This window comes from Falco peregrinus, chromosome Z, assembly GCF_023634155.1.
Source record: "Falco peregrinus isolate bFalPer1 chromosome Z, bFalPer1.pri, whole genome shotgun sequence".
NCBI lineage: Eukaryota > Metazoa > Chordata > Aves > Falconiformes > Falconidae > Falco > Falco peregrinus.
Window position 1 is genome coordinate 1,072,919 of NC_073739.1, and position 123,364 is coordinate 1,196,282.

Genomic DNA, 123,364 nt, shown 5'->3' on the forward strand with positions numbered 1-123,364 from the left:
ATGCCTTAGCAACCCTGATCGGCTGCTGCGACCTGTGCCTCACGGCTGGGACCTCTGGCACCATCCTGTCTCTGCAGTCTGCCACAGCACATTTTACAGTACAGCCGCAGTGGTTCAGTCCACACAAAATAGCTGCCTGCCGTCACACTAAGCTGAAGAGAAGCTCCGTCACACTGAGGCCGTGCTTATCGGCTTGCGAGACAGCTGCTGTCAGAGCTGGGAGCTAATACAAAAATGTTGTTACTAGTAATGCCCAAACATCCTTTTCAGTGGCTGCAGGCATAGGACACAGAAGATAAAAGGAGGGGGATAACGCAAGGCTGAGGGGATGTGGGATTCATTAATCCTGCTACTGTTGAATAACGTGTTTTTCCTGTGTGTTCAGAATAGATTTGAAAGATCTACCAAACCATTCTCCAAACTGACTTGGCAATTTCCCTTCTCCTAAATTTGACAGGCCTTCATTACACTTTTTACTACCCCTGGCAATACTTGGGACACAGAAACATAAACGTAGATCATGCAAGACTAAAGTATCAGCAGCTGCTGCCTCCATTACCCTCTTGGATGTCTCCCTCGAGGTTCACACAGTTAATGTTGAGCTGAGCAGCTCTCTCAGACCAACACTTTACCTGCCTAACCAGCGGCTCTTTGAAGATATCAGCTATGATGCCAGTGTCAGAGGCTGCCCGGCAGCACACAGATCTTAGAGGAGAAAGGAGATCTGAGTTACTCTGCAGTGCTCTGTCCCTTTGCCAGCCTGGAGGAGCCATGGAAGAAGAGAGAACCTCCAAGAGGTTTTTTTTGCACCCAGGCTGGCATTACCTATCAGGGAGGACTGGCACGGAATGTGTAATTTGTGTTTCTTAGTAAAAGAGCATGCTTCTCCCTTTAGCTGTATGGCAGAAACACAGAGCAGCTAGAACTGCTGGTAGCAGCAGTGTATGCTGCAGTTTGTGCTGCTGTAGGTTTTGGACACAATTATGCATAAAAATGTGCGATGGAACCAGATTTCTGTTGGACATGCTCTGCATTTGCAAGATTGACTGCATAAAGTAGCATCACTGGACTCTGGATCAAGCTGTGACTCATCCAATACTCCAGAAAGAGAGTATTTTCAGAGGGATGACCAAACCTCCACCCTTACTATGTTGTCTCTGGCATTTACATTGCGGTTTTATAGAACTGTAGAAATCTTAATGAGCTTTGACCCTGTGAAAGGTTACTAACATCAGCAAAAGTCATCATATTTTGCATACAAAACCATCCATTTTCTGATGTTCAGGAGCTGAAAGAAAAGGTTGCTCCTTTCCATTGCTGATGACACAAAAAGAGGGCAGGCTGGTGCCCTTGAGCCTACGTTTGTAACTGTTGGCTGAAGAACAGCTTTTGAAGCAGTGGGCTACGGCCCTGAATGGCCAGAATGGAGGTCCGGGAAGCTAGACAGGTCTTTACTACTGAATCTTTGATCTTTTACACCAACTAGTTTTATACATTTTAGAACTATAAATTTAAAAAAGAAAAAAAACACAGAGAAGACATGGGTGTGTGTGTTTGTGTAATGTGTCACACATTGAACATAACCATATTATAACAATACAGTCTCCAAAGACCCATTCTTTTCTATGACAGTTATCCATAAGGAGACTGCATGCAAATTTTGAATTCTTTGATCATAAGTACCTCACCTACTGACAAAAATTAGTATTGCTTACAGGGCTTCAGTTGCAAATATAAAACATTCAAAAGTCAAGCTATTTGACTATGTTAGAAAACACACGTTGCTTTTCTCAGGAGGCTGACTGTGGATTTTATGAGTTATTCATGAAAATATCCTGGGTCTGTATGCCCCAGGCACTGGGATTTTGTAAGCACTAAAAGAGGGAGAGTGCAGCATGTGTGGGAAAGTAATTCTCATGCAATTTGTTTGGAAGCTACTTGGGTCAAAAGAATTCTTTCGTGTCACGGGCAGAAGAACCATCACATCACTTAATCAGTAAAAGAGGGTCTTGTCTTTGGCTCGTTGTAGAGCCACAGATGCCTAAAGTTGAACAGGTGCCCCCAAAAAAGTAAAGAGTGTTTTGAGGACTATAGTGCTACCTGTCCGCAGAACTGACCATTAGTCAAGGGAAGGGTGTTGCTGCCCAGAGTCTGAGCCCAAGGTGTCCCTGAAGGTTTGCCATACCTGCTCCCTTCTCTGGTAGTACTGCCTGGTGACCTGCGCACAGCAGAAGGGATTCATGAGCACGGATGTTGTCTAAAACTCCTGAATTCTTGAACTCTGATTTAGGGCTTAACCATAAGTGCACAGAGTTTAGGTCAAGCTGACCCTCTAGAGTTGTCAAGAATGTCAAATGAAGGGGCCTGTAATCAATCCAGTCAGCTTTGGGAGAGACAAAGCAAAGAACATCCTATCTTTGTGATGTGAGCCACACACAGACTATTTTGTTTACGTTAAACTCTGATTACTTAGGTCTTATGGTCTTCAGCCTTACCCTAGAAGTGAACTCTCCTCATCATAATACTAAAAATCACACCCGCTAGGGGAAAGACCCAGGCCCACTAAAAGACCCTTCCTCAGAGAGGGTTCGGAGTAGTAAGATAAGTTAGGTAATGGATATGCAAATGTGTACCAAATCATCTATATGGACCTGCCCTCTGGGCAGGGAAACTGTGATAAGGTTTTGCATATAATGTTTGTGACTTTGTACTGGGGTATGCTAGCTTTGTTTGCTAGCATCCAGGCTTGCACAACTCTGTAATAAAACAATGTCTCATCTAGTGTGTAAGATTGGCTTGCCTGCATGCTGGGAACTCGCATTTTAGAGACAGCAGTTTCGGTGACCCAGATGGGACTTCACAAAGAGCCTTGCCAGCTTCAAGTTGCTGCAGACAGTGGGGATGTGGAACAGTTGGACTCCAGCTGATCAGGGGACTCCATCCATTCCTCTCCCTTGCTAAGCAGTAAGTGACTCAAAGGTGCAATACTAAAATCAAGATACTGTGTTAGGCAAGTATAAGAGCTGGTTTGTTTGAATTTACTTGTTTGGACTTGGATTTGCTTGTTTGGATTTGATCTCTACATAAGTTGCTACACCAGGAATATGGTAGAAGATTACCTGGTACACGTAGATGCAGTGAGTTAACAAACTCCAGCGGAGTGTATACAGGCTTGGATAAAGAGATTGTTGTTGGGAAACTACTACAAAATGGGAACCAGTTCCTCTACTGAAATATCGCCCTGTACCCCTTTAGGATGCATCCTTACCCACTGGACTAAGTCTGGGGGAGACCCCATGACAAGAAGAGATATCGAAACAATATTGTACTCAATAGTGGCTGACGTATAAGTTGCAGGACGAGGAGAATTGGCCTGAAAACGGAACTTTAAATTACAATACTATATTGCAATTAATGTTGTTTCGTAGATTTAGAAAATGGGATGAAGTACCATATATTAACTGTTTTTCTCTCCGTGTAATGATCATGAGATAGGAAAGAAATGCAACCTACTGAATATTGATCCAAATGGAATATATGTGAAAACAGGAAATGGGAAAGAGAAGTCAAAATGTTCTGTGGCACATGAAATAGGGAAAGACTGTATTAAGAAAAGTGAGGAGGAAAAGCATGTTCAATTGTTAGCTGATGAACCAAAAATAGAAGCTGCTGCTTAAAGCAGAAGTGGCAGTAGTGCTTTTTTGCAGGATGCAGTTACAGGGCATGGGTCTGGGACCTTTAGCCCAATAGCTGGAAGAATAGGAGCACAACAACCAATAATACAAGGCCCATCGAGACAAGCTGTTGGACCAGAAAGATTACGAGTATCTGTGCATGTTCCATTTACTGCTTCTGACTTGTTAAATTAGAAAGAAACAATAGCGCCTTATAGGGAAAATCCTGATAAAATGTATCCAATGGTGGAAACTATCATGATAAACCACAGTCCAGTCTGGGGAGATGTAGAAACTATAATGAATACCCTCTTCACTCCTGAAGATAGGAGACCGGTGTTAGACAAAGCTTGGGAGGAAAATGAAAAGCAGAATGCACAAGATGATCCAGCTCGATTATGCCTAAAAGAGAAACTAATTGGGATACTAATACAGGGGAAGGACAGGCAATGATTAACACCAAAAACTAATTCTGTACAGAGTGAAACATGGAGGCCCAGCCCACAGTGGTGTAGTGCAGCTGCGGCAGGATTGCCTGCAGGAGGACGTGCTGCCCACACAGCCCGGGGGCTCGGGGGGCCATGGCCGTGCCCCCCCACAAGGCAGGTGCCACCCACGGTGGGGCACAGGAAGCGGGGACGGCAACCAGGAGAGAGAGAAAGAAGCACACAGGGCCTGTGTCAGGGAAAGAGGAATTTATATCCTTGCCCTTGAACATGGAGGAGCTGGAGCCAGGCTGGCGCCGTCGGCGGGGCCGCCTCTTGCAGGGCTGGGGAGGGTCCTGGGGGCCAGCGGCCCTCCTCTTTGCGGGGCGCCGGGCTCCCCTGGGCAAGCGGTCACTGTCCCGGGCGGGAGCCGAGGGGCTGCGGCGGCTGCCCTAGGAGGAGGGACCAGCCGCCACCGCCGCCTGCCCCGGCTCCTCCCGCTCCGCCGGGATGCGCACAGATGGGTGGCGGCCAGCACGCCCGCGGAGGGGGGCCTCTGATGTGCCGGCTCCCTCCTCCCCGGGGGAGCTCTCAGGGCTGCTGGAGGAAGCCAGGCTGCAGGCAGGACTCCACTCCCAGCACGTGCTGTAGCTGGATGTGGAGGAGCTGGATCTGGAGGAGGAGCTGGTGGAGCCGGTGCTGGCCACAGCGCTGTCGTGCTCATCCACCACAGCAGGGGCCTGCAGCAGCCTCTGGGCCTCCTCGCTGCACCGCTCCACAATGACATTGACGATGCCGTCGACCAGTTGTGCCGCATATTCCTGAAGGGAGTCCTGCAGCCGCTGGACCATGAGCTCCCGATTCAGACCGCAGGCGCAGAGGCAGTGCAGGATGCTGCTCTCCGCACTCCTTGCCAGCCACCATTGGTCGCCATAGATTGCTGCCAGCTCCTGGCGCAGCCAGGGCAGCACGGGATCCAGCAGGTGCTCTTGCCTTTGGAAGAGCGGTGCCCAGACGCTGGGCAGGAGGCCACCCACGGCCTCTGTCCCTACAGCTCCCTCCTCAGCTGGGGACAGCATCTGCTGTGGAGACGACGGACGGGGTGCCACAGGGTGATGTGGCCTGCTTTCAGCCAGGAGGTCAGGAGCTCCACCTGCCTGCCTGCTGGCATCTGGCATCTCATCAAGTGTTCTGATGCTAATCTCTATATAGTTGTGTTCTGCCCCCACAGAAAACCTGAGATTCTCCATTGGTCCTCTGCAAAGGGGGCACGTTGGATTCCTGCTTGCCCAACGCATGATGCAGCCCAGGCAGAACTGGTGGTGACAAGGCAGCACAGAAGCGACCTCATTTTTAGCGTCGTGGCAGATGGGGCACTCCCACTCTGTCTCCGTGGCCATGTCTTCTTCCTGCGGCAGGTTGGGGTCAGCTGAGGATGACAAGCAGCTCCCCATCACTGGTGTCACACGCTGCAAAATGGAGAGAGACCACAGTCACCCGCTGCCCCAGGGAATGGAAGGGCGGAGGAAATGCCCAGGCCCCTCAAGGAGGACACCCTCTCGAATCGCCAGGCCCCATCGCCCGCCCTACGGCCACCCTGGGGGACGGTTCCCCGCACGGCTCACCTGCGCTGCTGCAAGCACACCCCGCGGTGCGCGGCTGCCTGATCCAGGCAGGGCCGGGGAAACACAGGCGATGGCTCGGGGATGGACACCGAGAGCTGCCGGCGGCAACCCCCGAAGCACCACCCAGCACCAGGAGAAGCCTCGCTCCACCCTCCAGACCTCGCAGGCACGCTCGGCAGGAGGCCAGGCACGAGCCAGACTGGCCCAGGCTCTGCCGGCGCCCGAAGATAAGCGGTGAGGGATGTGAGGTCACAGCCCGTCACTGGCTGATGTCACAATGCACTGCTCGGTAACGTCAGCCTCCAGAACACGGTGATGTCACAACGAACCTTCCGCCCCCGCAGGCACATGGCATCAAGAGAAAAAATACCGTTTCTTGTTTTCACCTTTTACGTTCCTGTGTTGCTCTAGCTTGGTCCCCTGCAACCCGCGCCCGTGGCGGTGTGTCTCATCCCCGCTCGTGACGCCTCACACAGGTCCCCTGCGAGGGGGAGCGTGGTGGAACCAGTCTGCGTGGACCACTGCCCGTGCCTGAATGCTGCCTGCCCCAGCTGGCTGCCTTTCCCTGTGCAGTGCCAGGATCTGCAGGGAGGAGCTGGGCGCTCGGTGGGCAGCCCTGGGCAAGAGTCTCCCACCCTGCTGGGTCGTGCCCGCCGCCCGCAGGGAGAAGCCTGAAGGGGCATTTTGCTGCAGCCCCATCCACTCCTGCTGGCACTCGCCCACAGTACCTGGTCCCTCCCCGCTTACCAAGCTTGCCACGCTTCTGGTAGGTGGTGCTCCTGGCCAACTGTTGCTTTGGTGGTCCCCAAAAGCACCAGCAATGGAGCCTGAACCGCTTTACGCCGCGAGGAGTTGTAGTTCCTGTCTCGCCAGAGCACGGTAGAAGGGGCGCAGACGCCCTGCTCACGCCTCCGGGGAGCCAGGATGGATCCCCACGTGGGCCATGCTGTCCCGTCACCCCTTCTTGCCTCTGCCTTTCAGAATCATTTCTAGTCATTGGCCATGGGGCAGATCTCACTCCTGAGAACGTACCTGAAGTGACGAGGACCTCGCCACAGTGACAGCATCGAGGCATCTGAATGAAGGAAATCTGCACATTTACAAATGTTGCCCACGGTTCCGGGTGTGCAGCTAGACTGGCCTTCTCCTTCTGCCTTCCATCATGTTGTTGAAAAGTTGTCCTCACCGTAGAAAGACTTCAGGATTTGAAGAGTTCTCTGCCAGCAAGTTTTGGTCGTTGACATCTTTGTTGCTGACAATTGAAAGCCCCTTCGTGATGATGGTGCAAGCTTCAGAAGCAGTGGAATGACTAAAACCGTGTAAGAACTATACGAATCCTCAAGGAATGTAGACTGTTGACAAGGAAAAAAAGAAATCCTATTTGAAGTTCCTCAGCTTTCCTTTTCCAGTATTAGCTGCCTCTTCAGATACACCACCTTTGTAAGGGTTTAGGCACCAGCTCAGTGACTTCATTGAAGCCTTCTGTTGCCCTCGCCCCGTTCCAAAATCTTCTTGAGAATGGACGGATGAGAGAAAAAGAGGCGCACAAGCAAACTTGCCAGCAAAGCCACTGAAAAGGTGGAGCAAAGGTATCGTGCCATCGAGCTGCAGGTCTCCCGGCCCTGTGCTGGTGTGGGCCACCGGCTGGGCCACCCAGGCAAGGGCAGGTCTCTCTCTTCCTCTTCTCGCTGCACTCTCAAAGCCGCTTTGCCTGCCGATTGCGGGGAGCTGGGAGGGTTCAGCGCAGCCAAGCTCGCGGCAGGCTGTCAGTCTGCCTCCTGGGGCTGTTGTAGTACAGTCAGTGGGACGGGATCGGGTGAACCGTCTCTTGAACGCGGGCTGGGAGAGAAGGGAGGGGTTTCAGCTGCAGCAGGAGGGTGTCCCTACCTCTCGCTTTGTTACCATCTTCTCAGGAGTACCTCCCAGGGAGGAATCCCGGGGCACACCACAGGAGCCTGAACAAGCCCGCTTTCTTCAGCCTTCGACACCTAATCTCAGTCAGCGCTGACCGAGCAGGTAGTTTAGTGCGTATCCAGTACAAACTGGAACTTCTGCAGCAAAGCCCCTGCTGCTTTGCTGAACGAGGCCGGTACCTCTGCTTCTAAGGGAGCCAACTAGGAAAGGTGCCCTCCTAGGCCTGTTGTTTGCAAGTGGAGAGGGACCCGCCAGCAGAGTGGTGGCTGGTGGCTGTCTTGGTCACCGTGCCCACCAAGTAGTTGAGTTTCACATAGTTGGCGCAGGAGAAAAACCTCGGGCAAAACTTTGTCCCCGGCTGTGGGGAGAGCAGAGCTGGGGCTACTGAAGGAGCCAGTTAGTAAGGTGCCCCGGCAATCTGCTCTTGACGGTATGGGGGCCCAGGAATGCTGGGCATTTTTTAAGAGCCACCTCTTAGGAGCGCAGGAGCAGGCCGTTGCAAAATGTGGCAAGTGAAGCAAGCAGGGCAGAAGGGTGGCCTGTGTGAGCAGGGGCCGTCATGCAGGAGTCAGGCAGAAAAAGAACGCCTTCTTTTGCCGCTGCCTTCAACACCGACAACAGGCCCTGGCAGCCCCGGAGCCCAGTGCTGCAAGAGCGTGACTGGGGCGATAGTAAACTCCCAGCCGACCCCAAACTTGTTTCGGACTTGCTGCTGCTGCTGCTGCTGCTGCTGCTGGATGCACAGAAATCTACCGGGCCCGATGGCATTCATCCCAGGGGACGGAAAGAGCAGGCCCATGCCGTCGTGGGACCTCTCTCTGGTATTTTTCAGCAGTCCGGGGAGTCTGGAGAGGTCGTGGTCGACGGGAAGCTGGCAAGTGTTGTCCCAGAAAGTGAGCCAACAGTGTGCCCTGGCAGCCAAAGGGGCCACCCGCGTCCTGGGGCGCAGCAAGCCCAGCACAGCTCGCCGGTCGAGGGAGGTGACTGCCCCACATTGGGCTGCACGGGCACAGCCCCACCTCAAGCACTGTGTGCTGTCCTGGGCGCCTCAGCATAAGGAGGCCATCAAACAATTTGCACGTGGCCAGAGGAAGGTGCCCCAGGTGGTGAAAGGCCTAGAGGGCAAGGCCGAGGAGGAGCGGCTGAGGTCACTCGCTCTGCTCAGCGTGGAGAAGAGAAGGCTGAGGGGTGAGCTCTCCGCAGCCTTACAGCTTCCTCCAGGGGGGCAGCGGAGGGAGAGGTGCTGATCTCCTCCTCCCGGTGACCAGCGACAGGACTCGGGGAAAGGGAATGAAGCTGCCTCGGGGGACGTTCTCATGGGACATCAGGAAGAGGTTCGTCACTGAGGGCATGCTGGGTCACTGGAACGGCCTCTCCAGGGAAGCGGTCACGGCACCAAGCCTGTCAGAGTTCAAGGAGCGTCTGGGCCATGCTCTTAGCCACATGGTTTAGCTTCAGCTAGTTCTGCAAGGAGCAGGGAGTGGGACTCCATGATCCTTATGGCTCCCTTCCGCCTTGAGATTTTCTGTCACCCTGTGATCAGGCACAGTCAACATGGGTTTGCAAAGGGAAAGTCTCGCCTAACTAATCAGGTGTCCTTGCAATATAAGGTCACCCGCCCAGGGATTGAAGGGAAGGCAGTGGGTGTAGTTCCCCTGGACTGCAGTGGGGATTTTGACACTGTCCCTCGCAGTGTCCTTCTGAACAAGCTGTCCAGCTGCGGGCTGAGCGGGTTCAGGGTGCGCTGGGTGAAGAAGTGGCTGGCTGGCAGGTCTCAGTGCCTTGTAGTGAATGGGGCTACATGTGGCTGGCGACCAGCCACCAGCGGTGGCTCAGGTCCAGGGCTGGTTCTGTTCAATATTTTCCTCAATGATCGGCATGCAGCAGTTGAACGCCTCATCAGCAAGTCTGCTGATGACCGCAGACTGGGAGGTCCTGTTGACTCTCTCAAGGGGCAAGAGGCCTTGCAGAGGAATCCAGATAGACTGGAGCACTGGGCGATCGTCAGTGGCGTGCCGTGCACCCAGAGGAGGGCAACGCGGCTGGTGAAAGGCCTGGAAGGCATGTCCTGTGAGGAGCACCCAAGGATCCTGGGTTTGTCTAGTTTGGAGAGAAGGGGGCTGAGGGGCATCCTCACTGCCCTCTGCAGCTTCCCGAGGAGGGGAAGCGGAGAGGGAGGTGCTGACCTCTTCGCCCTGGTATTCAGCGATAGGCTCCCAGAATCACAGGATCACAGCATGGCTAGTGTTGGAAGGGACCTCTGGAGATCACCCCGCCCAACCCCCTGCTAAAGCAGGTCCACCTAGAGCAGGTTGCACAGAATCGCATCCAGGCAGGTTCTGAATGTCTCCAGAGAAGGAGACCCAACCAACCCTCTGGGCAGCCTGTGCCAGGGCCATGTCACCCTCAAAGCAAAGACTTTTTCCTCACATCCGGGTGAAACTCCCCGGGTTGCACTTTGTGCCCGTTGCCCCTTGTGCTGGGGGGAATGTCTCAGAGCTGTGCCAGCAGAGGTTCACACTTGACGTTAGGAAGCATTTCTCTGATGAGAGGGTGGTCAAACGCTGGAACAGGCTTCCCAGAGAGGTGGTCGATGCCCCAAGCCTGTCAGTGGCCAAGAGGCATTTGGACAGTGCCCTGAATAACACGCTTTAACTTTTGGTCAGCCCTGAAGGGGTCAGGCAGTTGGATGAGATGATCGTTTTCCCTCCCATCCAAAGGGAATATTCTGTTCTGCTCTGTGCTATTCTATCCTCTGCCAGGCCAGGCTAGGCGTGAGTTTGCATGGCTTGATGGCATTGGAGTTTCTACTGCTGTGCAACCTGGACTCAGAAAACCAGCTCAACCCACACCCAAGCCAACCCAAGCCAACCCAGCTGTCGTTGTACTTTCTCTCAGAGCTAGGATTCAGCCTGGAAGGTGGCACTTCCCTACCAAAGGCCTCCTGGTACCGTGACTGCGGCATCTGAGGAGAACGTGAGGGCACGGCATATACACAAGGAGGTGACATTTGAGCACGCGCCTGCTGTCCACACATCTGCATCTTCCCAAGTTTGTGCTCCTTATCTCTTCTCCTCTGGTGATATTTCTACATTTCTTCTCTCGCTGCCCTGCCCTTTGTCCCTGCCTCCTCGACAGCTCTCCCAGTAGCGAGTTTGCTCTGGCCGACGCCAGACAGAAAGCAGAGCAGAGCAGAAGTGTCGGTAGCGGGCAGAGGGAGGGACAGGGTGCAGGCGGAGGGCATTGCATGTGCAACGAGAGCAGCTTGCCCTCCTGCCCGCTCTGCCCTCGGCATCTGCTGTGCTGCAGCTGCGGCAGGATTGCCTGCAGGAGGACGTGCTGCCCACACAGCCCGGGGGTTCGGGGGGCCATGGCCGTGCCCCCCCACAAGGCAGGTGCCACCCACGGTGGGGCACAGGAAGCGGGGACGGCAACCAGGAGAGAGAGAAAGAAGCACACAGGGCCTGTGTCAGGGAAAGAGGAATTTATATCCTTGCCCTTGAACATGGAGGAGCTGGAGCCAGGCTGGCGCCGTCGGCGGGGCCGCCTCTTGCAGGGCTGGGGAGGGTCCTGGGGGCCAGCGGCCCTCCTCTTTGCGGGGCGCCGGGCTCCCCTGGGCAAGCGGTCACTGTCCCGGGCGGGAGCCGAGGGGCTGCGGCGGCTGCCCTAGGAGGAGGGACCAGCCGCCACCGCCGCCTGCCCCGGCTCCTCCCGCTCCGCGGGGATGCGCACAGATGGGTGGCGGCCAGCACGCCCGCGGAGGGGGGCCTCTGATGTGCCGGCTCCCTCCTCCCCGGGGGAGCTCTCAGGGCTGCTGGAGGAAGCCAGGCTGCAGGCAGGACTCCACTCCCAGCACGTGCTGTAGCTGGATGTGGAGGAGCTGGATCTGGAGGAGGAGCTGGTGGAGCCGGTGCTGGCCACAGCGCTGTCGTGCTCATCCACCACAGCAGGGGCCTGCAGCAGCCTCTGGGCCTCCTCGCTGCACCGCTCCACAATGACATTGACGATGCCGTCGACCAGTTGTGCCGCATATTCCTGAAGGGAGTCCTGCAGCCGCTGGACCATGAGCTCCCGATTCAGACCGCAGGCGCAGAGGCAGTGCAGGATGCTGCTCTCCGCACTCCTTGCCAGCCACCATTGGTCGCCATAGATTGCTGCCAGCTCCTGGCGCAGCCAGGGCAGCACGGGATCCAGCAGGTGCTCTTGCCTTTGGAAGAGCGGTGCCCAGACGCTGGGCAGGAGGCCACCCACGGCCTCTGTCCCTACAGCTCCCTCCTCAGCTGGGGACAGCATCTCCTGTGGAGAGAACGGAGGGGCCACCAAGGGGATGTAGGGCCTGCTTTCAGCCAGGAGGTCACGAGCTCCGCCTGCCTGCCTGCTGGCATCTGGCAACTCATCAGTTTCTATGAAAGTATACAGTAGGAAGTCATTTTCTGCCCACACAGAAAACTTGATAGTCTCCATTGGTCCTCTGCAAAGGGGGCAGAAAAGGCTGTTCTCTCTCCAACGAATGATGCAGCCCAGGCAGAACTGGTGGTTACAGGGTATAACATAAGCAATCCCGTCTTCAGCATTGTGGCAGAGGGGGCATGTCTGTTCTGTCTCCGTGGCCATGTCTTCTTCCTGCGGCAGGTTGGGGTCAGCTGAGGATGACAAGCAGCTCCCCATCACTGGTGTCACACGCTGCAAAATGGAGAGAGACCACAGTCACCCGCTGCCCCAGGGAATGGAAGGGCGGAGGAAATGCCCAGGCCCCTCAAGGAGGACACCCTCTCGAATCGCCAGGCCCCATCGCCCGCCCTACGGCCACCCTGGGGGACGGTTCCCCGCACGGCTCACCTGCGCTGCTGCAAGCACACCCCGCGGTGCGCGGCTGCCTGATCCAGGCAGGGCCGGGGAAACACAGGCGATGGCTCGGGGATGGACACCGAGAGCTGCCGGCGGCAACCCCCGAAGCACCACCCAGCACCAGGAGAAGCCTCGCTCCACCCTCCAGACCTCGCAGGCACGCTCGGCAGGAGGCCAGGCACGAGCCAGACTGGCCCAGGCTCTGCCGGCGCCCGAAGATAAGCGGTGAGGGATGTGAGGTCACAGCCCGTCACTGGCTGATGTCACAATCTCCGGCTAGATGATGTCACTGATGGCCATTTGCTCCTACAGTGCTTGTAAGGTAGCACTCTGGATGGCACTGACACTTTTTCAGATGAAAAATGAAATCATTCCCATATTCTCTGAACTTTGAAACTTGCCTCTTTTCTATGTCTTGAATGTGCACGATGGCAAGCACAAGTTGTCTACAGAGGATATGGCAGAAACATGACAGCTGAGAAGCCATGTGTAATCTTTACTGCTGTTAAAGGAAAAATTCACACAGACGTGGGTATCACTAGTCTTGCTGTAATCATAGCTCAGAGCTGGGCCAACAGCTCAGTGACCGGCAGAGTCCAAAGGGATGTAGTACAGCTCCTATCCACTTAGTAAATTGTTAGTCAATGTCCGAAGTTTTTAGAAATTTCCTTTGGTCTTTTCAGTTCTACAAATCCATCATCTGATCCTGCCCCACTTGATTTCTTCTGTTCTGGTTCCAGTTTCTGCCTTGGTTTCAAGGCCTTCTTTGGATCGTTATCTTCTTTCCACTTGCTTTAACTTGCACAATTCTTCTAGCACACTTATTCTTTGAACAAGCAATTTCCCTTCATATATACTATTTTTTTCTAAAAAACCCCCTGCATTTCTGAGGGCAGCTGTGTATACAAATTGCTCATTTGTTCTTTTTCTGTTCTCCTACTGATTAGCTTGACTGGATTTTAAACCAGCCTTGGATTAGGCTATACAGGGGACATAACCCAGTTCTGCCAGTTGGCAGCTTCAGCAATTTAAATTTCTTCATTTAAAAAACATCTTCTTTAACAACTGCCTGAGAAGCCATGTTAGGAAGCTCAAAAGCAAAGGCACAGTTTGCATGGAATATGCCCTGGATACAGTAGAAGCGCAAATGTCACTCTCAGAGGTTTAGGAAGAGATGTTCACTACAGGAAGCTGACACCCGTTTTCTCTGAGTGTCTTTTCCTGGTCAGCATGCATAGCTTCAGTTCAATGGCAGTATGACGGAACATGCTTTTTGCCTTGAATTCATCAATTTGGTAATAAACTGAGACACATTGTTAGTAACACTTGAGATGACAGTTAAAGCAGTATCATTTCCTGATGAACCTGCAAAAAAAAGACTCTCTGACCGATAGACCAGGGCTTCAGGGCAAGCTCTGACAGACAGCGTGGAAGTTTCATAGCTGTATGTAAATGACTTCAGCACAAACTGTAGAATAATATTTTTTATTAAAAAGATTGATTTGAAAAGGATTATTGGAACTGCAAAGTTATGCCAAGCTTTGTAAAACAGTTAATGCCCAGCTTTAACATCCCATTTTCTGCATTTGCATATGCTACATGTGTCACACCAGCCACCTCCAGTTAGCACAGGGAGAGATACCGCTGCTCCTTTTTGGGATATCATAACCAGTGCTGACACCTGCGATACCAGAAACCTTGCCGGGTACCACATTACAGAAATCTGAAAATCTTCACCACACAGCTACGTTTTGGCTTACCATTTTCCCCAAACCTGGAATTAATCTCTTCCAAAATTTGCTTTGCTTTCCTGCATTTTCTGCACTCATCACAATTTGCTCCTTTCCCAGACCAGACAAAATACCATTTGGATAACAAATTTCCCCAAACGGTGCCAGAGCTCCGGCACACCATGTGCCCCCCACCCCCTTCCTCCCCCCTCACTGCCCTCTGATCCACTCACACTGTTCTTGCGCCTCTGATACACGGTACTTGCTTATCACGACAGCCTCCTACGGTCAATTCACTTTCCCACACAGATCAAAATCAATCGCATAGAACAATTAGGTTAAGGACAGTGTGAGTGTATGAATGTAGAGTCCTGTACCACAAAACCTGTGAATTGATATGCCAGCATATGTCACAACCTCCCTTTACACTTTTCATGGCATCATAGAACAGTTTGGGTTGGAAGGGGCTGTAAAGACCACCAAGTTCCATCCCCCTGCCAGGGGCAGGGACCTGTCCCCCCAGCCCAGGCTGCCCCCAGCCCCGTCCAGCCTGGCCTTGAGCCCCCCCAGGGATGGGGCACCCACAGCTGCTCTGGGCAGCCTGGGCCGGTGCCTCGCCACCCCTGCACTGAAAAACTACACCCTTTTTTTCTTCTGTATTTGGTCATTCACAGTATTTTCCTCCAACCATTCTTTCCTTTAGCTTCCCATTTCTTTGCTCTTAGAAACACACTTTTTGCAGCATAACCAGAGCTAGTATGGTTATGCTGCAAAGGCCTACAAAGCTGATGAGGGGCCAGAGCATCTCCCAGATGAGGACAGGCTGAGAAAGCTGGGTCTGTTTCGCCTGGAGAAGACTGAGAGGGGATCTCACCAATGTCGATGAATATCTTAAGGGTGAGTGTCAAGAGGACAGGGCCAGGCTCTTTGCAGTGGTGCCCAATGACAGGACAAGGGGCAATGGGAAAAAACTGAAACCCAGGAAGATCCACCTGAATATGAGGAAGAATGTCTTTACTTTGAGGGTGACAGAACACTGGAACAGGCTGCCCAGAGAGGCTGTGTTGTCTCCTTCTCTGGAAGCACCTTCCTCTCCACCTGTGTAACAGCAGAAGGGAAAGAGCTATTGAACCCTCCGTGAACATTCAGCCTCAGGAAGCAAACAGGTGTCCCTGTTTGTGTGTGAAATTCTCACCTCCCTAAATCCCACAGAGTTGGAAAGTACTGTCACTCAAAAGTGAGTGGCAGACAGTTAGTGTCCTGCTGCCTCTCTTTCCATCTTTTCTTCTGGTGACTTCCCTCCCCAGGTGGCCATCTGTGTGCCCACCTTAGCAAGCATAAAGAGTCTTTATGTCTAAGTGAAGTTTCTTTTCCACGTGCAGTCTGCTGTGCAGACCTTTGTGAGAACCTGATCAGCTTCCAATAACCAAGATATGAATAAAATCAAAGCCATATTACATGGAACGACTTAGTAAAATAACTTGATGCTGTCTGAAATGCTCCTAACTTTCTGTTAGAAACATACATCTTAGTAGTTTACAATAGGCTAAATACAGGCTGGGGGCAAGTCTCAGTTTCAGAGATCTGAGGAGACTTGTTTTCTACAGGAAGCTGACACCCAAAATGGTTTTGTCTGAGTTTCTTTTCCTAGTCATCATCCTGTATTTTTTCATTCCATTTTATTTCCAAATTACCATTTTGGGATGAAACATGGGGGAAAGGGAGACCTCGACTGATGGGATACATATAGCAAGCTGAGAGATTGAGGAGGCCAGTCTTTCTTGATGAGACAGTATATTCAAGCACACAGAAAAGTTTGTGGATGATGGGAACAGATGGCAGGTTCGCTCTTCAAAACACCAATAATTTAAAAATTTCAAGTAAGCCGCAGGCATGCATCACTTTGTCTCTAATCCAGTATGATCCCCCCTCAAACAGTTCTTTAAAACACCATTCAGTGAAGACTTATTTTGAAAGGAGTGGAAAACCTGCCCTTCCTTTCTTTGGGAGCAGGACTATCCATGATCACCTGTGATGCTTAAGATTTCTGAACAGCACTACAATATTTTTAAACAGAATTTCTATTAACAAGGACAATATTTTGCTGCCAGCAATTTGGATTTATTCTTATAAAAGAAAACTCTGCACATCTGCTTCAAATTCTTCTCTTCAACCACAGACACACATCAGTGTAGTTTCGTTCTGATGTTAGCACTTACATTTAACTCTTCCAGAAAAGCAATTTGCTGTCATCTAGGATGTATTTCTTTTGGTAGGCCTTACACAAAACATCAGGAATACATTCAAATAAAATTCAAACAGGAAATTAAATTCCTGCTAGTACTACTGAGGCAGACGAACAGCTCACATAATAACACAGAATATCTGAATTCGAAAAAGTTTCACTTTCTGCCAAGGTTCTGCACAACACTCAGTAGCAAGGATCCCACCTGTAAGACCAGATAAGGTAACAGTTCACAAAACAGAAGACAGCTTGATACTGAAGGTTGTCTAGTAGCTGGGCCAAGCATTGAAAAAGGTCTCAAAGGGGACAAGAACTGAAGCCATTGTCGTTTTCTTCTATGTAGATAACTCCCACTGAGTGTTGATAGAGAAAGTGAAATGCTGAGCTCCAAGACAGCTACAGGCAGATTTCATAAGGATTTGGAATTGCCCTACAAATGGTCTGACGAATGGTGAATAAAATTGAAGGCTGACAAATGGACAGTAATATGCAGCAGGTTTAAAAATACCCCAAATGTGCAGGGATACACATGAATGAACCAGGATTCATTTTTGAGGCCATCCTGGAGAATGAGGAAATAAAAGTTGACTTCTTGTTACCCAGCAAACCATATATTACAAACCTACATAACCAAGCTGGTGTGAGGTGTTTAATAGCTCAAATGAAGATGTCTAGAACACTAGCGCACATGGTTTCATTGCAACACCTTATAATAAGCAAAGCTTTCACAGGCCTAGAATATTTCATTTAAGCCTACTTATGCCAGCCCAGGTGCTGTTTTCCCATCACTGAAGAGTTTTACTTAGAAATCGGAAATCAAAGCAAAAGTTTCTGGTTTCATTGAAAAAGCACACTGTGCTTTTTTATAAGCTGACTTCCCTGTGTAACATTTCTGCACTAAAGCTCTGATTTAATGAGACCTCCAGATTTACACAACACTGTTAGAGGAAGCATTTTATCTTCTATTAGTTAAATCAGACCTTTGCTACTTTCATCTTCTTCTAAAAGCAGATTTAAAAGAACTTTCTTCTAGTTTATTAAATAAGAATAGTGTTTAAGAAAGAAATTTTGTCTCTTCACAACCAAAATCTTCTGTGTTTGTGTTCCTTTGAGAAGTTAAGCAACCTTCCCTACACATCCAGACAGGGTCACACCTTCCTACATGTCAACAAGTCAACTTTGCGACGAAAGATGTACAAGACCCAGTTAGGTCTTCTGGGGGAGTACCTGGAATCAAACTGGGGAAGTGTTCACATCTAGAGATAGTGAGATGATGTCAGCATTTTCTGCACCTTTTCCCTACCCATTGGTCATCTGTGACCACTAAGAAGGCTGCAAACAATCAACAGAATTTTTTGAAGGGCATGTTTAAGTAGATGGCCCCATCAGGGGAGCTATGTGAACAGCTCTTTTCTGTAGCTCCTTATGAGAATTTTAAACTTTTTTGTTCTCTTGCTGGCAGCTTTATAGCAGTTCCCTTTTTTTCTCCAAGCATCACAACCTGAAACAGATATGAAGCTTTAACAGCTATAGACTCCCATGAGCAAGGTCTACAGAGAGACTACATTAGCAGGACACCATGGATACTGCAAAAAGAAACAAAGTGCTCATAGTGGGTGACTCCTTGTTAAGGGGCACTGAGATGCCCATCAGCCAGCCTGACAGGGAGGTGCACGACAGGAGCTAAGGTCTGAGCTGTTGCTGAGAGGGTGCCACAATTTGTCAAGAGCACAGATCACTATCTGCTGCTACTATTTCACATGGACACGAACGATACCTCAAGACAGAATCTGAGCAGAGTCAAGGTGATATGGAGAAATAATGTGAAATGGGGGTAATGGACATGGATTGTGATTGTATGTGTCTGCTTAAGGAATGTGGGTATGGTGACTAGTCATGGGTGCGGTGACAACTACAGTTTTGAGGAGACACCTGCCCCTCTTCCTCTAACAAAGGGGAGACGCCTGCCCTTCTTCCTCTAACAAAGGGGCTATTTAAAAGAGAATAAGAAAAGATGAGAGACATTCAAATGCTATCTAGAGGGAGGGAGTGCTAAGTCTCCTTGCTGGAAAAGATTGGGTGGTCACAATCACCTGAAGAAGATCGGGTGGTCACAAGGACATGAATCACCTGAAGAAGATCTGGATGGTCACAAGAACATGAATCACCTACAAACCTGCAAGACCACCACATTCCAGGAAACGGACTGATAAGCTAATTAACATACGAAGCGGGGTTTAGGTAACGAATATGTATAGGCGTTAATTGAATATTCATTTGTTCATTGTATAAATGTGAGATGGTTCGTCACTTCGGGCATGCACGCTTGTGGAGGAGCGATCCCCCGTGCATCTGCGCGCAATAAACATACCTACTTTATAACTTTCGAGTTATAGAGTCTAATTCCGCACGTCAAAGGAAGACTTTAAAGCCCTGGGAGTGTAAGTGAAAAAATGATAAAATGATTAATTCATAGAATCACAGAACAGTTTGGGTTGGAAGGGACCTCAAAGATCATCTAGTTCCAACCCCCCTGCCACGGGCAGGGACCCCTCCCCCCAGCCTAGGCTGCCCCCAGCCCCGTCCAGCCTGGCCTTGGGGCACGCACAGCTGCTCCGGGCAGCCTGGGCCGGTGCCTCGCCACCCTCGCTGTAAAGAAGCACTCATCATCAGTCAATTTTTGTTCGTTTGCTATCCATGTCAGAATAAATAGCATTAGACCCACAGTGAAAGTTGGAACTTTACTCCTAAAACATCACAGCTCAGCATTTAGCTGCAACTGCTTACACATGTCAGTTTACGCACACCTTAGCCCAGCATTGGTTTCATCCGCCAGCACCAGCTCTTCTGAGCAAAGGTGTCTCCTGAGCACTCACGTGGCATGGTGGCTACAGGACAATGCTGCAGCATTTCTTATTTCATCAGCTAGGGAAACTTCTCTCCCTTACAGGGAATTACAGATGCTGTGTAATACAATTGCATGGGTCTGCCTAGTAAAATATCATGACCCCCTATGGTTTTCTTTCCTGATGTTTCTTCTACAGATCAATGTGAGAGGTAATGTATCCAGCCATTTCAGGCCAGTCTCTGGGCAAATCTTTGCCAAGTTTGTTTTTAAATTGGACTTTGTCCTTCCTACAGCCCCACTGGCATTTGGGTTGTGTTTGTAGGCTGCAAAAATTTTGCTCATTACTCATCCCATAGAATGGGTCCTCTTATTGTTATTTAGTGTTAGGGAGCAACAAACGGAAGAATTAGTTCTCTCAGCATGTTTACAAGGATGGCCCTTTACCAATCCTGATAACGTATCTAAGATGGCAGGGACATATTGAAAATTGCAGCACTGAGGCAACTTGAACAAAGTCAATTTGAAAATTTACAAAGTCTCCACCATTGAGGGTTTGCAGCTACACCCACCTTCTCCTGCTGTCCTGTATTACATGCTGAACAAACTGGGCAGCTGCCACAATACTGCTGAGATGTAGCTGAGAAATGTAGAGCAAACCAATCTTGTGGGGCAACTGAATGGGCCAGAGGAGCCAGGGCAGGTAACAGGACTCGAGGCACTACTAGGCAGCTGCTGTGGGAGCAGCAAGGGGAGTTGGAGTGTAGCTGGCGTTCCTCTTCCAGCGTGAAACGTTGCAGAGCTGCCAGCTCTTCAAGGGAGAAAAAATGGGAAAGGGGTGTACAGACAGATGAAAGATACACAAGCCACAACCTTTGCCACTGCATTGGCTAAGGCATTTCCTTGCAAGGCATTATCTTGAAGAGAGAGGTGGTCCTGGCATTTGACAATAGCAGAAGAGCCATGAATTCGTCCTGTCATGGTGCAGGCACATCCAGGGTGTAACACACAGTATAGCCTAATTTACATCAGGGGTCTCTTCCTAGAATGTTTCAGGGACAGTAGGACTTAAAAGGAAAGCATGGTAGTCAGGAATGGGGTTGATGGTGACAGCCATAGGGGGTGTCACCAGATAAAAATACATGATGTCCTGAAATGCCAGCGGCATTTACTGCCTCTGGAGACAAGGGAACTGAAGGAAAACCAGAAGCATATGATGTTTATTGAAAAGTATCAACTGGTCAAGAAAGGATCTTGCCATTAATAGATAAACGAGAACAGTTTGGTCTAAAAAAGTGAAGGAGCAATGATGTCTATGTCATTTGGGTTTTGTCTTACATTTCTGAGTGTGGCATGAAGGAAGTCAGGTAGAAAGTTAGGCTTACTGGATCCTGCCAGACAGGAGAGCTATGGTCAGGTCAGACACTCTGACTTCCAGTGTCCTTGTCTGCAATAATGGTATGAACTGTCAGGAGCATTTCAGTTATTTCCTGGAGCAAAGCATTGGGTTTGAGTTCAGTGCAATGAGTTCAGTTTTGCCCTCCTGTCTTTCTCCTCTCCTGACGTACACTGCCACGATGAACGATGGTAATTAATTCAGCAGGTGGCTTAGTCTGCCGTGTGATGGCTGCAGACCATAATTGCTCTTGAGTTTGTGTTCACAAGCCCTGAGCAAATGCAGCTGCCGCAGCCTCTGTGCTACTTCCATACGACTGAAGGGCCAGCTGGGACCTGGATCCTCACTCAGCTTTTAGCCTGACTTCACCCATTTAAGGCCACAGTTCTGCTGGTATCAGTAGCACTTTTCCGATGATTTATGAAAATTTTGAACATTTCACAAATGTTGGGATTTTCTCATAGGAGTGCCAAGTTTCAAAACTGCACGTCAACAGAAGTCAGAGTGAGAAGTATGAAAAAAAATTTATCCCGACTCAGAACTTGGGCTACCTTGACAGGATCTTGCTCTTGTGCAGATTCGCAGGACTGGGTTGACTGCACAGGTATGTGACACAGCCCTGGTGCTACAGCTGCCTTTCCTCTTGGGAGTGTTTGTGTACCTATAGCTCATGGGGTTCAAAGACAGGGGGTGCACAAGACTACCCATCAGCGTGTGGGAAGAAACCTCTAGAACTTCAGGAGTGCATGTATATAATTTGTAAATAAACAAATATACATGGGGTGTGGGGGTGGGGGGGGGTGTTGGGGTGGGTGTGTGTGCGTGCACTTAGAAACGTTTTACTGACTAGGGTGCATGATCAAAGTAGTCTGGAGGCCACTGCTACGGTCATCCACCTAGGAGTATCTTTGCCTATAGTTGTCCATGGAAGCATCCCTTGAGTAGTGAAACTCAGGAAAACCAGGCTAACTCACTGATTCCTAATGGTGATTCCAGTTGAGCGAGTATGTGGGTGTTTCAAAGACTGCTCCTATTTACCACTTTTGCTTTTCATGTCATTTATGCTGTGAAAGGATATAATGGATATAAAATGTGCCCACACTATTTCTGCATCCAGAAGAATCTCTTCTCCAGCTTGCCTGCATCTGACGATGTGCTTACTAGGATTTTCTCTTTCCCTGGTCAATATTGTTTCATGTACCGTTCAACACTGGCATCTGAACTAAGCCCTGCATCTAATTATAAGCAGTATTAGTCAACAGTTATCAAAAATAAGTGAACCTATCTGAGATTTTGCCCTGAATTTAAAGGCAAACTCCAGCTTGCACATAACATCACTGCAGCCAGTTATCCCTTGGCCAATGTAAAGCCAATTGCATGGCAAGTGTGACTGAGTATAAAAGCAGCAGAGAGGAAAGGCAAAGGCACGAGAAATTAATCTGCCAGAGATATTTGCATTGCTGTTTTCAGTGATACACGTTTTCATTTCAGAGTTTTAGGAATGTGAAACATCACCTTTTATGCACAATGAATAAATACCAAAAATCTATTGCAGATTTTTTTTTCCTTTGCTGAATCAAAAAGAGGTGTAACACATTAGAAAACCATAGCAGTTTTGTCCTTCTGCAAGTCTTGATCGGGATAAGAAGATAATACTGCATTTGGCTCCTGTTTCTCTTTTAGCTCTCAGTTTTCACAGGTCTATAATTTTGTGGACAAAACGAACCCTTGCCCGCCCCAGGAGGAGCCAGCTGTCCGAGCGGGAGCTGAGTTACACAGCTGGGAGCCAACTCCCAGCCCAGCGCCAGCGCTGGCAGAAGCCACCCTCTGAAGATTAACCTGAAATGCAGGCAAACAGCCATCCCCAAAACACAGGCAATTCCAAAGTGCCCAAAGCTGCCGCGGGCACCGGTTGTCCCCAGCCAGAGGCCAAGCACGGACTGTGCTCTGTGGTGCAGCCGTGTCCCCAGGTCCCCGCGGCGCTCCACAGCTTCCGGGGTATGGAGGAGACCTCGGGGGATGGAGACACACATCCAGAAGTGCTGGACTCCCCATCACATCCAGGACTTTGGCAGCTGTGGGGAAGGTGGTAGCAATGTATGTGTATTGGATTTGTCATCGTGTCCCACGTATCAGTCTGGCATCCATGGCCTTTGTACCTGTGCGTTTGTTTGGAAACTGCTATTCATTTCGTTTAGTTTCTTTTCACACAGACAGTGATTTGGTTAGATACCCCGTTGAATTAATCATAGTTTAAACATCATTGCCAGAATGCAAATGTATACACACTTTTATACTCTGTAAAAAGAAAAGAACACTATATTTCACTGTTTTGGCCTTTCTAACACATTAACAAACAGTTTGGGGAAGAAACAAAATTTTTACCGGAAAATGGGAGAGAGACTGCATATATTCTGCTGCTTTCCCTTCTATTGTTGGTGAAAAGGGGACAGTGGTCTTCCTCTGCCATTAAATGTAAGATTAATTTCTTTTGAGCCATAAGACTACAAGACTTTTGTGTTCAGGATTACCCGATCCTTCTGGTGCAGAATCCGTATCAATGACAGCGTCAAATAACATTAAAGCGATCTGTTGAACAATTTTTTTCAGAAGAGCTCATCACTGGTCCAATTTTTGTTGGTTTGGTTTTGATGTCAGAGTGAGGAGATTTAGGCCCACTAAATATAGGTGGAGTTGGAACTTTTCCCCTAAAACATCCCAGCTCAGCAGTTAGCTGCAAATGTTTAAGCACATGAGCTTATGCACATTTGCCACTGTTCTGTTGTTACTTTCCTGCAGGAAAGAAAGTCTCATCAGGAGCAGAAGAAATACCTGATCTTTCAAATATAATGGAGCTGCACCTCCTCAGGAGTGTCTATATGGAAAATGCTCCTGCTTTGGGAACAAGTATCAGTGAGTCAGGACAATGAGAACAAATTTATGCCTAATCTTGCTGCGTAAAGCATGCAAAACTGTTGAAGCAGCTTTTTAATGAATCCAGCACTCCTAATGTAGTGTTTAATGCATTGCTGTCGTGTTTATTAGCTCTGACTCCAAAGAAGCCTCTGCCATTTATAACAAAACCAGTTCTGATCACATTTGCTGTAGTGGAAGAGCTGCTCATTTCAGCGCCAATGGGAGTGGGTCCAGTTTCAAGAAACCTATGTCCAGGGGATGAATTAAAGCAATAATGGAGCTGTGCTGAGAGCTTGCCAAAATGCTTTGGCAGGTGTTACACTGATAGCAGAAAAAAGTTGATGGGAATATAGATAAATAAATAAGCATGCATAAAAATGTACATGAAGAAATACATGTATATAAGCACATAAAATGCCAGCTCATTTGCTCAGGTATATTTCCTTATCTAAGGTCCTCTGTACATAATACTATCCACCACCCCTGGGTAGCATGGAAATTGTCATGTAATAGTGGATGATGATTTTTCCTGAGCTGTACATGTGTTTGTCACAGTTGCTCTGATTGTAGCAGTGGACTGTATCTAATTTTGTCTTTAAGCTCAGCAGCTGTCTCTTGCTCATTGTAAAAGGGGATAGAAAGTACCTGAGCTTGCCAACAGCATTGGATGCAGCCAGCATACACACCATAGCAAACAGTCCGTAGCAGAAGTGCGGGGGCCGATGGGCTGTAACTCTGCGCCAAGGCTGCCGCGTTCGATGCCTGCTCCTGGGTAGCTGCTGCCAGGACACGGAGGTCAAAGCCGAGTCCTAGATCTCCTCACATCAGACGCTCTGCACACCCATATTCGCACCTAGTGCTTGCTCCAAATGCAAAAAAAGGAGAGGGGCTAAAACATCAACAAAAAACCCAAGCTGAATGGTTTGCCTAATTGGCATGATTTTAATTTCAATGTTCTCAAAGGGAGTAATAGAACAGAAATCAATTTCCCCTATCAGGTAACTTCTCAACACAACTCTTGAAAACTTTGCTGAAGTACTACACTTTATTTTCTTTGTTTGCTTTAAGTTTTTTAGCCATTTTTCTAGTATCCTGATACTGCCAATGGTTTCATGAGCTCTTTTTCTAATAGATGGGCAGGCAGATCCCTGTAATTTGCCTGCGCAGGGAGAAATGTTCATGCGTGTTTGTGCCTAAGACTTCTTCAACATAAAAACATATTGGATCCAACTCCAATTTACTTCACGACAGTAGGAGAACCACTGGTCTGGAAGATGCGATCATGCAAGCCAAACCAGGTTGCATTTACACAAAACATACGTGTCCTTCTGCAGCAGGAGGAGTGCACCTCACCAGGCTGACTCCCTTCTGGCATCCGTCCAAAACTGAGACCATACAATGGTGAGGATGTCAGGCAATTCGTGTAATGAGTTTTGCTGGCAGCAGGTGGTGGGGGAAAAGCAAACTCATGGTAAACTGGATCAAGATCAAGAGTTCATTCCTCCTGAATGCCCCATACAACTCTGACGTGAAAGAGTGGCATGTGATGGCAAGAAAAAGCTTTCCTGTTCAGGCCCACCATTCACAGAACTTTTCATTTCAGCTCTGGAGAACTTCACTGTTAGACAAAGTGGAAAACGTTCTTCTAAATAACTGTTCCTCAGAGGGGGAGAAGCCCAAGAAAGCCATGACAACAAAAGGTGTGGCTTCCCTACTGGGCAAGGGCTGATTTTGGCATAGGCAGTAGGCAGATGCATCCAGCACTGCGCTTACTCTCTGCCTCACGCGTCAGTGATGTACCATCTGCACTGAACACAGCCTGCATTACTACACCTACAGTGAGTTGGGTGGGTTCAAGCATGAGCTACGTGGGTCTCCCAAAGGCTGTCGTAGTTGTTGAAGTTCTTTGACCACACCAAAAATATACATGTATATTTCCTCTTTGGGATGCCCCTGAACACTCCTTCACTCGAGCTAAAGGGCATTTCTCTTCCCCCCACTCTGTAATTGGGATAACAACACTGAGGTAGCCAAAATGGACTCTTGGACCCCCTAGAGACAGGCTGGAGGGTGGGCTGTATGCCTGTTTGCCTGTTGCAGCTACGCAAGCTTTGCAGCTCTTGAAAAGGAATAAGGCCTAAAACCCTAAAGATCCACCTGAGAGGAGTCTCAGGTCTGTAAAAGCCCCATTCTGCCTTGCAAAATTGCTCAACTTGGTTCCTGAGGAACCACAGCACGTAGCGCTGAATCACCCTGCTCTTGCTCACTGTGCCCAGGCCTCAGCCATTGTTGCAAACTGCTGTACCAGGTACTAGAAATCATAATTTAGGTAAAGTTGGACACATCAATACAAGAAAATAGTAACAAGCCAAGATTTATTTTAAATGATCCTGGCAGGGTCACTTGTGCAAGAAAGTTGAAAGGTTCAGCTCTGAGGAAGACCACCTGACTGGGGCCAAAGGCTGGAATGACCCTCTCAAAATTGACGCCAAGAGAAAACTCTGCCTAAACTCTGCTCAGGCTCTGCCTAGACTCCACCTATCATTAATATGCAATGAGATGTTATTATTGCATGAATAATGTATGAAGGGATGTTGCAATCATGTATGTCAAATTTATAAATTCACCTGTTCCGCACCTGTGCTTTGGACCAAGTTTCTGTGGTGCGAACCAACCTCATCCCCTGCGCAGATAATGAATACCTTGCTGCTAAAAGTACAAAAAAATCTCTTAGTTTTCTTCGTTCCGAGGTTTCTCAGCATCACTGTCCACACTTCCCTTTGGCTTACCTGGGGATTGGATTGATTTAATATTAATTTGGCATTGGCTTTAATAGGGACTATTAGAGACTAGAACTTGAGTAATTTGGGGCTTCCATCCTGTACACGCCACTTCGCATGCCACTGCCATTCAAAGGCAAGAGCACAGACATTGAAGCACAAGAGGTTATTAAAGGGAATAATATCTCTTTTCTTTTGGGCGGCAGTGGTGTTTTCATGTGAAAGAGGTTTCATTCAAACTACTATGAACCCTGTACCTGATCGTGGCAATACTTCATTACTGATACTGAAGACTTCAACAATTTAGTTAGTAAGAACAGAGAACGATGTTCCCCCCGCCCTCCTTCTTTTGCTGCTGTTGTGATGTTAGGAAACAAGGAACAGATGGTGAAAAGAACAGCCTTACCCAGCTAAAAAAAAACTGCAAAAAGAAGCCTTCAGGTGAGGAAGTTCTGGCTGCAAGAGGAGATAAGCAGATAGCGTTGAAAGCCACAGACAGTGGCAGAAAATTAGTTGAAAGCAGGACAAAGCTAACTGCAGTAGTGGGAGATTGCAACCTTCAAGGGCAAAACACCACTTGGGGAGCATGCCTAGTTAGTAAAAGGCTTCAGTAGTGCTGTCTCAGGATGCGTACTAATTTGCATTAGAAGTGAGAAGCTTGTAACCTGCTTGAAATCCCCCACTCCGCCAGTGCTGCAATAAACCAACACTGGCTTTCTAAACTATCATTTCATTTGTAGAGTTTTCTTGGTTACAATTTTCGGTAATACTACAATTTATAATTAACCAGATGACCAGATGACTACTGAATACTGCCCTAGTAAGGGCAAGGCCAACAGTAACACAACATAGCTGACGTGAAAATAACTCTGTTATTACTATTATTACCCAGTACTACTGTAAGGAAAGCTGAAAAGATATAAAGAAGCTTGGAGCTTTGTTTGCGAAGTAAAAACTAGTATTTCGTGCCTTGTCACTTGCAGTAGAAGCACCCCACACACACCTCGACAGCACCCTGGAGAGGGGCAAACGCATTACAGGGCATCAACAGCCAAAAACATTCTGACTTTGCTGTAAAGAATATAGCTGTAATGAAATTTAAGAATTAGGGGAAAAATTTCCCTCTTCAAAATTACAGTAGCTATAGATGGAAAGACTACACCTGTCCCTTGAGAGAGGACAAATCCTAACATTTTAACAGCAGCAAAAATTCCAAGGTTGTGGTGGATACACATGTATTTTCTTCTACTAAACTCTGGCTGCAAGCAATACAGAAATGCAAACATACACTACCTATTCAAAGTTGGTTGGTTTGATTTTTCTCTCCTTACTCCTGTGGTATCACTAACCACAGAAACATATTAGATGGATTTGCAGAGACCAATCCCAGTTACAGAGAAACACTGAACTCTATTCAACAGACAACTACCACACACTTCACATGTGTCAGTTACCAAACACAGATTATTCTTTCCCACAGCACAGCTGCAATTCAAGGAGAAGTGCACACCACAGCATTAGGTTCCTACAGAGTACAAAGGATGAGAAGGACTTATGCTTGACTGTTGCATTTTCCTCTCCATGAGTTATGAAAATATTATTCAAAAGGGAATCCAAAATAAACTGTTGTTGTACAACATACATTCGAACTTACAAACACATAAAAATCTGTGACAGAGTACAAAACAGTGTTAAAACATTAACAGTAGGAGTTTTATTTACATTTATGTGATATCAAACCTTCTACATGTACATTTTAGTCTCCTCTTCCAGAAGGGCCAAGCTTCCAAACAGCAACTTTTTTTGAAGTTATGAATTTTAATAAAACCTTTAAATGCTGATAACTTACCAAATGTGTACACAGAAATTACACTTTACAACTGCAAAGGAAATTAAAATATGTAAAAAGTAAAAATAACTTAAGTGACCCTACTTATCTACAATCTCTTTCAAACTCATTTCAGCCATCATCTATTATTCTCTTTGTATCAATATATTTAATGGCTCAGGAGAGGCAGGAAATAGCTTGTAGTTTAGTATTCAGCTCAGGCCTGATCCTGCAAAGAGGAAGCTGAGGAGATTTGCCTCGATGCTGACACAGCATGTTTAGACTTGGCCGCCTAGCCCACCTAACTAGCTAAAGAGAGAGGTACTTTTGTGCAGACCATACTCACTTTAGCAATGGCCTCCGCAGCATATTCATCTATCAAGGCAAGTCACTGTTGCTATTTTGTTGTACTCAGTCACTATCATATTCCTCTATTTTTAATTCATCTTCCTCCATGATATCTTGAGCTGCAACAGGCTGAGGCTGACTGCAAGGTAATTCACTTCCACTGCACTGGCTAGAAGAAAGAAGGAATCCATCTGATTGATTCTCATCCATCGCATTTTCCTCCATCTGTGCAGCTGTCTCCATAGCATGCGCATCAGCACGGTCCCCCTCAGAGCCAGCAAGTAAGTCTGGTATCCCAGGATCTTTATCAGTAAGTCTTTCAAGCTTTAACCTGTAAAATCATCATTGCAACAGTAAGTTACTGTGGAAAAGCATCTGCTCTGTCACACAAAAGCTGCAACAGAAAAGACTGCCCGTGTACCACACAGGTCACTCTTCTCCACTGGTGCTTAATAGCTTTCACATCTTTTCGGCAGCGTTAACACCCTCCACTGATCACAGTTCATTCAAGCTATGCACGTTCCGTGCTTACATCACTGCCTTCACAGTATTATGTTTTCACAGCTCTGCACACATCTTCCAGGTATAGATACTTGTGCCCAGAACTCAACACCAAACAGCTTACATGACAGCCTACAGAAGACGCAGGAGTTCCTCTCAGGGAAAGGTCTGCCCTGCATAGCTCAAACCGCACCAACAGGTCACATTTGTGCTGTGCTGCTTTCCCAGTACTCACTGCTGGAAGTTTCTTCCTTACGCTGACAGTCATTTGCTTAGCTTTCTTCACACGCATGAGCCGCTAACAAGTAAGTTACTGACTACAGCCCATGGTACCTTAGACCCTTTTCCAAGCAAAACTGGAATCCTCTAGGACAGGAAGCAATTTCACTTGAAACAGACAAAAAAAAGTAAAAAGGAAATAAATTTTTTATGATTTCTTCTCCTATTTGGACTTCTCAATCTCTCTAGCATTTCTGTATCAGTAGGTTACTAATGTTCCTCTATTATTTTTCCCACTTCACATGGGAATAATAAAAAATTACACAGCTACTGACAAAAACTCATCCTGACACCAACTCCCAGTGATCAAATACCATGCACTCTCCTTGACGCCATTTTTCTTACTTCAGTGCCATTCCCATTCCATTAATAAATGCAACAGAAAAACAAAATATTCTTTCCACTGAAACAGCTGCATGTAAGTTGTTTTAAGGACTGCTTAATAACAGAAATTACTTTCAAGTAGGATTCCTGAAGAAAGCAAATGCTTACTAAAATACCTACCTTCCTCTGTAACTCCTTTCCAAAACGAGCGAACAGATGAAGAACACTTACTGTGTTTTCAGGAGAAAGTTACCCCTCAAGTAAAATCTACAGGACACACACCCAACTTAATGCAGATACAAAACATTTATCAATATTTAAAGGTATGCTGCAGACAAAATTAATGGCATAAGGAAGTCTACAATTAATTTGTAAAGTTACAAACATTTTGGCTTAGATGAGGGAGATTGCAAAGAAATACACCTGTTGTGGACATTTTCCTTTCTTCCTGACTAGCAACTAAAATGGCTTTCAATACAACTGTTGGGGAACAGGGAGGTTCCTGGGTAACACAGCCTTTACCTTACAGGCCATATTTCATAGTTAAACTCAGACAGCAATACCACAGTGATAAATACAAGACGCTTTGTCAGATGCCCTAATTCTCTTGGTTAAGAGATGAAGGACTTAGTCTCATTCCAGCTAACTGTGATCTCAATCCTTTACCAGAAACAGACCATCGCAATTAAAACTTCTTAAACTTCAGAGATATCAAAGTTATAGAAACATAACTGAGGTTCTACTAGATTAAATGATGCCTATAATTCAGAAGGCTCACTCAAGTCAGAACATAACATGACATGCCACTCCATGAGCGCTACACAATCTTTAAGTTGAGCAGCCCAGTCTCACAGTTGAAATAAAAGTGTATTTTCAGTATTTAACCTCTAGGACAGAGGAACTTCAGTAGCTATAGTTTTATTTTAAAAATGCATTCTAAACGAAGGTTTACTCTAAGTACTCCAATACTCAAAAAAATCCACAAAAAGAAAGCCAGTGCTGCTATCTGATTTCAGAGGAAGCACTCAAAAGTATTTCGTGGTTCCATAGGTACAGAACTGCTTCAAAGGAAGTAAAGATAATTACCCATTTTGCTTTCCTTCTTACATTTGTTGGTAAAAAGCATGTGAACACAGAATGTTCTATCAAACTTACAGATCAATGTTTTATGTCATGACAAACAATAGGCAAAGCACACTATACTCTTCATCAATTCAGTTTTATTCTCACATAAATGTTTTTGACCTAAAAAAAAATATTTTATTCAGATCATGCACTGGAGAAACATAGCTATGTCTAGGACAGCGCTAGTATTTGGTACAATGGAAAAGCAAGCTAAACAAGGATTAAAAGACACACTATAGTATAAATGTTGCTACTAATACCGTAGTGATAAAGAAATTCGACTACTTTTGTCAATTTTTTTATTTTTTTCCCCACTTTTTCAATTTTGGGGCATTTCAGCCAATCTGTGGACAATTTTGGGTCATTTTTTCCTCAATTTTGGGGCAATTTCGCCCACTTTTGGTCCATTTTGGGCCCCTCCCCCCCCCCAAGTTTTACCAGACAAAATACTAAATTATCATGCTGCAAGTGAGGAAAAATGTCACATCACTGATACATATTGAAGATGTTTCTCTATGAAAGGGTTATTTTCCTCAATATACTAAGAAACGAAGTCTTTCTTTATAGAAAAGACAGAAGTCAAGTTTACCTCCCCAAATGTCTTTTCAGTGGTAGCCTTCCAACATCCTGGATAAAAGCAATCTGAGCTAAGAACAAAGAATCACCAGTATCATATTGGGTAGATCATAATACACATACAATTAAACATACTGGAAAGTAACTAATTCTAAGTGTAGTCAAATATTCAAGTGAATATATTTGCAATATTTTGGATATCAGAGCACTGCATGCACATGTACATATGTTTTTGAAATTGCTTACCACGTTACCATAACGTATTTACAAGTTGCCTACACATAAACATCCCTGGCATTCACCTGCGTATTTACAATGTAGAGTTATGAATTCATTTTGTAGGCTATGGAATAATGCTTGTGTCAAGGCCTTTATTAAAACATGAAGCCTTTTATTAGAATTAACCTAGTATAAGCAACCCAGCTGTGTAAGGAGTAATTTTTGGATTAGGTACTGTAAGTTCTTCCGCACAAACTGTCTGCTATTGGATTCCCTCAGGTTATATATCTTTTTAATGCACTGGAAACATGGATCTTGTGTCCTTTATCTGGGAAAGACTTTTTAAAAGCCTTTTAAGTCTGCTGATGTTACTGGAAAGGATCCAGTAAGCAATGAAGATGTACTTAACATCACCTACTAGGTTTCCAAAGTCTTCTTACCCAAATCCTCTAGCAGATTTAAACAGAGCCCTAAGCCTAAACGAACAACTTTAATTATTAAACTTTACTAATTTATTAATAGAAAGCGGGGAGAGGGCTATGAGGTAATAGTTAACTCTTGCAATGGAAAAAAGTTGGTGATACAGTTCTGCAGAGATCTGTGCTAGGACCTGGGCTATTCATATATTCTTAAATGTAACCCCGTGAAAAAAGGGGATGAAGAGTGAGATGAGCAAGTCTGCCAATGCCACCCAGTTAAGACAAGCTAGTAAGAATGTGGGCAGGCAGAAAAATGGTGCAAGGACCTTAACAGACTGAGAGGGCAACACAATGAAATACAAAAGCATAGAGGTACCACAAATCCTGCAGTAAAGAAAAAAAAAGTGGGGGGGATTATTTCAAATACTCCGATATGACAACCCCATCCTACACATTATAAAGCACCATATATGACTTCTGCTAGCAGAGATACTTTCAGTTATGTAAGTTTTATATGTAACAGGACAGCTTTTATTTTGGCAATGATACTATTTGGGTATCAGCTATATGCATTTACCACAAGCATTTTTTTTTACTGAGGCAAAAGCACCAACAGTATTGACCTTTTGGGTTACAAAATTTTTCAGTATGCTTTAATTGCAGGAAAAAAAAATAAAAAAAAAAAAAGAAGAGTCCAAGATGAAGAGTTACACTCATCTTACCTTGATTCCTCATTGGATTTGCTAACATAGCAAGATAAGGCAATAGCTCTGTCTGAAGACACTCGGGTGGTAAACAGAAGCTTGAAAAGAGAGATTTTGCTGCAATGCAATTTTCTTGATACTGTAAGAGTTGGGGGAAAAAGAAACACAAGTAAAAAACCTGGTAAATCATTATTAATATAGATATTCTCTACCACAAAATACAAGACTATCTTCCTGCCTGCTGGATGACTACACACAAGCTACTGAAAAATAAGATGATAAAAAAGATAAGCAGTTAGAGTTAACACATACACATCAAAAAATAGTAAATTACTTCATTTTTGCTGAGCATAAAAATGTCCAGAAAAATATTAGTCTCTTGATTATAGAATTCCCCACCCATCCAGGCAAATATTTTTTGACAGATACAGCAAGAGAAGTATTAGTTCAACTGTAAACAAATCACCAAGAGCTTTGATACCTCATGAACAAGCTACTTCTGATAAACACAGGTAACAGCAGTAGTTTGTTAAACTTACACAAGAGTTCAATATGATTTAAAGTGCACAAAATCCTAAAATTACTTTCAGGAATACTTTACAGTATTTCAACACTAATTGTGACTCCATTAACTTAGGATTAAGACTCTCCCAGCAGTATGGCAATTTGGACACAAGAGCCAAACTTTGTCAGAGGGCTCCAATTTATTTTTCTATCAAAAGGATGATACAAATGTAACTATTCAAGCAAGTTCTTTTCAAAAGTAGCTTTTATCAAAATAGGATATTTGACAAGCTTAGCACCGTGAGCAAATCTCACCTATAATATTCAATTGTCATGTCTTACAAAAATAATAATAATAAAAAAATCAAGCATTTACCTTTTTATTGATAAAGAACCACTGGGGTTTATGTAAAGGCCGGAACCCCAATCCTCCTTGGTGGTGGGCAAAGGCTCTGGACATATTCGAATGTATCACCCCTCGGGTGGCCACAGATGCACTGTATTCCTCCATCACAGATCGAGTCTAAGAATGAAATTGGGCATTATGTGAAATCAAGGTCTCTGTACATTAAGTCTCATTTGAACTAAAACACACTAATTGCAGCGACATGATGCACCCAAAGTATGTTTAGATTACTGTGAAACTTGTACTCAAAGCAGCTGAATGAAAAAGTAAAAAATCAGCTCAATTACTTTCAGGAAAAGACATTAAAGACTCAACACATTTTCAGCATAAATATGTTCTACTTAACAATTTGTTTGTAAAATATTTTACAAACGCTATAACACACTACAATAAAATACTGACATAAGTTGGACCTGCATCTCTTCTATAGTTGATGTACTTCAGCGTTCATTAACAATTCCCTTTCACCTACACTTAAGTTTGAGGAAACATTTGTAAACACTTTGGGAAAAGTCTAGAAGCTCCATGTCGGAGCATTAAAAAAAAAAAGTATGTGTGTATAAAAAGATGACACTTACACTCCAGTTACTACAAAGGACATCAGCGGTGCTCAAATATTCGCTGGCTCTCACTACATCACCTATATCAGGAAAAAAGTCTACATAGTTCTGGTGAAGGTATAAATTAAACATGCTTCCAGATACATGCGATCTTTCCACAATATCCTATTAGAAAAAAAAAAGTTCAAGTCTTACACAGCATATAAGGAAAAACATCCTATAGAAGACTGTTAGGGAGCTAGCACACACGATCTATGAAGTGATGCTTGTATACAAAAGGGAGATTGGTTTGCTTGCAGAGAAGGCTAACAGTGGGGATGGAGGGGCAGAAGACATTGATGTCTTCAACTCTCATAATAGGTGGTAACAGAAAGGTGAACTGACTCCTTGTGGCAATGCACAGCTAAAATAACAATTGCAGGCTGCAGCAAGAGCAAGTCCACCTTCCACCACAAGTCCATCAGCGATGAGAGAGAATCTCCACCCTCAGATGCCTCAAAACTCAACAGATCAAGAGCCTGGGAATCTAATCTACCTTTGAAGTTACCCTCCAGAGGTCCCTTTGCAATTAATCCTTCTCTAACTTAGACTGAATACACATATATTAAGATCAATGACAAAACCACTGTGCTTGAGAATTTGCATCAATCACAAGAATTTGTTTTGGTTTTTCTTCAAACCAAACTGGAATCAAGTAGTTACTGCATTACCTCAGGCTGAATAAGCAAGGTGTCGCGACGGTATTCTGTTAAGTGAGCAGGGAGCTGAGAAAGTTCTGACACTGGTTCTCCTACAAAGGATTTTAGGAACTTTAGTCTTATTATCACAAATTTTGTTAATTTCTGCACATAATCAAAAAAGCCAGAAAAAAGAGACACGTATTTCAGATGAAATATTAAAAATTCAAATATTATATAAGAGCAAGAAAAGAGATGTGTAACTGCATGATTAAGTTTTGCAGCACTGAGCATCATTTTTAGCAACCGTCAACTCTACTAGCAACTAGATTACACCATTTCCAGTTCCCGGAAAGCTCTTGAAGCAGGCCTCCTAAGAATTTAATTATAGAGTCAATATTACATAGTCAACTACATGTAATTAGTTACATTATATTTCATATACAAATTTAATCTTAATTATTTTCACATTCACACTATTTCTCCTCAATTGATTTTGAAATTATTACTGAATTATTCAGTGAATTATTACCGAAATATGAACAGCCAGCGGCATCATGGATCCTAATTTAGCTAAGTGCAGATCACGTTAGTTTAATAAGTAGCAAATGCTTATGAGTTATAGTTTCTAAATGTCAAAAAACCAGTACTGTAAAAATACACAGGGAGCAGATATGTTCTGTAAATTTACAGAACCTGAGTCTGTAAGAACCTTCAGTAGCAGTAAGGTGGAAACTCTTGGAGAGGTGAAAAAGGAGACAGGGTATGACACAAGAAATGGAAGAGGTTTTCCAGTCAGAAAGAAGACAGCAGGTATGTCTGTTAAAGGGAAACAAAGAGCTGAGATAAAAAGTAGGGTGGAAAAGATAGCAAAAAAGGGAGACACCACCCGTGAGGCTGCAACGCTGTTCTGTAACCTTTAGGAGTACAGACAAGTACAAAATATACCCACAGAAATTTGCTTGTACAATGCAACAAATGTGCTGGCTATCTATCTTTGTGTGCATGACAGTGCACGGACCTAACACAAACAGGTATTATGTGTGTGTAATAAAACTTCATCCATTTATTTACTCAATAGCTACAGACAGCTGCAATCTCAGTTACCACAAACTTTTATTCCTGTTTTTACACTGTTATTAATGACAAAATATGTGAGTTAGATGTCATTTTAAGCCTTACTTTAGCAAATCTAGCTATTAGTAGCTAACATGCTCTGCCCATTGAAAGAGTAAGTCAAAGTTTCCTTACTTTTGCAGTAAATTATTTTCCCCAGAGCATGAAAAAGAAAGATGGAAGCATCTTTGCCACCAATGGCTTGTATCTCCTGGTCTTCTGAAGTATCAGTTTTACTTTTCTTTCTTACTTTGGATATTGCTGCTGATTCACATTTTAACGTGGAGCTCCTTTTCTTCCTTGACCAAAAGTCTTTCTCCAATGAGCACTCTATTAATAAAAGCAAAAACACAATCAGGAAAAGAACATGAACCAAAAAAAAATTCTCTATTATATTGCTACTGGACAGTAAGAGAAAACTCACCTATTTGGAACACAACCCAGTCATCTAAACTGGGATGCTTAATTCCACTTCTGTCCCGTAAACCACAACTCAGGTGCCAGGTCTTTTTTGAATAAAAAATAAGTCTTTAAAATAAGCTAGCACTCTTGTTTATGGATTCCAGTTCTGATACAGCCCCAACGTGCCTTTCTTAAAAATCTCTTCTTTATAAAGTACAAGTGCAAATACATGTCAATTATATTTCACTTACACTCTGTTCACCTATGAATTTATCTTCTCTTTGCACCACCTGTATAATAGCATCACTGAAATGTAAGGTGGCAAAGAAATCCTTTCATTTAGGTAATTCTTCCCACAACCTACTGATTTCCACAACGTTTTGAGACCTCCAAGGAATAAAACTCTTCTCCTCTAATTTAAAACTCAAAAATTTTCACCCATAATTTGATTTAGCAGCAAGTGAATCTTTACTGAGCTAATCCTTATTGAGCTAAGAGAACTTATTCTTCAAGTATTTATCCTTCTTTTATCCCACAATTACCATGGATCCATTTTACCCATTAATACTACTACAAAGCAAATGTATTGCTTGAGTTTATAGACACACACACACACACACGAAGAAAGAAATGATACATACGTAAAAAAGTACGAGCGCATACTCAGGGGTTAAACAAGGAGGTGAGGCATCTCCAAAATTTACAAAATATTACTGGCTGCCAATCAAATACCTGAGCAATTGAAAAAAATTTATTCAACATGAAGGCAGCTCTTCCCAATTTGTTAAAGAGAAAATGCGAGAAGTTGAGTACATGATTCTGAGATGTCAGGTACAGAACCTGTCAATCCATATGCCTTTGTTTTCTCCCGAGTTCTCTTTATAGTTCTCATGTTTTTACACTTCCAAGGTAATTTATCAAAAACTACATAAACTGGTCATTTTAAGACTATTTAGGTTTTCTAGAGTCTGTAGAAGCTAAGTAGCATCCAGCAGTGAGCTGCTGCAAACTTTTCTCAGGTCATCACCAACCTACTAGTTACTAACTTAATGGCATTATCATCCAAGTGGTTGCACTGAGAGGAATTTTGTAATTTTCTGTTTAACACAGAACAACACAAACTTAATATACTAGAAGACAACATCAGAAGAATGTAGTTCCCATGTTTGCAAGTTATATCTAGAAACTTTACTGTCTCCCTCAAGTAATTTAACAAACACAGCTAAGTTAATTTTAATATACTTTAAAAGTCAAACTACAACACTCCCTCTTACAATAAGGACTTCAAAGTACATTTAATCCTGTATTCCATGAGCACTTTTTCTGTTTGCAAGGTGGATGGGAGAGAAAAATCTGTAAGAGCAACAAGATCTTTGCTAACTTTATGACATACAGCCAAAGGCAATTGTTGAATCCACTTCCTTATTTCTAGGTTGAATAGAAAATGCTGGCACCATCTAAAGGTTCCTAGAATGAACTACACATGCCAGAGTATTGCTTCTAAAAATTAGAGGTTATGTAAATCACATACATTCATTTCTTAACAGCCATGACTTCCAATGCTTATAAAAGACATGACAGACTGTTTTCTTTCAATGTTGCAACATAAATAATGCCAAACTAAGTCTGATCTGAGCATTGTCCAATGAAGTATGTTGCAGTTCAGCATTTTAGTAGTCTTCAAAAATATTCTATAAAATACTCCGTAACTTCACAGTAGGTCATAGCACCTCACAGCTTTTCAGTTTACCAACAGCTGTACCAACTCCAAAGCAAAATCGATCATTACAGAAGTGCTATACACGAACTCAATGAGCTATTTCAGAAATGCTTTAAGGGCAGAGATAAGGACACTGAGAACTGTATGAACCAAGCAATAAAAATACCCCCTTTCAAATTAAGATTGCATCATAAAAGCTTTGAACAGTAAGCACATACCAATAATAAAGATATCCAGAAGAAAAGAGAACATTTCATTAAATCACATCAAAACATACATCACCGCTGTGGTTTAACTCCAGCCAGCAACTAAGCCCCAGCTGCTCACTCACTGCCCCACCCCCCATGGGATGGGGGAGGGAATCACAAAAGTAAAAGTAGGAAAACTCACAGGTTGAGATAGGAACAGTTTAATAGTTGAAATAAAGTAAAATAAATAATAACAGTAATAATAATTTGTAATGAAAAGGAAATTAATGAGAGAGAAATAGAACCCAAGAAAAACAAGCCACGCAAACGAAAAACAACTGTTCACTGCCAACTGACTGATGCCCAGTCCCCAAGCAGCAGCCCCCAGCCAACTTTCCCTCCAGTTTACATACTGAGCATGATGCCATATGGTATGGAATATCACTTTGGACAGCTGGGGTCAGCCACCCTGACTGTGTCCCCTCCCAGCTTCTCACACACCCCCAAGCCTTCTTGCTGACTGGGCACAAGATGCTGAAAAGCCCTTGGCTGAGTGTTAAGTGCTGCTCAGCGACAACTACGACTGTGTGTTACCAGCATTCTCTTACCCCCCATCCAAAACTCAGCAGTGTAGCACCTACCAGGAAGGAAATTAACTCTATCCCAGCTGAAACAAGGACAGTAGCAGATGTTACTCAAGCTTTGAGACTACATGTAACAGTCATGAAATAGAACATTTTAAGCCTAAAAACCAGACAAACAAACCCAAACCACACTGTGCCTTCTATTCCTGTCCAGAGCAGCATGTCAAAAATGTTCTGCACAGCCCACCTAGCTGTGCTGCAACAGCAAACAGAATACCTTTATAGCAGGAATGGTCAAAATGTCATTCGCCTCTCAAGAAAATAGGCATTTACCTTTCATAGAAGAAAACTGAAGACTGTTTATTGCACTTCTTATATCACCTGAAGAACCTCTGCAAAGTAACTCCAGAGAAGTTCTATCAAGAGCAAAATTCTTTTCTTTGTTCTACAAGGAAAAGCAACATTCAAAGTAGTAAGAAAAAGTAGGAAAAGGGGTATTTGAATATTAGCCTAGCTGTGGGGAACCACCTCTGATACACACCATAAACATGAGCATCCATCAGGTGCTCAAGCCCCATAACACTGCTAACTTTAAAACGTATAATCCAGTTAAGCACACTGCCGTATTTCATATAGCAATATTAAGAGAATAATGCACATAATTCTTTACAAGGTGTCACACAATATTAGACTTGGTTGTAATGAAAACTGTTTGGGAATAACACAGGATTTGGGTTCATGACCTCTTCTGGACTTGCTGGATTACAATAAAAATGACTTCTATTCCTACTATTTGTTTCATTACATATAGTTTCTGTAATAGGGAGAAGAATCTGCAGAAGTAACTCTGACGGGTTAGATCAAGGATCAAGTGGAACTAATCTGAAAAATAAGACATCTTTCCAGTTTGTCGTCTTCTGTTGGGGGATTGGGGGGGCGGGGCTCTGCTATCAAAGATCAAACAAATACAAAACCAAATATAAGTAACACTTCAGATATAAAAGTCTGAAATTTTTCTGTCCTAGCACTGCACAGAACTTATCAGTTTTGACAACTTACCGTATCTGCTTCTGTTGCAGCTATTCGACTAAGAACTTTCATCATATTTGTTGGTGCAATGGGCTTGAAACTGTTGAATTTAATTTAAAAAAAATAATTAATTTCTGACATCGCATTTAATTCAATCAAGTTTTAATGAGATAAGAGATCTTACCTAATACTGGATATACACAAATCCTCTAAAATTTCTGTTGGGAACAGTAACCTCCGGTTGCCATCTCCACTGAAGTTATCAGAGATTATAAATATAAGAGGACATCTGCTTGTAGAAACAAACCTCCTAAATTGAAAAATGAACAAGTATGATAAGAATCAAACTCTACTGCAAGTGGCTAAAGCTAATCATTACAAACTTATCTGCAACTGACCTGATAATTTCATGTAGACTGCTAGGGTCTCGATAGAATTGGTTAGGTATGTCCTATTCAAAACAAATGAACCGCTGTCATTACATTCACATGCAAATATTCTCTCCCACAGACTGATTGTTACAGCACACTATGCTGCTACACACTTTCTCTTCCCAGTTAGCTTGCTTTCAACTAAATTTCAATGTGGCTAACACTGAAAACCAGAAGGAAAAAAGCAAAGAAAAAACCCAAAGCGTAGCTCTTTCTTTCATTATGGACAACAATTACCTAAAAAGAAACATTTTCTTTCTGTCCTTGCTTCCTAAGAAACAGCCTTGGGTTAAAGTTAATAATCATACTGCCTGCTAGGCAGAGTTTTACTCAGAGGATAAACACTCAGGTTAGCAGCTCCACAGAGGAAGAGGGCAGGATATCTACGTGAGATATGAGAGGACCTACATAAGTAACTTCATGAAGAGAAGTCACAGAAAGCTATGCTTCCTAAATTCTACAGTACATCACATAAGTCACGAAGAATTTTTGTCTCTCCTGTTTTCTCTTGAAAGTTTACAGACAACTTGACTATCATAACTTAAAAAAATTCGTCTCAGAAAAAATGGAAAGCTCAGACAGAAAATGCTACTGAAACACACTCCTAAGTAAAGTCTTCCCCTGTGCCTCCCCATACAGCTTACAAATCCTCAGAGTTTAAGTCACTTCCCTAAATAATGCCCACCGCCCACCCCCCTGCCCCATAAGGCAATACTAAATTTCAAATGCTTTCCAATTGTGTTTATTGTCACATTTCTACACTCTCCCGCACCCTTAAGTAACAGGAATAGCGGGTTTTTTTGCTCCTCTTCCTTATATACATATACACATACATCCTTCTAGAAAGCTAATCATGCAGAAACATGGGTTAACTTTCCAATATTGCTTAATTATTCATCCGCTAGTACCTATTTCTGCACACAAACTAATCTTCAATTTCTGCCTATTAGCTTATATAGTTTAACTACAGGTAGAACTTGGCTCTAGACTGCTGTAGGACTCAAAAAGTAATAAAGAACTCTGCAGTAAAGCAGACTAACTTTTGGCAACAGCAATCCACCAGCTGAAGCTAGTTAACACATCAGTATTATAATAAAAGGTATTGTTTTCAAAACAAGATTTCACAAGTTCTCACGTACTTCAATAAGAATAAGCTTTTTATCATTTTCTGGTGACTCCCCAAGCATCTGAAGTTTGTTATACTTATTTGCTCTTAATAGAAAATCTTGAAAAAGAGTTGCTTGGGCCTGACTTGGAAATGCATGAAAACTTGAGTCTGAAAAAGAAGAACTAATTAAGATACATATTCTATATTACACCAATTACAATACAAATAGCCACAAGAACTAATACCACCCATGCAATTTTCTGAAATTAGCCACTGAACACCAGCAGCCAAGCTTCACAGCAAAAACATAACAAATAATGTGAGAATTTGTAAAGAGTAGAATTCAACTGGACACAAACAAAGACAGACTTAACCATTTTTATTTAACTGGCTCAAACGATATCCAGGGTATTACATAGCATTCTATACCGAATTAAATTCCTAATTATTTTGGAGTAAACACTGTAAAAAAAATTAAATCACTTTTCAGTTAAAAGCAAAAGAAAGATTCTTATTAAACACTCTAGGATCTTACTTAGATGGATGTGGATCTGACTTCCTACATCACAGACAAAAAAGAATACCAAATACAGAATACAAAAATCACAAAAGTAACTGGAAGAAAAAAAGAAAATAAAAACCCAAAATACTTACCATGGCCAAACATATTTCTTAAGTCTTCTTTTGTAAAGTCTAAAGATATTGGATTGGTCCATTCTTGCACCTGAACGCCAAGATCTTTTGCCAATACTTGTATAGTTGCAGTCTTTCCACAACCAGGAGGACCGGTCAGCAGCAAAACAGAGCCACGCTGTCACAGGAAGGGGGTAGGGCGAAAAATTCCCCAACATGATAAATACAGACTGAAAGCTGGCTGAAGATCAGTACTTGTTGAATTTCTCCTATAGTTTCTCTGGTAATCATTCCCTTTTCCCAGTAAAAACTGAGTTAAATATTTGGTGTTACTAATTTACCTGTTAAAGGGCTACACCAGAACTTTGAAAGCCTTGCTCTCAGTTTTTAAATGGTACACAGTTAACTAAATGCATACAAGCAGACTACCAACATAACAGATATTGAACAGGAGAACTGGGTCTGAAAAACACCAGGCAAGACTGATAAATTATGTACATGTACAAGAATGCCTCTTACCAATCAAGAGGTTAAAAACATCCTATTACATCAGATCAGTGCAACTGGATATTTGCTCAGATACTTAAAATTAATCTGTGGAAGACAATATGCAATTACAAGCACATGCTTAAGATGTATGAACTGACTAGATGCTAGAAAATAATATTTCTTAGCAAAACCAGAATACACCTCTTAGCAGCTAAGTCCAAAACAAATGTACAAGCTCTAATTCATGTTCTTAAAAGATTTCTTATAATCCAATGGATACATAATCACTACCTATTAAGTTAAGGGTTGTTTTTTTTCTACTGAAATTAAAATAAAATTGAATACAGCTTGTTTGTGTGGTTTTATTACATGCAGCTGCTAATTTTGGCAAGGTTACCTGCTTTGGCTGCCTCTGAAATATATGTACTTTTAACCAGGTTTCAACTTCTTCAATTTTCTTCTTTTGCACAGCAAGGTCATTCTAGAACAAGATTAGAATACATGAAATGTATATATACATCTCTTAATTTCTAAGACTGTAATGATGAGATCCAAGAATAGAAAATACGCTAAAACATTACCAGACAGGTACATATACATTTCAGTTACATATGTTTACGCTATGTAGAAGTAAGTGCAACAGTTAAGAGACAATCACTTCTGCCTGTTTCCTCCAACAGCCAATTTTCCATTGCTTGCAGTTGGGAAATAATGAATTATTTATTATTCCTAAAGTAACAACATTACAGTCTTGCCTGTTGATGTCAGTATGCTTTATAGCTACTGCTCGAGCCAGTACTTTTTAGGCTCTACTGACTCTTAATACTGCGTCTCATGCAGCTTACTCATCTTCTAGCCTCGAACTCAAATCCTCTCCACAGATCAGCTATTAAATATAGCGTACTATACTTACATCAACCAGCACTCAAATCTCAAGAGATAGGTAACACACATGCTAATACATTTGAAACACACTGTGAAAAAGCTGTTCCATAAGCAGAACCAGGGAAGACAGGTTTACTACAGATTTGAGTCCTTTTTCCTCGAAGCCCTAAGGTACCACAGTACCACAGACCCACAGTGTCACACCTAAGATGCATCAAGCAAGCATGAGAGAATGCAAACTGCAATTAGTCAAGTACTCTGAACATGTTAACAGACCAGCTAACTCTTGTCCAGTAACATGCAGGATAACATGAATTATCTTTCCCATAATGAGTGCACTAACTCAGTTCTCGCCTCTTTCTTCTTAGCTGTGGATTCTCCTAGTACTTGGAGCTGTTAAATCTGGCTAAAATTCATTACCAGGTTCAAAGGTTTAGGAGCAGATTGACAAGAAACAACACCTCATCAGTAGCTTTATATCAGGGGTCCGGCGTGCGGACTAAGTGGCAGGCAGTCATCTGTGGCTGCTTGGTTCCCCCCCCCCAACCCCCGGCGGGGGGTGGGGTGGTTTGTAAATACCAGGGGCCGGATTGAGGATGCAGGGGGGCTGTAGTTTGAGGACCCCTGCTTTATATCCTCAGGAAGCCTGGGGGGAAAAATGCCTCTCCCACAGAAAAAGGGTTCATGAAAATCTTAACTACAGGCAGTAAAGACATCAAACTAGTACTTCACCGCTCTAATAAAATAGGATATACTTAGAACCTGACCAATACAGATTATGAAGCACATGTCATACTCTAATGTTACTACTATATTAGCACTTGGAATAACTGTCACACCTGAGTTTCAGGTTTATATCTATCTACCCAGGGCTCATCTTGAGATTGGCTCCAGTTTTGTCTGGACTTGTTACAAGGCAGATCTACTGAAGATGACTTTGGTCTTTTTCTGGGCAGAACTTTGGTTTTGCTGCTTTCTGGCACAGAAGACACGTCTTTCTTCTGCTGCTGCCGGTTTCTTCCAGAGTTGCCTTCTAGTGGTTTCACAGGAATGGAACCAGAAGAAATACTTGTGTTTTCAAAGAAGTCATCAAATGAATGTGCTGACCAATCTGTTACCTGGTAAAATACAAACATTATGCTATTAATGTAGCACTCTCCTCCCCTTAATTTGGTACAGTTGCCTCTAGAACATCAGATATTTTTTATCAAGTCTGTATAAGAGTATCTCATAGATGTGAAGAACTTCATTAGGACTGAAAGGCATACTACTAGTTAGCAACAAACACAGGCACTTACACTTCTTGAATGTGTCCATTCCATGTTTCTTCGATATTAAAGAGAGCTACACTTTACACATGGTTGTAAGAGTATTTTGCAACAAATTGCCAATGAGAACAAGTTGAGAATTCTACAAACGTACACCCAAACCAATGTAAAACAGAGATAAGAATGAAAAAAAATTTACATTAACGGCATGTTCATGTTGCCTCTGTAGTTTTCAGTACGCGGTGATTCTTTTTCTCTCCTTTTTTAACATTCAATAAAGCCATTTCTATTTGAAAGTTAGAAATAGATGACAGAACAATTATTTAAGCAGCACAATAAAATGAAGTATTGTTACTTCTTTGCCATGTATGGTAGCTTGGCCTGATCTAGCATCGGACTGCCATATGTATCAGAAGTCTATCTGACAGTGACTAGAAAGTGAACAGTTAATAGTGTTAATATTCAACTTTGGATTTGAGAAATACCCTGCTAGGACAGGTGTACAAACTTACAGCCCAGAGCCACTTTACAGCCTACCTATGACCTCAAAATAGTATCACCGTAGTCGTACGTTCTCCCCTGCTAACAACTACACGACAACCCTTCAGCGTAGGAACTATAACAGGCTACATGCCACAACACACTTCTGTGAAAACGGGATTCACAGAATAGACGTGTCATCTCAAAAGAAGTCTGTGATTACTCTACAGTTCACACATTTTTATAAATTAACACAACTGGGCATCACCAGACAAGATTATCTGCAACAAGCATTAGCAGCTAGCTGGGAAAGAGGATTTACCTCTGCATGATTGGTTTTTAACGTTATTCTGACAAAAGTTATTTTTAGTTCAATTTGCATATTTACCAACGGGCCAGGTACCAACGTGCGAGGGGATTTCCTTTGTACACACTGCACCAGTAAATAAGAAAATAAACACCTTAAACGTAGGGGCAAAAAAACCCCGAAGAACTTAAATGTAGAGGAACTGCCAAGACAGAGGCCAAGGACTAACCACCGGGCCTACAAAAACCACTAATGGGGGCTGCCGGGTTCTTCCCCGAAGCTGCAATAACCCTTCCTCAGTGCAGACCCCGGGCCGCAGCCCGCCCTGCGGCCTACCTCCGCCGGCGCCAACCGCTTCCCCGCGGAGCCTCCCGACATCTTCAGCCTGGGCGGGGCCCATCCGCCGTGCGGCCCCGCCGCGACCGCCGGGCCCGAGGGGAGAACCCCGCTGCTGAGGCAGGCGGCGCTGGGCGCGGTCTGAGGCGGCAGCGGGACGCCGCACGCCGAGCACAGCCGGCCGAGCCGCCTCACACCGACCGCCGGGCCTCCCGTGGGGCCCTTCTGCTGCGGCGGCTCTTAGCTGGCCGCGGCGCGCCTGTCTGCGGGCAGTGCGTGTGATGTCATCGGCGTGCGCCGGCGGCGGCGGAGGCCCCCGCGCACGTGTCACCTAGGCGACCAGTGGCCGCCGGCGCGGCGCGACACCATGAGGCGGCCCAACGTTTTGCTCACCGGTGCGGGGCGGCGGGGCTGGGTCCCGGGCCGAAGGGGAGCGGGAGGACGCTGGTGGTGTGCGGGCCCCGTTGGGGCGGGGAGCGGCGGGACTGCCGAGCGCGGCCAGGCTGGGACTGGGCCTGCGGGGAGCGGCCCCCGCCCTCTTCGCAGCCCGGGGTGGTTCGGGGTGCGAGGCCCGTGTGGAGGCGGTGCTGGGCGGCTCCGCATGGAAACTCGGGGCTTTTCTGTATTGGCTAGGGCTTTTATATGGTGTGAGGTTTGCTTTTCTATCATCCCAGTTAGAATAACACTTGTGCACGAAGCGAGAGTTTTCCATGTGGTTTTTTTTGGTTTTGTTTGTTTTCATTTCTAGAAGTCACCCTTATTTGTCCTTGTCATGCCCCTTTTTGCACCCTAAAAAGAAAGCTGATACGAACTTACCAACATTGACTGACTAAAGGTTACTTTTTGATTCCTTTGAAAGTTATTTAAAGAGGATTTGCATGCTTTTCTCTTGCCATTTTATATATGGGGTTCTGTTTTTAGGTACTCCAGGCGTTGGGAAAACCACGCTCGGAAAAGAACTTGCATCAAGAGCAGGAATGACCTATATTAATGTGGGTGACATGGCAAAAGAAGGTAGGCCATATTAACAAAGTAGTCCTTCACTATTACAGTATTTTTGCTTTGTGTAACTACAGGCTTGTAGTGTATGTATTACATACCAAATGAAAAGGGAATTAATTTGCTTTAACATTAATGGTTTTTGGCAGTGTGAGTTAAAAAATAATGTATGTAACAGTAGCATCCTTTGTATTAGGTCATTAATAACAAACTTATTTCTTACATGGATTTGTAGGCGAAGTGTTCTTTGCTCTGAACACTTACCTTTTGTTTGCATCCACTTGAAATAAACAACAATATAAATAGTATTAATAGCTACTGTTACTTCACAAGCTTCCACAAATTACTTTTTGCTGCAGGAGAACTGTATGAAGGTTTTGATGAGGAATATGATTGTCCAATTTTGGATGAAGATAGGGTAAGTCCAACTTTTAAACTTACCATTTTTATATTTTGATTTTCTGTAACTTCAGATAAACTTGCCTGTCTTTGTTTCCTTTGTAGGTGGTTGATGAACTAGAAGATAAGATGAGTGAGGGTGGAGTTATTGTCGATTATCACGGCTGTGATTTTTTCCCTGAGCGGTGGTTTCATATAGTATTTGTACTTCGTACAGAAAATTCATTTCTGTATGACAGGCTTGAAAGCAGGTACGTCAGTGGAGTAAATGAAGCAAAGTACTGTTGTGTAACTTCATCAGAAAATTTTCTAGGATATAAGTCACTGATTCTCTATAGAATACTTTATCATTGTCTGCATATCTAAGACTGTGTCTTGGTATTGTTTTCGTTTTCTAGGGGCTACAAAGGGAAAAAGCTGCAAGACAACATTCAGTGTGAAATTTTTCAGACACTTTATGAGGAAGCTGTGTGTTCCTATAGAGAGGAAATTGTACACCAGTTACCCAGCAACACTCCGGAAGACCTAGAAAGAAATTTGGATCAGATTATGCAATGGATTGAGCAATGGATGAGGGACAACAATTGACATTTGGTGAAAAAGTCTTCCTGGGAGGGTTTCATAAATGACATTCATAATTCTTGTATGATAAATTAAAATTAATTTTATTGTAATCTTATATGGTTGTGCACTAGAAGGTTCAGAATAGCCAGGTTGTAAGGCTTTGTGCAGCAGCCTCGGAAACACTCTGGGAGAGAGGCACACAGGAGAACTGACACAAGTGAAAATTCAGCAGTGAATGAATGGACAAAAATGACATGGTTGCCCTTAGCAGGAGCTAGGTTCAGTAACTGAGGATTTTTTGGAGGTTACAATTAAAAGCAATTGTGTTGCCATCTCCTCCAAGAAAACTGTAAAATTCTGATAACTGATGGCAGTTGAGGAGCTTTTGATTTCTAAGGGATAAATGTCCTGAAGAGGAGTTAATCTGTTTCTAATGTTAGACTAAAACTTGCTATACTCCGCAGTATTTGAATTTGTGGAGGCTAATGTAGAGTGAGGGGATGCATGATTTAACTTAAGGAGAGTGCTTTATTTTGGAGGGAAGAGAAGTGACTTGGTAAGAGAGATACTTTAAAATGATTACACAGAACTTCAGGAATTAAGGTGTAAGGAAACAGGCACTATATCTACACTGGTGTGAAATATTAAACAGGAAGTTTTCTTTCTCCTTTTTCAGTCTGTTATTCACCATCACCCATCCCAATCATGGAACATACTTATCACTGTAAGTTTATCAAGGAAATATACCATTTGGCAGGATAGTGAACCTGCAGTGATCCAGAACATGGTTACACTTAAAAATACTGGCAGCCATCTGTTCTAATTGTTTGTAAAGCCTGGGTCCCAGGAGAACATTGTTGTGCAAAGCAGAAATATCCCACTGGAAAGGTGACTTGCAAAGCCCTGTGAAAGATTCTGTAGAAAGTGCTTAGCTAATAAACTTTTTACATATATGAATCTGAACAGTAGAACTCAGTTTGCTTGAAAATTGCTGTTGTAAAGAGTATTATGGTTACATATTTAAGGTTCTATTTTTTTTTATTCTGAATTTGGCATAGACTTCTTGTGAGACTTACTGAGTAATGCTGCACCAGCAATTTGACCCCTGTATAAGCCAGAACAGCAAAAAATCTGGAGTTTCCCTGCAGAATCGGGACCAAATGTCGTGAAAACACAAGGATACATGTCGCGACAGAGGGAAGATGCAGTCACTCAATATGAGTGATCAGCAGACTTCGTTTATTGAACCTTACAGTCACCTTTTATGCCTTTTTATAATTAGCTCATACATATTACAAAAGTTAAGCTCATTATTGGTTAGTTGCCTAAATACCAAGCCCACCCCTAGTTTCTCTTCTGTAGTTATCTGTTCCCACCTGCAACATTCTTTTCCCACCGAAATCTTCCTGTTGTTGTGTAACAAGAACAGCCAAAGACAGTGTATTTTTGCTTTACTTCAGATAAACTGAGAGCGATGTGCATTTTTGTCCAGCCAGCTGGACTATGTCTATGAGACCTTTTTTCAGCTAACCAGTTATCCACAGATACATGCATTGGTTGCTCTTGAACGGCCGATTTCAGGGTTGTTGCTTGCATAGGAGAGCAGGTGGAGGGTGGTCTCTGCCGTGGAAGTGCCTGGGCACGATGGGTTCTTGAGAACGCTTTGAATGGCCACGTCTCGTCGAGTAACGTCGCGCTCCTAAAAGCTGCTTAGCATTTGTAAAATGCTGTTGTGGACGAGGGCGGCTGTAGGCGGACTGTAGGCCTCTGTTAACACCCGAGGACCACCCCCACCCGCGGCGCTCCCCCTGCGCTGCGGGCCGCCTCCAGGGGCGCTGTTCCGCCTGCCGGCAGCGGGACGCGGTGCGCCCCCCGCCCCGCCAAGGCGCCAGCCCGCCCCGGGGGGGACCAGAGCCGAGGCAGGGCGGGCAGGTGGGTCGTGGGCTCCGGGAGAGGGGCCGGGGCCGGGGCCAGCAGCGGGAAGGGCGGCGGGGGCTCACCGAGGGATTGCACCGGCGCCCCGCCGCTGGCCGCAGCCCGGCCCGCAGCGGGAGGTGTCGCCGCTTCGCGGTCTGCGTGTGACGGGGGCGGCGTTTGCTGGCAGCCCGGACCCGGGAGTGGAGCGGCCGCGCGGCAGCACCTTCAGGGTTTTTTACTTTCGTGTTGTTTTGCTGCTTTAATTACGGATTTTTTTTCTGGTTTTCCAGGTAAAATATTTGTTTTGAGGAAGGCGGTGTTCACGCTGCCAGTCGGCGAAGTGCCCACAATCAGGGGACTGGGGGGGGGGGGGGGAAACAACAAACCTAAAACCCAGGTGCCGAAGATGGAGGAAGCAGAAGAGGATGACATGACATGTGGAGACTTGGGAAACGGACTTGGGAGAAGACCTGGAGGTGTTTATGAAGGGGAAAATTTACAGAACTCCTATTCATTCAGATCAAGGAAGGGATCTGGAAAGGTTTGTAATTCTCGCCTGTCGGCAAAGAGAGTGGAGGAAAGTGATGCTGCAGCTCTTCCTGGTTCAAAACGAAACACTTCTTACGATGGATCATCCAAAAAGCCTGTTACTAGTTCCACACGACGAAATAGCTGTGGTAAGAGTAATTTGGAGGTTAATTGTTCACCATGAGAAAAATATCTTAGAAAACCGGAGCAGCTCAGCTGCTTCATAGGGTGTCATTAGTGTCAAATCAAGCCGTTTAGCAAAACACTGAAATCTCTGAAGGATTCCAAGAAGTGCACGTGCATTACATGCCTGCTGGGGTCCAGCGCAGCCCCACAGGTTGGTTGGTGCAGCGTGTACTGCTTTCACGAAAGGAGATGCACTAATGCCACCGAGGCAGCACAGGAATCTGTTCCTAGGTCTCCCTCCCAAAAAATTAACAGCAGAATTGCATTTCAGTGAATTAGGCTGTGGCCCTCAGTGTAAAATGACGATTTTTAAAATGTTTATAGAGTGTTTGCATGTGAAAGAGATTTAAAGAAGGGCATCCGGGTGGTGGCCATACCTGAAGTTTAATGGAATTGCTTAAGTGTTGTTTGTTGAGGTGTGTCTTAAACACAGATTGTATCTAAAGCACGTTTGCTGTTTAGTTGAAATTTGTGAATTGGCATTCTTTTGAAGTTCAGTTTTTTAGATCTTGCGTGTCTGTTCTCCCAGTGTTGGCATTCATTTTTTTGTGAAGACAAAACCACTGTAAATACAATCTAATATAGGCAGTGCTGTTCATGACACTTTAGCTGCTTTACCTTTCGTTTTCAGCCATTTTTAGCATTTTAACTGACTGAAGTATTTACATATAACTTGCTTATTTCTTTCCTTCAGAACATGTCACCACTATATTCTCCCCATGCCACCATAAGCTAAGCCATGTAATTCTGTACTGGTTTCAGCATCTTCAGTCTGAAGATGTTGCTACAGCAGCATAATTCCTGTTGGTTTCACAGTCCTCTCCTGGTCTCCATATGATGCTTGTCTTAGGTCTAGGTCTTTCACACAGCAATATCCATGAAAGCAGGACTAAAATCCACGTGAACCTGACTTTAATTTTGTGGGAGGCTGCATCTTATCTTTGTGATGCTCAGTTGACAGTAATAACCACTTGTTTAGAGGAGTAATGGATCTTGTGGGATATTCTACTACTGTACTTCATATTTCTCTCTTGAAAACTACCCCTACTTGTAAACAGTGCTAGCTGTTGTTCTGTTTAATGTGGTTGTTGGAAAGTTACAACCTGAAAAGAATCTAAAAAGTGAAATTACTTTTTCAGTCAAGATGGCAGTTCTCTTGGGGGGAGGGGGGGGGCTGTTAAAGGAAATTCTAAAATACTTGTCGTTATTGCAGGTCTCTTCATAACAGACCTTTTGGTCCCATTCCACTTCTTTTAACTGTGAAACAATGTGTTTAGGCTTAATATTTACGTATTTCTTAAATCTGTTTATTAGCTCCAGAAGAAAAAACCCCACAAAGATAGAAAATTCACCTCTGCACGTTACTTGTTTCCAGGTTAAAGCAAATTCTCATGTTTTCTTTCGTAAATACCATATTATCTCATCATTTAGTATCTGCTATCAATCCCACAGAATCTAATACCAAAATGTCCAATGAAGAACTAATGCAACAACTTCAGGAAGCTCTAGAGGTTAGTAACTGTGCCAAGTGTGCTGCTCTTGAAATCTGCATTTCCTTTTAATACAGCGAAGTAAAGCAGTGTTGGTTTCACTGATGATCTTGGCATGTCCGGAGTCTTTGATGGATTCAGGTTCTTGAAATTAGAGCAGTAGTATAGAAGCCTCATTAAATTTTGTCCCAGGAACTCAGTGTGAGTGCAGTTCATGCTCCGTAGTTTTGGGTATTTTTGGAGAGGGTAGGGAAAAGTATTTTTAAAGATGTAGAGAATACTAAAAGGATTGTACACTTTTCTAGCAGGTTTTCTTTTTTTATAAAGCTTTGGGCTTTGAAATTCTGCAGTGTAAACAGAATATTCTTTGGCTTTTTAATCTGCGGGTGTTCTTGAAAGATAGTTAACTCCTACATCTTAATTTTACTGTGGTTAAATGTGTTGATGTGGTGGCATCAGTCCAGGCAGAAAGAACAGGGTGACCTCAGCTGTAAAAATACACACTTCATCTGCACCGTGTTCATTAACTTCAGGGTAGCCCATGGCAGGTCATTTTCAAGTTGTCTTAGCATGAAGAACAAACCTTCAGTGTACAGCGTGTCAAAATGTCAAGGAACCTTACTCATTTTCAATTGGACAAAACTGGTAAATGTCCACGGCTCCCAGATAAAATTTCAGTATCAACTGCTGAAGTAATAGGGCTGGAAGTACTATGAAAAAAAAAGTTTTGTATGACAGTAAGTGAACAATCAAGTGACCTCCATAGGGGTTAAGGAAAGATACGTATACAAAGCAGTGAATTTTCTTTTAACTCTTGGAAACTGAAAAACCGCTTTCTTCTGAAGGGGAGAATGTTGCATAAAGATATTATGGCACGTACCTGGAGCAGGAACCTGGTTTATTGTTGTTTTGTTCTGGACAAGTAGTGGTTTATATTTTAGTACACATGTATAATATTTAACACTGCATATATAAAAAAGCTGTAGTATTTTCTGCTTGCTTATTCTAAAGCTCCAGAGCTATGTTGATAAATACAACTTAATTAGTGAGGCAGAACTGTAGTGGTTTATTTTTCAAATACACTGGAAGAGAACAGAAAGCATAATAATTACAAGTATTCTTCTCTAAGGATTTTGTACTAGCATGCACTGTTAACATTTCTTCAACACAAGCAAGCTGTTAGTCGGAAAAGAATTGTATAGGGTAGAAACAGGGGAAGATTGTTTTCTGAAAAGGGCAAATTTACATTGCTGTTACAGTCATGTTTTAGCAAGATTACTTTGGCTTTTACTCAGTATAGCTATTTTATTTTGCTTCAGGAAGTTGAAATTTTGAAAGTTGAGCTTGAAGCTTCTCAAAGACAGCTTGAAGGAAAAGATGAAGCCCTAAGAATTCTGCAGAGCATGGTAGGAGTTGTTCGTAAATCATTTTGGTACTTAGTGGTAAAGGTAGGAGAAGAGAAGAAACCTTCCTGCCACTCCTCATCAAAAGCCCCCAAACCTTAAGTTCTTTCCAGGGCTTTAACTTACAGCATTTAAGTCTGCAGGTGTCTTCAGACTTGGCTTCTATGATTTTTCTACTTTTTCTGCATGTAACTATTGTGGTTATTTAAGATGACTTCACTGTTGTGGCAATACTTGTAACTTTATCTTTGAAGATTCTTGAGGCTTTGTCTATTTAACTTAAAGGCCTTCATTCTAGTCCCTTAGAGATTTTTCCAGTGCTTGAAATTTTGCTGCAAAGCACTGACATTTTCAGTTGACTATTCCATCTGTTGTCTAGAGGACAGTATGCATTAAATGTTAGGTAAGTCTTGTTCGCAGTTTTTATTCACTGTCAGAATGAATTATGTTGAATTCAGTTCCTGTTTTTTAGACTACTTGCATAATCCATTTACAGTTCTGCAGTTTCTACTCTAAGGCATTCATAGTAAGTTACACTTGGATCAAAGTCTAAGTATATTGTAACCAAGTTTTTTAAGAGCTGATTTTGTGGTCAAGCCTTAAAGAAGACATGATCTCATTTTAAGTGACGCTACATTTTTCAGTAGAAAATATTATGGTATTGAAACATGTTTGTTACGCAACATAGCTTCAAATTAGAGACCACTGGGACTTACATACAAGATCCTAGTTTTTTTAATTCTGCACACGGCTGTTTTAACTAAGAATGCGGACTTCTCTCTATGTAAACCTGAAAATTTGGCTAAAGCCAAGTTCAGTAAACGTAATTACAGTATTTCACAGAGCTGTGCTTTTCTTTCCAGGCAGTATTTAATAAAGCCACTAGTCATACAAAAGCAATGCTTCAAAAAACTGAGGAAGAAAAGAGAACTTTAGAAAAGGTAAGGGTGCATGTTTCCTTCACACTTGTGCAAAAACATAGAAGCCCATTGCTGTTAATAAGGGGTTATCAGGCTGTTTATTTGAATCACTACAAATCTGCCATTAGTTCCACGCTTTTTTGAAAGTATTCTTATTCCTTTTTAGTAGAAAGGTAAAGTGTTAATATATCACACTGTTGATCTAGGTGGTTTTATGCTACAGTGTGTGCAAATAATACCTGAAAGTTCCTAAAGTTCTTTCTGTACTTTTGGATGGTCTTTGTTGTGAGTTTCAGAGTCATTCACAGTGAGTGGCACTGTTCCTCAGTTATTAAGCTGGAACTTCCAAGGAGCCTAAGAAATGGCTGCCCAATTTTATAGGGAAGATGGAGAGGACAAGAAAGAGGGCATTGAGCTACCTTGTTAAACTTAATTTCTCTTCCTATGTGACCTTTCTGCAGAACAGTAGGGGAACAGGGAAATGCGACAGCATGGGGTTGTTCTTGTTTTAGGTGACTGCGAGCATTAGTGCATGCAACATAGTCTGGAATCCATAGATCAGTGATGCAGAAGCTTTTTTGGTGTCTGGCACCAAATGTATTTTTAAGAGTATCATAGATTGTTATCATCTGTGGTCACCTACATTTCTGCTAGTGCTAAACTCTGCCCCTGCAGGTCCTCTTCCTTTCAGTGGGAGACCTGTAACGAACTGCTGAAGGTTTGTTTTGTTTCCACAGAAAATAAATATTTTGCAATGGGAAATTGAATTTGATCAGGATAGATTTAAAAACATAGAAGACACATGGACAGAAAAATACAACAGGTATTTGACTTATATTGTGTGTCTTTGGGTTGTTTTTCTTTAAATTGCATTGAATGCTGTATGTCATATTTCTTGTGTTCCTAGTTTGCTTCACTGGGTTTTCTGGGGGTTTTGTTTTTCCCTAATTTCCTTTCAGATCTGGGAAGATTTCTTTAACTTTCATGCTCTTCACATTTGTATTTTTTCAATCGCAAATTACTAAGTCTGAATTCTTCAGTGTGTATACAGGCTAGCTTTGCTAGGCTGATCTTTCATTTTCATCCTATTACATTATTATGTTAGCCAGCTGGAGCCAGACTGTCTTTATTTACTTTAAATGTAAATGAGGCTTAGAACATAATGGTGTGTGCATATGTGTGGAAATATCATTTGCTGGTTAATCATTGCTTGATTTTCTTGCATTGTAGGTATGAGCATACATACAGGTAAAACGGAATGCTTTTGAGAGAGGCTGATCAACTGGTTCTTTGTTTAAGTAAGAGTTAGTCTGGATGGGCAGCAGGTGTGGTTAGGCAAGCAGAAGGTGCCAGAAGCACTAAACTAATAATGCAATAACAGACCTTGAAAAATGTGACCAGCAGGATCACTTATTCAATTGTGGAAATGGCCTCTGTGAAGTCTACCCATCAGAGTTACTATTATTATTACAGCAGAAATTTTTATTTAAGATTTTCAAACTACGAATCACAGTATAAGCCAAAAGCATACAAATATTCAGTTGTAAGACGTGTTTTGTTAAGATACTGTGTCTTGTTCACCTGTTAACTTAGTTACACTTGTCAAGGGATACCTCTTGAGAAACCTTTTGGTTTTCCTCTGTTAGGAGATTGGGACTGTAGCCATGTAGTTCAGAGCAACAAAAGTAGTGTGAACTGTTGAAAGCTAGAGATGTGGCTTCAGAAAACTGCAAGCCAGGAGTTCAGTCCACTTTGCAAAAAGGTTTTCTGATGTCTGAGACAGCAAGGTGAGAAAAGTGTGTATTTCTGTTTATTTAAGTTAAATAATTCAGGCTTCTATTTAATTTAAACAAAGCCATGAATTTACAGTGTGCTGTGTTTACTGACAGCTGAAGAGATGCACCAAAGAAATTGTACTGTGTTAACGTTTAGGACTTTAAATTGCGACTTACCTATTCAAGAAGGAAATACTTAAATACTTCAAGGAAAAATACAGAGGCATACTGTAGGTTCTCAGTTTGAAACACTAAAAAGTACACTTGTTCTTGAGAATGGTATTAAGACTACAGGAAGTTTACTTTCTAAAATTCAGATCAGAGCCATGCTGTCACGTGTCCCATAACAATTTTGTTGTCTCAAGGAAGTAAGAGATTTCTAGGAAGTGTTGCAGAGGTTCATAATTACAAATTTGTTCAAGTTTCTAATGGTAATGTGGTACTTAAACTCACCTCTCGTTAGACTTTTTAGTTGTTGGCACGATCTACTTACATGTGTATGTTGTTTGGGTTTGCGGTGCGTTTTTTTTTGACATTCACTTGATCATACTTTTATATTGGTTATGTGAGGGTGTGGTTTCATGAACAGGGTGAGCCTGTTTGAACAGCATATGCTCTCTGGGTTGCAGAGAAACCCCTGCATGAGTGCAGAGATTCCTGGTTTTTCTCCCTGCAGAGCCAGCTGCAGCCTGGATAACAAGGAGTCACTCCACAGAGGCCAGTGTGGTGGTTCCTGCTTTCTTAGCTTTGGTTCAGTGCCAGCCAGGTGAAGCCTACACAGAGCCTACAAAAGTTAGTTAGGAGCAGTGTCAGGCTGCTCATTGACCCCAGGCTAGCAGATTTGGACCTAACAACATACTAGATATTTTTAGTACAGATACTGTTACGGAAAAAATTTACCATTTTTTCCATAAAGGAATTCTACAAGTGAGGAAACTGCTTGTATAATGCTGCAGGGATAGTACCTTGTCAAACCAAATGATCATCTTTTCAGTTCTGATTTTTTTTCTTCAGTCTTTTCAATAATCCTAATTTTAATTTGCAGAAATGTTCTAACAGCTCTTTTTTTTTTTAATTGAACATTTTAAAGTATTTTGTTAAAAGATAACACAGCCTTTTTCTAACTTCTGCAGGATCTATTGTGAAAATGCAGCTCTTAACGAAGTGTTAAAACTGAGAACAGAAGAAATTAGAAGTCTTAAAGCTGAAAATACAAGTAAGCCAGCAGCAGCTATTCCTCTTAATGTACTGTTTCTCAGCAATAATTCAGGATTTATCTACGAAGGAAGATACCTGTTGGAATAAGTCTCCTGTAAATGGCAGCTGATACTAGTAGACATGCAGAAACCCTCTTTAAACAGCCAAGCTATGTTTGGTTCTTTTATTACACTGTCACTTGAACTAAAAAAATAAACCATTAAATGATAGGTAGTCAGGTATACATAACTTATAGATCAGGTGCGAAAGAGGTATACCTGTCTTCTCTCACTGGCGTGGTGACAGCCGGTGTGTAGGGGCACAGCCAGACCATGTGTCTGGTCATGTCCTGCAAGGAGCCCACAGCAGCCAGGGGAGCCAGCAAGTGTTTCTGCTACAATGGCATTCTGTGTCAGAGACACTCACTTTTGACATACCCACATAAAGATTCCCACAGCACAAACTTTGAAGTATTCAGCTTGTTGCCTTTATAGTGGAGCTTTTCAAACTGCAGGCTGTGCAGGCATCTGGCTGGGTCAGAGGGCTGAGGTCCCTTTCTCCTAGTTTTGGTTCCTAATAAGCTTTAAAATAGTGGAAGTCTGTGCCTCATTATTTTCCCATTATTGTGCTGTTCTGAAAGAGCAGCTGCCTTAGATGTATGTGTACAAAGAGGTAAGCACTTAGTACTGAGGCAGAGTGGTACATGAAATGGAATCTCTGTAACTGGGTCATTAGCTCTGGGAAAACACAGAAGGAAAGACAACTGGGATGTGAGTTTCTGGATCTACATTGTCTCGTCATATTCCCAAACTGATGCTTAAACTATAGAACTGCTTCATGTGGGTGTAGTTAAACTCAGAAATTAAGAGATCAGAGCAGCAGGCTTTGTAATCACTTTCCTTGTTTTATTTCATAGTCCTGAAACAGCAGTGTTTGGAATTTCTTGCAATGCTAGATGTGAAACAACAAAAGGTTGTTCAGGAAAACATATTCTTGAATAAAAGTGATGTTACAGATTTTACAGGTCTTGAAGTAAGTATGACTTACGTGTTTTTCAAAATAGCTGGTTCAGAGATACGTTCATATTCAAAATATATGGATAAATTTTGCTTACTGATTATTTAACTGTTTCTTTGAACCCATTTTTAGCTAATGAGAATATGCCCTTGCATGCCTGTTAATCAGTTTTCTAATTTGTGGTCTATCTCGCAAAGAAAGCAATAGACAGAAGGAGCATCAGGCTACTTTTCACAAGCCAGATGCTTATGTTTTTTCTTCCTTAAGAGTTTAAATCCTAAACCCTGTGCCTTGTGCTTTACTTTATTGAGCAAAAAAAATTCTAATGGGGTCTGCAGGGAGTAGCATACACAGGCTGACAATTTTTGCCTTTTCATTATCTTGCTGAAAAGTACATTTCATGTGTCATCATGAATCAAAAGCAATCACACCTAAATCTCTTGCAGCTTTGCTTCCCCTGGTTCTTATACTCCCTTTGTAGTTTGAGGTTGTTTTTTCGCTAGTCGTCTGGCATCTCTTTGATTGTGTTGTGTATGCAGTTAGGTATTTAACTGGTGGTTTGTTTTGGATTTTAAGCTGGCAGTTCTTGGAGCCTGCACTTGCAATACTTCTGGGGGGCAGCCTTGTCCCTGTGCTAAAATGGCAGCTGTAACTCGAAAGCAACTTCTTCATCTCAAGCAAGAGGTAACACTATTTGGCTTAAATATGAATAAGCAGGGAGATGCTTGTGCTTAAAACCGGATAAAGCCAGAAACACTTTACTGCAGCTTACACAAACTAGTGTGTTTTAAAACAAGAGTCATCTCAGAAATAACATAAAGTTTGTTTGTAATGCCCTAACTTTTGCTGATATAAAATTGTAATTATGGTATCTATCAGCTTTCTAGTAAAAAAAAAAAAATCTCCTTTGCATTCTTTTTTCTTTCCACCCATACTTCTTAATCTACAAAATGGAAAAGAACAACTGAGTGTATGCACTCATTTATGTACACACAGTGTGTGTGTGTGTGTGTGAGTGTGGACTACCACTGACCATTTTCCTTTCCTTCCTGGCAGTGCATTCCTTCCTTTGCGTTGACATCAGCACTCACAAGCCAGCTCACCCAGCTAGGTCAGGAAGTTGATCTTGCTGAAAACTATACGCTTACATGATGCTTAAATTGATAACATGATTTTCAGGCTCTTAAGGTTTTTAAATTGGTGAAATTATCTAGTTTTAGAATTTTTCTTCTAATTTGTATTTGACTCTGCAAATGTGGTGAACATCTTTGTGGTCCCATTGCAGAAGTTCCAGTGGACTTACTGGTTTTGAAAATAAGTACTGTCATGTCCCTTTTGTACCAAAGTGATTATCCCTGATACAGATACCATTCTTTTGCTCCTTTTGCTCCTGGCCCAAATGGCATGGGACTTTAATGCCCTCCTCAAGCTCTTCTGCCTGGAAGAGATAAACGGGCATTGCTGGCAGCTTGTCAGTGTGGATGGGTGGTGGTGTGTGCATGCATAGAAGAGGAAGGGTAAGGAGTTCAGTAAGCTTTTAAAAATGTATTTCTTAATGTGGCAAGAAAGCACTTTATTTGGTTTCTGCTACTTCCTTGATTATTTAAAAGTTGTCTGTGTTAATGGTTTCAGTCTGCCTCTTTAATACACATTTTAAATCTGCTATTGCTTCCAAATTGCTTAATATACTTTAAATTTCCTCTGAATTAAAACCAGATTGAAAATCTAAAGAAGAGTAAAGATGAAGCTTATATAATGGCAGATGCTTTCAGAATTGCATTTGAGCAGCAGCTAATGCAGAGGAAGGACCAAGCCCTGAGGCTTGCAGAAGTGATAAAGATTAAGAAGGAAACGAAATTTATGAACTGGAGACGTCTGAAGGATGATGGTAACTGGGCATGCTATGTGTCTGTAATGGTTGACTGGAAAAGAAGTTAGCTGCCTAGTGGCACAAGTAGACTTTCTTACTGTCTTCAGTGTATGGTTGTGGTTTAATTGCTGACTGAGGTTTATGAAGAGTCGAGAAAAAAGGAACAAAGTTATGTCAAAACTGTGAATACGTTAAATAGTGGAAATTTTGCATGGGTAACGCAGGATGTCTGTGCATAAGTGGAACATATACATAGTACTGTAGGACGTTGGAGCTACAGTGTAGGCTTCTAATGTAACCTTTTTTTATTATGCATTCATGAAGTTATTATTGGAGTAAAATCATGCTAGAACAAACAAGCTGTCCTCCAGGATAACAATAACATTCAGGATATTAAAGATGTTTATTATGCAAACACAAAAAAGCTAACATCTGGCAAGTTTTAGACTGGCCATTTTAGGTGCTATTAACAGTGTGGTATTTCTTTTTAGATGAGTTCTATGTAAGAGTTGGGGAAGGAGGAGAAATGCAAAAAAAAAAATGTACTGAGCTTTCACTGAAGTACTAAATAGAAATTTTTCTGGTTTTTTAAAGCATTTTTAGGTTTTTATTATGCATGTCTGTCTACATTAGTATTCATTACCATTCTTGCACATAATGTGTTACAAAATGAGGTACAACAAAGCTCTCTGTAAAAGAGGAAGAATAATTATACTTTTCTTCTTTAAGGAAGAGGATAAAGAGAAGTATTTATGTGCTTCTGGTCATGGTCAAAACCATAGCAGAATTTAGGAGTGGCGCTTCCAGCTGTATTTGTGTTAGCCATTGACTTGGAGGTGCCAGGCTTAGGAGTTTAGAGGGTCTTCCTGGAGCACCCTCGGGATGTAAGACTGAAATGGCATACATCTTGATTATCTGTTTCCCCTATACTGGCATCATTGTTTCCAAGCTCCATATCCTGATACATATGTTTCGTGATTTTAATGTATTTCGTTTTTTTCATAAGTCTTAGAAACTTTTAAAGAGCTTACGTCAAAGAATCTTTTTTCTTTTTTTTTTTTTTTTTTTTTCCCCAAAAGTCTTGCTACACTTTAAAAACCAATTACCATGAATTGTTCTTTAACTGGACTGGCAGAGTTCTTCCATACAGCAAGAAGAATTTTATTTTCAGTTTGCCCATATATATGATGAAAGGTCTGTTTAGCCTTTACGTGATGCTGAGTGGTGCTGCATGCAAGTAATCTGCTGTATTGTGTGTGTGCAGTAGGAGAAGCTGTAGCTTGCGTTGCCACTCTAGAGATTGTTCAGAATCCAGTTTTACACGTGCCCATTTTATGCCAAAGTAGTTTTTCTCCTCCTAAGCAATTCCACAGTTCATGTACTTTTTTTTTTTTTCCTTAGGGCATCTCAAGTTACAAGGGAACAAGAACAGTCTGGGACAAAAACTATCTGGCCTGCTGTCATCAGATGTGGACTGCAGGAAAGTTGAAGAACTAGACAATCCTCATGAAATCCTGAAGATGTTAATAGATTTGGTTAGTATTTTGTTAAACTATTCATCATGAGTCCTTAGGGGGGATAAATGTAACTGGCTGTTTGCATGTACTGTCTGGCTCCTAGCTTGTAAAACTACTTTATTTTCCTTCCCTCTTAAATTCTCAGGTAAATGACAAAGAGGAGGCTCTGGCTCATCAAAGAAAGGTTAGTTACATGCTAGCTCGTGCCATGGAGATGCAAGAGGATGTTCAGGAACAGGATAAAGGAAATGGCACACCCAGAAGTCATACCCGTGATGGCCAGAGGTCATCGGGCCCCGGACATGCCTGCTGCCCAAACCTCTGTTCCCAAAACAGGACTTCAGCTCCCAGTGCAAAAACACTTGAAAAACCAGTAAAAACGCTTCAAAAGGCACACTCCTGGCCATCCCACACTACGCACGATGAAGAAGATAATCCACGTGGAAAAGCAGATTAAAGTAAAGTGCTCTCTATGTAGCCATTTGCTGGAATAAATTATTAAAAAAAAAAAATCTTGTGTGGAAATGCCAAGAAAAGCCCTATGGTTAGGTCGCTGGGGGCCAGACTGGGGCAGTGCACTGGCTGATACAGTCTTTCATGATACGTTCACGGCGCGGTAACCGTTGCCGTGGCGAAAGAGACGGATTTAGTTAACAGTAATTCCCAAACACAATGAAGCAGCGCCCACCGGGTGACGATGCTGGCGGAGCAGGAGCCACGTCGCCGCGGATGGTGACGGCAAGCACAAAAGGCGCGGCGAGGGGGCGCGCCAGCCACCCGGCGGGCTCCGGCCCCGCGCATGCGCGGTGCTGGGGCGGGGCGGGGGCCGCGCAGGCGCGCAGCCGCGGTCGGGCGCACAAGCAAGGGGCGCTGGCGCTGCCGGAGCCGCGGGCGGGTGAGGGGCGGCCCCCCCTCCCCCCAGGCGAAGTGCCGGCGGCGGTGTCGCTGCTTGCCCCGCAGCAGGAGCGCAGAGCCCTCGCCCGGCGGCCCGGAAGGGCAGCCCTGCCCGCCTCGCCGCCTGGGGGTGAGGATGTGGGTACGGGGCTGGCGGGAGCGGGGTGCCGAGCTACAGGCCGAGCGGGACGCCCGGCGCGGCCTGCCCCGGGGACAGCCCCCGCCCGCCGGCACCCGCGGCCCCCCGGGCCGCCCTTCCTGGCGGGGAGCCCGGGCCTGGGGGTGGGGCGGGGGGTCCGCGCCGGGGTAGGGGCGGGAGCGTGGCTCGGCGGCCCTTGGGGTGGCGCGTTGCACCGTGCCGGCGCGGCCCCTGCCCCGGGCGGGCGGCCCGGTGCTGGCGCGCCCCTTGCCGCCGGCGGCCCTGCCTTTGTCTTACCTGGCCTGCACAGGTGCTTGCCTCGACTGAGGAAAGTGTTACAGGCTGGCGTTCAGCACTGAGGTTTATTCCAGGCCTGGAGAAGGGCTTGCGTACTTCAGAACTGATAAGGTTAGCCGGAGAGACTTAGCGCAGGAGAGACTTACGGTTTCGGTAGCATCAGCAAATGCGCTCTTTTGAGAGTGGAAGGTGGTAACAAAACAAACTAACCACTGTCGGTTTTCAGCGTATTGTTTGCTGCTGGCACACTGTAGCAGTTGTGTAGTACTCCTGCCACGGTTTATGCTGCGTGTTGCATATTAGATTGCTTAGGTGGATTAACTGCCCCTAAGGATTTAGAGGTTTTAGTGGTGGGTTTGCTTACTTCTGTGCCGTTTTATTTTTATACGGGATACAGAGTATCAAAGATACGTGGTGTAAGACTGCTTTCACCATACACTTGCAGACATGAGAAGTTTTCAGATGTGCTTCTGGATAGACTGGGAAACATTCTGAACCTGTTTTTAAGTACAAGCTATAATGGTAGATGATTAATGGCTACTATGATTACTAGTACATTCTGAACAAACAAGTAGAGCACGAGAAAGGCTCCAGTTGTCTGCCAGTACTAGATGCTGTTAGTATCTAATATGTTACTGGGGTTGTCTAATACAAATACCTGGCTGTTAATGCAAATCAGAGATGAGAATGTTGAGGAAACGCTGGTTTCCACTGAGGAGTGATCTCTCAGACGTGATGTAATAATCACATTGTTATGATTCATTTTCTAATGCTGATACAACTAATGACAATGGCGCTGTGGACCCTATGTGGGAGATGCATTTGTTCAGTTAAGCAAGCAAATTCTTCTGCTGTGGGCCTGGCAGCTGATGTGTTGGAACACTGCTGAAAACTGGTAATTGTTGACAGATTTTTCTGTGTGGTATAGTGTGAATGTTCATTTTCTGTTTAGAAGAGCAATACCAGATTACTGTGGATTAACAACGAATCTTCAGGAGCTGAAGACAGTTTCAGGGTAGAGTTACCTGATCGGTGTTGGTGACAGTATCATAATGCTGTTGGTAAGAGTTTTCTTCTGAAAAAATTGTGTTGAATTAACAGAATGTTGCTGTTTAAGCAAGGCAGTGTCGTTTTTTGCAGCGCACCATGTAGGTTTTTCTTATGTATCTGCAAACCACTGTAACTTTTATTTTCAACCCCTGATTCAGCTAGTAAATTTGCAGTGACAGCAGCCATTGCAGTGTTTCAGTGGGATAATACGTTGTCTTGCTCAACAAGAATAATTCTACTTTTTATTTGACAACACTTAAGTTTTTCACAAATAATTTGCTCAGTTGTGATGAACTTCCCTGTTAATTTAGCTAAATGCTGATGAACTCCATGGGCAGTAGAACCTTTAAATTTTCTTTTTGTCTGTAGCACTCAAGCCTATGGGGAGGTGTGTGGCACAAGGGTATTGGAGCGGGGCAAGAAAGAGAAAGCTGGTAATGAAATACCTTTAAGGTGGGAGAAGAGGCATACTGTGTTTGATGCAGCACTTCTGTAACACTGTGAACTTAGTGGTTGTGTTTCTATCAGAAGCTTTGGTCTAGTTATGATACTTGTTGGGCTGTAAGCTGGGAAAAACGACTTAAATCCTGTCATGAGGGTAAAAGCTTCAATACAGCTTTCTGCTGAGACTAAAAACAATGATTAAACATGATGATGGAGTTGAAATAATGTAACTTTGCTGTGAGCAAACAGACACTCCTGATAACCTAAAATTAAGAGGACTATTGTGGTCAGCTTTCTGAAGTGAAAACCTGTGTGGATGTGTTTCTTTATCTCTAAACCTGATCTTGCGCTGTTTTAGCATGCTCCATATAAAAGCAGGCCTGAATTCTGCAGTGATAATTAGGTGTAACTAGCTGGAGATTTTTCAACGGTTCTTAAACATCAGAAGGCAGCTTGTCATCAGACACTAAACTGATTACCTGATAATAATTAACGTACCAATTTTATTTTACAAGTTATCACTGCTGAAAACTACCACCTCCCTCCATTTAGAGAGACTGTGTTGGGGTATCGGGGGGGGGGGGGGGCAGCGATGGGACAGTCCATCCTGTAATATTGCCATTCTGTATCCTTGCAGACTTCTGTTACCTGCTTGTTTAAGTAAGACTGTGTTGAGGACTCTCTAGTGGAATGTTGGTTTTGAACTCTGGAATATATGCCTATTATATTAGTAGTGATTTATAAAGGAACTGGCCAATGAACTGTTTTTAAATGTGCTGACACACTTGCACTCATTGCATAGTCATCTGGATCTCATTAGTTGATTCCCTTAAGTAACAGGTTTTATGTAGTAGAATTCTTGAGTGTTTCTTAAGGTAGCGTCTTTGTGCAATTTTAAATGCAGTATTAGGAGTTTGCCAGAGACCAAGCCTCATCTCTCTGGGCAAACAACATAAGCAAACCTTTGCTGTTCTCTTTTGTTCGGTTTAAGCTTGCTTCTTGGAGGCCTCAGAAGGTAAAGAAGGGTCCTGGACTAGGTGTTGATGTGACCTAAATATTAACTGTTCAGAATCCTGCCTGAGATTGCCACAGAATAGCTCACTTTGGTACTGTTCGTGTCAAGCTGTTCTAGGTACCGGCTTCCTCGGTTTCACTGTGGTGACTGCAGCCTGGTGGCACAGCAATTGAGTGTTTAGTTTTCCAGTAAATAAACCATGGCAATATGGTAAAGAATGCTGGCTGTGAAATCAGGGCACAAGTGAAAGCTCTGAAAGATCAGAGACTTAAGGTGAGCGTGTTTAGAAGCATAGCAAATGTTTACCTATAGAAGTGGCAAGTGCTCTCAGAGTTCTTTTTTTGTATTTCATCAACAAAAAGTATTATTCTGCCTTGAAGCTGAAGAATACTTAATCAACAAAACAAAGAGTTGCCTGTTAACTGGGTGGTGAGGGAAAATACTTGGAAACCCTTGTGATGGGTGTATTCTGTTCTTCAAGTGAGATTAGCTGCCACTTAAAGTGAGATGTACATAAGGATGAATGGCATCATGAGAATTGATGACCTGTAAAGGTGTAAAATGTTCAGAATGTGACCCACTTCTATCCATTAATATGTCATCTGTGATGTATTTCTGGCTGAAGAAGTAGTGAGTACCCCAGCACTTCTCTTGATGTCAGGCCTTGCAGCTTACTTGTACAGTAGACAGTCATACATCTTAAGGAAATAATGTACTTTATCAGCTCAACTAAACACAGTGATCTGTGAAAATAAATCTCTCAAACTACAAACTACGTGATTTAACCGTAACCGCATTTTCCTATCTAAGCTTGACCTTCTGATATAAAGCTTTCTTAGATCTTGCTCCTTAAACTGTTTTTTTACAATATTAGATACTAGCTGTTACCACTGTACTGTAGTCATTTTGTGCTTCAATTATTACTTTCCCTTTTTGAGAAGGCCTGGTATTTTATCTTCAAGTCTGCTCATACATAAATATTTGACTGAACTTAGTCTGAAAACATAGTCCTTGAGAGACAATGATGGTTTAAAAGTTAAAGCTTTCTATTTTGAAAAAAAATTACAAGGTGGAGCTGGTGAGAACCTCAAGTTGTGTGTCTCACTGCACCATTAAGAACTTAATGCCTCGGGTAAAGTTATGAACATTGTGTTTTAATAGTTTATCTAAAAAAATATATTAATGTGAACCAACTTGGAGAGTGTCTAGTGAGTGTATTCAGAGTTCTAGAAAACATGTTCAGAAGACAGCACTTAATGGTGTTTAGTCACAGAAGATCCATTCCTTTAAATGCTGAAGATGTGACAGCAGCAAGGAGTGGACTGAGTCCTGAAGGTGGTTGCTAGACACAGAGATTAAGCTTCCCTGTGCTTTTCTTTCCAGTAGCAATTCCTTCCTGCTCATGCATCGCCCCTTCTGGGGTGCTGGCATGCTTTTTTGTGTGTTTACGTGAGGATCTCATCTGGATGGAAAAAAAAAATAAGGAAAAACTCTGTTCAGCCCTGGTCAGTTCTTGGTCTGTGCACAACATGACTGAACAGATGTTAAATTGGCATGATGTAAGGAATGGTAAAGAGACAAGCTCTTTACAGGACAGTTCCTCTAAAACTTACAGTGGAAAGGTCTGTGTGCGTAAGCAGCTGTAGTTTCTCTTCCACACCCAGCACTCCTGCTATGCATGCACACACTTTCGTTGCCCATGCAAAATGGTTTCCCTCTGTGATCTCGGTTATTTTCTTCATGGTTTGGTAGGTTTTGGGATGGGGGGTGTTTCTTCTGCTGAAACTTAAACCTGCTTAAAAAAAAATACAGTGGTGGTACTGCTGGTTTGAAATTGTTAAAAAGTGTTCTTAAAAGAATGCGTTCAGAATGAACACAGTTTGCTAAAATAAATGGTTCCTACAGACTTCTTTTGCTCAGGGAAACAAGTAGCCATTTAATAAAAATATGTCACTAGATACCTTCTGATCCACTCCTTGTTTAATGTAAATACAGGGCTTGGCTGTAGGCAAATCCAGAGACCAAAAAATAAAATTGGATTTTGTTGCTGAAAGATGATTTGCAACATACAAAATCAAAAGGCAGGTACATGGATTCAGGACGGAGAGGTGTGAGAGGTAAGAAGAATTGCTTCTTGTCTATCCAGTTGTAGGAGTTTTGATTTTTGTTGTGCATTTATGGTGTGTGGGGTTTTGGGTTGTTGGTTTTTTTTCCCTTGGAGGGCTCTTTTGGAACAGCTGAAAAACTGAAACACTTTAAGAAAGTGAAATTACAGGCGGAATGTGCTAGTTATTCAAAGTTATGTTAGCTGTTCAGAATGCTTTACTAACTCAAATGGAACTATTTAATTTCAAAACCATACAGATTTAACCAAATGTGACATTGGTTCAATAGGCTGAGGTGGTGTGATGTTTTTCTGAGGTCTCTGTAGAAATTATTAAATCTATATTAAATATAAATATTTGCATACAGTTTCAGTTCTACAGCTCTTTGCATTGAGTTCTTTCCGTTTTCAGAGAGGTCAGTGGGCCAACAGTGTGCAGTGCAAATGCATACTTCTACCTATTTAGCATTATATACTCTATTAATGCGTATGCTTAATTCAGCATTTGTCTTGTGCCGCTTAAGAGTGCAAAATAATGGGTAATCTTTTGGTCCTTTTAAGTATAAGATCAAGGTAGCTGGAGTGATCACTTGCCTTTCCTCAATACATTTTTTGAAATATGAAAGTTTTGGGGTTTTTTTTTGTAAGAGCTTCTGGTGTCATTGAGATACTTGAAAAGAATTAATTTCAGAGGATGTCTTTTAACTTATTGGTGGCAGATATTTGTTTCCTTCATTAATAGTTAGGGGTTTTTAAAAAACAGTTATTGCTGATCTTAAAAATACTCAAAATTCTGATTGCTGCAGATTGGGACCTTAACTTGCAGGGCTGTAACTGTCAGCAGTGATTTGTGTGGATAATTAGCAGTGAAGCAGCCAGATTTACAGATCCTTGCCAGGACTTTGTGCTGGGTTCATGTTTGTTTCACTTTGGAGGCCTGTGTTGGTGGAGAAACAAGTATAAAACTAACTTTGTTCTCCCACTAAAGTAAGTGACTTTGTTCTTGTAGCTCTTTGATCGGGCTGCTTGTGGGATGAGACAGGAGTGGGTGCCGGTACAAACTGGGGAGAGTCCTGAGGGGCCTGTGACCACTGCCCCTTTTGGTCTCAGCTGTTAGTCTGCACATTAGTTGTAACTTAAGTTGTACCTGAGTGTTAAGGTTGTACAGTTGCTATGGTTTAACCCCAGCTGGTAATTGAGTACCACACAGCCACTCACTCGCTCCCCCTTCACCCAGGGAGGTGGGGAGGAGAATTGGAAAGGAATGCAGAACTCGAGGGCTGAGATAAGGCAGTTTAACAACTGAGATAAAATAAAAGATCAATAATAATAACAATAACAGTTACAGTGAAAAGGAGGGAGAAGGGAAGAGGAATGAAATCCCAAGGGAAGGGAGAAAACTAGTGAAGCACAATACAAACTGCTCACTGAGGGATGCCCAGCCAGTCCCCTAGCAACGACCCGCAGCCCCAGCCATTCCCCCCCTCCCAGTTTATATACAGAGCATGATGTGCTGTGGTATGGAACACCTCTGTGGCTCGTTCGGGTGAGCTGTCCTGGCTGTGTCCCCTCTGAATTTCCAGTGCTCCTCCAGCCCTCTTGCAGTCAGGGAGTGAGAAACTGAAAAGTCCCTGACCACACTGTCCCAACACCAGATCCAAAGCACAGCGCTGCACTAGCCACCATGAAGAAAATTAGATCTATCCCAGCCGAAACAAGGACAATAATAAATGCATACAGAGAATAAAAATCAGCATTATGTCTTTCTTGAGGCCCAGGTTTCTTGTAATCTTTCAGTATCTATGTCATTTGTTTGACTAACTTCTGCAGGTTTTGTTGCTGTCCACAAATTCATGCTTTAAGGATGGGATCTGTACTTTAATGTCTCTTAATGGATCACCACAAGCTGTTAGATTTTTAAGGCTCTTAACTGAAATAACTTCCTTCTCAGATTGTAATCTCCCACTTGCCAGGAGGTCATGAAATGAGCTGATTGTTACAGGCAAGAATTGTATTTCAATGAGTGTAAGAGAAATGGCACTGATTGTGTACTTTTTGGTGTTTGATGCTCGTTGGATAGCTATGTGAGGCTTGACTTACAGTGCAGCGTGCTGAAGACCCTTGGAGTGACTAATTCATGGCCATTGATACCAATACAGTGATATATTCAGTTTGTTTGCTTTTTGCTTATACGTGGACACAAAGCACCGCATTACGTTGGATACATACTATTTGTTTCACCTTTCTTACGCTTTGCGAGTCTATCTGAACTATGTGTTAGCTTAAAAAAAAGTATTCTTGTCACACACACGTTAATGTTGTACAAAGTGAATGCACTGGATCAGAATCATTCAGTGGGAGGAAACCTTACTCCTTAATGGAATAAATTAGGTATAGAATCTAGAGCTATAGCTGCAGGGTGGCATAAGTGATCTGAGAGGATTGAAATACTTCTTTGGCTTAAGCTTTGAGAATAAGTAGTACCAGATGGTCAAAGTACATTGAATGGCATAGAGTGTGGAGTCAGCCAGTGCAGGGACTGAGTGCACTGGTAAAAGCGGAAGGAAAGCTTGATAGACCTGCACAGGTCTAGTTTCCAGACATTGGACTAAAGGAATCCGAGCCCCTTCAATTTACTTAAGGGAAGTGTAAATAAATAACATCTTGATTATATGTTATAGGTAATTGCACAGAATGGGTGTTCAGGCTCGAAAAAGATGCGGAATTAGAAAGCAATTCAGAGTGACCAGGGAGGCATGACATTGAGTGGCTGGAAATCTTCATTAAGCAAATGAAATGGGATGTTTTGTAATGGGGAATGTGATCAATAAATAGCTTTCTGTTGAGTTGATAAGTCTGTAAAAAGGTATGTATTTATTTATTGTAAATTACTTTGGGACTTGGAGGTTTAATGTTTTTTGTGTTTTAAGTAGAATAGAGATAAGCTGAACTATAGTGCTGGATATATGCTTTTTTTTTTTTTTTTTTTTTTACCTGGCCTTGGAGGAAGGTTTAAGAGGATGACTTAAAGGCAGTTCATTAATCGTTGTAGGGGAGGAGTACTGACCTCAGCCTGCTCAAATGTGTTACAGCTCTGTTAACCAGCTGAAGCATGAGGAAGTTGTCTTATCTGCTGCATAGTTCCTGATATATTTTAGGGTTTAGCCTGCATTTAGTCTTATCTGAACCATCTAGTCAGAATTGAAAGTAAATCAAAGTTGATTAGTTGGATAGCTTGGGAACTAAGACAGCCTATTTCTTTGTGCCATGTTCACATGTTCAGTGTTGAACTGGTTGTCAGGTTTGGGCTCCCAAAGGAGACGTTTTCTTGGTGGCACTTCTGCCAACAGAAGGATACTTTATGTGCTTTCTGCTGCAGTTTAAAGCATGAAATGTCAGTAGGTGTCATGAAATTTTGTAGGCATCATTTATTTAAACAGTTCACTTGTGTTGCAAAGGTAATAATGGCTTATTTTGGATTTTTTTGCCTGTGAACTGGGCAGAGGAAAATGTATAGGGGGTCAAACTAGAAGATCCTAGTATCCTTTCTGGTTTTAAACTTTGTGACATTATAATTGTTTTCAAATGCGTTTGGTTTTAATAAGGCAGCTTCAGTTTCCTGATTTGAGGTGAATTTTGAGTGTACATAGTGTACTGAGTGTACTATAGAGCACATTCAGAGTACGTAGAGGCTGACACTGTTTGGTCATTCATTTTGTTTACATGGAGAGAGAAAGAAAGTGTTAATAAAAAGAAAAAATACTTCATAGAAGTTTCTTCTAATAATAATACTTTGACTTTGTAAACAGGAAAATGCTGTGAATGAAATGCTGTGTTTTTCTTTTTAGGTTTAAGAAGTCTAAAGCTTTGCTAGAACTGTGACTAGAATGGACAGTTACTTTAAAGCTGCAGTCTGTGACCTGGACAAACTACTTGATGAATTTGAACAAAATACAGGTTAGTTCCTGCACTACGTTGTTCACCAGCATAATGGTCAAATGACTGTTACCATGGAATTTGAAAGTAGCGTATGCTAAGTGAAAGCTTGCATTGATGAATAGATGGTATTTATAGGGAGTATATTGTGGAAATAGAAGAGTTTTATAAACTTTGCTTTTGATCTGTTTTTGCTTAAAATAGAGGAGTATGACTGCTACAGAACACCCCAAAATCCATATAACTCAAAAGACCTGGCACTTTCTTCACTTCTGGACTGCTTACAAAATGTTTACCCAACACCAAAACTGCAAGATGATGCTAACAACTGTATTTCATCAGAAGAAATCTGTCTAGCTAGCCACACTGGAACAAGTGAAGCACTTCTGAGTTGTTCACCACCAAATGAGAAGAGTGTTGCTGGACCTGATCTTTTATCCACTGTGGACAGTGGCTCCTTAAATGAAATTCAGGCTTCAAACCTGGGAAGGTGTAGTATACCTGTGTGTGATCTTGTTAATGACACAGGTAACTTAATCCATTCAGTGGCTGCTCATGAAGATACTCGAAAGTTGCAATCGGATGACTTCCAGTACAGTGAAGGTTTGATTGGCTTTGGCGTATCTTGCATACCTGTTGCTACTTGTGTGTCATCAGCTGCTTGCAGTAAGGTTTCAGGTACAGAGCAGAGTCATGGGAGCTCAATGCTACAAGATTCAGGACGTCTTAAAACAGAGGACATTGATCATTTAACTTCAAAACCAAACAGTTACGCTACAGCAAAGAACTCTGATCCATGTGATGACCAACACAGGACAGAATCTGTGAAGTGCAGTGAAGTGTTTGATCAGCTTGAACTAAGTGCTCACCTTAATACTGCAGGTGTCCCTGTAATGCTGCAGAATTCAGATGAGTACAATCCCAAAGATAAGAAAGCATACGAAAAATTGCCTTGTGAACCACAAGATGAAAGTGTATGCTCTGCAGTAAGCAAAGAGACGTACAAAAGAAGTGCCATAGAAAAAGCGGACTCAAAAGACGAGAGTAATCTTGAATCCATGCCTTCAGATCTGCCAAAGAGGCCTCAATCACACAAAGGCCCTGCACTATTACCTGGAAATTGTGTTTTGCCACGCTTCTCCCATCAAACAGGAGCTGAAGTAGAACTGCAAAAGGAAATCACGGAAGAGAATGTAGCTACTGAAGAATTTAGTAGCAATAAAATACTAAACAGTGTTTCAACTTCGTGTCCTTCAGTTGAGGATGTCCAGACATCACTGTCATGTCTTCCACTTCCTGTATCTATATGTGGTTCATCAGTTGTAACAGAAGAAAAAGTTAATCCTCTAACTCAAAATAAAACCATGGAGGTTATTAGTGATACATTAACTGTTCATGCTGAAAACTCTAAACTTGATCTCTCAAGTCGGGAATCCCGCAGAAACACTGACTTGCATGAACAGGAAGGACACATCGCTAAAATCAACGAAAGTATTATGGAAGAAAGTACAGATGGAGAGAAGTATGATACTGAGAATGCAGTTGATGACAGTGATTCTCAGCAAATCAAAGCTTTTGCTTCTGCTTTTCTAGAACACGAAGCTGAGCCGTATGGTATTGGTATAGACTCCTATTATAATGAAAGAATGAGCCCTATTATGGCTGACTTTACTGTTGAGGAGAATGTTATTAAAAGCGATACTCTAATAAGCGATGCTGAGCTTGATGATTTCTTGTATGGACAAAGTCTTCACTCCAATGTGTTCAAGTCTTCAGACAATGATAGTAACTTAATGGAAGTTGATGCAGATGAAGGGTATTTAAGAAATGTGGACAGCCTAGATTTCACACAGGTCACTGAGGACCACATGCAAGCAAAACTGGAGGAGATAATGAGCATTAATAATCTTGAAGTATCTCTTACTGCCAATGAGTTGGACTCTGCAACAGAAGAGAGTATGTTTCATATTCAGGATGTGACTGAGAGTGGTAGTGAAGCACTGGTTCCTAATGTTTGTACTGGAGGTGCAAGACCAAAGCAGTTGATTGGCCTTTCCCAAGGAGCTATTGGTCAGAGACAACTGAGTAGAACAGATGTACTTGAGAGAGAAAATCAGGGAACCTGTTCTGTTACCCCAGAAGCTCCTCCCTCAGGTGCCAGCATAATTGTTGATAAAAATTCTGACCCTGCACACTCTGGGAAAAGCAGCCCTGAAGCTGGAGGAAATCAAACATCTAAAAATGTAGAATCACTTAAAATACCTGCAGCTCTCTCAAGGAAACAACCATTGTGGGTTCCTGATTCAGAGGCACCCAACTGCATGAACTGCCAAGTCAAGTTCACGTTTACAAAAAGACGACACCACTGTCGTGCATGTGGTAAGGTAAGTTATTGGGGAACGGCCCTGTGTTACTGAAAGCAAATGAATATCTTATTGTGGGTAACTAAAATACACAAGGGAAAGAATATTGACAGAATTTTTCTATGCTTAAGGTATTTTATTAAAATTTTTTTTTTTTTACTTTATAGAAACTTAAAGGCTGTTGAAAAAGACTGATATTAATTAAGAAACATATGACCTTTTTTGTGAAAATAATTAAAGGAAAGTATGGGGAATGTTCTTACTTTATCTTCCATTAGTGGCTAGACCATTGTGTTTTGCATAGTACAAGGAAGATGACAGTGGATTATTTCATAGTAATCATAGTGAATTAGCTTTTTACTCAGCTTTTAAGTTAAGCTGAAGTATTTAAGCTTAAAAAATATTGAGGTGATGATCAGAATTCAGGTTAGTTGTTATAATAGTTGTAAAACACTCCATGAGTGTGAAAGGATTGCATTCTTTCAGGAGCTGTAACACCCATACCAGTGCAAAGGATTTACAACCTAAATCTGTCCTTTTGTGTGTTGGGATGTAGAGTTTTCCAGGGTTGTCATCTCAGGGGAAAACTATGCTACTTTTGTGGGGTGAATGGTACTCACCAACTTGGCAAGTAATCTGTAGAACCTTTTTCAGCCTGGGGTCTTCTGCAGTGAATAAGTAATGTCAAAGCTTGTTCTTAATCCAGATCTCTCTTGTGTGCTACTGTGGCTTACGCTTGTACTAGTGCATAACTGCAAATACTAACAACACTAATGAACTCATTTTTCAGTGTTCCTCTCTAGCTTTGCAGATGAGGAGATAGAACGAAGGCTGATGTCAGTACTTAATAAGCTTTTGCATCCACGGTGTTGAGAGGCATCTGGAGAGGCTCGTTAATTTTTTTCCTAGGATGCTTCTTCTAGCACTGTGTATTCAAAGCATAGTACTTGTTTACTTCAGCTGCAGTAAGCATGAACTAAAGAGGTAGGTTTGAATTTGGGTGCCAAGAAAATTAAAAATTCTTTGTGACAACCTGGAAGTCATTGAACTTAATCACTTGGCAGAATATTCTGTTGAAGTTTTGTAGCAGTTTAAAACAGTTCTTCAGAATATGTTTTGTTTTAGTTGTAAAACTGACTGACTTTAAGTTCCTTTTTACATTCATTGTGAAATTTCTTGCACCTTGTCTAGAGATGGGAATAAAGGCTCCCTTCGCTACACAGTCCTCTTTACAACCATTAGCTGTTAGTGTTGCTAATCTTGTGTGTTAACAGAGGAGGTTTTGCCAGTAGAACAGTGTCTTTAGAGGGAGCATCACAATGCGTGTTCATTGGGAGAATGAATGAAGGCAATACAGATTGTCTAAACTTTACAGACACTGAAGTGCTGTGCAGTTGTAACTCTGCCATAGCTTTTCTGATTGTGGAATAGCTTAACTTTCTGCCTTGTACGACTTTCTGCTTTTTTAATAGTATCTTCTCTTTAGGGAAAAAAAAAGCAGCATTCCTTGTGGACCTGTTGTGGGTTGTTGTGTTTTTAACCACTTGGATATAAGGATAAACTGGTAGGAATTTACAGTTGTCCTCTGTGGACAACTACTCTGAAAGACAATTGTGTAGTTTTCATGTGTCCTACAGCTTCTTTTTAATCAGAGAAAATGGCCACATTTGTGAATTCTGTTTTCTGTGCTGGAGGGAATGTGAGGTTGGTGGTCCCTGCTTTCTCTAACATCTGCAGCACTTGTGACAGACACCAAACAACTTTGTAGTTTTAGTTATTTGTCTCTTCTTGTGGTACACTTCTCTTCCTAGCTCAGCCAGAATCAATTTCTTTGCATGGCAGCCTCACCTTATTCTCCTTTCTCCCATTATGCAGCTGTCCCTTAGTATGTCTTGAACTTGCCTCCTGTGTGTTAGGACTAAGCTACCTCCTCTGCTGTGGGTCCCAGTGGCACCAAGTGTAAGAAGAGAATACCAATTACAAAGGATTGTACTGCTTAGCACTTGAAGCCCTGATGTGGTTTGTAATTGATTACCAATTAATATTCACCAGTTACATCCTTAACATCTTTACTGAGCATATGCATTTTCAGTTGAGGTAAATTATCTGTGACAGCTAATGCAGAAGCAATTGCAATAGTTGCTCTTTTGAGCTCATATTGTACTGATCACCTATTACTGTTTTTACAGTACATTTCCTACTTAAAGGACTTCACTTGTAATAATTTAATTTTTTTCTCTGTCACTACTGTTTGGGTTGTTTCCCTTTAATCCTCTCAGTTTTCCTGGGGTTAATCAGGAGAAGCAGAAGACTTTTTGTGTTCTTTCTACTTATTTAACTCTGGTCAGCAGTAGAAGGCTTCTGTCAGACCAAGGTTTGAAAAGATACCTCTTTGTAAAGGCCAGTACTGACTCTAGTAGCATCTGCATATAGCTAAAAATGGTGGGACTCTTTGAAAACTTCCAGGCCACCCTTAGAAGAACATAAGGGAAACGCAAAAAAAAGTACTAGATAGTTATGGGAACTCTTGCAGAAAACAGCTTTACTAGAGACATAATTCTTTGAGTGGGATTGTGCAGTGTAGGGCCTGCTAAAGAGACACAATTTTTTCCTCATCTCTGCTTAAAAATGGTCAGTATCCTGTTGGAATAGAAGAGCATATTCTATTCTCTCAAAGAAGTCTTCAGCAAGCTTTTGAAATACTTTAATGAAGGGAGCTAGTAACATAAAGGCAGCCATGCTTAGGAGCCTGCTTAGCCATATGTCCTGGGTTTGGCTGGGATAGAGTCAGCTTCCTCCTTTGTAGCTGGTACAGTGCTGTGTTCTGGATTCATTATGAGAATAATACACCGATGCAAAGTGATGCTTACTCTAAATCAGGAGCCTTTCAAGTTTCCTATTCTCTGCCAATAAGGAGGTGCAGAAGTAGCTGGGAGCAGACACAGCCGGGACAGGTGGCCAGAACTAGGTAAAGAGATACTCCATACCATAGGATGTCATGCCCAGTATATGTACTGGGGGTGGGTGGGGGGGTGGATTTGGCTGGGAGCTGCCGATCTCTGTGGGACAGCAGGCGGTGAGCAATGGTACTGTGCATCACTTGGGTTTTTTTCTTCCCCATGGATTTTATTCTTCTCTATTTCTCTCCATCACTGTTGTTGTTACTGTCCTTATTACTATTTTTACTTTATTTCGATTATTCAGCTGTTCACATCTCAAACCCATGCGTTTTACCTTTTCTCCTCGATTCTCCGCCACATCCGAGCAGGGGGTTTGAGAGTGATCGAGTAGCTGTCTGGTACTTAGTTGCCAGCTTATTCATGAGGTGGAAGAAGTAGCTTGGCATTTCATGACAAACTAATGATTGTTAGGGAGAGACTTGGTGCAGTGCACAGCGCTGCAAAGTCAGCCGATAAGGAATGCTATATGCTGGTATGAGACTAGATTGTTTTAACCGTTACCTGAATCCCCGTGGAGATTTCTTCAGAGACAATGCTATAGCAGTAAAGCAAATCTGACCCAAATCTGGGATTCAGTCCTTGTTCCTATCAGTGTTGTATAATGTAAAATAGTTATGGGATTAATAGAAGTAGGAGCAAATTTTGGAACAGGTGGTGCAACCCAGAATTCTTTTAATCACTCTGGATAAGAAATTTAATGTCACTTGTGTCCTCCTTGTTGCTGCTCTTTGTGTTGTTGTTGTTGTTGTGGGTTGTGTGGGGTTTTTTTCTGAAGGTTTCTCCATGAGAGATTGTATTGGGTTTGCATGGCAAGGTTTTGTTAGTGGAAGGCTGCAGGAGTGGCTTCTGTGAGAAGTTGCTGAAAGCTTCTCCCATGTCCGATGGAGCCAATGCTGGCCAGCTCCTAGACAGACCTGCTGATGGCCAAGGCCATCGGCGATGGTGGTAGTGCTTCTGAGGTAACATATTTAAGAAGGAGGGGGGAAAGAAGTGCACAACAAACTTCGGTGTAAGAGAGGAGAGAGAATATCTCAGAGCAGCAGCTATGCATACACCCATGGGTGGAGTAGGGGAAGGAGGTGCTCCAGGCACTAGAGCAGAGATTTATCTGCAGCCTGTGGGCAGGGCAGGGCCGGGCAGGGGGAGGCCGGGGGGGACCGGCCCGGAGCAGAGCCCCCCCGGCAGGGCAGGGCAGGGCCGGGCAGGGGGAGGCCGGGGGGGACCGGCCCGGAGCAGAGCCCCCCCGGCAGGGCAGGGCAGGGCCGGGCAGGGGGAGGCCGGGGGGGACCGGCCCGGAGCAGAGCCCCCCCGGCAGGGCAGGGCCGGGCAGGGGGAGGCCGGGGGGGACCGGCCCGGAGCAGAGCCCCCCCGGCAGGGCAGGGCAGGGCCGGGCAGGGGGAGGCCGGGGGGGACCGGCCCGGAGCAGAGCCCCCCCGGCAGGGCAGGGCAGGGCAGGGCCGGGCAGGGCCGGGCAGGGCAGCCCGCGGGCAGCCCAGGGCCGGGCAGGCCGTGCCCCCCGCCCGGGGAGGGCCCCGCGGGGCAGGGCAGCACACGGTGTGTGTCAGGGCCGGGGGGATCTCTCCCCGCCCTGCCCTGCTGTGGCCGGCCCCAAAGGCCCCCGGCTTCCCCCGGCGGAGCCCGCTGTGCCGGGAGGGAACTGCCGAGCGCTCTCCCTGCCCGGGCCTCGCCCCACCAGCCGGGGGTTACAGGGGCTCTGCCCGGCACCGCGCGGGGGGCGCCGGCGGCCGGCAGCGCCGGGCACCGCGGGCGGCCGGGACAGCCCGGCACAGATTAAGCTGCAAGACTTGAATATTAGGCTGCAGAGTGTTTTGAATCAAACAGTTATTTCTTGGGAGTTTTCTAATCCCTGTGCAATTGTATACCAACTGCTTCAAGCTGCAAACTTCAAAGAATTTTTTTAAAATACCAGTTTTACCTACTATTTTGAGTGCTTCTGGCCTTATGTGATTAGATGTGCTCACAGCAAGAAATTTTAGGTGCTGTTCTGTTTCATAACTGCATCGGAGAGAGTATTGGCTAGACCAAAGTGCTTAGCCATATGGTGTGCGTGTTCCTGGTGACATGTGGAAGGTTGATTTGTAGACATCTAAGGATTGCTTGGGTCCAGCAGAAATACCTAACAAATTTCAAAAGCTTATGGTACGCATAGGTTGTGGTACAGTTTTTGGAACAGGATAGGAAGAACGCCTGATCAAAAGCAGGCTTGGCAGACTTTGTGGCTTGGCCCAAATTGTGGAGATTCCTAATCATAGCAGCATAGAATGGTTTGGGTTGGAAGAGACCTTTAAATATCATCTAGTCCAACTTCCCTGCTGTGGGCAGGGACATCTCTCACTAGGCCAGGTTACTCAGAGCCCTGTCCAAACCTGGCCTAGAACGCAGCCCATGACGGGGCATGTCCATAGCCTCTCTGGGCAGGCAACCTGTGTCTGTGTCTCACCACCATCATAGTGAAAAGTTTCTTCTTTACATCCAGTTGAAATCCACCAGCTTTCAGTTTATAACTATTGCCCCTTGTCCTGTCATTGTAGGCCCTGGTAAAAGATCTCTCTCCATATTTCTTGTAAACCCCCTTTATATATCGAGAGGTTGCAAGGAGTTCTCCCTGCAGCCTTCTCTTTTGCAGGCTGAACAACGCCAGCCCTCTCAGCCTGTCTTCACAGGAGAGGTGCTCCAGCCCTCTGGTCATCCTTGTGGCCCTGCTGTAGACCTGCTCCAGGTCCATGTCAGTCCTGTGCCAAGGGCCCCGGAGCTGGACTTTTTTTAAAGTATTAAAAAGGTATTAAAAAGGCTTTTTAATAAAAACCTTTTTAGTCTAGTGCTTTCCCCTCTCCCCAGACAGGATTGTAAGATACATGTGCTACAGCTGGTTTTCTCCTTGCCTACTTCCAGAAAAGCGCATGCATGCTTAATATAATGCAATCTGTTTTAGTAAAAGGAGTAAATAATAACAGGAACTTAATTCAGGAAATACTGGGATTTTGTCTATAACATTTTATTCAATCTCTTTCTGGTTCAGGTTTTTTGTGGCAGCTGTTGCAAACGGAAGTGCAAGCTACAGTACATGGAGAAGGAAGCAAGAGTCTGTACAGGCTGTTTTGATGATATTAATAAGGGTAAAACTTTCTTTTGAGTAATTGAAGTAATCATTAAAGAATAGGTATGGCTAGTGTCTCTTTAACCTTTGCTCTTTTGGGGGAGCTTCACTACTTTAATTGGTGTATATTGTCCTATTCCTGAGATGGAAGAAGGAAGAGAATAATTGTACCTTAGTTGGATTTCAGTTCTTTTAAACTTAGAATAGCAAGCTGATTGTTTTTTATTTAAGAAAAAAAAAAGTAGGTTTGAATTCTGGAGGACTAAATATAAAGTTACGCTATTTGGTCGTCTGTAGCAGGAGTATAGCAAAGGACCATCTCTCCACAGTAGCCTTCTGTGTGTTTCAGGGCCATGCTTCTGCATATTTTCACATGTTGTTTGCCCATTCCATGTAGCTTTCTGTCCTGGTATTTTCACAAGTCACTTAAAAGTACTACAGGAGTTGAATCGTAAGGTAAGCTTTTCTTAACTGAAAGCTTTAAGCATGGATGCTTATTGAAACATCAGGAGAAAAAACAGAACTCCTGATTATTGATGTTTAAATAACAAGTTGCAAACATACCAGATTTTTAATATGCCACCTGGATGGACTTTGACTTGATAAATGTGATACATGTATTTGCACCAGGGTCCAGGGATCATATGGTTCAGTGTGGTCACTGCAACAGTAGCAAGATGTACAAGGAGGTCTGTTTCTGCGTTAGGAAGGAATTAGGCAAATGTGCAAGTCAAAAATAAGAAAATGTGACTTTTCTTTTGCACAGTAGCTTGAGTGTTCATTTTTCATAGCTAGCTCACAAATTGTGCACTGCTCTTGCAAAAAAACCCCAACAAACCAAAGCCACCCATAATACTGCACTGCAAAGGAAATTTAATCAGTTCTGAAGTCTTAAAAACTAACCACATTTTTTTAGCCCAGGCACTTGAAAGGATGATGAGTCCAGCTGGTCCTGTCCCCAGTTCCAGTACCTTCCCAGAGTATTCTGCTGATCCACGTTTGGAGGAAGCCCAGATATCTGGTAGTGCTAGCTCTCCTTCACTTTCTGCATTGTTACCTGTCTCAGCACTTAAACAACCTGGTATTGAAGGTATGCTAAATGTAGTAGAATATGTCTAACACTTTCTGGATCTCTTTGGAAAGAGTTGTTTATGGCATCATGGATGCAGACTTAGTGTAGTGATATTTTTTTGTGGGAAATGGAAACTCTGTGATCTGGGACATGGGGAAGTTACTTGTAGTAACCAGTTCTGATGCTGTGTAGGAGTTCGACCAAGTCTGTCTTAAGTCTCTGTTTATTAAATGTGGATGTTACGGGGTTTTGTCATTGTTTTCTGTTGATATTGTAATTTTTGTGTGTGTGTGGATAGATATTATTGTCATTTTTATAGAGCCTAGGAGGTCTCTGGCTTGTGTTGCAACTGCCAAGCTTATAGTAAAACCAAAAAGTAGTTGTTTAGATCAGAGTTGCTAGGGAGCAGTAGGAGTTCATTCTCCATTTAAATACAAATGATTAGTGACTGAGTAGTGACTTTATTCCACTTCAACATCTGATCTCCTTCAATGAAAAATAGGAGTAAGCTAACCTTTTACAGTGTGTTTCATCTTTTAGTTGTCATACGCACTTCATTCTTACTTTACTACAGAGGGAAGATTGAGAAAGTAGCCTGCGTTAGATAGGAATTGATAGATTTGACTATAGTGTGGCAGCTTCATCTGCAAGTACGAGATTTTTCTTGCCTGTATTTGTGTGACAGGAGACTGGCTGATGTCAGACTCCCTACTTGTGCTTGGTTCCAGTAAACATGGTCTCTGGGCAGAGAAGGAGCTTCATTTTTATCCCTTGCAGCTGTTAGAACAGTACAATAATATAAAGTCAGTATTGTTTTTTTAACCTGTCCTAGGGCTGAGCCAGAAAGAACAGAGGAGAGTTTGGTTTGCAGATGGCCTTTTGCCAAATGGTGAAGTGGCAGATACGACAAAGCTTTCATCTGGAGCAAAGAGATCATCACAGGACTTAAGTCTAGGAAACCCTGACTTGGGAGAGATGCATATGGTATGTATTAAGAAGTATCTCTGGGTGCACAAATACCTCTTGAAACACCTTTCCTTGCTACTGAGGGGACCCCTTACTTACAATAATATGACTTTTTCTTCAGACCTTTTGGAATCTGAGCCAGTATTTGACTTTTTGGGTGGGGGGTGGGGGGTGTGACTGTGAAGTCTTTGGGTTGAAATATTCTGTAGACAGTACATCACAGGAAACCATGTTTGTTTTGGGGTGTATGTGAACTTGAAGTGTGGCAGAAAATTAGTAAAGCTGACAACCAGACCAGATCATTACTATTTGTATATGGAGGATCTGAGCAGTTGCTAGGTGTATAGCAGGTAAATCAACCTTAGTTCATGAAGAGTGGGTAATAGTAAATGTGACCTCATTTGAGCAAGGAAGGACTCCAGTAAGTTGCAGTAATCCAAAGGTATAACCTGTTTTCCATTTTGGGGGAAGAGTAGGATCCTTTCATTTGCAAAAGATGAACAATGTCTAAAATTAAAAGCAGCCAGGACAAAGTGAGTGGGAAACAATTAGTTGATGGTTTTTGTATGCATCTTCAGGAGCTCAAACAAAACAGCCCAAAAGCAAAGGAGGTACTTTACCAGGTAGCACAGAATCTTGAGTGTGCTGCCACAGGATGATATGAAGAAGGTCAAAAGTATAAAGTGATAGGAAATGCCAGCAAGCAAATTCATAGGGAAGAATTCTGTTAGAGGCCAGTTTAGTCATGGTTTTGTCTGTGTGTTTGTGGAGTGTAATTTTTGGAGTGTCTTTTTTTATTTTGTATCCTTCATTTTTATTTTTCTGGCATGTGTGTTTTCTAAGCAGAGGATTTGCTGGAAGTGGATGCCATAGCAGAAGAACTGTTAACAGGACAAGTTAGAGTTGTTTGTTTTTCTTCTTGTTGCAATGGAAAAATCTTCTCTCTTGAGATAGGATGCAGCTCTGACATACTTCAGAGATTGCAGTGCACCTATTGATGTGTTTGGTCTGAGTTTTTTTAATGACAGCTCATATCCGGATGTGCCTATGCTCATAGCTTGTCATATCCATTTCACTGGGGAAGCGGCGTGGTTTTAACTCCAAACTAGAACTGAATCAGGGTGTGAAATGCTAAAGTTAGCTGTTGATACCTGGTGTAGAAATCAATTACATATCTTCACCTAATGTAACTTCTGAAGAAGTGAGGGGGGAGGGAGGTGTGTGGGAGTGCAGGGGGCGGGAAGGAAGATCCAGGAGAAACATGGTGGCTTTCTTCTTGTTTAGAGGGAAATGCATTCTCAGTATTTGTGATGGATTTCTTTCTCTCTTTGCTTCTAGAAGGCTGGTAATGAAAGTTTAGCTTGTTGTGAGACAAGAGTGTAGATACCTTTTTTATTTTATTTCTTCTTCATAGGCTGCAAACCCAGAGGAAGGTGACATGTTAACTGATGTAAATCCAAAACCTAAGGAAGAAATTGATACTACTACAAGAATAGAGGGATTGTGTCTTCCTGTTCCTTCAGATGATGCACAGCAGGCCGTTCCAGGCCAGAATGAGGTGGTACAGAGTTGTTCATCTGTGCCTCTAGCAACAGAAGAAAGTTCTTCTGTGGCAGAGGCTGAGAAGACTAGCTGCAGTTCAGTTGATCAGACTACAAGTGATATGCCTGCTAGTCCTTTGAGTTACAGAGCCCTATGTGGTCTTGAAAACTGTGTCCGTAAAGAGACAAGCCTTGTTCCTGATGGAGATACACTGCCTCCACTTTTGCTTGCAGTGGGTAAAAAAGGAAAAGGTAAAATATGAGAAAATTATTAATATTTCATCACTTGATGCAAGATTTCTAAATAGGAGCTTGTGTGTATCACTTGTATTTTAATACAGTTCTAATCTTTCATTTATTTGCTGCCTGTTGGATTGTTGGGTAATGAGCATGCGTTACTAAAAAGGTCAATATGTTCTGAAAAGAACACTTCATCATTTAAATGCATTATAGTAGCAACTGTGCTCATTGATGGTAACTGACAGTACCAGCATATGGACGAGGAGACAGCATCCACAGTTCGTCAGTAATTACCAAAGGAGTGGTAGCCCGAGTTTGCACCTTTGTTACAAGTTACTGCTTTATTTTCACATGCTCCTTGAGTCTTAGGGTAAGCTGTTCATTGTTGATCTGTAGCTATTCTCTGTTTGAGAATCATTGTTGCACACTGAGATAGGAGGATGGGACAGTCTTTGATGCACTATGATCTTTAATTTGTGTTTTAAGTGGTTGGCTGACATGTTGAACTAATTTGGGTGTTAATTTATTTAGATCCTCTAGTAGAAGAACGTCCATCTCACCAAAAGGTCACCTTGCTTCTTGTGGAGGGAGGTCCCCATCCATTAACTTTTATCCTAAATGCAAACTTTCTTGTGAATGTCAAGCTAATAACTTGTAAGTCATGCATGTTTTCTTTTCCATTAAATCCAGCTTTCTTTTTCTGACTGTAAAACAGCATTAGTATGGTGTCTGTCTTTTTAATTAAAGATTCTTCAGAAAAGTGCTGGTACTTCTCAACAAATGGACTACATGGTTTGGGTCAGGCAGAAATTGTCATTGTGTTGAAGTGTTTGCCAGATGAAGAGATTTTTCCTAGAGAAATATTTAAATTATTTATTGGCATCTATAAGGATGCAATGAAAGGTATGTAACTTCAACGTATTAGTTCTTTATTTTATAGTGTGTTCTTGCTGATCTTTAAAGCTGGAAGTTGACATGTAACTTTTCTTGAAGTATTTGTATGTAATGATCCTGTTGAAAAACCCTGCAGTATTAGCCTTGGGTTTTAAACAAATGACAGGAAGAAAAAAATTGAAATTTTTTTGTTTCATACACTTCTTTAAGTCAGGATTTTTGTCGTTATTTACTGATAGTATGTTGGAGATTCTGGGTGTAAGTCCTTGAGTCTGTGGTTTAGGACATCTGGAACTTCATCTGTAGACGTCCAAACGCTCTTACGTACATAAATAGTTGAGGTCTGTTAATCAAAGGTCATCAGTTAGTATGTGCTGGAGCATTGCACACTTCGGGGGTTTTGGCATTTGTTTGGGAAAACCTACTTTTTTAGTTAGCAGATATGGAGCACTCAGTCTGTGGGTTTAGATGTCTGCAGACTTTCTGAAAAATGTGAGATGTACCATAGGACTTGCAAGCCTTTAGGAGACGGCTAGTTAGGACAGTTTCCTTGATGGTAGTGTACTACTTCTCCAGATGTGCAAAGACTCTCCTCTGTCTCTCTTCCTACAGGAAGGCTAATAAGAAACATGGAAAACATAACTTGTACTGAAAACTTTCTCGGCAACAAAGAGCATGGAGGATTCCTGTTTGTTTCCCCAACGTTTCAGAAACTTGATGACCAAATTCTACCAGATAACCCTTTCCTTTGTGGCATTCTCATCCATAAGCTGGAAATACCCTGGGCAAAAGTTTTTCCCATCCGTTTAATGTTGAGATTGGGAGCAGAGTATGGGGGTAAGTTTTAATGCTTGAAGTAGCTGGATAAATGTAAAATTCCCCTTGGAAAATACTGGTTTTCTCAGACACGCAAGATATTTAAAATCACCATTGCAGTGTTTGTATGTTACGCTTGTGTAAGGCTGGTGTTCCATACATGTGAAGCTACCTGTTCAGACACTTGGGAATTTACACTGTCCTGCTAGACTTCCTTGATTGGATTTGGTTTTTCGCCTCAGCTGATGAGAAAGCTAAGTAACCAAAACTGACAGTCGTAAAGTATCAGAATGCCTGACTTCTGTTGTCATAGAAGGATTTGAAGGAAGTTCACAAGGCCAGTTTACAACTCTGACAAATTGATTTTTTTAATTGTTACTGAGATGGTGTATGCTGGCAAAACAATACTGCTTCATGAACAGAATAAAGGTATTTGTTGCTTATAAGGGTAACTTACTCATTAATACATTTGGAATCTCCAGGCCTGTAAAAATGCACAAGGCATTCTTTCAAAGTGAGGTGGATAGAGAGCATGTAAATGTGCACCACCAGAGGTTGTGCAGTGACACAGCCTCCATGTGGGAATTAACCCTCCACAGTCTGTTGCAGGCTCTCCCAACGAGATTTACATTGAATGCTCCAGGCTCACCGGAGGAGGAGTGTTTATGCAGATTCCCCTTGCCTTGAAGAACAGATAAAGCTAGGTGGAGCCAGACCTGAAAGAGGATACTGTCCTGAATGCCTTCTAGAGTTGCTTGTGGAGTTGCTTGAATAATGCAGACATTTAATTTAGTGATGTAGGTGCTGTTTTGTTTGTTGTTGCACTGCTGCTTATGGTGTAGAGAGCAGGAGTTCAGAGAAGGTGCAGCGTACAGCAGTTGCTTAAGTGGAATGGATTTCTAAAATGTGTCATACACAGCTTTCCTGACCTGAAGACATTTGTGATTAATAAGCCTACCATGCTAGAAGCTGCAAGTCCATAAATAGGTATCACTTGTTCATTTATAGATTTTTTTTGAGTCAATAGCAGATTTCTGCTGGCCAGGCTTCTGTCTGTGTGTTGACAAGGCTGGTGGCTTCTTTCACTCTTCTTTCTCTTACCAAACTACTTGTCTTTTTTTTTTTCTTTTTCTTTTCCCCCTCTTTAACCCATTTTGCATCTTTGACCTTACAGGCCTGACTTTGCTATGTTATTTGTTTTCTTTTCAAATGGCTTCATACTGTGGTCTGCATCTCATTGCATTCCCTTGTTTCCATCTGCATGTGTTTCCCATTGAAGCGATGGGACTTTAAAGCCTGTTGCTTTGTATGAACATCCTCGCTCACTCTATTTTTGCTTATTGATATGAAGTGGTACTTCACTTTGTATTATAGGATATTAATCTGTGTGGTGTTCTTGTTCAAGCAACTACGAAGCCTTGCAACCCCTCCCGCAGCTGTTGACCCCAAGCCTGAGCTGAGGATGTTTCTGTCCAGACCACCTATTGCAAGAAACGTAGCTGAAAAATCACATGAAACAGCCATAAGTCTGCCACAAAATAACTGCCACTAGGAGAGTGATTCTGTGCAATGACATTGCAGTAGGATTTGACTATAGGTGGGGAAGCCATGCAGTGGGCTGAAGCACAGTCTGACAGAGGATCAGGTGGTGACTAGTTCCTTTGGCTGGTCAGATACTGAGCTTAAGAAACATCAGCTGCAGCTGAAAATAAATACTTGGATTAGCGAGTTCTACAGTTGTTCGTAGGTGGATGTGACCTTTTCTTTTCTCTTTCACCCCGACCATAGTGTATCCAACTCCTGTAGTAAGTTACAGGCACCGGAAGCCACTCTTTGGAGAGATTGGACACACAATTATGAACCTACTTGTTGTGAGTAAATGTTTTATTCTCTTCCCTTCCAGTTGTAACTCTAGGTGATGTAAAATACCCTCAAAACTCCAGTTCTTGAAAGCAGAGTTATTTTTGGCAAAGATACAGGAGTAATATTTTTGTCCTTCAGACCTGACTGGAAACTTCCTTACCAGAGAGGGTGAGCAAGTTAGGAGAGCTTTATCTTTCACGTTATGTTGTTGCACATCAGTTCTGGTAGTAAGAAATAGCTTTCAATGAACGAGAAGAATTCACGCTGAAGCTGGTAGCAATCATCATCTGGTTGCATTTTCCACTTCCAGGCGTTGGTGTGGTGCACGAATTGTAGTCTTAAGTCCAACTTTTTTTTTTTTTTTTAAATGTGAAGAAGGGCTTGGCAGGCAGATGCTGTGGTCTCACTGTGATGGTAAGTTTGTGTGACAAAGTAATTACTCTTATCACAGTTAACCAGTGTGACTGTCATATGTGTAGAAGTTTTTGGCAAAATGAGCCAAGTACACAAAGTCTGGAGTTTATGCCGTTCCCTGAGGGAAGTTTTTCCTCTGTTACCCGAATAATTTGGTTTAAACTTCCAGTAAGCTTTTATTTCCTGACCAGTAACCTTCCTCTTCGGATACTTACATAGAACTTGTCCTTAATGCTATGATGAAAAGTGCTGTAAGGCTATGGCAAGAATTGCCTGTATTGTTTAGGTAATCACCAAGTCCTCTCCTAAGGGTTCCAGGACTATTTGCAGCTGTGATGAAGGACCATTTGCAGCTGCGATGACACTGCAGTCTTTGGCCCCTCTTTCCTTCTTGCTGCTGTCCATATAATTACATAGGGCATCAATCAGAGGAGTTGCACCATCTAAAAAACAGCATCTTTCTCCTCAGTGGAGGAATCTTATATTTTGGTTCCGTGAGCCAGCTCCCTTGCCAACTGGTGAAGCACTAGTACCAATGTGGAATTGCATCTGCAGTCTTCAAGGAATCTTGCTGTTGTGCTGCTGGTGAAAGGGACTTCTGTGGAGTTTATGTTCAGCTGGATTTGAGTTACTCTGGTTCTACATAGCTGTTTCTGTAGTGCCAGCTTGAAGCAGGCGGTGGGATTAGGTGCTTCTTGGCAGAACTACTTCTTTTGACACAGTAGGAGTGTTAATCATAAGGTGACTGCAGAGTGTTCTTGGTGTTGCGTAGTTAACTAGCGGTGGTGCAAATCCTCAGTGAAGGATTGTGTAAAATCTTGTACCATGCAAGCGACTGAGGAGTGGCAAATGATGGAGGCAGGGGGCACCTGTGATGTAGATCCTTAAGATTGCCAACACAATGCCCATTCCATTGAAACTTCCAGTGCAGTGAGGTATGTTCATAAATACCCTTCTTGGTAAAGCAGAGCTGATTGAGGAAGGTACTGATAACCTGGCTCAGGTGATAACAAGAGCCTTTGCTAACCTCTTCTCAGCTGAGCTAGTAAAGGCACATGAAACCATTTTATACCTCTTGTCATTCTTCAGGGATAGAACAGGGTAGGGAAATGTTGCAGAAGAGGCTGAGATGATGGATGTTAATGGCTGTCAGAGAAAAGTGTAAGGAACAGTGCGGTACTTGAGCTATAACCACACAAGTTAGAGCTGTAGGTGTCAGGGTGTGAGCCTGGAAGCAAACTAACCTAGATGGTGGCTTCCATGCTTTTGCTTTTCCATCAGAGTGAGGGTGTTGAAGTATTGTGTTCCCTAAAACACTCTTAAGACCCTAATGTGCATGAAGTGGCCATAGTCTAAATAACCCACTGGTAAGTACAGCAACCTTGGTCAGTGCTGTAAATTCATTAATGTGTTCACTAAGGTACCCTTCATGTACACCCCAGCAGGAAAAACGTGATCACCAAGTCTTTAGCCACCCTGAATGTCCTTACTGTTTTAGAAGTCTTAGAGATGTAATGTATTTAAAGTACTTTTATCTAGGTGATATTTGTTGTAAAAGGTAAGAAAATTATACTTGATTGTCTGCTAGCGTAAAAACTTTGCCTGTTACAGGACCTTAGAAATTATCGGTATACTTTGCATACCATAGACAACCTGTTTGTTCATGTGGAAATGGGTCGAAGCTGTATTAAAATACCCCTAAGGAAGTATAATGAGGTGAGTAAAACAATCTTTCTAATCCAAACTGCTTTAGTCTTTATTTTCCATACAATACCAGTCACGTCTTTAATGTGAACTGTAAAAAAGCGGGAGGGGAAAAAAAAGAAAATAAAAAGGGATTGGGAGTGGTTCTTCTAGATGGTAGTGAACTTTTTATTCTGCAGTGAGTTTCCAGCAGTCTGGCAAGTGAGTTCTCCACTTGATAGCAGCTCTCTGGATTACTTTGCTATTTGCTGTGCAGAGGACTCTTTGAAGTTTGAGCTGATAGAAGCATGTGATGGGGGGAGGGGGTGGCATGAAATTGTCTGAGCAGACATTTCCATCTTCCTGGATATGTTGGAAGGTGGGTAATGATAAGCGAAAAGTTGAGCTTTAGGATCAGTGTTAAATGCAGACAAATCAGCGGTTTCTATGAAGTCTTTTAGCATGTATTGTCAAGGATTCTCTCTGACACATTTCCTGCTGATGGTGTTTTGCTTAACTCGGAAAGAAAAAATGAAAAAATCTTGCCAGTGTGATTTTTACTACAAATTACTCACTCCAGCTTTAACAGAAAAAAAAAACCTGAATAATAAACTGTGTGAGGCTTAATGCACATTTTAGCCTTAAGGCCAATGGAATTCCTACAAGTGATACTCTGTACTGTCCAGTGGTACTCTGACTTAATCCCTGTCAACTGAAGTAGCATTTTTGAGCGTGCTTAGTGTTCCTCCAGCTAGTCATGGCAAACTGCATTGTTCAAACTCCCTGGAACTAACTTAAGTGCATAGTTCTTGAGCTTTGTTTTGTTCTTGGGGTTTTTCCAGTGTTTTGTCTTTAAAATGAGTACCGCAAAGTGAGATTTGTCCATTTAATGTCAGATTTTATGTTGACAGGTAATGAAGGTCATCAGTTCTTCTAATGAACATGTAATTAGTATTGGAGCATGTTTTAATACTGAAGCAGACTCTCACTTAGTCTGTGTGCAGAACGTGCATGGCCTTTATCACACACAAGCAGTCAGCGCTACTGGACATCCTAGGAAAGGTAAGCTGTCTTGTTTGACCTGTGGAGAAAAACTGTATTTTTAGAGCAGAACTGTAAGTTCACTTCTAGCCTGCAAGGAAAATAAGTATTCCAAGTCAGTTGTTGAGAGCAAAGGTTCAGTATTCAAGCACCACAGTAATTTAAATGCCAAATAAAGTGTTGCTGGTTTCTGTCAACACTTAGCTGCTTTTTACAGCTGCTGTATTAAATGGAGATTAATACTTTCTTCCTCATTGTTTCCAGAATGCTACTAATACAGCTTACGCTTTCAGACGGAGACTCCTTACGTAATTCAAAATCTAAATTTAATATTAGCATGAATTGTGTGCTGTATTTTACGTAAGTAAACAAATAGTCTCCATAACTGAGTGCATGGAAGTAACATGGAGGTAACAGTGAGTTTTTCTGTACAACACCTAGCAAACTGGTAATGACCACCTTTACAGAGAGGAGTGGAGACAGGTACCTAAGAGAGAGGTGCAACTAACATGTGAATGCGAAGGTCCATAGCATGGGAATTCACTTGTGTCATCTTTTATTTCAGTTGCTTTCAGTACTGCTGAAAATGAGCTAAACTTAAGGAATATCTTCTGTAAATAAACTAAATTTACAAGCCAAGTAGCCTGTCTGTTTTAAAGGACAGAAAGAACCAAACGCCAACCAACCAGCAGACCAAGCAAAAACCTGCACCACTGTTTCTTCAACCATGTCTCCTCTTTGTATACAGAGCTTTTTCTGGCTTGCCTGTGTTGGCTCACTGCTGATATCTTAGAAGGATGCTGTATGTGCTTACAGAATAAATCAACAAAGCTGGTCTGTTTTGCCAAGGTCTGACTAGGAAAATTTCTTCTTTCCTTACAGAGTGTGGTGTCCTGTCAGTAAGGGATTTCAGTTAGCAGTTTCAGTGTAGAAGTACCTTTTTTGCCTGTCTTTTTAAAAAGGAATGCAAGTTAAACATTAGTAATGACAAACGTGAGTGATATGAAGTGGGTACTCACTTTCTTCCTACGTTTTATAGTTACAGGTGCAAGTTTTGTGGTGTTTAATGGAGCCTTAAAAACATCTTCAGGATTTTTAGCTAAATGCAGTATAGTTGAAGGTGAGAATTTTCTCCTGTGTGGTTTCCTTGTAAGAGTTTGGGGTTTTGTTGGGGTTTTTTGGGGGGGGGGGGGGGGGGGCGGGGAAGGGGAAAAATGAAAAAAGCAGCAGTCTTGCATAAGATGTTTATTTCTCAGTAAGTGAAACTTTTCCTTTTCAGGATTTTTCCCTTTGTAGAAAACCTACTGCAGACAAATGCTGTAGAAAGAACACGTTAGTTTACCTACTTGCTTTAGTCCATGCAAGTCTTTCCTGTACAGTTGCCTATAGCTAGGACAATTTTCATTGCCCTATTGATGAAATACATATATTGACGCAGAAATGCAAAAAACTTGTGAGATTAGTCTTAGATTGACCTTTTGCTATTAGTTCTGTTGACCAGAAAGTTTTTCATTACTTCCTCTTTCACATAACATTTAATGCTATAATTGGGGAATGGAGTCCATGTGAATGTGCATTTAGTAACGAGCTGTAGGAGAGGGTTGGTCCCACTAGAATTTAAGCCAAGTTTCTACTAAAAAGCTGTGCTACTCTTTCTGTAGAAAAGTTGGAATCTTAACTGGTTTTCTTCTAGATGGACTAATGGTACAAATAACGCCAGAAACGATGGAAAGCCTACGTCAGGCATTGCGAGACAAGAAGGACTTTAAAATAACTTGTGGCAAAACGGATGCAGGAGACATAAAAGAATATGTAGATATTTGCTGGGTAGAAAATGAAGAAAAAACAAACAAAGGGTAAATGTATTAACAAAGCAAAACATCTGAGAGAAATCTTGTTCCCAACTTTCAAATATCCACCTTTAATTTCTTGATATTAAGATATTTCTATTGAAAGAAGGCACTTAATACTAAAACCCAAAAGGGGATAGAATGGTAAACTACCTGCAGTCCTCTAGATGTCACTAATGGAACAATTTTGCTTTTGGTTCACCAAAACTTAAAATCCTTGTCTCTGTTCGGGAGGTTGACTGGAAAAGCAAGTGGACCCTCCATTTCCTTTGAAAGTCCTCTATCAAATCAGCAACCAGTTTGTGTGAGGATGCAGTTAATCCCTTTAAGCTTCCTTGTGAGGGAGGGGCTCGGAAGTACTTGCCTACTACTGGCCCTTGGCCAGTCACTGCTTGGAGTACCAGTGTTCAAAAAAGCAAAAGGAGATGCAAGACATCTGTATTGGATGAGATTTGAATGCTTGTTTATGTGGCTTCAAACTTTAATTACGCATCGCTAATTCCAGGCTTGCCTCACGTCAAGTTGTTTCTCAGGCCATGAGTTTGCCTTTTTCTGTGGCTTCTCTGACCAATTCAAACAAACAGTGGCTTTACCGAAGATGGTCTATATCTTCTTAAACCTGTAAGATCAGGTGTTTATGCAGTGTTGTTAGTTCCCTATTTTGGATTTTTCTTTTTTGTAGCATCAGTATTTCCATGATACAAGACCTGTATTACATTTTGTGGTAAAGCTGCTTCAATAGCCTTTAAGGATGACTAAACATTGAATAACTGGTATGAAGTAATAATCTGAATGATAAAATGTTGTTTCAGTTATTAACTGTACTGCTGTCTTCCATAGAATTTTAAGCCCAGTCGATGGAAAATCAATGGAAGGAACTTGGAGTGAAAAAGTGATACAAGGCAGAGACTTCGAAAAAGAGGGGAAGGTTATGAAGTGTACCCAAGTTAGTATATTACATTGTTCTTGAGCCTTTTTGCTACTTTTTAGAATAGTTAGGTGGTAAAATGCTCATGCTAAACGATACTACTAAAGAAACTAACTAACCTGATGTATAACCCATTCTGATAGGCAGAACATTCCGCATAGGTCTTTGGTAAGTTTACGTACTTTTCATTTTTCTCCTCTGCAAAAAACTAAAAAGTCTGTTGGCATTGACAGCTCTAGAAACAGGTAGGTGCTCCCCTGGTCACTTCAGTGGTTTGATTGAATAGATGAAAGACAAGAACACTTTGCCAGCAAACAAGCACTGTAGCTTGCTCTGCTCTGCATTATATGTCTATTGAATTACTCTTCTCCTTCTTTACTCATAGAACCAGGCTGCTGACTGTCCTTATCCTTTCCGTAATTTCAGGTATACTATTTTCTGAAGAACCATGAACTATCCAGTCCTGTTCCTCCTCATCAGTTTGCTGAAGAGATTGCTCTTGCCTGCAGTACTGCTCTTTGCCCACACCTTAAAACCTTGAAAAATAATGGGATGACTAAGATAGGCCTGCGGGTTGCCATTGACTCAGATACGGTAATCTGTTGACTTTTGTTGCAGACACTCCATTTCAGCTGAAATATCCTTGGATATTTGAGAGATCTTGGATCTCTTTCTGAATGTTTTTGAGTTTTTTGCCCTAGCCCAGATGCAGGCTGAGAATGAAATTTTGTGAAGCAGCTGTCTTAATGACTAGTTTGTCTTAAAAGTCTCCTTACTCTGCCCCAAATGCCCTAATAGCTAGCTGCTTGCAGTAAGCCATCAGTCCTTGCCTAGTTTTCAGTCTCTCTGGCACTCATATGCCTCCAAGGTGAGTCAGTTTAGAGAAGCATGGAGCCAATTTTCTGATGCTTTTCTCAAAAGTAGGCAGTTTTCTGCTGGTTTTGCTCCCAGATGTTCAGGAAGGGATGTTTGCACAGAAGTCTGTACAGCAGGAAAGGACAGGTCTGCCTAGGTGAGGATGGAAGAGGGGGAAGGCAAGGCTCCCTAGCACGTGATGCTTCTAGGAAGATTACAAAACTGTCAAACAGTTCAGTTCTTTGCCTCTCCAGGAGTTCTTTGTTACACTGCCTTATGTTTCTTGAGAGAAGCTGAAAATACAGTCCTGAAAATCTACTTTTCAGTAATATCTTTTGAAATTAATTTAACGGTAACTGTGATGCCAGGATATGATGGGATCACTCCTCTGGACATCAGACTGAAGCAGTCTGGGATGCAGAGGACGTGTGGCCCTGAAAACCCAGGAGAGTGTTGCATGCCTCTCGGTGGCAAGCCTGAATTGGTCATGACTGACCTCAAAACCTATCCAGTTGCCCGTGTCTGAATGTTAAAGTTTGTCACTTGGTGCTAACTGAAATACTCTTACAGAGGTACTGCACTTGTGTTGTCTTGTTCAAACAGAAGGTGTTAATACCAGCTTTTGTATGTTTTCCTTGTAGGTTGAGTACTTGGCTGGATCTGGAGGCCACCTTCTTCCACCAAACTATCTGAACGACTTAGACAATGCTTTGATTCCTGTGATCCACAGTGGAATGTCAGATCCTACCAGTCTGCCGTTGAAAATGGAATTAATATTTTTCATCATAGAACACCTGTATTGATGAGGCTGATTACAGGCAACATACTGATTTGCTAGATCTGAACACCAAAGTTACAAAGCTACAAACACTAAAAGTGTTAAGGTTTCTAAACCTGTTAGGTTTTAGTAGGTTTTCAGGCTGTTTTTCAAAGCCCTCAAATTCTCTCTGGTTTCTTTACCACAGAAGAGTTTGTGCAGTTTATCTTGTTTCCTGAAGTTCTGGAAGTTGACACTTAATACAGGTGCCAAAGAGGGCAGGTTCTGTGATCTCTTTACACACTCATAGCATTTACTGCATGTAGTGGTGTGACTGTAAGCCATACTATCTTTCCTCTCAGCCTTGGTTAAATGCATTACGAAACATCGCCTGCGGTTAGATCTGATCTCTGCAGCATGTGTTTTCCGTGTGCAGATGAGCAAAACACTGGGGCAGAAGCTGGGGCACAAAACTTTTTCTTGCCATTTGAGATTCAAATGCGAGATCCTGTATAGCTGACAGCAGGCTTCCCGTGTCGCTGCAAAATACAAGTGCATGCCTTCTGGCACTTGTTTATGACTGGCACGAGGAAGAATTTTACTTGTTTGTGAAGACTTGGAAATGCTTAGCATTAGGATATTCCACTGGTGCTTCAGGAACACATGCCCAGAGTTAATTTCTTTTCTAGAGTAACTGATTTCTTTCTTACTTACCTAACTTAAACAGATGCTATTTTTATAAATAACTGCAACTTTTTCCTTACTGTTTTTGAAGTCCTGATGCAGTTTGACCTCTCGAGGGTTAAACAAAGAACCAGATTATCCCTGAGGCAATCTACATGTAGCTGTACATCAGACCAGGTTCTGCAGTATCTTTTCTGCTCCAGTCTGCTGCTTTTGGCACTTCTTGGTAGCCACCTCTACTTTCAGGGAGAACCAATGTATTAAGTGTGAATTTTCATGAATGCATTGATTATATTTTTTTTTTCAAATTTTTTATCGACGGTTTTTTGGTAAACATGAGGTTCTTGCACGGTAGTATTTTTGATACCGGGTCATTAAGATCTATTTAGGTATTGGCAATGTATGCGATTTGTACTGAGGGTTGGGTGCACCGCAGCAGGGCTCTGGTAACTGTCAGGCAACGGTCGAGAACAGAATCCAAACTGAAGTATGTACAAGGTGCATATTGTTTTCAGTAGAGATGCTGGCGCAGTTCTGTAACGAGTATTAAAACGCTAATGCCTTCTGGATGTTAAAAGGGGATATTTTCTGGCTTTGTATCAAAAACAACGTGTAACCTAAGCTGTCCTGCTCTGCTGTCACCTCTGCTTTCAATGGCCGGTTCCGGTTGCGGGTCTTGCCCTGGGGGGGTGCGGCCGCGGGGTTCGGCTGGCTGCGGCAGCCCCGCAGCGCCGGCGGGACGCGCCCCCGCCTGCCCGCACGCACGGCGGAGACGGAGCAGCGGGCGCGGGGGGCGGCCCGGGTCTGTGCCCCGGCTGCGGCCGGCCGGTGGCGGCTCCCTGCGGGTAACCGCCGGCGAAGCTCCTCAAAGGCGGGACGGCGCCTGGGCGGCTGCCGGGCTCCGGCTCCAGCTCCAGCCTGCCGCCCCTCCCCGGCGGGGACCGGTTCCGCTTCCTGCGGAAGCACTGGCCGCGCCCGCGGGGGCCCAGCGCGGCGGCGGGGCTCGGCGCAGCCCGGCGGGGGCTCGGCAGGCGGGGCGGTGTCCCCCGCGCCGCCGAGGCGATGGCGGACGAGGCGCAGGGTAAGAGCCGGGCGGCGGGGAGCGGCCCGCGGGGCCGGGGCCGCCGAGCGGCGGTGCTGAGGCCACGTCCCCGGGGCAGGCGCCTGGAGCGAGGCGGCGGTGGATCACTTCGCGAGGCCGCAGCGCGTCGGCGCGAGAGACGGGGCGGCCGTCGGGTGGTTCCACGCCGCGAACAGCAAGGCCCGAGCCGGGGAGGCCGCGCGAAGTAAGTGGGAGCCGCCGGGGACGGGGCCCGGCCGCCTGCGAACCGCCGGGCCGGCACCCTTCGGCCGGGCGAACGGAACGGCTGCCGGCGCCCAGGCCGGCGGGGCCTCGCTCGGGTCAGGCCGGGCGTCAGCCGAGGCCTCGGGTCCCAGCCGGCAGGCCGGCCCTGCGGCCGGGGGAGCCCCGCGGCCGGCTCGCGTTGGCGCCGCGCTCCGGTCTCGGCGGGTCTCCCTTCCCCCTGCCGCCGCCGCTTGGGCCCGGGGAGGCGGCCGGGGCCTGCCGTGCGGTTCGGCGGGGCGGCACGCCGGGCTGGCTGAGCCCCGGGCGGGACGCGGCCCGGCCTCCGGACCCGTCGGGGGTTCCCAGGCACTTCTGGCTGTGGGTCGTCTCCTAGGGCCTGCGGGTGGCCCGAGGCCCGGTGGTGCTGTGACACCGCGTGGCGTGTCCCGCGTTTTACAGGGCAGCCCTGCTGCCTCCTCTCCGCCCGCCCGCCCGCTGAAGGTGACTGAAGTGCGGCAGCTATTTGGAGCGCTTTATTTCAACGAATCTTACTCTAACTTACGTGACTGTTGGGGAAAGACATGATTTATTTATGTGCTTTTGTATGCAATCTGCTTTCTCTTGACTGAGTAACTATCTTTGCTATTATTCTTCTAGTCTGAGTCGCAGTATGTGTTGAATTCTCTGCAAAGCTGGTAGCTCCACACAGACTCTCGGATGCCTCTCATGTCTTCAGGAGCTTGTGGCGTCCCTAAGATTCCCACTCACTCTTGTGTTTTTCCTGCCGTTTCTGCCATTTTCCTGGCAGGTTTTGCTGGCTGACTGACTTTTTCTTGACGTTTTGGCTGAGGTGGGTCCGTCAGGCTTGAGAATGAGACAAGGGGAGTACTCAGTCACTGCCAGTGTTAAAATCTTCTGTCTGGAACCCTGTTTTAGGAGGAAAAGGTCTGAAATTCAGCAAGAGTGGATTCAAGCTTTGGATATTCATTTTTGCTGTTCCTCAGGGAGGGAGGAAATGGGGTTACTTGGTCAAATGCATTTGCAAAAATCCATTTTCACATGCCTCTGGATTTCTAAACAGTTTCGTGACTAAAATACCTAGAGGAATAAGACTCTGTTGCTTTGCAGATAGCAGCAGCTTACAGGGGGTGATCTTTGTGCGCCCAGTCCAGTGCAGAAGTTCTAGACTTGCCCTGTAATTGTTACTCTTGAGCAGATACTGAAACGGGGGGGGGGGGGGGGGGTTGCGGCTGTTGGAGTGTTTGTTTGTTAAACCAGCAGGTGATGTTCACATGATAGAAGCAGATGTTCTTCTTCGTGGTGCCAAGGGAGGAAGCAGAGACCCTATCATGGCTCATCCGCCAGAAACAGACAGTGACATCACGCTGCAGGAATGGCTACAAGAGATTGTCAACACCAATAAAGGCATCAAGTTGGATTTTAAGAGGTATTTTTATACGGCTTGCATTCTTGCTAATTAACAGTAGCGCTAGCTGTTTTTCGGCATCAGCAGACCACACACTTTCTTACCGTGCAATTTAGTGTATCACGTTCCTTGCTGACCAGAAAATGAGGAAACGTGATCAGCATTGCTAAATGCATTGCAAGAATAAAAGCTTTAGAGGTGTTTTGAACTGAAAATCAAGATTTCGTATTCTGTGAATTAGTTACCAAGTTGCTATTGAGCAACATTTTTTGCAGAGCAAAGGGAAAACAGAAATGATAGCATCTATCCAGAAAGATCTTTTCAGTTTTGTGCTTGCGCAGAGAAATTGGGAAAGAGAACCTTCTGACTGGGAAGTCAGACAGTGGCTCGCAGGCTGCAGATGGGGCTGAGGCCCCTGGGTCTTTCTGCCTGGTAGCACATGGGTCTCTCCCTCTGGCCTCCAGCTTTCTTGGTTTCATTCTCCACTGTGGAAGGGGAACGAAAGTGTCTCTCAAGGAGCTTGTGAAAAGCTCGCAAGTATGCTGTAGAAGTGGAAAAAAATGGTAGATAGTTGTAAAATAGGATTTGTACCTGTGGTTCTGTTCAATGCAGTCAGTTTTCATGTGAATGTTCAAGAAGACACAAACAATGTGGACACCCTAAATCCTTTTATTATTACAGAATCTGTAAGTGTCTGCCTAGACAGAGAAGGGAAAGGACAAGAAAATAGGTGTTTGTGTTTGTTTATTGGGTCAGGGTGGGGTTTTTTGTTGTGTTGTTGGGTTTTTTTAATTATTGTTTAAATTAATTCTAAAACATTCACGTCTTATTTTTCTGTAAAGAATTTTTAGCCAAGTGCCATGATTTAAAATCTTTTAAAATATCCATTGTTGCATTATAGAAGCCTAATTATATAAAAGCATTTAAAAAAATACATGGATGCAGTGCAGATACAATCAAATGAGTGATACAGAATTCGGTGTTCTTTTGGACACTGTTTCTCTGGATACCATTGCTGAAGTTTTGAGGATTATTTCAATAGCACTTAAAAGCATATGCTTTTATATTTCTACCTTTCAGCTTGATTGACCACGTAATCGTATTTCCTGCTGGCTTTATCTACAGGAATAAATGTATTCTGCAAAAGGTTTTCAGAGTCCCACTTGAGAAATGCCAGTCATTCAACACGGAGTCAGCAGTACATTTGAATTTTCCAAACACTGTGCAATAAAAAAGTACTGCTGCTGGTTTTTTTTATTATTATTTCAAGAGATGCTGCTTTAGACTTTTTTCTTTTTACATTAGCTTGTACTTTGTAGTAAAACGGAAGGCATTCCACTTTGACAATCCCTTGTGTGTGGGAAAATGTGAGCTGTTTTGGCCTTGGACTGTGTTAGAGAAACTTAGGCCAACAGTGTTAGCTCAAGCCGTCGCTAGCTCTTCTTTAAGAACATTTGAGCTAATACTGACTGGAAGTTTTGACTGCAATTCCTGCCAGCCACTATGCAGCTTTCTGAACAATATGAAAGTTAAAATGTACAAAATGACTTAACAGGAAAAAAGACAGGCATTTCAGGGGACAGTTTTTGGCTTTAGAGCTAACCTAATACAGTATGTAGCTGCCATTCCCGTTTTGGGCTGCACATCCTGGTATAATTCATCTGACGTCATCATGAGCTAGGCTAGGGAATAACTTGGTACAGAACCATTCCTACAAAACGCTGAGAATAGCTGTTTACCACTTCACTGAACTCACACACTGCTGCTAAGGCAAGCATCAGAACTGGTGTAAGAGTCTGGAGGTAGGCAGCTAGGAATTGGGAAGATAGGGCAGCAGGTACCCATCTGTGTTGCTGAAACAGGCATCTGTGCAGCATGTAGCTTGTAGTTTATATTTGTTATAAGCTGGAGCGGTTGTGATCCTCTCCTTGCTCTTCACAGTGCCTTCTCTTCCCCTTTGTCTCACTGGTGCTGCTGTGACTCACAGAGGGACCAGTTTAGGATGCTGAACAGGGAAACTAATGCTGCAGAACAGCTTGAATAATTCTGTGTTGGCTGAGCATTGTATAAGGTCACTGCAAGATTTTGAGGAAAAGCTGGAAGGTGGCATATTCAGAGGTTTTCACAACTCGTAGGAGAAAACCCAGGTCCTTGCTATTAGGAAATCACAACTCTGACCAACAATAATTGTAAATTCCTGATTGATATACAAAGTATTCATTCGCTGTGAGAGAAAAATATGTATTTTCTTGGCATTCATTCCTTTTTTCCGTTATTCCACATTTCCTTTCCTTCCACAATACTGCTGTTTTGGTAGGATAGTATGAATGTTATTGTTTGCTTTCCAGTTAACACTTTTTCTTTTGATTTGAGAGACAAATGAGAATATGTGACTTCAGATATTTAGTTAGATGCTTACAAGTGGTGCTGCACTGGTTGCTCAAGTGACAATACTTTCATGTTTAACAATTAGCTGTAGGATGAACGTCTGATGAGCAGGCTTCATGCTGACGCTACTATGCCACACTTTAAAGCTATGGGAACAGCTGCTACCGGTGATAAAATGTTCAGATGGGTGCCCTTTCCCTCTGTTCGTTGCTGAAAATGCTCAGTTTGGGGCTTTTTATTCTCCTCGTGTGGGTGCGTCATCTTGCACAGATGCAAAGGTAACTTTCAGTCTGTTAACTGGATCTGAAATAGCAATAAAAGCCTTACCACTTAAAGTGCTGTTAAGGTTGGGACAGATTATTTTTACCCCTGTGGACAGTATATAAACTTCAGGGATATATCTAAGCAGAATAAATATATTTAAATTCATCACGGTATTTGTGGCTGTCAGCCCAGTGGTCTAATCTAAACAAAAATGTTAGAGCCTGCAGTGGCTTCCTTCATTAAAATTGTTCGCAAGCGTTCAATAGCATCCAAGTCTTAACAGGTTGCAAGGTAGAGGAGCCCTCAGAGCCATGAAGCAGTTCATCTTGGGCAGCAGGGAGACAAGAGACAGTACTTTACTAGCAGCGAGAGTCACCTGATGGCAGAAAGGGTCCTCAGCATTTACTCTCTGGCTTACAGGGACAGTGTCATTAACATATGCATCTATAGATGTGCTGTAAATTTCCTGTCCTTGGTCCAAGTGAGGTGTTTCATCTCACCCATGTATTATTGTTACAGTCTAGAAGCTGTACGGCCTTCCTTGGAACTTCTTAAACATGTGAAGCAGCATTTGAAACGACCTGTTTGGATCAATGCAGACATCCTACCAGGTCCTAACGGGAATGATGCTGTAGTGGATGCAAAAGAGTTCCTCAACACTGTCACTTCATATTTCCCAGATGTAACCTTATCGCTGGGATGGACAACTGGCTGGCACCCAGATAAACACAATAAAGGTAAAGACAGAAAATTTAGTGTTTACACTGCAATAGTCTATTTTCTTCATTCCCTAATTGATTAAAAATAAGCTATATGCCATCTTCTCAGTTTGAAAATAGTCATAAATGAAAGAAGAATTATTTTCTTTGTTGATCCATGTTTGATAATGTCTTACGTAGCAATTAGTTCAGTGTTTGAGTTGCAACAGAACTGTTTAAAAATCTGGTATTTTTGTTAAACTGTTTTGTTCTTCAACTCATTCTCACAAACTGAGGAATTCCAGGGTATAGGTGGCTTAAGCCCTGTTCCACATAGTCTTTTGCATAAATCCTAGGAGGACTGGTTTCTTAGTAGGTATTCTGGCATGTTTCCCAAAGAAAAATCGGTCAGCTGGAAATTTAAAACCCTATCAGTGTGTTTTTGCAGGAAAACACTGATTTTAACATTTCATTTCTGTGGAATAATGGATTTTTTTGCGATTAATTTTCCGACTGGCCATTATTTTAGGGTACTTTTCACAGGCTTCCTCTCGTGATTCTCATAGCTGCTTTGTTAGGGTGTTTTACTCCAGGGCACATGCATTTGTGTGCAGTAGCATAGTCCCCATCAATATCGTCTGTTACCACAACAGCAGAATTATACACTGCTCCAATTGCTAATTGATCATTAGAAAGATTTAGCATCGTGTTGTGAGGATTTTGTTGTATGTTACGCAGCAATTTTACTGAATTGTGTGGTACTTTCTGCAAGGTATTTTCAGTGCAGTAAACAGTTGCTGGAAATGTGTAATGGAAATACTGTACCGAGCAGCCTTTTTTAATAAATGTAACCTTATCTCTATTCTAAATTGCAGTTCATAGTGATACTAATTAAGGGTATACTGTAAGACATGAGAAAACCAGCTTATTTGACTGGTTTCAACTGAAAGTTGCCATTTGCCCAGCAAGACCTTTTCTTTAAGTTTTGGTGCTTTTTTAGTCTCTCCAGTCACTACATTGCATGAGTAATTGAGAAAAAAATTATCAGCTGTTGTTATTGAAATTAAGGTTTTCATAGCATGTAGAAATAAAAGAACAATTAAATGCCATTTTAAATAGCTCCAGTGCTTGTAAAAATCTCAATGGCATGAACCTCAAGCGTGTTAGATTATTTGATTGTAGCATTTTTAAGCACAAAACATTTCACCTGCTTCATTTGTGTATAACTCAGTCCTACTGGCTTAATTCAAATTTTTTTCTAAATTTTTCATAATCCTTTGTTTCTAATGGCTCACTGTCAAGTTAAAACTAGGCTGTCTTGAAGTCAGTGGCAGCAGTGTTTAAATTTTAGAGAAAGGACAAAGATACAATTTCCTGGACGTTAAAAGGTGTCACATTCTATAGCTGTATGTAAAATAACACTTTAGTTACCGGAATTACATATTTTCAAAAGAAGGTTATTTTTCCATGTTAGTTTTTCTTTTGTCCTCTGGGACAAGGACATTTTTCATTTATAATCATGGTGATTTCATTTTAGAATTATGTGATTTTCACAAAATTCATATTTGCTCTCGTTTTGTCTTAGAACCTAACCATTCTATAAACCATTGTGTCTTTAATTAGGTAGAGATTGTATTTGTGAAGAATTCTTCTTAACCACATGGTCTTTACTGTAGGCTATGATTGGGTGATGGTGAAGGAAATGGCTCAGATATGCAGTACGCTTTCCCAGCCTGTAACTTTCCCTGTAAGAGCGGCATTAGTACGACAGTCAATATCTGAGCTGCGTTGGTTAATCCAGCAGTCAGATAGGTAAGTTTGAGGGCCTTTGCCTTCAGCTGTCTTGATAATAAAGGCATGTATTTGATTATATTAAATATAGCACGTTCATGTGGACATACCTATCCCAATTACGTTGAAAATATTTTTCTATTCATTTAACCTTTCAGCTCTTTAATTCTTTCAGTTCTTAAATTGTTTCCTCATATAAAATAGGCCCCTATTAATTTCTTTAAAATAATAAAATTCGAAAAAGCCTCTTCCATTACCTGTAATAAGTAATTTTACACCTTGTGTAGGTTTGTAATCCAGTTCCACTATAAACCTTTCATAAGACCAGTATAGTTAAATAGACTAGTTTGATGCTGCAATTTGGAATTAATTCAGTTCAAATACTTACATTTTATCTCTACTTTTTTTTTTATATTCATTATTTGTATTTTCTGTAGTAATGTCACTTAAAAACATCAGAGGTGATTTTTAGATTGGAAGTCAGTGAGTTTGCTACAAAGCAAATTGATTTTGCTCAGGTATTTGAAATACATGCAGTGGCTTCCAAACACTGACTTGTATTTTCTTTCAAGAATTCTCCATGCAAACCCATAACAATTTAATGTTTAAAATTATTTACATGTGATAGAATGAGAATAAATCTGGATGCGTACATACTATCATTTACTCATCTTTTCCACCCACCCTGCCTACCTACACTTCAATAAAGTTGTTCCTTAAGCACCAACCAATGTCAAAGCCTAGGACAGAAAATTTAAGTAGGTCACCTGCCTGGAAGATTTCTAAGTAATGAGAAACAATAGCATAGACAAATAAAGTGCTGTTATTCTCACTTACAGTGCAGAATCAAGAGACAAGTTAGAATTAAACATTTTAAACTGGGAAATTAATTTCAAAATATTGTTATGTTAAGAATATGTCTTGTGAAGTGTCCCATTCTCGGATAATATCCTCACTGGATACAAGCATTATTCCCACTGAAATATTAGGGTTTTCTCTTTTACCTCAGCATAAAATTCTGAGTTTTTCTTTAGTGGCCTGATCAGAGGACAGAAATTCCTGAGCCAGTTTTACAGACATACACGTAAATTAGGATTTAGTTGTATTTTAGATTAATACAGTTTTAATTTAAAAAGGCAAAAATGAAGTATTTGTCATGTGGAGATTGTGGAGGGTAATGCTTTTAACTTTAAATGATACTTTGAAATTTTTGAGTGTTTTTTTTTTAAATAAAGTCTGTGCGATTAATGAGAATAGTGTGTGTGATACAGTACAGAAAATACATACAGCATTCAGTTAATCAGATGGCATTGGTATATATCAGGTGAAAAACCATGAATATGAGATTTCCTCATATTTTCTGTTCTGATGCTCTCTGCTTGTAACTCCTACTCTGTCAAACTTTAAATGCTTGTTTCTTTGCTGGATATCTGCCCAAGATTTTTTATTTTACTCTTTGCTAGATTTGGCACAAAAGTTCACACAAGGACCAGGCTACAGATAAATTGTTCTGGGTGGTGCAGGATTGTCCACCTGAAAAAAGTTTTGCAGTCCTCCTTAGGAATTTTCTTTGGAATTCCTAGCAAGTTTAGCTTTAGGAGCCAGAACTTGAAGTTTGACTGGAGCAAAATTATGTGACTTAACTCCATAATGGGGGGGGGGGGGGGGGAAGTGGCACAGAAATAGACCTCTGCAAAGTGTAGTTTGCATGTATCAAATGTTTAATTAAAGACTATTAGTTATATTCTTCAGCAGGTATATCTGTACCAAGCATTCCATGAGCCCTGGGTGCAAGCTAGGATGTGTTTGAGCATGCCTGTTTCTGAGGTAGCGTTTTGATACAGCAGTTGCTTTTCCCAGTAATTTGAAGTCACTGTGATCACAAGATTGGAGAGACTCAGTGCTGTCAGTTGGAGCACAAATGCAGGGTGATGACTTGCCTGGATGTAGAGGGGTGAAGAAGGCAGGGACATATAACATTGTTAATTCCCATAGTTCACAGATTGTGGTTGCTTAACTTTGAAATCTAAAGGAGATTAAGTTTTTGATATTTAATTACATTCCTAAAATTAAGACACCACAGTCCTGAATATTTTTAGGATCTTATTAGTGCAATGTCTTTCTGTCTTGCATTTTTCATTTTATGATAATAACATACTCTTTTTTTTCTCTTTTCTCTCTCCTTTTTTTTCTCCTCCTTTTGATATAGATACAGCCTCACTGTTTGGACAGGAAAGGAAGATGTGTATTCTGTAGAAGATTTGCTTTACATCCGAGAAAACTTTGATAAAAGTAGGGTTTATTATGACATTTTGGAGCCACAGAATTCTGAATTCAAAAAAGCCATAGGAGTAGAATTGTAAATACAAAGCAAGCAATGTCTGACCTTCTTGTTCAGAGAAATGCACTTCCCTTACCAAAAGGATTGTATAGAAAGCATCTGTGGTTTTTGGAGGAGTTACTGTGTAACACTTCATTGAAAGGCTTCTCAAACAAAAATGCAATGCCTTCTTAATAGTTCGTGACTCATATGTATGTTCCGTCTCCTTCACCCACTAGGGTGTAGTAAAGGCTACTCACATTACCTAAATATTCTAGTAGGGGTTGGAACTAGATCATCTAATTTAAGGTCCCTTCCAGCCCGAACCATTCTGTGATCCTGTGGTTCTTCCCTGCAAGCACATAAAGGGCAGAGTGGCCCCAGCTGATAGCTGCGGACCAAGGCAATTTGCTGCTTATTGCTTTTGTGTAGGCCAAGGTCTGTGGGACACTCAATGTCTAGTAAAGCCTGTTCTTGATTTTACAGGGGGGGAAGAAGAGTCGGAACTGTGAGTATGGAACTAGGCAGGTCCCAAAGGGATTATTTTGTAGCTCGTCTTGGTACGCTCCATTTTTACTGCCATTGCAATTGATAATGTTCTTACTCCTAGTCAACAGAAGATTCTGTTTGCTAGCTGTGAAGAGTGGGATCTGTGACGCTACACGTTCCAGGGAGAAAGAATAGTTATTTTTACTGAATTAATACTAATCGATTCCTCTGTAATGTGGCAACTGTGCATTCCGCCCATGGCTTGCCTCCATGCTTTCTGAGCCATCAGCAACATACTCCTTGGATTGTGAGAAGGCTGAGTTGGAGTTACAGTACAGTGTAACTCATATACTTAATGAGAAAACTATATATGATACAGTACGGAACATACATTCAGATGTCATCACTGCAAGCTGGAGTTACAGCTGCACTGCGGGAGGCGCTGGGGCAAGCAGAAGCCCTAGAATGAAGAATAATCCTGTCCTCTACATAGAGCACAAAGATGGATTGCAGTGAAGTGCACACAGCATCATAAGACCTATAGTGTTTTGTAAGAGAGAAGTGCTGGTGGTTCTTTCAAGACCTTGAAACTAAGTTTTAAGTATAACAGGAGTTACGTTAAAATATTCTGTTGCAGGCTTTCTGAAAGCCAGAGGCTCCAAGAATGAAATAGCTGCACAGCGATTAGTGCTTACAGCAAAAACTGTACATTTCTGTGATAGCACAGTTATTTTCTGCATTCCTCTGGTTTATGTGTCTTTTTAACTCTCAGAATACAACTTCACAAATTTTCAGAAGTTGAACTTCCCTCTGAGAAAAACTAAAACCATTGCAACCCTCCTTACACCTGCAGGATGTGTCTAACTTACTTCATTTTAAGCTTTTTTTGCCTCGTTTGCTTCTGCATCCCTTAACACATACACTGAAATCTATGCAGACTGAGACACAAGCTATGTGTTGTTGCCTTCTGCCAAACATTACAGGCTGTTTTTTGCAATGACAGGAGATTCTGATTTCTAAATGAAAGCTGATTCCATGAAGAGTCATTACCCTGTCATCTTCTTGCCCTCCTCTTCCTATTCCTTTCACATGTTTCCCACAGGAATTGTGTTAACTTTGGCGTTTTACACAATGCTGGACAGGCTGTTAGTACTAAAGTGTTAAATTACAGCAATTTTTGGTTCTTACATCGCGTTAGTACAACTGTGATAGAAAAGTTATATTTATTCATTATATTATATTTATTAATCCTGAATCTTGAAATATGGTGATTTCATGCAGTCATTAAAATTCAAGCTTCCTGGTTACCTACAGCTCCTTTGCCAGATTTACCTATTAATTGTTTTACATTACTGAGGGGTAGAGCTTTCATCATTTTTGTTACTTACTAAGATATACTTGGATAAAATTAGGAAATATTTTTCCAAATAAGGAAGAAAACTGTCTAGTTTTACTTGCAGTTGTTAAACAAAGTACTGAATCTAATTACACACAAGGTCAAATTTGGCAGCGTGATTCCTTTTAATTAATTGAGAGCAATTATTTATTTTTCAGTTCACTGTGACAACATGATCTGATCTGAACAGATGTAACTTCTCAATCCTTTATAGCATCCGTTTCTTTGAGCTTTGCATGCATACTTTGCTATACCGTGGCAGGAAGAGAGATTAACTGTTTCCTACCTGATCATAATAACTATGGAAAATATTTTAAATACTTGAGAGACCCTTTTCTAAGCCAGATCATTTTGACTAAAACAGGTTCAGGAGCTATGGCATAGCAGGTGTGCTAGCAGCTCTGATCATGTGGTGTCCTTTCCTGGATGAAGACCGTTGCCCCTGACTCCCCTTCAGGGAGAACAGGATGTATGAATGACCAAAGCTTCAATTAAACCGGAGTTACAGACATTGTTTTGTCTCTGTAGTACATAAAATGGACTAGTAGGAAATGGTATAGCTCAGAGGTTTTTATTTTCTGGGGAATACCATTGAACGGGAAGCACTTAGGGGACATCAGGCAGCTTTTGGAATCAAATGCATCATAGCTGCATTATCCAGAATGACTTGGGCAGGTGTCTCATAACAGAATTTCCTTTTGAGGACCATAAAGGAAATAGCTTGATGACACATAGCTGTAGCCGTGTTCATTTATTGCATGAAAGGTGCCATTAAAGAGCATTGAGTTTTTTCTTACTGCACACTTTACTAGTTCTAGGCTTAGTCTGGGGTTTTTTTCAAAGTATTGCTGGTTATTGAGAAGCAGCAATACTTTCTAGCCATACATTTATTTCTAATAGATTTAAAGACAAGTATCATGTTGTCCTTTCATTCCACAGTTTATATAAACGTTTAGGATTAGGATGGACTACTTTTTTCACCTCCTTCTTGCAGGCAGTTACATTTATTGGTTAAAGGGACTTTGTCTTTCAGTTAGTTGGCTAGGAGGCCTTTTTGCATCCACACTGACAAACTTTTCTGTTCTTTAGAAACCTTTTCCCCCACTTAGAAATTCCAACCTGAAGTATTAAGATTTGTTAAAACTGGTTAAACTATTACATAAAAACCATCAGCAATAGCCAGAAGTATTTTTAAGGGTGCAGACGGTATGGAAGAAATACCACATATGAGTAATATGCATGGATATGAGTAGACAGGGATATTGAGATAAAAGAAGACATGATCTGGATTAACAGAAAAATCAGTTAAGGTAACAAGATATGTAAAACTAGATTAAACAAAAGACTAGAAAGGAATTCCATGAAGCATTCTTGCAGTGACAGAAGAGTTTGACTGTATGGTGAATTTGATTATTCTGTATGGATTATCCTATATGCCTGAATTTCTGTCTATATTTTTTACCCGTGGATCTCTTCCCTGTGGAGTTGTTTATGCCAGTCTGGTCTGAGTTGCACATAAATAAAATTAATTTGAATTTGTTTCTCTGTTTTCATGTCAGTGTTCATACAAATGCTGTCCTAAAATAAGGTGTGTTAGCTGTGGGGCTGGCAATAAGATAATAAAGGTGAGATAAAAGCCAGTTAGTTACTCTGTTGGAAACAGATCTGTGGCATGTTGATGTTACTCTAGCTGCTTCTGTCTGGGTGGGTTTTTTCACTTTCTGGCAGGGATCGATTCCTTGTACTGAACTGTGGAATGGAATAATTTTCTCTGTCAGTGTTGCTTCATGTTTGTTGAAATCTTTCAGACAGTTTTTTGGACTTAATTGTCCTTGTTACGTGAAAAATCTTTAGTGGAATTAGGTATTTTTTGTGATGTCCAGGTGAGTTAATTGATTAATAAAACATCTCTTAATTTACTCCAGATGGTGTTCAAGCTTTGTATTTTTCTGTGAATTTGATGGAACTTACTAAATAGATAAAATAATGTTACAGTAGAGAATTGACATCATTAGTCCTGCATAATTACTCAGTAATCCTGCAGTAACATGTATACTGATGGAAGCAAAACAGCCCCTGATTTTCTGAGGTTTGTATTGTTTAAACGTGCTGTGGAATTGAAGAAAGTGCCCCCAGAGACGCATTTTTTAAAAGCGATTCTTCGCATCTCCGTCACCAGCATTCATTTGAAGAACTACTCAGTTTTGGCCTACTCTGCAAAAAAACCCAGAGTATTTTTCTTCTATTAAAACCTTCAGATTAAAGCTTTTTATGTTTTACTTACCAGCCAGCTGTCTGTATTGGGCCGTTTGCTAATGTTACTACAGACTTTGCGCTGTTAAACCCTGTTAAATGTTTGAGTCTGAGCACTGTAAAGCTTTCACTTGTGATTTTTATTGTGCTTTGTTTGGATACTGAAGAATTTTGATTGCAGCACCTGGCATGTGCTGTCTTTTCTGCAGCAGCCCCAGGAAGCCGTGTTTGAACCTTCCATGTCCCCTTGTGCAGGGGCAGGTTTACATAAACCTCCGCTCCTGCAGCCCACCGTCAGGCTTTTGTGTTACTGGTGATTAAAAAGACACAGCTAGGGAATTACACAGAAAGTCTTGATAACTCATTTAATAGTTCGGTGATGAAATGGCCTTGTCCTTCCTATTCTTTAATAAAAACCAGAAATTACAGCAGTGGGAAATTAAAAATGTTTGGACTGGTTTGGGGTTTTATTGTTTTTTTAAAGGTTAGGGAAAACCTATTATATTATTATGAATGGCATCCTGCATTGTATCCAAGAGTCTGGGGAGCTTTCCCATGGATTTCAATGTTCTAAAATTTCTTTTGCATGAGTTCAGATTTCTTTCAATTTTCAGAGAGTTTTTCTTTTAATAAGGATAAAACTACTAATAAAAGAGTTTAGGAAGTGTTTGGATAATTTTTTAAGGAAACAAGTTTTCCATAAGTTTTCTGTTAATTAGAAACCATTTTCTACCATGAAATGATTCCATGTCTTGAAATCTTAATTGAAAAACAGTTTTTTGTTGTGGTGTTTTGATGCTCACAGACATTTATTATTTAGTTGTTCTTTTTTGTTGTTGTTGCCAGAGTATCTGTTTGCCTATGCAGTGTGATTCCCTGATGCATAGGCTTATCTTCTGTGTATTAGCTTCATATATTTTCTGTCAGTTTTACTAAGATTTTTATCTATCAATGTTACGCTAACCTATATGGAAAAATACGGGTTGCTAGACAACATCCACACCGGCTGTTGCATTAGTCTTTGGTTCTTGGCCTCTTTTCTAGGGCTTTGCTAGATGAGTTTTGGCATATGTCTTCGTAGTGAAGTAAGATCTAACTACTTTCTAGCTACAATTACTTCTGATACGTCTTTACTGCAAATTACTGTAACTGTTCTAATCTCACCCTTTTAGTAGCATGGCTGAAAAACGTAGCCACTCCACGCTGTAGTCACTCCGAGTTGCACTGGGGCATTAGGCATAGGTGTTCCCTCATGCAGGAGCAGTAATTTTCTGGCAGGTCAGTGCAATAAGCAGCTGAGGATAGCATCTTTAGACTGCCACAGCAGAGCTAATTCATTAAAACCCATAATAATATAAAGCATTACTTTTTTACTGTGCTTCCAGTAAAATTCAAAGTATCGTACTCTATCATCATCTGAATTTTGAACATCTAAATTTTTGCAGCAATTGTATGTTGCTGTTTAATATCCTTATACTTATCTTGGTTCCCGTGAATTTTACAGTGATGCTTTTGTCATTATAGCTGTTGTTCTCACTGCCTAATTGTGATTCCTTTCATTGCTGTAGCAGAAAAAAAATTGCATGTGTGAATTCATAATCTCAATGGGCATCTGCCCAAGCAGAATTAAAATGTGTTTTTAAAAGGTGTTCTCGTTATTGTGCTTTTAAATTGCATGTACAGGTCAAGTTTATATTTTAAAATGGACTAGCTTTTGAGAGAGAAGGCTGTAACTCATGCCATCTGTGTCAGTTTGTGAAAATGTTCAGAATTGCTAGCTGATGCCTTCAGGGAAAAAATACAGGAATTAATTACAGTTGATGAGCATGCATCTGCATTTCAGAAAATTGAGAATAAACTGGACTGTATATAATCCTAAGAAAAATACCTCACTGTTCAGTTTAAGATCTTAGTATGTTTTGTAAAAGGCTGAACATAAATTAACTTTTTTCTGCTTGGGACTAAACCGCTGAATTAACATTGTATCTACAGCGTGGTGCTTGCACAAGCAATGCCGTATTTGTGATTAAATTTAAAATAGTTCGTTCAGGCTGCTACGTGACACATAGTACCACAGAGGATTCACATGGATGCAGAAGGAGTTTTAAGTAATTATTCTGTAATTCCTATAATTTGGTTATTACAAACTTTCATCTTTGTTCTGCTTTAACATTCTGTTTGCAAGGAATTTTAAGTAAAGAATTTGTACAAAGTAACTTAACTTGCCTCTATCACCAGAGTGCCTTGGTCCCTTCATCGAAGTCCTTGGGTTCTGTTGCCCATTCTGCAAAAAGCAGCAGCTTATATTTTAATTGTATGAAAAGCCACAGCCAGGGATATTCCTGAGAGGTCTGTGCTTGCTTTCAGCCAGCCACATGCGTCATTGGCAAAGGAGATGCCTGCTCAGGTAACGGGTGTCCTTCTCTGAAGAACAGGGATTTTGCATATGTATATATTTTAAAATAAGTTTAACTTGTGTAAAGGAGTGTAAGACCTATTGTCTTTTAAAAAGCGTTAGTAGCTGGGTATTTTATCAGAACAATTCGTCACAAAAATTGGAATTTTATCCCTTCTGCTGTGGAAAAAAAAAAACAACAAACCACCCTGAGTTTTCTTAAGATGTATCCTTGACCAAACATGATTTGGTTTGCGGTACCTTGAAGGTATTGCTGTGCCAGTAATACTTGAAGGTGAAAGTGTGTGGCTGGGAGATACCGGAAAATATTTTACAACAGGCATTCCTCAAATTCTGGATTTGGACATGAATTTAAGGAAAAAAGCGTGTTCTTTTATGAATACAGTATGCATGCTTTTCGTAGGATGGCTGTTTGTGGCTGATGTTAGCCTTTCTATAACAAGCTATGTGCCTGTTACACGAACAAAAGAGCAAACTAATGGAATAATGATTTACTAATGTAAGAATCAATTTATATATAAATACTTGATATTAATTGGGAAATTAATTAGTTGCATTGTGTAACAGGCGCAGAAAGATGAAGGTTAGAATTGAGAAGAAAAGATTAACTTAATGATTGGTTTATTTTAGTGTTTTTCTTGTGTAATTGCATTGAGTTATGGCAGTGTTCTTATGGAGCATTGTATAACGTATATTATACATACATATATACTGCATATCTGTAAAAGACAAAAGTCAAAAAAAAGCAACTTTAAATGCCTTTCTCCTCAAAGCAAAAAGAAAGTGCAGGGAGGGCTTTTTTGAAATGTACTTTCAACACCATGCCTTAAAGAAAACCTTGAAAACTTTTTTTACAGTGTTCCTGCGTAGTGGGTTTCCGTTTTAAAATTTCTTGAACAAAAATAAGTTTTTTAATGATCACTGTCTTTTGAGGCCACTAGTTGTCTAGAAGTCACTTTCATTGTATTGTTTCACAGCGTTTTGCAGAGAAAATGAAAACCAAAAGTAAAAACAAAAAAGTCTTTCACCTTTCTAAACTTACCACGTAGATTTGAAATTAGTAATCTCACAGGAAGTGAAATACAGCTTTTACTGAAAGCCGTAACTTATGTTGACAGGAATGCCTGGTGCCAGAAACGTCACTGTCATTTTATATAGCTTGAATGTTTAAGGATTTGATGCCATTGGTCTCTTTCTGTACGTTGGAGTGGATGAGCTTAACTGAATTGTTCACTGTAAGGTCTGAGAACTAGTGCAGGTGGTTCTCTTTGGATGGGAAGCCACAGCTCTTACAACTAGCAAGGAAAATGTTTCAGCTCGTGGTCTTTTCTTTATCAAGATGCATAAAGAACACCTGAAAGGTATTTTGTTGTTTCTAAGCTTTCGTGTTTCAGGGGAAAACTTAACATTAGAAATTCTGGTCTTGCTTCCCATTCTTTGCCTAGTGGACGCCTTATGGATGACAAAGATGACAAGGATTAAGACTTGAAAATGGCAGAAGTGTGTCTCCACTGAAGTAGAACCACAGTAAACAACTGACAGACAGACAGAGCCTCTGTCACACAGTGCTTTGTACAAATGTAGCTATGTTGGATTAAACCTAATTAACACTTCCAGTTTTTCTATATAGAGGCAGCCTGAGAAATGCTTAAGAGCAAGTACCTTTGGTAGTGACTCAGCATCTCCTAAGTGGTGAACAAAGGATGTGTCTATTTCCATATTCCCTGAAGAGGGAAAAAGATAACTTTTATTTATGCATTGTAACAACATACACAGAACAAAACTGAGTTGTTTTTCCTTTGAAGGCTCCTTGTATCATTGATGCAACAATAAATACTAACTTTCACACTACTTCTGCATCAAAATTAAGCACAAAATACTGGCAATACTACAGCAGAACTTCAGTTCTCAAGACATTTGCCATTTTCCTCCATTGACTGAGCGTTTTATAAAAAAACTTTCAGTTGAGGGAGCAGTAATCTCACATACATAAATAATTTAAAAATCAATACAGCAGAAATTGGGCTTTATACCTTCAGCAAAGATACCAGTTAGAACATCTCATCTGTTAGGTTTTTTCCTAAAAAAAGAATTTGTTTTTTTTTTAATGTACTTTTTAGCTTCAAATATTTTAACTTCATGGTGATACGAACAGACTACAGACATTTCCATTTACATCATAAAAATAATTTGAAAAGTATACTGTGTCTGTATGTGGTGTTTGTAGGGACCAATTTCTACCCAGTTAATAATTTAATATTGATATGTTTTCGTACATAGTTCCTCTGCCATAGAAAGATTTCCACGTAATCCTTGTTTCTACCTGGTATATGCAGATGCTGATGTGGCAACGTCTCCTGAAGAGGCAGAACCTGAATGGAACCAAATATTCCCATCACCTTCCCTATGTTTCCATTGGTATTTAATAGCTCTTGTACGCAATTTTATTTTGGAACTTGCCCGTTTTTGCATGCTTAATGTGTACACTCAGGTAGCTGTTTGTTTGTTTTAGCACAGTGAACAGTTCTTGTTTGTGTATGTGCAGAAACTAGAGTGTGCCAGCCAATCCATAAATTACCAAGAGCCTTTCAGTGGATGAATAATCCATCTCTAAAAAAAACAATGCATTTATGACTGGTACTGATTGGTCTTGAGGAGTGAAGAAACTAAACAAGTGTGACAATCATACCCGAGTAGGTCAAATGTGATAATGTGGCGCAGCTCACTGCAGGCCTTCCCAGCTGCCTCCAGAGCGCTACACATCCCAAGGTGGCAGAGCTGGGGCTGGAGGAGGACAAAGGACACTACAGATTTCAAGACCCGTATTTTGTGGAGAATTAGTTTTGACAACTGCAATACAGATTTGCATCTTTGTTTATCCCAGCTCCCTCTGAGCACTTGGCCAGAGAATCAGTGGTAAGATCATCCGCCTCCTAGCAATTGTCACCAGGGATTTTGTTGCAAAATTGATTTAAGATTTATATTTGCAGTTTCAGATCAGCACTTGATAGGCAACTCTTGTGTAGATACACAAACCATACTCCTTTACTTTCCAGTGTCAAATGTGCCCTTCTTTGAAATACGCATTTTACGAACTTATGGGTATTTTTATATTTTTAATTAAATAAAACCTGGGCTATCCTTCTGGCTAGTTTGGGTCAGCTGTCCTGGCTCTGCTCCCTCCCAACTTCTTGTGCACCTGCCCCCTGGCAGAGCATAGGAAACTTGAAAACTTCTTGATTTAGAGTAACCACTACTTAGCAACAACTAGAACATCAGCGTGTTATCAACGTTATTCTGATACTAGATCCAAAACACAGCACTGTGTCAGCCACTGAGAAAAAAATTAACTCTATCCCAGCCAAAACCTAAGACAAATTGCCTTACACTAAGGGCAAAGCTAAGTAACATTTTTTGTTAGGCAACGTCAGACTGGGTGAACTTTGACTGAAGCTGCAAGAAGGCAGATAGTATCCACTTGTGTAGCTTCAGAATAAAAGTACTTCATTTCGGTGTACAGAAAATCACATTATACAGACACAATTTCAATACAATTAATTTCTGTGAATTATGACAAAACAGAACACATCCAGTATTTCTCAATCTTTAGAAGACAAATTATAAAATGCCAAATGCAATACCAGAAATTAAGCATCTGTGGAACACGCACAAAGACAAGGTAGATGTTTGGAATTGCAGAACACTTAAATAGGAAGGAAAAACAGATTTTAGATAGAGATACTTAAAAATGCACAGTAGCTTGGAGGCAAAGGAGTATTCCTCATCTGTAAGAAATTCAGTTCTCTGCTTCAAATTAGGCAAAATGAAAACTTCCATTTCTCAGGTGAGTATCGTAGCTGTTGGATTTCTTTTTTTAAGAGTGGAGCAGGAGGACAGAACTCTTCCTTGCTCCCAAGCACGTGTGTGAAGCATCAGCACTGCTCAAGATAGCATCTACATCTGCCCCACCATCTGTATCCTGTCTTGAAAAGAAACCCCAGCCTGCGACTGGAGAAAGAGCTCCTGCATGATGTAGAGATATTTTTTTTTTTTTTAATTAAGTCTGGAACTACAGAAAGTAATGGGCCCTGCTTTAGATACAGCCTCTGCCTCCCCCCACCCTTCCTCTTTTTAAATGAGCAGATTCCAGCAATCCAATAGCTTGAGAAGCCCAAGTCAATTCATGTGCCTGACAGTGCAAGCAGGATTTGGTCTTCTACATGAGATCATTCTGGACTTTTTGCCGCTGTGCTGGCTTCTTGACTTGGCTCCCAGGCATCGTGTGCTGGACTTCAGCCCTCCGGTGCGCTGTGTATCAGACTGACTTCCAGTGGGCAGCAAGGCGTCGAAAGGCTCCCCGGTCTTTAGCTGGCATTCCCTAGGCATAGCTATGCATACAACACACCTCTACAACATGAATTTTATTGACTCTGTTATTGTCTGTTCATGTGCAGTAAAGCCATTGAAGCCATTGAAGCCAGAAGATGCTGCCTACGTACACCTGCCACTGTCCACCCCTCGTGCATGCTGGCTGTGTCTAGAATTTCTGCACATTGCACAACTTGGACAGAGTCAGATGTCCAGCATCACAGTCAAAATTTTCAGGTTTCTAAGTTCCATGTGTACCACCTTTCTGGGTGCAGAAAGAGTAGGCATTTGGGAAAACCTAGGAGGGATAGTATTTCCAACCTAAAATGAGAATTGCAGTGCCCGAGACCCATTGTGGGTTCAGCCTGTCATGGGTAAGATTTCAATGCTGAAGCTGAAAACATTAAGAAAACAGTGTAATAAATATTCCTCAGTTTGCAGAAAGCAGCATCATTAGTTAATGTGGTCTCAAAGCTATTTAACTCTTCATGTGGTCTCAAAGCTATTTAACTTGAGAAAGCTTTGTATCACCGCCCTGCTGTTTTGTGGTATGTATCATTACAGTGAGGTACTGCAGTGAATATGCACGTATCATAAAGATTTTGTAATCCTTTACTCCCTTGTTAAAAATTCACTAATTGCTTAATCTGCTCAGTCTGTAATGACTGCCTCCTTAGTAGCATTTTCATATTTTTAGTCTCCCCAGGGAAAGCAGGTGCTGCTGGTACTAAGTGTTTTTGTCCACAAGAAATCATGCCAGAAACCCGGTTTATGAAAGCACTGTCTGGAATTGGGGGCTGAGGATTCACATTCAGTGGTGGGAGAAAACCTGGTCTTGTCTGAGCAATATGATCCAACAATACGGCTCCTGGACTCTCTCTTTCCAGAAAAGCTTGGTTTCTCCTGCTCAAAGTAAGAGGCGGCATGGTGTCCACTACTTCTCTAGAACTTGGTAACGAAGAGCGAGATGGAGAAAAAATCTTTTTCTTTTCTATCACTGACTTACTGTCTTCTGCAGCAGCAGGAATTAGACTGTTAGTTAACTGAGAATCAGAGCTGTAGTGATTTGCTCCTGAATTTCTTTTCCGGATAATACTACTGAGGTTTGAAATAAAGCTGGTTTGTGCTGAACTGACATCCCTACCCATAGGAATCCCACTGGAGATATGCTTCCCTTCAACATAAGGAACCTGACAGTTTAGCTCATCATATGATAATTTCCTCGATCCAGTTTGATTGAAGGTTGTCAACAAATGAGCAGTGTCTTTTATGTCAATACTTTGGTGCCTGGTAATGAATCTCTTTGATAAGTCAAGGCCACTAATTTTAAAAGAGACCTCTTCTTCTGGAGTAATATCATGAAGTTCTTGTAAACAGGCAGTTTTATTCTGGTGGAACAGTGACGGAGAACTCTTTATCCAAGGCTCAGACTGCAGCCGCTGCACTTGTGCCAGCTTGGACCCTACTTTTGTTGAGCTGGATTTTCTCATCAGTGAAACTGTCTGAGATGAGTTGTTCACACTTCGTAGATGATCCAGCTCTTTAAAGCTGAAAAGTGCTTTTTTAGTTTCATTTGAACTTGAAAGTGGGGAGGGAGATGTTTTCAGTTCTATTTCTGATGGGGAAGTGCAAGCAGCGGGGGAATGCCATTCCTCCAGGTCTGCAGGAGGCATGTTTAGGTACTGCTTTGTTTTCTGCCTTCCTGATGGGGACTTGTCCATCGTGATGATGATGACTTCTTTTCCTTGTGCCCTGCAGGCATTAAGAAGAACTTTCAGGGTCTCTTTGTCTTCAGAGTTTATTGCATACACAAGTGCAGAGCAATTGGAATGATCTTGCAGGCTTGGGTCAGCTCCACTTTTCAGTAGCAGAGATACCACTTCAGGGCCTGCTTTTTCCAAACAAGCATGCATCAAGGCTGTCTTTCCAGATTTGTCCTGTATGTTCGGATCAGCCTTGTTTTCTAGTAGGTATTTAACCATCTTTGCCTTGCTGGCACTCTGGGAGTCCAGGTGTTTTGTCCTACAAGCAATCATTAAAGGGGTTTCACCTCTGTCATTGCTCTCGTTGATGTAGGCGCCACCCTCGAGTAACAGTCTGGTGAGGCGAAGCCGGCTTTGATAGACTGCTCTTATCAGGGAATTTCCCTCTGCTGGCAACTCTGCCATTTCCATCATCGCACTTGTCTCACACCTTCCTAGTAGCTGGGAAGAACACCTGGTTTTCAGAGAAAGCAAAAAGGCCCTCCAGAAAAAATGAAATAGAGGATTTAACTGCACAAATTGCTTCTATAAACACCTCTGTATTTTGTGAAAAGACTCTGAAGGGGAAGAAAAAAAAAAAAAAAGAAAAAAAGGTAGTCCCACCTAAGCTTCAAGAAACACATTAAAAACTTAAAATAATATCTGTATAAAATTATAACCTTCATAGATGCTTAAAGCTTGGCTGTCAGTTCTGGTTTGTGTTTTTTTACTGTTCCCCCTTTCATCACACTTTGCCAAATAAGCTGCAAAAAAAAGTCTTAATCCTTCACATTCTAATGGCTTTATACTGACTGCACCCAAGCAGCTGTGGTAGTTGTACCACTCCTGATTTTCACCAGTGCAAGAAGCAAGAACTGAATGAATCCTGTAAAAGTTTTTTCATTAATGTGAGACAGTGTCACATTCACTTATTCTTTCTCATAAAATTACAATGCTAAACATCTAGAAATTAATGAGAAAAATAAAGTTCACAGGTCTTAAGGAAAGCAAGCATAGTAAAATATTTTTTATCTAAGAAGAAACTATTAAGTGGCTGGAAAACAAATAAAAAGCAATCGCATTTGTGGAAGTACACTACCTTCCTTATGTTGCTTTGAAAACATACTAGTTTGAGTGAAATAGTGTAAGTGAAGTGATGCACAGCTTGTCCCACTCATCATGGGGATCAGTCGACTGAGAGGGAGTCCTGTACCTGAGCAGACTGTATCAGCTCTAAAACAAAAGAAACATTTGACAGTATCAAAGAAAATCTGAAGTTATCACTCAAAAAAATTAAGAGCTTAATGTGGTATAAATAACAAAAGGTCTTGTACAAATGTATACCTGCAACTAATACAATTAAATTACTTTTATTTATGTCTTTTATGTGCTTATGCATGCGTAGGGAAAATCTTTAAAAGAAAAAAATACCAATATTTAACAGTTGGCAGAGCAATGTAATTCCAAGAGAAAATCAGACTAAGAAAATTACAGGGGGGGTTATTTACAGTATATTTCTAGAGAAAGAAAAGTGTTTAATTCATTTAACTGCAAAGGAAATTAACAGAGACTCATTTTTATTTACCACTGAAAGCACTAGTAATGTTCTGGTGAATAACTGAAGAGCAGTTAATTTTACTCTCTTTGATATTGGAGTTTTACTTCGAATTCCAAAATCAAAGAATGTAGTTTGTTCTAAACAAAGTCCAACAAAGAAACAAAAAAATGTTGGTTGAAATACACAAGACATTTTTGTCACAGATTCCATCCCTCCATTTATTTCACTCCATGGCATCACGCTCTGCAGCTTACAGGTGCTTTTACTAAGCAGTGACACCCCGTGGCTCATCAGTCACTAAGAACAGTTAGGTAGGGGGCTTCATACTTGCACTGGGTTAACAAAGTATTTAACTATTATTCAATATAGTCATTCGGTGACATGGCGTAATAATGGTCACACATAGCATGTGTTTGCGTAAGACATCTCACAGTATTTGGAACGTGAGGAAAAAAAACCCATGAGACAAATGTGTGAGATGAACCAGTTCTCCTTTGGTGGCATTTTACTCCTGGGCTTATAGCCCTCACAAAGACTGCTCACTGTGTGTGAGCACAGTGAAGGGGAAAAAAAAAAAAAAAAAAAAAAAAAGGTTGTCCCACCTAGGCTTCAAGAAACACATTAAAAACTTAAAATAATATCTGGATAAAATTATAACCTTCATAGATGCTTAAAGCTTGGCTGTCAGTGTATGACTGCAGTCCTGTTCCGAGCACTAAAGGAGGATGGAAGAGGGCCAGAACTTCTTTGTTTGTCCATAGCAGTAAACATCCCACTTCTGATCACTGCTAAGAACAACGGCACCACTGTGGTACTATCATCGTCTTTTGACCGGTTCTTGGTTTTCCCCCTCTGTCTTGACAAAGTATTTTTTAGAAGTAGTTGCGTTGAAATTACTTTAAGGATTCATTCCATTATACTGCAAGTACATGATTCAGTAGTGTCTATCTCAGCTTTCATTCATGTGCAAATCATTATTATGAAATGCATATTTTTGACAAGTAATATATTCAAGACCTTTATCAAGTCTTTTATAAACAGTATAAAATTAATTTGTGCATTTAGGTTTCCAGAAACAAACTAAAGAAAATTCATTTGTGCGTTTAGGTTTCCAGAAACAAACTAAAGAACAGCTAGCACAGATGCTGGAATTCTGATTGTGTTCTCCCTTGGTTCTGACCTACCTGGAAGTCACCAGTGATTGCATTTCTTTCATATTTATCTAAAGCTCTTTTGATACTTAAATTGCTTTCTTTACTTAAGTGAGGGCATACAGTGCTCCTTACATGAGCCTTTTCACCTGCAGCAATACCTTTTAAGGCCAAGGCCAAAAGAACATTAAACAGGCACAGAAAGAGAATAACACTACTTGAAGTCATGCAGCGGCTCAGTGCTAAAAATGAGATTTTTTCTGACATCTGATCAAATGCCTCCAATTTCTTAAATTCGATGTCTCCGTAGACTTTACCAAGACTGTTAACGTGAGTGAGGGTAGAGGAAGGCTAGTCTAAGCCAATAGTTAGAAGTCTGGAGTAGATTGGGTTGCCAGGATGGTGTACGAACCTGCCGTAGAGAAAGCCCAAGATGTTTTTGTGCAAGCAGGTCAGCAGTTTCAGTGTGCCTAAGATCTCACCAGGGCTTGTAGGGTACTAATATATTTAATTTCAGAAACCTTATTCATCATTATATATGCAGGTGCAGGTGGGGACGGACTGTCAGGTCTGCAAAGGCTGGCTAACCCCAGAAAGAAAGAGCACAGGTACCAGCGCTGCTAGGATCCAGCCATGTAATAACACTTTGCACTGCAAAGGAAAGTGGAGAAAGAAATAGAAACTGGGGACTAAAAATCCACAAATACTTCAGAATCAGACACTATACGATCCTAAGGAAGCATTACAGATTTGCAACTGGAACAATATTATGCAGAATACATTCCTGAATGCTGGATGAAGATAACCGTGATTTCATCTGGAGAATCTGTTAATTACAGGAGAATGTGCTTGGGGCTGCATCATCCTAAAACTGCCACCGTGGCAACAATGTGCAGCTGGACTTCCATAAGGCACACACTGACACTGGCTCAGTGGAAACACATGCCACACCTGGACTAGGTACAACCTGGTCCAAAACCACCACAGCTAGGTATTCTGAGGTGAAAGACCACAGTTCAAGCAGATTCCCTAGAACGGTAGTTAGTTTAGTAACTCATGACAGATTAATGCTGAACAGATTGGGATTATAAAACATTCCTAAATCTAATTAACTGCAATGTCAGAAACACTACATGTGTAATTGAGATGCAAGGACTGACAGAGCTGCTTTTCAGCTGTGGAGGTAAACTTGTGCCAAGATAGCAGTTTAAGGAATGAGGGCCTATGCAACCTAGTGTGTGACACCAAATCATGAACTGGTCTTTCAGATCATCAACAACATTTCTGGTGTTCTTGTACAAATCATATTGCTGGAACACTCTTTCAGTCTATGAAGAGCTTCACTTTATTTTCAAAAAGCAGTTCTGTCCTGGAAAGTGCTCTGAGATGAAGTAGCACAAAGCACCTCATAGTATGAAAATTGTTTTTTGAAGCCAATGACGATTTGTTTCCAAGAAGTAGATAGCTGCTATTGTGGATTTGTGCTGGGTCTTATACTGAGGTCAGGCTGACAAATATAGCAGTAATAACATAGTGTCCTATTCTGGTACAAATTCTGCTGCCATCACCATAGGAAAAGCCACTAAAACTTCAAAGTTTTAGCACTTCTTCCTCCAGCTCTTGCTTCTTGATTTGTAAACAGATTTTAACTACCAAGAAAAACTCCTACAGTGTTTCATTAATCTAACTGTGTAAATACTCACAAAACTGTGGGGGGCAAAGCTCACTGATGTTATAATATATAAACAATCACAAACATAACCAGCATTTTCACTGACTAAAGGAGTGCTACGAATAAATGTTCTTGCAAGGTATTGCTTGCTTTTTCAATGTGAAAGGCAGATTTTCTGCCCTCTGTGCCTTGGCACTCTTGGAGTTACACAAATAGGCTTTCACAGTAGTGTTTAGAGATTCTAGAATCATTCCAGTAAAATTAAGTCACAGATTCTCATCTCCGAAATAAGATGTGCTTACATGTTTAAAGAGCCTAACAATCCTTCAAATATTTTTGTGATTCTTCATGTCCACATTAACCCTGTGAATTCCTTCACTCACTATAGCAAGAACTCTGATTTCCTACACTGTTATAAACATGCTGAAATTTAACATGAGAGTAACTTGATTTTAAAATTACTGTTCTAACACCTGCCCTGCCCCTGAGCCAAAGTTGCCAGAATCAAGGTCAGTTTTGGAAAGCTAGCCTGTAAAGTGCAACTTCCCACAGCGAAGCACCTGTCTCTTCAGCCTTGCTGTTTTGCGAGGTTAACTG

At 42.3% G+C, this 123,364-nt stretch overlaps 7 protein-coding genes across 15 annotated transcripts; 4 read left to right on the plus strand and 3 right to left on the minus strand.

The window, feature by feature from the left end:
- Nucleotides 1-4,375: 4,375 nt before the first annotated feature.
- On the minus strand, nt 4,376-24,388 carry LOC114011804 (uncharacterized). The gene is made up of 4 exons (XM_055791661.1): nt 24,264-24,388; nt 15,209-15,314; nt 11,495-12,321; nt 4,376-4,771 (listed from the first exon to the last, which is right to left on the minus strand). Exons 1-4 carry the CDS (start codon nt 24,305-24,307, stop codon nt 4,552-4,554), a joined length of 1,197 nt encoding a protein of 398 aa, XP_055647636.1. The 5' UTR covers nt 24,308-24,388; the 3' UTR covers nt 4,376-4,551.
- Nucleotides 24,389-28,084: 3,696 nt separating this feature from the next.
- On the minus strand, nt 28,085-46,066 carry RAD17 (RAD17 checkpoint clamp loader component). 3 transcript variants are annotated; one of them, XM_055791659.1, is made up of 16 exons: nt 45,845-45,997; nt 44,293-44,571; nt 42,966-43,049; nt 42,101-42,257; nt 41,478-41,614; nt 40,306-40,358; nt 40,092-40,217; nt 39,938-40,007; nt 39,212-39,323; nt 36,120-36,314; nt 34,902-34,981; nt 34,210-34,356; nt 33,602-33,748; nt 32,740-32,860; nt 31,393-31,450; nt 28,085-28,905 (listed from the first exon to the last, which is right to left on the minus strand). In XM_055791659.1, the coding sequence occupies exons 1-16, from the start codon at nt 45,884-45,886 to the stop codon at nt 28,638-28,640; spliced, it is 2,076 nt and encodes a 691-aa protein (XP_055647634.1). In that variant the 5' UTR covers nt 45,887-45,997; the 3' UTR covers nt 28,085-28,637. The 3 variants fall into 3 exon arrangements, with proteins under 3 accessions (XP_055647634.1, XP_005236250.2, XP_055647635.1); XM_005236193.4 differs by lacking the exon at nt 45,845-45,997 and adding an exon at nt 44,921-44,939; XM_055791660.1 differs by lacking the exon at nt 31,393-31,450 and having other exon boundaries at nt 28,768-28,905; nt 45,845-46,066.
- Nucleotides 46,067-46,117: 51 nt separating this feature from the next.
- On the plus strand, nt 46,118-48,763 carry AK6 (adenylate kinase 6). 2 transcript variants are annotated; one of them, XM_055791663.1, is made up of 6 exons: nt 46,183-46,239; nt 46,593-46,679; nt 46,766-46,858; nt 47,203-47,261; nt 47,348-47,493; nt 47,641-48,763. In XM_055791663.1, exons 3-6 carry the CDS (start codon nt 46,822-46,824, stop codon nt 47,828-47,830), a joined length of 432 nt encoding a protein of 143 aa, XP_055647638.1. In that variant the 5' UTR covers nt 46,183-46,239; nt 46,593-46,679; nt 46,766-46,821; the 3' UTR covers nt 47,831-48,763. The 2 variants fall into 2 exon arrangements, with proteins under 2 accessions (XP_055647637.1, XP_055647638.1); XM_055791662.1 differs by lacking the exon at nt 46,593-46,679 and having other exon boundaries at nt 46,118-46,239.
- Nucleotides 48,764-49,775: 1,012 nt separating this feature from the next.
- On the plus strand, nt 49,776-62,149 carry CCDC125 (coiled-coil domain containing 125). Of its 2 annotated transcripts, none has more exons than XM_027784831.2 (11): nt 49,776-50,400; nt 51,869-51,948; nt 53,247-53,333; nt 54,194-54,271; nt 54,988-55,073; nt 57,159-57,241; nt 58,139-58,254; nt 58,816-58,923; nt 59,956-60,127; nt 61,511-61,644; nt 61,772-62,149. In XM_027784831.2, exons 1-11 carry the CDS (start codon nt 50,130-50,132, stop codon nt 62,081-62,083), a joined length of 1,527 nt encoding a protein of 508 aa, XP_027640632.1. In that variant the 5' UTR covers nt 49,776-50,129; the 3' UTR covers nt 62,084-62,149. The 2 variants fall into 2 exon arrangements, with proteins under 2 accessions (XP_027640632.1, XP_027640633.1); XM_027784832.2 differs by having other exon boundaries at nt 49,780-50,400; nt 51,890-51,948; nt 61,772-62,147.
- Nucleotides 62,150-62,457: 308 nt separating this feature from the next.
- On the plus strand, nt 62,458-96,171 carry ZFYVE16 (zinc finger FYVE-type containing 16). 3 transcript variants are annotated; one of them, XM_055790513.1, is made up of 18 exons: nt 62,458-62,650; nt 71,418-71,526; nt 71,710-73,889; nt 79,869-79,965; nt 80,863-81,036; nt 81,851-82,002; nt 83,399-83,777; nt 84,297-84,419; nt 84,513-84,668; nt 85,272-85,496; nt 87,264-87,346; nt 89,364-89,468; nt 90,347-90,497; nt 91,516-91,596; nt 92,170-92,332; nt 93,167-93,272; nt 93,681-93,848; nt 94,751-96,171. In XM_055790513.1, exons 2-18 carry the CDS (start codon nt 71,457-71,459, stop codon nt 94,910-94,912), a joined length of 4,575 nt encoding a protein of 1,524 aa, XP_055646488.1. In that variant the 5' UTR covers nt 62,458-62,650; nt 71,418-71,456; the 3' UTR covers nt 94,913-96,171. The 3 variants fall into 3 exon arrangements, with proteins under 3 accessions (XP_055646488.1, XP_027640623.1, XP_027640624.1); XM_027784822.2 differs by lacking the exon at nt 62,458-62,650 and adding an exon at nt 62,716-63,851; XM_027784823.2 differs by lacking the exon at nt 62,458-62,650 and adding an exon at nt 63,909-64,017.
- Nucleotides 96,172-96,515: 344 nt separating this feature from the next.
- FAM151B (family with sequence similarity 151 member B) lies at nt 96,516-109,148 on the plus strand. Of its 3 annotated transcripts, none has more exons than XM_055791601.1 (6): nt 96,516-96,631; nt 96,711-96,836; nt 98,114-98,282; nt 101,433-101,650; nt 103,288-103,423; nt 105,612-109,148. In XM_055791601.1, exons 1-6 carry the CDS (start codon nt 96,613-96,615, stop codon nt 105,763-105,765), a joined length of 822 nt encoding a protein of 273 aa, XP_055647576.1. In that variant the 5' UTR covers nt 96,516-96,612; the 3' UTR covers nt 105,766-109,148. The 3 variants fall into 3 exon arrangements, with proteins under 3 accessions (XP_055647576.1, XP_055647577.1, XP_055647578.1); XM_055791602.1 differs by having other exon boundaries at nt 98,117-98,282; XM_055791603.1 differs by having other exon boundaries at nt 98,135-98,282.
- Nucleotides 109,149-117,129: 7,981 nt separating this feature from the next.
- On the minus strand, nt 117,130-121,577 carry ANKRD34B (ankyrin repeat domain 34B). Its single transcript, XM_055791600.1, has one exon. It carries the CDS (start codon nt 118,819-118,821, stop codon nt 117,268-117,270), a length of 1,554 nt encoding a protein of 517 aa, XP_055647575.1. The 5' UTR covers nt 118,822-121,577; the 3' UTR covers nt 117,130-117,267.
- Nucleotides 121,578-123,364: the final 1,787 nt, after the last annotated feature.

What these genes read in the sequence shown, in the direction of transcription:
- LOC114011804 (XM_055791661.1), bottom strand. Translation starts at nt 24,307, where the DNA reads ATGGTGTGTATGCTGGCTGCATCCAATGCTGTTGGCAAGCTCAG. An exon ending in AATGCTGTTGGCAAGCTCAG is followed by an intron (nt 15,315 to 24,263) that starts GTACTTTCTATC and finishes GCTGTTACACAG; the next exon opens with GTGGAGAGGAAGGTGCTTCC. An exon ending in TCCACATCCAGCTACAGCAC is followed by an intron (nt 4,772 to 11,494) that starts GTGCTGGGAGTG and finishes CTCCTCCTCCAG; the next exon opens with ATCCAGCTCCTCCACATCCA.
- RAD17 (XM_055791659.1), bottom strand. Translation starts at nt 45,886, where the DNA reads ATGTCGGGAGGCTCCGCGGGGAAGCGGTTGGCGCCGGCGGAG. An exon ending in TTCAGAGGCAGCCAAAGCAG is followed by an intron (nt 42,258 to 42,965) that starts GTAACCTTGCCA and finishes TTCCTGTGACAG; the next exon opens with CGTGGCTCTGTTTTGCTGCT. An exon ending in CTGAAAAGACATTTGGGGAG is followed by an intron (nt 28,906 to 31,392) that starts GTAAACTTGACT and finishes ATGATTTTACAG; the next exon opens with GTTAAAGCTTGAAAGACTTA.
- AK6 (XM_055791662.1), top strand. Translation starts at nt 46,212, where the DNA reads ATGAGGCGGCCCAACGTTTTGCTCACCG. An exon ending in CAATTTTGGATGAAGATAGG is followed by an intron (nt 47,262 to 47,347) that starts GTAAGTCCAACT and finishes TTTCCTTTGTAG; the next exon opens with GTGGTTGATGAACTAGAAGA. An exon ending in TATGACAGGCTTGAAAGCAG is followed by an intron (nt 47,494 to 47,640) that starts GTACGTCAGTGG and finishes TTCGTTTTCTAG; the next exon opens with GGGCTACAAAGGGAAAAAGC.
- CCDC125 (XM_027784831.2), top strand. Translation starts at nt 50,130, where the DNA reads ATGGAGGAAGCAGAAGAGGATGACATGACATGTGGAGACTTGGGAAAC. An exon ending in AACTTCAGGAAGCTCTAGAG is followed by an intron (nt 51,949 to 53,246) that starts GTTAGTAACTGT and finishes ATTTTGCTTCAG; the next exon opens with GAAGTTGAAATTTTGAAAGT. An exon ending in TGGACAGAAAAATACAACAG is followed by an intron (nt 55,074 to 57,158) that starts GTATTTGACTTA and finishes TAACTTCTGCAG; the next exon opens with GATCTATTGTGAAAATGCAG.
- ZFYVE16 (XM_055790513.1), top strand. Translation starts at nt 71,457, where the DNA reads ATGGACAGTTACTTTAAAGCTGCAGTCTGTGACCTGGACAAACTACTT. An exon ending in AGGTTATGAAGTGTACCCAA is followed by an intron (nt 93,273 to 93,680) that starts GTTAGTATATTA and finishes CCGTAATTTCAG; the next exon opens with GTATACTATTTTCTGAAGAA. An exon ending in TTGCCATTGACTCAGATACG is followed by an intron (nt 93,849 to 94,750) that starts GTAATCTGTTGA and finishes TTTTCCTTGTAG; the next exon opens with GTTGAGTACTTGGCTGGATC.
- FAM151B (XM_055791601.1), top strand. An exon ending in CCCAGATAAACACAATAAAG is followed by an intron (nt 101,651 to 103,287) that starts GTAAAGACAGAA and finishes TCTTTACTGTAG; the next exon opens with GCTATGATTGGGTGATGGTG. An exon ending in TTAATCCAGCAGTCAGATAG is followed by an intron (nt 103,424 to 105,611) that starts GTAAGTTTGAGG and finishes CTTTTGATATAG; the next exon opens with ATACAGCCTCACTGTTTGGA.
- ANKRD34B (XM_055791600.1), bottom strand. Translation starts at nt 118,821, where the DNA reads ATGATGGAAATGGCAGAGTTGCCAGCAGAGGGAAATTCCCTGATAAGA.